Below are 134,744 nucleotides of genomic sequence, written 5' to 3'. Positions count from 1 at the left end.
TGGCGGCCTCTTTTCTTGGCCCCGGCTCAACTGACTGGCGTGGAGCCAGAGCCCGCCGAGTGACTTTGGGGGCGCCTGCCAGCGCGCGCGAGCCCATGCGGCGCAGTCGTAGCCCAGCCCCGTTCTCCCGTGCCAGAGTGGGTGGGGGCAGCGCGGATGGAGGGCAGCGCTGCTGTCGCCTCTGACCGGGAGCCCGCGAGAGAGAGCGCGCGCGGGGCGAGGGTGTTAATGCTTTCAGATCTGGTTAAGAGCAGGGTGACAGCTCTGTTACCTGCGAGGGGGGGAGGCACGCCGAAAAGGGCATCTGCTTCCCATCCAACACCTTCAACACACACCTCCGCAGTCTCGCAGCTACACACTGTTCAAAGTCACACGCTAACACAAACATACCATATGCTTCAATCTATTTACGACGAATAGCTAATGAGAAAAGAAACATGCTGTTTGTTAAAAGTGAAAATCCCTCTTCCAGGTAGGAATTTCAACTTCAGTGGGAGGTTCTTTGTCACTCTGACATCAGAACTTTGAATCCCGAATCAGAGAACAGATGGCAGGTGGCGGTAGGCTAACTCAGGCAATTTTTAGCTGAATCCAAAATGATACATGGTTTTCTTTTTTAAAAAAATATCGAATATCTGATAACTTTTTTAAGCACGTGATGAAACTACAATGTAAGTTCCTCTCTTTAGAATTGCGGCCAACATGAGGATGTACGCTGTCCATGAGGGGACACTGCTGCCCCAAACAGGTCAACACGCGTCACGTGTCAGTGTGGTGTGTCCCAATCCTCCTCACTGGCCGTTCACCACTTGAAATGATCCCTTCAAACCCAGGGAGCTCTGGAGCTGACTTGAAACCAGGTGGGAATATGAAGCGTGGAGAGATTTCCAATCTCAATGTTGGACAGGACAACAGGGACATGTTAGTAGCCAGGACCACTCTTCCCTGTGTTGACTTCCTCTGGTGTCACACGTCAGCGAGCCAAATGCTCATCAGTGTCCCACAACATGAACAATACAACATGGATGTTCAACAGTAGGTTTGGATTTCTTCTGAACAACCAACAGTGGGCTAGCATCCAGGCTAACATTAGCACCCTCGTACCTCTAACACATCTATCACCGCAACATAGGCTCCGCCCATTTCTTCTCCGCCGGTTCACCAAACCAAGTGAGATGACTTTTTTGGCTTCTTTCCATCTCGGTCCGTTTCATTTTCAATGGGCCCAAATTTTCCACAAATCCTGGAATTTCTTGGCAATACTGGCACCGGGGTCCGAGAAAAGTAATAGTACACCCTGCAAGAGGTTTCATTGGAGCTGTCATTTCCAAAACGTTGTCTCCAACACTGGATATGCAGGAAACAAAGCACAGCACGGCAGCCACTGACCCGCTGTCTTTACGCGTGACGTCATCAAGTGTTGTCCCAATACTTAGGGACGTCAGTCACTTCAACTGGTCGTCGGAGGGCGCTTCATAGTGGAGGGCGCTCAGGACCAAGTGCTAGTGTTGAGGGTGAGACATGGGACACAGCCCCAGTACTAGCTTTCCAGGTGACCAGAAGAGATTCTTGTAATCTTTGTTTGCGCTTCAGGGGGAACCAAATTGTGCGTCTAGAAGACAGGCCAGGTGGAACTCCATGGCTGTTCAGTGGACGTACAGGTATCAGGCTTCACAAAGACAACGGTCCTTCAGAGCTAGTGTTGGTGAGGCCAAACTGGCGGATGAATAAATGATGAAATGTGAAATGAATAAAAACATGACGGACTGTGGCGGTGACACCGCGTGACAGCTCCGGCGCGGGAATTAGAAGCCAAAGTGGTGCTGAGCTGGGTTATTGGGCTTGGCCTCCGTTTACGAGCCGTGAGATTGAGTTTGACACGTGGACGAACAGGTGCTTGTTTATTTTCCTTAATAACAGGAGAGCGCGGCCAACCTGCGAGCGCGCGCCTACGAGAGAGAGCGGCGGTGGGACGGGCTGGGAGGCAAGCGCCACCGCCACTCCGCCGCGTCGACGGCAGCCGTGCCTATCGCTCATCCAAGCCCACGACTCTCTCGGATAATGTCGGACACCTTCCGGCACTGTAGCGGCGCTTCAGCGGTCGCAGGTGTTGAAGAACCAGCAATAACAAGCGCTGAGTAATTACCAAAGCCATATCTATAACAGCCCTAAACCCCCAACGTGTGCTGAGAGTGTCCCTCCACCGCCGCCACCCGCCACTCGCGCAGCTAAATCACGGATCTGGGCTGCGGTCCAGGGCTCTGGCTGCTAGTGCCCGGTTTGCGGCGAGGAGGGAAATAAAGGCAGACGGGCCCCTGGGGAGGCGCTAATGTCTGCGTTAATTGTGAGTTATGGGGAAACATGGCGAAAGCTCAGGGGTCAGGCCTGTCAACAATCACACTTTTCAGGTGGAATGAAGCTGAATTCCTTCTGTTTATCTGCCATCACGGCGGACGACGGCGAGGAAATGAACGCTGATCCGTCTCCATCTCCCCGATGCTTCATTTCGCCTCGGCTCATCTCCATCCTCCTCAGCTGCCGATGTCACCCTCCTGGTTGGAGTGGACCGAATTTGACAATTACTTCTTTTATTTCGGCAGCGTTGGGAAATATACGCTTTTTCATCATACCTCGACTGGCGGCGTGATGGCGGGGTGTTATTAATTTAATGAGAAAAACCAAACTTCCCGGCACAAAGGTGGAGCGAGAGCAATAACGCATCTCATGATGGGCCATTCTTGAGTGAGTCAGAGCCACTGTCAACCTGCTGTCAGTGTTCCACCGCCTCATTTGCAGCTAGCTCAGACCGGATCACAGTGATGCCGTCGGACTCCAGTGTCGCTGTCGTTGGGAGGAAAGCAGAGTTCATTGGCCGTTCGTGCCTGGGAAAATAGACAATAGCAACTTTGTATATCCTCTTCCTTGAGGTGGTGCGACGGGGACTCGTCGTCTGTTCCTCCTCTCCTTTTTGAGTTTTGTTTCTTCTGTTCTTTCAGTGCCAACTTTTCCTCTTGTTGATGCTTCTCTGATGGCCAATTACGTTCATGTTGCAGAAGTATTTTTCTGACCATCAGTTTCCTCTGCCGACCCTGCACTTTGACACCGGTGCCACGATAGAGTCTTGCCATCAGAAACGGTTGTAGTGTGTGGCTCTGTTGAACCACATTGGTTCCTCTAGTTACAAACATTGGTTCAGACAAGGCTTGATACCTAAAATGTCTACTACAAGGTGTAGTTAATGACAAGTCTCCAGATCCTTTCACAAGATCACGTTCTTTCGTCTCCCTGTACACAAACAGCTACACCTCCAGTCATCACTGCAACAAGCTACTCAAGTTTGCGGGCGATACCACTCTGATCTGGATTGTCTTGCGAGGTAGAACAACCTGCAGCTCAGGGCTCAGAAGATAGTGGAGATGATCCTCCACCCACTGCCCCTCAGCAGAAGAACAGCTGCCAGTGTGCAGTTCATGCTTCAGCTGGGAGCCTGAAGATTGGTCTCATGGTGAAGAAGAAGGCCCAGAAACACTTCAGGAGATTCACCTCCCTCGACTGATGCAGGTTACTTTCGACACTGCCATTGTGAAGTCCACCGTCACCTCCGCCATCAGCGTACTGGACTCACCTCAACTGCAGCGGATCGTAACAGACTGCAGCGGACAGTAGAGCAGAGAAGGTGATGGGTTGCTCTCTTCCACCCGTCCAGGACCTGAAAGTCTCCAGGACACTGAGGTTTCTAATAGACCCCTCTCACTTGTCTGAACTGCTTCCTTCAGACAGGAGACTGAGTGAACCAGAGCGTCCCAGTCCAAAATCTTTTTGCCGTGTCATTTTTATACCGTCTCACTCTACTTAGGACCTTCACTTTATCTGACTGGTTTCACTTACTTTAGTCTAAAATGTTGTTAATGTTGGGGGTTGGATAAGAGACGATGGAGGACGTGCAACTGAGAGGAGGAGAGCATCTGAACTCCACACTGAAGTGGACTAATAACATGAATAATGGAATAATAGTGGGACAGAAGAAAGATGTTTATCAAACAGTCAAACCAGGAACATATGCTCTCAGTTGGAACCCAAAACACTTGCCGAGCCTGCTCAACCCAGATGCCGCTGCACGTAGAGATACAGTTCCTATCCTCAGATCCATCTTTGATGAACTCAGAGAAGTATGTTGGGAGCAGCTAGCGTCTCCACCAATGAGGGGTCAATGTCTCCAATCGTTTCTGTTGCCGCCTTGATGTCTCCGCGCGTGCGTGTGCGTGTGCGTGTGTGTGTGTGTGAGTCGGCGTAAAGGAGAGGCTGTTTGCTGTCTACATCTCCAGGTGTCCACTGACTCACCCGTTGATGTAAAGCCTTTTCAAATGCACCATTTGGTGTGGTTGCAGAGGAAACTGCAACTCTGTCATAACGTATACGGCGGCAGCAGACAATTAGCAGCAGAGAATCTATAACTTCCAGTCTAATGAAGCGGCGCAGACAGCACACAGCTGACCCCCCGACCTGCACATGAAACGCCACGCAGTCGGCGGAATGCCTACAAAGCAGCGTCCCTGCTTCTTTGAAGCGACGTGGAAAACCCACCATCTGGTGCGATGGTCGGCGTCTCACTCTGACAATCTCCAATTGTGGAGGGGCAGGAGGAGCCTCCTTCTGCTCCAGTCGAGACCAACGCTGAAACGTACGCTTCTGCAGTCCAGGTTTCTGCTTCAGGTTCTGTCTTCACGCCCTGCAGCACAGGTGAAGGTGGAGAAACGCCTGTGTGAGGCCTTTCACACTGACGCCCTGATGGACTCGGGGGCTCTCAAAACCCTTTCTATCAAACCAGTCTGATCATTTCAGTGCAACTACAGTGGACGTAAACTACAGAAGCTCACGGCCACCACGCCACTGCCATTATTACGTTCGTACAAGAAAAAAACACATTCGTATGAGATAATTCTCACGTTTGTATGAGAAAAAACATGTTCGTATGAGATAATTATTACGTTCATACAAGAAAAATACACATTAGTACAAAAAACTATCACGTTCGTACGAGAAAAAAACACGTTCGTATGAGGTAAGGTAACTTTATTGTCAAATATGCTACAGTACGAGACATATAGCATGGATGAAATATCTGTATGAGATAATTATTACGTTCGTACAAGAAAAAAACATGTTCGTATGAGATAATTATAATGTTCCTATGAGAAAAACACATGTTCGTATGAGATAATTATAATGTTCCTATGAGAAAAAAACATATTCGTATGAGATAATTATAATGTTCCTATGAGAAAAAAACATATTCGTATGAGATAATTATAATGTTCCTATGAGAAAAAAACATATTCGTATGAGATAATTGTCACGTTCGTACGAGAAAAAAACATGTTCGTATGAGATAATTATAATGTTTGTACGAGAAAAAAACATGTTCTTACAACATAATTATTACGTTCCGACGAGAAAAAAAATTTTGTATGAGATATTATGTTCGTACGAGAAAAAAACACGTTCGTACAAGAAAACTATCACGTTTATGCGAGAAAAAAACATGTTCGTATGAGATAATTATTACGTTCGTACAAGAAACAACACGTTTGTATGAGATAATTATTACATTCGTACAAGAAAAAAACACGTTCGTACAAGATAATTATTACATTCGTATGAGAAAAAAACATGTTCGTATGAGATAATTATTACATTTGTATGAGAAAAAAACATGTTCGTATGAGAAAATAGTGCGAGATAATTATTCCGTTCGTACGAGAAAAAAACACGCTGGGACGCGGGATGACCGGAGACCGCTGAGCTGATGCTGTCTGGGTAAAAACAGAATATATTTAGTTTAACTCTGATTTACGGAAACATAACAAACAAAGGTGAATATGGCTCAATTCAATTACAAAATAAAGACCGTTACTGAAGTGAATTGTGAATAGAAATCATGTGAATGGTTTATTCTTCCGGCTTCTTTTATTTTCACCGTGTTTTTAACCACCATCATTCACGGCTTCATTGACGGGTCAGTGCTGAGGTCGTGACCCCTGCCGTTCGTCGTGGCTCCACGTCTCGATGCCGTTCCGACGCGCCGTTTGATGGACTGTGTTCATATCCTTCTCATTTCGCCTGTTTCCGTCGCCCACAGAGTGCGATTGCGGCGAGAATGTCTGTGGCCCACCTCCAACTGACATCACCGGCAGGAATTAGCTGGGCAATAACCATCAACCCGACAAAGGAGCGGCTCCAACACAGCGCTTGGGCAGCCAACATGGCGGCGCGAGCCAGCGTGCCAGTCACGTGCGCCGGCGGTCACAGGTGAGTGTCATGTGTGATGATCATTATTGCCATACACCTGCTCCGCTCTCGCAATTAACTTTGCAGATGCAAATGAGCTTTATTGCATCACCGAGGCCGAGCCTCCTCCCCGGCAGACCAGAGCATGTTCGTCTGCTGGATCTCATTTAGGTAATGAGAGAGGGAGGGGGGGAGGAGGACTGTGGAGAAGAAGGCAGGTGAAGCACGCAGCAGAAGCCAGTGTGAGGGACTGGTATTTCACATCCATCGATCCATTCATGAGAGCAGCGATCAAGTCGAACCATCCGACTTCATTTTGTTAAAACCACGTGCTGTGTCAGCAACAAAAGCCTCAGACTCGGGTTTGAGTCACAGTGAAGGGTCTCAGACTGTTCCTGAAAACGTCTCTTATATAACCTTGAAAACAATGTCCTTTCACGTTTGTAACATTGTCTCATTTGTTTCAGTCCCAGAGTCTGAGAGACTCGGTGTTACGGGTGTCACTGTCGCAGTCCACACCAATGAACGGTCCAAAGAACCTCGCTCTGGAGTTTGAGCTAAACATCTTCCTAAAAAGGGCTGCATCAACACATTAAAAAAGTCGCTTTTTAAAAGTGTTAAAAACTAATTTTGCCATCGATTAGTCGTGTCGTACGATTGTTGCTCGGCAGTAAGTTCGGAATGGGGTTCAATGTGGAGCAGAGGCTGAGGAAAAACTGTCACAGAGACGTAGTCTGATTATTTAGATATTTTATTTTATTTTATTGACAGCAATTTTTTACCGGAGCACTTTCCTAGTTGGTGGGATCCCCACTGACCATGGCAGTAAAGTTGACTCTCATTCTGACTCTGCTTGTGAAACGTGGCAGCGTCGCTCCCTATAACAACAGAACAGTCTTCTTTGGGTGCATTGATCGTGTTCGGAACATCTACCTAGAGTCAGCAGCGACACTGAAAATCCTCCCCACCTTCAGAGCCAAACCCAAACAAACCCTGGATTCCCCCCTCAACTCTGTCAAGTCTCCATTTAACCCTTGCACTCTTAGTCCCTTGGTGGTCTCCAGCTCATGTTTGGTCCCAAACCTGCACTTACAATTGAGCATCTTTACTGCGCAACTTCAACTGTGATGTCAAACTTCGAATAGTCACATAAAAGCAATATTGATCAGGGGAGACGGAGGAACATACTATGGCAAAAAATGTGAGTAGATCAGGGATGAAAGTCAGAAAAACTAATGCAAGACAAATCTGATCTTCGGTTGATCCACAGATCGGTCCATCACACATCTCATTGCGTGACTTTGACTGACCGAACAGTGAAACCAGAGAGAGTTCTTGAACTACTGACGTCTGAGTACCGAGCCCAAAAACTAGTCCAGTCCGTATCCAGACCTGGACCTGGGTATGAGGTACGGTCCCCCACTCTTACACAGTCGATATCAAAAATACGAGCTCCAATAAAAGCTGTGTGTTCTGCAGCTGCTTCGTCACAGTGACGGAGACACAAAGGAAACAAGTCTGCTCCTGACGTGTCACATCGACAAGTTGTTTACTTCTCTGGCTGCTCTCAATCAGACAAACACCCTTTATAGACTCCAATCCAACTGCAGCTACGCCTTTTAAGCTTTCAGAAAGAATTGCTTAGGCTTTATTAAAGTGGTTTACTCACACCAGCTGATGACTCGGAGAGGAAGAGGAGAACATCACAGTCAAGTGTTCGGGCTAATATTACAGCGCTTTTACGCACGTCGAAAGCTGCCTCGCCCGCCAAGCCTACCAGAGGAATATCTAACATCCAACCGTTGTGGGGAAGTAAAGCTAAGAGACGGTTGCTGTCGCGCCCAAACGAAATGAGTTGGAATCTGACGCTCTGTTTGCATCCAGAGGTGCTCACCAATAGGCTGTATTTCAAAGTATACTATGGACATTAAGAAGTATATTTTCTTCATGTTGTCTTCAATCTATTACTATGACTTTAGTTTTTCTGAAAACTCTCATTCTCTGCATCGTAAATGAGGGGTAAGTGAAAGATTTTCCACTTTTCTATGATATAAAATTCCAATTTTTTTTGTAGGGAATAATCTTTTATTTTCATAAAATAATTTATGTCATTATACTTTATCAAATCTTATATCATTCCAATTTAGATCATTTCTTTTGAGACTCTTTTCCCCCTTTTGGGGCCTTATATGTTTTTCAATGACATTACTTTTGTTTTAAAAAAGGATTTTTTAAGATCGTAGATTCTTGTTTGACACATTTTAGTAGCAACTTGTTTGCGTTTTAAAACCTTTCATGTTCACTCTTGCCCACAGTAATTGCACCTAGGGGCCACTAGGGGCGCTCAACCACCCTCAGGGGAAGTGGTTGAGACGTGTTCAGACAGAATCATGAACACTGACAACAAAAGTCACAAAGTCACACACTAAAACACTTGTGGATTAGAGCTACGCCCAGAAACACTGGGGCGATTGGTGTGACTGACTAAACCAAAAAACCCAGCTCCGCTGCGAGCGCCTTTCATAAAAGTCATTGAGCCATTCGGGGGCGTCTCCTCCCACAAAACCCCTCACTTCTTGTGGCCGACCTCCGCTGGGTTTAATCTGAGGCGCTGCTGCGGTGACTGATTGACCAGCCAATGAGCTGTTTATTGGATGCAACGGAAACAAATTGCAGTTTGACGTGTTCCGCGAGTCGTCTAATGAGAGGCAGGATGGAGGCGCGAGCTTGCCTCTCCGCGCTCGGCATGGGCTCAACCCAAACACACTCTGGACCTCTGCCAGGCCAATCTTCCTGCACCACACACGCCAGTGTGTGTGTGTGTGTGTGTGTAATTACCGTCCTGCTCTTCAGCAGAGTTGATTTATACTTTGTCGCAGAATTTTCTCAGACCACATATCGGGATGTTCCTCCTGATGCGTGCCAGAGTGTGCACTGAGCTGTGTGTTCGGCAGTGTGTCAGTCTTTACGTGGTGTGTTTCAGTTGGGCGTGGCTTGGTTTCCTTACAGGAAATCGCCATGTTGTGATCGCAATTCCAACTGATCCCTGAGTTCTGCGATCTGCTACAGTTCTGACCTATCACCACGACTTTCCCGCAAATTCCACCAAACACTTTCAGTCCACCTCTCTAAAGTGTCATCACATTCACGCCCACCTTGTTGAGATGAAGTCATGAGTGACGCCAAAGGGTCGTGAGTCGGACATGATTTTTGAAATGTATAATAGACAGAACTAAAACGCAGAAGTCACTCGTGCAGTGCGCCGTCACCCGAACACTATCCAGGGCGGACGGAAACAAACATGGCTGACAGCGTGATCCATTTCTCGCCACTTCTGACACTCAACCGACCGCTGAACAACTCCTTTCCTGCTCAGACTCCGCCCTCATCCAAACCTCTGTCAGGCTCCGCCCTTGTGAGGAGCTCCGTAACAAAACAACTGACCGCACACAGCTCTCCAGTGAGAAGGCAACAGAATTCAGAGTAAAAATTAAAGTTACTTTCCCTAGTAACTAATCACATCGATAACTTACTTTTGAAAGAAGTAACTAGTTACTAAGTTACTGGTTGAATTTCCCCACTGTGGAACTAATAAATATGATCTAATCTAATTTTAAGTAACTTGCCCACCAGTGTTCACTGAACATGGTCATGAAAAACATGTACTTTTGTTAGCATCATTTTTTTAAATTTAGCATGTATTCAGAAAAAAATATCTTTTTTCAAATACAGTAAATGGAGCTTTGTGTGGACTAAAAACTTGTCTCACGAGCGAATTTGCAAAGGTCCTTATTTCCTGTCGTAAATGATTGCAACTTTCACCACAATTTCCACCTCTCTACGCAGCATGTGCGTCATCGCATTCGCGCCCACCTTGTTGAGATGAAGTCATGAGTGACGGCAAAGGGTCGTGAGTCGGACGTCAACTGCTCTGAATCATTTAATACATCTCCAAATGCTGATTTTTAAAATGTATAACTCCGGTCACACACACAAACATTCTCCACCTTTACCTCTCAGACTCCGCCCCCATCCAAACCTCACCTCATGAGGAGCTATGTAACAAAACAACTCACTAAACATGGCTCTCCTGTGAGTAAAAAAAAAGTTACTTTGCCTCGTAACTAATTACACCGACAGTCAAGACTAACTTACTTTTGAAAGAAGTAAGTAGTTACTAAGTTACCGTTGGACTAATATTATCTAGTCTAATTTAAAGTAACTTGACCAACAGTGTTCACTGAACGTGGTGATGGAAAATATGTACATTAGCTAGCATCATTTTAGCATCAATTTAGCATGAATATTTATTTATTTATTTTGTGTGAGTGTGTTCTGTGCACTTGAAAGAAATCATTGCTTTATTCAAATACAGTAAATGAAGCTTTTTGTTGGCTGAAAACTTACACTGTCTCACAAGCTAATTTGCAAAGGTCCTTATTTCCCGTCATAAATGACTGCAACTTTCACCACAATTTTTCCAAAAGTCTTCCACAAAACCAGGCAGGAGGGGCAGATACGTTGCTGGTGCTTGTTTCGGTCTTCAGTTTTTACACATGGTGTTGTGTGAGTATGTGCGTGTGTGCGTTTTGTGTTGCTGTAGGAATGACGTGGTTTTGGGAGAAGCTTTGCTTCTGCGTGTGTCTATGGATGTGCACTGACTTTGGGACGTGTGTGTGCTGGGCGTGAGCAGATGTGCAGTGCGTGCTCATGCTCCAGTGTGTGTGGGAGAGAGTTGGGCAGGAGCGACTCGGATGTGTGTCTATAGAGCCTGAGGTGCAGCGTTGTGGAGGTTTAACCTGAACTGGCTGAGCTTCCATCCTTCTCAGCTCACTGACAGTGTTCCGGCGCGCAGCCCTCCTCACCGCTGACCACGCGGAGGTGTTTAGCGGTGAGGATTTAGCATTCCGCCGGCGTGCATCCCCACCGCCGCACACTCATAAAAGCTCCGCCTGAGTCCATCAGCAAACAAGCCAGTGCTACGTGTTTCTCTGATTTATTAGCGCGGCCCTCCCTCCTTGTTTCTCTCTCTTAATCTGCCATTACTCTCCCCCTCACTCGCTCCCGCCGTCTCTGTCATTGTGCTCGTACGAGTGCAAACATGACGACTTGTCACATGATGCCCGCGATGACAAACTGCCTGTGATCTCACGTCTCGGCTCAGATCTTCCAGTTGATGAAGCTGGACGTGTTTCCCTTTGTCGCCACTAACAGGAGCTTAACTCGCAGATCAATATGGCTCCGTGAATTCTTTTCTCTCCGGCTGTTTTCTTCCTCGCACACTTTCTCATTAGCATGGCATCTTTATTAGCCGGGTCCGCGCCAGCGTGTGTGAAGGCTGCTGTCATTAATCTGCGGGCCCTCGGCTCGGATTACGCTCAGGTTCTTCCGCACTGCTGAACACTGCACCTCTGGTCCAACGCACCAGGCAACGGAGCGGCCGTCCAGATCTATGATTTACCTCCTGTAGCATGACAGCAGAGGCACGGCGGCCAGAGAGGGCGGGAGGATGGGACTCTTCAAGGTCACTCCTCGACCTTTGACAAGCCCTCAGCTCTTTCATTCTGCATTTGACATGCTGGTAACTTTGAAAAGCTGCGGCTGCATTCAGGATCTGTTCGTCAGAACGCTGTCACACATTCGAGGCGGAGGAGTGGAAACATGACTTCTGCAGTAACCAACTGGATCCAGGACCCACAGCAGCTCAGAGGAGGAGAGCAGAAACATCCAAACTGTCGCCACTCTGCTTCACTACCATCAGCACGCGACTAAAGCACATCATTTTGAGAACACTGAACTTTTACTCCACTGCATATTGTGGTATTTATCTGTACCTTTACTGCCATTCATTTATTGCTCCACGATGTTCTGTCACTTGAGGACCACATGAACCAGTAGATGTTATTACCAGATGAGAACTTCCCTGTCAGAAAACTATATATACTTGGGGTGTAAGAAATATAAAATAAAATCAAATATAAAGCAGAACAGAAATTGAAATTAAAGTTACTATATATATATATATATATATATATATATATATATATATAAATTTTTGTGAGTGTGTTTTTCATGTTTTTCTTCAGAGTTTCAAGCAGTCTCATGAGATACCTGCCATTGTCCATCGTCCATGCTGGAGCCCTCAGGCTTAGTGGATGAAATATCCAGAAGACCACAACATGAAATAAATCATGAAGATTTTTTAAAAATGTCCTTTCCATGTAATTTCCTCATTCATGCAAATGATTCTGCTGGACTCCAGAGATGACTCCCTTTTTCAGTGAGGTCAAATTTTATTGGCTTTTTAAACAAATGTATGAAACGTCTGATCAAAGTGACAGCATATTGCCATTATTAATGTTCATTTTGGTTCACTTTATTGTGTAGTTTCTGTGTCACTTCTCTTTCTGAACATTTTGCAAAGGTCTGCCAACGCTAACTTTTATCATAGATCAAGTTAATATCGCTCGGGTGACTGAGTTTGGGGACATTTTGCTGCATAGTTTTCATGTTGTTTGTTTGGCTTGTTGTTTTGTTTGATGTTGTTCACCATAAATGTTGGTAAAGTTAAGGTTTTATTGTAGTTTTTAACCTACTGCCTTGAGTGAACCTTGGCTGCTCCGGTCACATTTGGCTAGAACTGCCACTGCTGACCAGTCAAATGCAGAATGCAACTTTCTGGACTTTCCAGAAGTAGCAATTTTCAACATTAGTCCTGGATTATTACCGCAAGGTCACATGCACAGACTTTGCTGTCAAATTGTTGGTTCAAATTCAATGTCTCCATTTAGTGATTTAAAAAAAAAAATCTGTTCCATTTCCTGTTGTGTATTGTGTATCGTGGTCCTTGCATCTTTTTGGTTTGTGAGGCTACTGTTTTGTTACCCGTGTTCCACAGACATAGTTTGTTTAACCTCACCATAAATAAATAACTTATTATTTATGTCCAGGGAAAATCCAGGGAAACAGATAACGCAATGTTTTAGTGACGTCACATTTGAGCTTTAGCCTGGAAATATGGCAGACATGTCAGCTGACCATCATCATTGACCATCAGTGTGATCAATATCATGAAATAACCTGATACGTATCATGGAATAATGAGGCACATATCACAGAATAAAGTCATAAATATCATGAAATAACGTGATACGTACCATGAAATGACGTGGTACATATAAAAAAATTCATAAATATCATGAAATAATGTGATACGCACCATGAAATAACGTGGTACGTATCATGACATAACATGATACATAGCGTGAAATAACGTGGTACGTATCATGGAATAACATGATGAATGTGAAATAACGTGAAACATGAAATAATGAGGTACATATCACAGAATAACGTCATAAATATCATGAAATAACGTGATACGTACCATGAAATAACGCAGTACGTATCAAAAAAATTCATAAATATCATGAAATAATGTGATTTGTATCATGGAATAACATGATACGTATCATGAAATAACATGATGAATGTGAAATAACGTGAAACATGAAATAATGAGGTACATATCACGGAATAACGTGGTAAATATCACGAAATAACATGGTACGTATCGTGGAATAACGTGATAAATATCAGGAAATAGCATGGTACATATCATGAAATATCGTGGTACGTATCACGGAATAACATGATAAATGTGATATAACGTGATACGTATCATGAAATGCTGTGGTACATATCACAGAATAACGTGATACTGATCCACAAATATTTTCCCATTGCTGGCAGCTCTGAGCTTCCGTAGAAATGGACATACAGATAGGAAGAAGCACATTTTCTTACTCCAACACCAGGATCCAAACAATTCCTCAGAGACGAACCGGGGAGGTATGATGAAACAAAGCAGTCAACACACTTTGGTAACTCACCATCAGGCGCCAGCTACACATATGACTGACAGCCGACCGGCAGATCGGCGCTGCGTTCAAGGCCAAAAATACTAATACGTCTTATTAATGACAAACATAGAATTCATAATTCCATAATAACACGGTGAATTGCAGAGGCTTCGTTTCGTGTTCAGGGATTAGTGTCAGAATTATTTTCATGGATTCGATGAAAATGTGGCCGAAACACACACCAAATATACACACTCCCACACACTGAAGTACACAGCCGTCCACACGAACCCAAACACACCCTGAACATGGCCAGAACCTGCACAACACATAGTTCAATACCCTCACCAGCACACGCATGTTTGTGTCTCGGTCTCAGTGAGGACCTCGCATCCTGCTATAAACCTGAACTCACCTGAACCAGGACTCTGAACCTAACTCTGATGACCCAGTTATTTAGAAGTTTTGACGCTTAAAACCTTACGAGGACCAGCCAAAATGTCCTCACAAGATCACTGTCTCGTCCACACACGCGCACGCCCTCACACAAACGGCTGCAATAATACAGTATAATACTGATGTAACGCCGCCGTTTTGTGACTGTTGCCCTTTAGGTGATATGAGGAGTCAACAGAGCTTTCGGACGGATCTAATAAAAAGCTGCTTCATGTGACACACTCGCACACACTCCTGTGTAATCTGTAATAACTGTAATCATCTGGCAAACAGAGAAAAGGTCAAGAGTGTGAGGTGGGAAGAGAGAAGGAAGAGAGGAGCTGAACAAAGGTGAGGATGGCAGAGGTGCAGTACCGAGTGTCGCCGCTAGTCTCTGCTGTTGCACCAGAGATGACGCCTCTCGTCCTGTCAGCTCGGGACACACGGAGCGTTTCTCTCGTCTTTTGTTGTGAAAACATGCGTGGTCCCATCAAGCCGCCGCAACTTTGATGCGTGACGTGAACTCCAGTTTTAGAAACGTGTGCCGCTTCTTGACAGACTCGCGATCATGAGAGGAACCTTCATTCAGCTCCCTGTTAAGATGTTACATTTGACTTGATCTGAATAAGTCACTTATTTACATCAGATTTTCATGTGAAGATTAACCACATTTCCTCCACATTTACACCCCAGACCAATTAAAAATGTTTCATGCAGGACATGTAAAACAAAACCAAAACACAATAGTCAACTATAGATTATTTATTCACAGATTATTTACATTAATAAGATACTTTATAGAATAAATGACTGGTGCATTTTGACACTTCAGTTCTTATTTCATGGTTTTGCCATTGTTTTAGTGAGATGTCTATTTATTATAATTATTAATACTACTACCAATAATAATAATAATAATAAAATAAAAAATATGGATGAAACAGGCGAGAATACAGCAATTGAATGTATATTTCTTATTGGTGATGTTATTAGGACGTAAAAGATTGAAGTAATGGGAATGATTTTATGACTTCAGGATGAGGTTTAGCTTGTTGGAATTTGTATAAAAATCCCAAATGGCTTTACAATCTCAACAACGGTGATCATTATCATCGCCATCATATTAATCTCTCTGTGGGCGTCTGCAATAATCTATTTATGGTTTTATTGTAATTCCTCTTTTGATGGCTCCATACGTCTGTCAACGGTGGTTGAAATGGAAACGTCAGGTGGTCGTAATATTACGGCTAATTAAAGATGAATAAAATATTAGATGCAATTTCTTTTTATTGACAATGTATTTTTTTTTTTAATAAAACTTAAAATATTACCATTAAGTTATTAATGTCAGCGGGATAAGATGATGTAAGCTGAAACATCTTTTGTATGTCACATTAAGGATCTCGTGTTCTTGTAATATTTTAGCACAGAAACGTCACTGCTACACTGAAATATAATATTGGCAATTCATTATAGTGTTTTGGCTATTCACCCAAAGTGAGAATTGTCATGAACACATGTGTAATAAAGCGTGATCCCGACAGTGACACACCAAGGCTTGTCATGGGTCGCGAGGTCACGAAGGCCGCACTCACATCTTCCACACGTGCACGGTGGTTCGTCTCTCCAGTGAGCAGTCATCACCACTCAGGAACGGCTGGTTTCAATTCCACCCTCTGAGTCTGAGCCGAGTCTTTCTCCCTGTTTCAGGAGGAGCTGGATAATCTCCATGTTTACAGCTCTGCTCTTCTCCTGAGTCAATAGTCCTAAACGGAGAGGTGACACCGGCCGCCGCTCCCTCCCCCTCTCTCTTGTCTGTGTGCTCTTATTTCCCCGCGGAGCTGCAGATAAGTGGGTCACCGCAGATTAGCAGCACAGATCAACTCCTCCACTCTCCCAACACGTCGGATGACGCTCACGTCCCAACACCTGGGTGACGATGGTGGAGGACCGGATATTAGAGTCGCGCCGTCGGACCCGCGCATGCGTGAGGTGGACGCGAAGCTCCAAGTTAAAGTTCATGTTATGACTTGGTCATATACGTCAACTTGAGCTTTGACTTTGAGGTGTCGACTCATCCTCTCATCCATCCAACACGGCTGTTATTTGTCCATTAAACTGCTCTTTTCGTAAAACACATTAGCATTGGTCGCCATCTTTTACGTCACACGCTTAAACGCTGAAAATATCGCAACTACGGAGCCCTGGAAGTGACATGCATGACTTTATTTTTTTTTTGTCCCGAGCTAACAGTTATCTCGAGATAATTTGTATGTCGGGATAAAAAAAATAAAGTCATGCATGTCACTTCCAGGGCTCCGTACGCAACAGCAGAGGTGGGCAATTCTATTTCCCAAGGGGCCAGCCTCTATATTGTGACCGTTGAGAGGAGCCGCCAATCCCAAAGAAAGGAGGGCAAGAGAAAACTGAAAATACAAATCTAGAAAATTATGAAGTTAGCTTTAAAAATGCACATATCATGGAATAACGTGATAAATATCACGGAATAACGTGATACGTTTCATGAAATAATGAGGTGTATATCACAGAATAAGGTGATACATATCATGAAATAATGTGGTGCGTATCACGGAATAAAGTGATGAATATCATGAAATAATGTGGTACGTATCATGAAATAACATATGTTGAGAAGAAGAGAAAATTGAAAGTAAAAATCTAGAAAATTATGAAGTTACACTTTAAAAATGCACAGAAAGTGATAGTTTGTTGTGCTTTATTATAATTTAAGCCACATTCTATTTAAAGATTCTCAATGTGTCTCATACACTTCAAAATATACTTTCAATTATTTATAATTTTAGGGGACAAGAACTACTCCTAAAATAGTCAACGGAAAAGATGAACAATTAAAAAAAAAAACTAAACGAGAAAGTTATGTTTCAGTTGCATCACAATTAACAAAAAGCAATGCACAAGACAAAAATGTCAACAACAATGTCAGTTTTGTAGTTTGACTCCGACTCCCGGAGGGCCACTTAAATACAGTCAAAGGGCCACATTTGGCCCCCGAGCCGCACTTTGACCAGTTCTGCGCTACAGGGTGCACCATCCATCTGTCCACCAATATCTCTCCTCCTCTTGTGCTGCTTCCATTCAGCTTATGCTTCATCCCTCCGTCCATCCAACCACCTGTCTAACAATCGATGGATTTGTAGCGTCGCGTGGTCAAACCAAACATTCAAACAACCGGTCTCCTCATCCTCCATCTTCTTCCCTTCATACATCTGTCCCTCAAATGACAGTTCATCCACCCAACACTTCTTCCTTCCTTCCAGCCGTCTTTCTTCTCTCTCTCCGTCTCAGCCACCGATCCATCCACCCGTCCGACTGAACACCTCTGCGTCTAACTCATCTTCTCCCTTCCTTCATCTCCCTCCTCTTCTGTCCTGAGTCACTGCTTCAGCCCCACAGAGAACAGAACCTCACGTTAAAGGCAGAGTTCCGTCGCCTGACCTCCGGCGACTCTTGAGCCATGACACTTGGAAAGTAAACTTTGGTGACACCCTAAAGTATGGCGCAGCGCTGATTCACGGTGTGACCAAACAGCAGCCAGAGTTGAGACTAATGAAGTCTTTAATTTGGTTATAGTTTATTAATGTCAGAGACACTCTGCCATTAATCATATTCTAATGCCCCTGAGTGAGTGAGTGTGTGTGCGTGCGTGTGCGAGTGTAAAACAGCGCGCAGCTCTCCACCAGTGATAACATGGCATCCATTTGAAAGGGCCGTCATTATCGCGGTGGGTCGCCCCGCAGCCCCATCACACACCCCACCAACCGTTTTCATTCCAAACTCATTAATATGCAAACGTATTCAAATGAGATCGTAATTAAGCATCTACTGAGTGGGAACCCTTTTCATGATAATTTATGATAAACTCCGTGCCACCTTTGATTGAGATTGATTTCTGGCGCCGGCGAGTCGACCTGAATACAAAGCTCCACCTGAGAGACCTGGAGGGAGAAGCCGACTTTTCAAAGAGCAAAACTTATTTCATGGCTGATTGTGCCACAATCATCTTGGAGGAGCAACAAAGATTCATTTGAATAATGCCTTCCCACTGCGCTCGCCCGCAAAAACAACTTATCTGCTGTTGGCATCGCGCGTGTGTGTGAGAGGAGCGGAGCGGCGGCGCTCGCTCCCAAATCTGAGACTGATGCTTTATTTCGACATTAGCGGGTTCCATTCAGACTCACCTGTCAGACTCACCTGTCAGACGGAGGACCGGCCTCAACAAGAGCGGGAGAAGATCACATCCGGGCTGAGCCGCGCCAAGCAGGCGCACATGCAGGGGGCCTGACTCAAACACCTGGAGTCAGAGCCCAGGTCGCCACCTGAGTCCACAGTTGATCTGGAGTCATGTCTGGTTCAGAGTCCACAGTTGATCTGGAGTCATGTCTGGTTCAGAGTCCACGGTTGATCTGGAGTCACGTCTGATTCAGAGTCCACAGTTGATCTGGAGTCACGTCTGATTCAGAGTCCACAGCTGATCTGGAGTCACGTCTGATTCTGAGTCCACAGCTGATCTGGAGTCACGTCTGATTCAGAGTCCACAGCTGATCTGGAGTCACGTCTGATTCAGAGTCCACAGTTGATCTGGAGTCACGTCTGATTCAGAGTCCACAGTTGATCTGGAGTCACGTCTGATTCAGAGTCCACAGTTGATCTGGAGTCACGTCTGATTCAGAGTCCACAGCTGATCTGGAGTCACGTCTGATTCTGAGTCCACAGCTGATCTGGAGTCACGTCTGATTCTGAGTCCACAGCTGATCTGGAGTCACGTCTGATTCAGAGTCCACAGCTGATCTGGAGTCACGTCTGATTCTGAGTCCACAGTTGATCTGGAGTCACGTCTGATTCTGAGTCCACAGCTGATCTGGAGTCACGTCTGATTCTGAGTCCACAGCTGATCTGGAGTCACGTCTGATTCAGAGTCCACAGATGATCTGGAGTCACGTCTGATTCAGAGTCCACAGTTGATCTGGAGTCACGTCTGATTCAGAGTCCACAGTTGATCTGGAGTCACGTCTGATTCTGAGTCCACAGCTGATCTGGAGTCACGTCTGATTCAGAGTCCACAGCTGATCTGGAGTCACGTCTGATTCAGAGTCCACAGCTGATCTGGAGTCACGTCTGATTCAGAGTCCACAGCTGATCTGGAGTCACGTCTGATTCAGAGTCCACAGTTGATCTGGAGTCACGTCTGATTCAGAGTCCACAGTTGATCTGGAGTCACGTCTGATTCAGAGTCCACAGTTGATCTGGAGTCACGTCTGATTCAGAGTCCACAGCTGATCTGGAGTCACGTCTGATTCTGAGTCCACAGCTGATCTGGAGTCACGTCTGATTCTGAGTCCACAGCTGATCTGGAGTCACGTCTGATTCAGAGTCCACAGCTGATCTGGAGTCACGTCTGATTCTGAGTCCACAGTTGATCTGGAGTCACGTCTGATTCTGAGTCCACAGCTGATCTGGAGTCACGTCTGATTCTGAGTCCACAGCTGATCTGGAGTCACGTCTGATTCAGAGTCCACAGATGATCTGGAGTCACGTCTGATTCAGAGTCCACAGTTGATCTGGAGTCACGTCTGATTCAGAGTCCACAGTTGATCTGGAGTCACGTCTGATTCAGAGTCCACAGCTGATCTGGAGTCACGTCTGATTCTGAGTCCACAGCTGATCTGGAGTCACGTCTGATTCAGAGTCCACAGCTGATCTGGAGTCACGTCTGATTCAGAGTCCACAGCTGATCTGGAGTCACGTCTGATTCAGAGTCCACAGTTGATCTGGAGTCACGTCTGATTCAGAGTCCACAGCTGATCTGGAGTCACGTCTGATTCAGAGTCCACGGTTGATCTGGAGTCATGTCTGATTCAGAGTCCACAGTTGATCTGGAGTCATGTCTGATTCAGAGTCCATACTTGATCTGGAGTCACGTCTGATTCAGAGTCCACGGTTGATCTGGAGTCATGTCTGATTCAGAGTCTTTCTCACGCATGCGCTCCTCACACAGCATCCCTCCATCTGTTGTTTCGTGGTGTCACCTGTGGTGCACTGAAAAAAGCACATTTATTTGCACCTTTCTTCCTTTAACCAGTGGATCAGAACTGACCTGTCAAAAGTTCTTCTTCTGTGTGAACATTTTCCCAACAATTGCACGTCTTCAGCCGCTGGAGGCTCCGTTTGTGTGTTTCACCTCTCCATCCAGGTTCAGTCAGGTTCCTGCGGTGACCTCCAGCCAGTGAGTTCAGTAGCCGTCCAGGCCATTATCAGAGCCGTCTGCAGAAGAGCGAAGCAGCAACATCAAACGTTTCAACTCAAGCAAATGATGGTTGTGTAATTGCCGCGCAGATCCCAGCGCTGCTCAGGAGGAGCCCCAGGTGAGAGAGAGTCCAAACACACACACAAACACAAATTGGACAGAAAGCGTCTTTTGTATTTACAAGTGCATTGTTTATTGGGGTCAGCGATGATGGAGGGAGGGACTTGGGATGAAACAAAAGAAGCAGCAAAGCGATGCTTGTTTGGGAGTTTGAAGTGAATCAATAGAATCTTCTGTGCCAGGCGTCTGGCTTTGTTCTCGCCTGGTCTGTTTCCAAAGGCGAGTTGACGTCGGACGGCGGAGAAGGTGAAGAGTCGGTGAGTGCAGTGAGCAGGTTCCTGTGGTGTGTGAAGCAGCTTCAGGCGGTGCTGGACTCCGTGGAGCCTCCAGTTGAACCTGCCCAATTGGGTTGTTTGAAGGAAAACAAAGTGCAGCAAATGTAGTTGTTTGTTTCTCTTTGTGCTTTGCTTTGTCCTAATTTATCATCGGAGGTGGAGACGGAAGGAACCGGAGTTCTTTCCTCTCACACTTTAAATACGACTGGACATTCAGTGGAATGAGAACCTACACACGTCTTTGTCTTGGGAACAGTTGGTGTCAGTCTTCAGACAGATTGGGGAAAAACTGTCCTGGATTGGTTGCAACAAAAACCTGCGCCCTCTGTGGCCCTGAAGGGATACACCATCAGCGAAGCCTGTTAGGGAGCTCTGCATGTCCTCATAGAGCTGGAGTTACATACTGGTGACCATTTCCCTTTCATTAGACTTGACTTGACTCGACTCAACTCGGCTGGACTTGGCTAGATTTGTTTAGGCTAGACTAGACTAGACTAGACTAGACTAGACTAGACTTGACTCGACTAGACTCGACTCGACTCGATTGGACGAGATTCGACTAGACTAGATTAGACTGGATTAGATTCGACTAGACTAGATTACACTGGATTATATTAGACTAGATTATACTACATGAGAATAGACGAGATTCGACTAGATTAGACTCGACTCGACGAGATTCGATGGCCCTTATTCGTCCCACAGTGGGGAAATTCAACATGTCACAGCAGCCAATGACAACAAAGACACTGCACATATCAAAGACATTAAAGATACAGGACAAACATCAAAGACGTCCACAAAGCATTGTCAAAAAATAAAAAAGTGAAGTCACAAACTGTCAAACAGCACAAGACAAATGACCACCCATAATAAATCAACAAATATCAACAACAAAATACATGAAATATATAGTAAGATAGTAAGATAATGATAAATTATATTATCAATAACAACCTGTTTAAATAGTGAGATAATAAATAAAGAAATGATGGATGAATCGGACAATGTACAGTCAGTCCCTGCAGAGTTTACTGTAGTACAACCTGACAGCAGTGGGCAGGAAGGGGCGTCAAGGGTGGATCAGCCGGCCACTGAAGGAGGTCCTGCAGCGGGGTGAGACAGCTGGGCCACACTCCTCCTGTCTCCATGTCAGAATTCATGTCCGCAAAGAGAGTTTTTGTAAGATGAAAGAGATGGCCAAAGCGAACGCGACAGTGATCTCACAACGGTGGGACCCTGTGGCTGGACCTCACTAGTGCCGTCAGTCACCGCTCAGCACTTGTAGAAACAAAGGCAATTACAGTTCAACAGAGAAGTGTGTCTCCAATTTCCCACCACGACTGCTTCATCTTGTTACGTGAGGACTAAATAATGTTTGGGTTTTTTATTTCCATTTCCATTCCGCCCCAGGCAGGGAGGCCATTAAGGCGTAATCTGAATCCTGGTCAGCGCTGCTCCCTGATGCAGAAAACAGAGTTTTATTAGTGCGGAATCATATGCAGCGTTGAGACGCTGGAATCAACTGGTCCAGTAATGAGGAAACAGGGTCTCATTACTGCCCATTAGATTTGTTTCACTTTCATCTGCAACACGCAGAGGAAGTCCTGACGGGGAGCATTGACACCACCACTGAGAAGGTGGACCAGGGGAGACGGGAGGAAAGGGAAACATCAAGTCACCACCTTCACGCCAAGCAACGCAAGTGCAATGTTTAAGGTGAAACAGGTGAGAAGCTGTCAGGCGTCAGACATGACCTGAACTTGGGACATGTGAGACCAAGACAAGAGACGAGGCAGGAGAAGATCAGTACAAATATCATCAAGAGTCCACAAAATATCCGCGAGATGGCGGACTCTGGCTTTCACTGCAGCTACAGAGGTGAAAAAACAAAATGCGAGACAAGGCTGGCGGGAAATATCAAAACATGATAAGTGTTATACGAGTATTGATGCCTTTTTAAATCAATGAATCCTGTGTTTTTTTCTGCTCAAGATTTTCCTTCCCTGGTAATATTCCCCTCAGCAGAAATGATGCTGAGCTCAGCATCTTTCCGTGTCATGGAAGATTGTGTGATCTGACTGGGGTCGCCATGTGTTGGCTCGGATGGCACTTTCAGGAAGTTCAATGACTGTGTTCTCTGTGACAAGACTGGGGTCGCCAGCCAGATGTGGCTCGTTCCACGAGGGAGTCTGGCTCTTTGATCGGAGGTTGAAATATTAAGCATAGATTTCCTGACCTCAGTCCAATGTATTCATTCTATTCAGCTACAATACTAATATGTCAAGTGACACAGCATGTGAGGTGGAAGTAACAGTGACTTCCCATGATGCTCTGCAGGACCGTTCATCCTAGATAGATAGACAGATAGATAGATAGATAGATAGATAGATAGATAGATAGATAAACAGACAGACAGACGCATGAACGGATGGATGGACAGACAGATAGATAGATAGACAGACAGATAGATAGATAGATAGATAGATAGATAGATAGATAGATAAACAGACAGACAGACGCATGAACGGATGGATGGACAGACAGATAGATAGATAGACAGACAGATAGATAGATAGATAGATAGACAGACAGACAGATAGATAGATAGACAGACAGACAGACGGATGAACGGATGGACAGACAGACAGACAGACAGATGAATGGACGGACGGACAGACAGACAGACAGACAGACAGACAGACAGATGAATGGACGGACGGACAGACAGACAGACAGACGGATGAACGGATGGACAGACAGACAGACAGATGAATGGACGGACGGACAGACAGACAGACAGATAGATAGATAAACAGATAGATAGATAGACAGACAGACAGATAGATAGATAGAGGGATTAGAGACAGACAGACAGACAGATGAATGGACGGACGGACAGACAGACAGACAGATAGATAGATAGACAGACAGACGGATGAACGGATGGATGGACAGACAGACAGATAGATAGATAGATAGGTAGACAGACAGACAGACAGACGGATGAATGGATGGACAGACAGACAGACAGACAGATAGACAGACAGACAGATAGATAGACAGATAGATAGATAGATAGAGGGATTAGAGACAGACAGACAGACAGACAGATAGATAGACAGATAGAGGGATTAGAGACAGACAGACAGACAGACAGATAGATAGATAGATAGATAGACAGATAGATAGATAGATAGATTAGAGACAGACAGACAGACTTCATTCCGTGTCACATCATTGAAGAATGACTAGTAAAAGAGCTTATTATTGAGTCTGGGTGAAAGCGAGTGAAGAAAGTGACGGACAGCTGCACATTAGCCGAGTCATTATCAGCCTCCCACCATATGGACAGAGGCTGGAGGCGGGTCAGAACCCTGGCCCGACCCGCTTCACCCCCACTTCTCTAATTAGGACGATTAAGCCATCTCCATCACAAGGGCCAGTTACACAAAATGGTGTCACGCCCTCCTTGAGATTGGTGTCGCAGAGTCCAGTCGATGAGAGGAAAAATAGAGGCGACACAGAGCAATTACCCGGGTGAGAGGTGGAGGGCGACGACAGCGAGGGGACGAGAGACGAGGGAGGTGAGGTTGGAGCCCGAGTCACGGCGAGAGCAAGCTGAGGCAGGGAAGTTAACGCAGGTGACTTCTGGATGGATGGGCTGAGCAGCTGCGTCCTGCTGGACAAGGACACCAACCTGACTCTGGCGATTAACCTCCAGTGAGCAGTCTTTTTCAGCGCAGTGGAGAGTTCAGCGGATTCCCTTCTGCTGGAGCAGTGCAAGGATCCTCCATCATGGAGGAGAGGGCAGGGGAAAGGTGGCGGCGTGATGTGTTCGGAGGGAGTTGTCCGTTGCATGAGCTCGATTCGATCCCGCAGGGATTTCGCCATTGAGACGAATCTTCTCTCAAATGAGTAGAGCGTTTGCTGCTGCCAACAAGAATGTGAGACAACTTTATCAAATGATACACATGAAACTCCACTCACTGGAGTCGACACCACAATAGCATCTCAGATATTTTACACTTCTTTCACCTCTGACTTCCTTTCCTTCTCCATCGTCTGTCTCTGTTTTCTTCACATCACTTGCTCATGTGTTCACACTGCGCAACATCACTCAAACCTGCGACCAATCAGAGAGAAGCACAATACTTCCAACTGCTGCCGAGACAAGTGTTCATGTAATTCAGCATGATGTGAGCATCACAACAGGAGGATGTAAATATCACAGCAGTAACACGGACACACTGCTTCATTTCTCATTATCCTCTCAAGGGCCTGATAGACATGGTCAGGGGCCACGTGAGCGTTGTCAGACGATGCTGAGACTGCGCTGACCTACATCCATGACGCTTCCTCTGGCTTTCACACGTGACTTCTTAAGACTTAAATGAGACCCCAGAGATGTGTGATAGATCGGACAGGTGCAGGTGCACAACAGGAAATGCATGAATCTGCATTTTGTGTCTCTGTGTAGTTGTTTGAATGTGAAGGGAAGCGAACACACTCAACATCTAACTTTCCTTCTGCAGTTCAGTTGCCATCACCGGGTCTGGTTGGTCATTATTTTAATGATTGTAGAATCATGTTATATAATTTGGAATCTAGAATTGTGGTAATATCTCAGTTACACATAATGTGTTGCCTGTTGCCTCTGTGTTGGACTAAAGCTATATACTATCTGTGCATTCTGCCTTTACAGGACGATTTCAAGGAACAAAATGTGATGTGACTCTCTGAAACAAATGAATATGCATTAGCTGAACAGGTGAAGTATCTTTTATTAGCGTAAAAATATCTTCGTGAGAGGAAATAATGACAGGAATGATGACTCTTGGTGATCTAGATACCCACACAATATACACAACCTTTCTCTATCGATTTTCTTTATCAAGTTAAGTTTTTTTTAAATTATTATTTTAATCTGAAAACATAATGCCAAGGCAAAATTGGAAGTGATGTTGCGAAGCACGTCGCCTATGTCGTGTGATGTCACAGAAATAGAAGTTTGACACTTCATCACCGTAATTCTGATGAGAACGAAAGAAGTTAGCGTTCGTTTGTGACGACATACAAGACGCATCTCCATCCCGCGTTCCTATTGGCTATAACCGAGGACTAAACTTTAGCAGTATTTCTATTGGATGCCTTTGAGAGCGGGAGGGACGACTTCCCGGAAGTGTAAGAGTGTTGTTATCAGGGACCGGTCAGCTGAGAGGCGGTACTGACGTTTAGAAACAATTTTCAGGGAACTGAGAGAGATTTACCGCGTGGACAGACTTTCAGAATCTCTTATCAGGAGGACAGCCGTGGTAGCTTTCATTTTGAGGTCAGTATATCGTAGAATATGGGGGGAGTTACCCGCAAAATAGCTGCCGGTTGCTAACTGTTTCATTTTGCTGTTACCGTCGTGTCTTTGAAAGTCTGAACCCAACACGAATTTATTACGGATTAAGTGAGTTCCAGAAACGGCATCTTATCGGTGATCTCCAGCCCTACGCTTGTATTTCACCGAGTGAATCTGGCGGCGGTGTCTCCCGCTGAAACTGTCCAGAGGCGCGGGAGTGAATATAGCTTGGGGCAGGACACACGACAGTGGTGGTTTCACACGTGTGTGCGTGTGAGAAGCGAACAGCATCGCAAATCAATGATTCCAGTTTTGTTCTTTTTGAATAAATAACACTGGCCAAGCAAGATGATCCAGACTTGGAATGTTAGCAAAGTGCATATAATATTAGCCAACTCGGTGGGGACGCAGGGCCCAGTAACAGAAACTCACTTGGGTCCCCACCAGGCCAAATAGCCTCCGTTCCTCTACAGAATGATCCATGCGGCCCTTGCACTGTAAATGCACCGTTATTTCGCGAACCATCGACAAAGAGAACACTCTTCACCATGTGACCTTCCTGTGGCTCTGAGGCACCGCCCGGCCCTCTCGACCTTGTTGCTCAACATCATCTGATGTGAAAGTATTTGGCGTGGTAGATGTAAAAACGGAAACTGACTTTCATTTTTGAGGAGCTTTGTTAGCTAGCACCTGCTCGTTAAAACAGAGTCAAGAACATGTGCAGCAGTGTACAAGTACAGTGTCAAGCAAAATCAATGGGTCTGCAAAGGCAGTTATTCCCAACTCAGTCCTACTCTTTGTATCTCAGCAAAAACAAATCAGTAGTTAGCACGCTCTTCTCCTGCAGCTTGAATGAAGGGGCACAGCATGTTCAAACAGATTCCCAAAGTAATTATTATGTTGGTCAAATGTGCGTCTGTTGAATATCGGAGGCGGGGACTATGCCTACGCTCATGTTTCAACTTTGTTTCATTTCTGCCTCCTCAGCTCACATGGCGCCACCCAAGAAGACAGCGCTCCCCAAACCTCTCCCAGATGGCTTCATCCTAACTGACAATTGTAAGAAGAAGTGGAGACTGGGCAAGATCTTTGGTCAAGGTGGATTTGGACTGATCTATCTGGGTAAGAGAGTGATCACTGCTGCACTTTTCTGGAAGTTGACTGCCAGAATCGGCATATGTAGGTCACAGTGGTCCCTAGTAGACAGATGCTAGAGACTCACCTCCTTCTCTCTCGACTCAGCCTCGCAGGACGTCCAGACCCCTGTGCCAGAGGACACAGAGTTTGTGATAAAACTGGTGAGCTCACTTTTCTACCTCTACTGAACTGTTGAGATAAACGTCAACAACCACTCCTTGGTATAAGTTAAAACAAAAAGCAGTTCAATATTAATATGTTAGATTATCTCCTCAATGTAAACAGCTAACCTCAATCTTACTTCTCAAACATTGTGTTGCCTAAAAACATTACCAATTTAATGCTCAACAAGGTTCACTTTCACTTGCTGCTCCGCTTCACTTCCCCTCTCCTACACACAGACTGCCCAGCTGCTGCTCAGCTTCCAGATAACATCAGAGTTTTGTCTGTAGCGTAGATGTGGAGGCGGTGCTGTGTTTCCAATGATTCACTTATGCCACCACACCGCAAAAGCACTTCAGGAAACATGCTGATTTATGCCAATATGTAATCTCACCATGTACATTGTGATAAATAAGCCTTCGCAACAGAAGAACACACCTTCTTACAGACACAAGTTGCATACTGTGGTGGACAACTGCAATGGTTTACAGGAACTGCTGCAGGTTGCACTGTTTTTTTGTTTTAATAAGTCGGACTGCATCCTTCAGTTATCAAATTTAACCTGTAAACTTTCTTTGTTGATATTTCCAAATATCTATTATCTATTAAAAGTTGACAAACTGGTCACCTCGCTGAAAAAGTTGTTCAACAGAGCGACAAGGGCTCCAATATAGCCGATATGCCACGGACTGTGGTTTCAACTTCAACCAAAATAGAAATCACTGATGCATTTAAAGCAGCTTAAACAGGTCACTGTTTTTCAGTTGGATGTTCTTTTCCTCCCCCAGTTTATACGTTTATCCTCGTTCTTGTTGTGGACAGCATAAAGGTCACAGTTTTATTCTAGGTCCAAGAGGGGTTTATGTTTTAGTGCTTGGCAACATCATGAATCCACTGCAGTAGCACCATCTGAGAAGTCTGTCGGTAGAATGTGTTATCAATCCCATGATCCTTTACAGCTTCCACGAATGCACTTGTTCATGTGAACCTTATTGGAAGGCGAATGAATTGTGCAAAACGCGACGTTCTCTGTTGGTGCACAGACATCTCAAAACATGGAAAAGCCTGAAATGGCCTATTCAAGTCCCGCAATGCAGTGAAGCAAGGGTCTCAAACCGGCCCTTAAAGGACCACAGTGGGTGCACAGCGGCCCTTTGTGGGCCAGTCCGAGACCCCACCATTAAAGAATAGTCATTCATGTGCATTCAGTCATTGGAACTGGAACAGTTTGTAAGTTTGAGTGTAAACTCACCGTGTAAAATACTACCCGCAGGAGTACCTGACTAACGGCCCGCTGTTCTGTGAGCTGAAGTTCTACCAGAGAGCAGCCAAGCCAGACAGCGGTGAGTACCTCCACCTGTCCCACGCCACACCGGAGGGCAGGCGGGCTTGACGGATGATGTGGTCGCTTGTGCCGCAGAGTGAACTGTAATTAATAATAAGGCAGAATAAACACAGACCTCAGTGGCAGTTGCCCCTCGACTCGGCTTGGAGACGAGCTGGAGAGGGAAGCACTCATACGTGATGATTCCTGGGCCTCAGCTGAGCCCCTGACCACCTGCCAGCCTGGTGTTGCGCCAGTCAGGCCAGCAGCCATGGAGCTCAGCGCCAGGGTGTGTTGACTCAACTGCTGTAAGATGGCTTCACACACGTGTTTGCTTAAGAGGACGAATCAAGGAAAAGAGAATAATAAAAATAAAATAAATAAAAAGATCCTTTCTTTTACAATGTTGTCCAGCAGGTACAGTATACATTGGTAATCAGCCAGGAAAAGATTTATCGTCATCATCATCATCATCATCATCGTCATTTGACGGATAAACCCCTGAATTTGTTTCAGTGCAAACCTGGATGAAAACAAGGAAGATGGACTTCCTGGGTGTCCCGAGGTTTTGGGGGTCTGGACAGGCTGAACACAACGGTCTCAAGTAAGGATATGATACTTGCTGAGATGTGGCTCTGAAGCTGCGCTGTCCACTTCAGTTGCTCATCTGCTCTACAGCTACCGCTTCATGGCCATGGATCGCCTGGGCACTGACCTTCAGAAGCTCTACGAGCGCAGTGGACGCTTCAGGAAGGACACCGTACTCCAACTGGGGCAGACACTGGTGAGGTGCTGAAGGCGTTGATACTTGAGGTGGACAGAGAAGGAGCTCTTTTGTCCTCCGGTGCAGGTGGATGTGCTGGAGTTCATCCATGAGAATGAGTATGTCCACGCAGACATCAAAGCCTCCAACCTCATGCTGGGATACAGAAACCAACATCAGGTTAGGCAACTATGATCTTGACTTGCTTTACTTCTCGCCACTGCATCGCCTCCATATATGACTGTATCAACTGCACTGAACGCTGAAGTCTTTCAGCCTCAATTCAGGTTGAGTGTGTGTGTGTGTGCGTACACCTACTTGGGTCATTATAATTAGGTTTCAGTTTGGTTACGAGTCCTGGTTCAGATTAGCCATTTGTTTTGGTTAGTTTTAGGGTGAGAAGCTGGGGAAAGCATTGTGGCGATGAGAGTACAAACGTGTGTGTGTGTGTGTGTGTGTGTGTGTGTGTGTGTGTGTGTGTGTGTGTGTGTGTGTGTGTGTGTGTGTGTGTGTGTGTGTGTGTGTGTGTGTGTGTGTGTGTGTGTGTGTGTGTGTGTGTGTGTGTGTGTGTGTGTGTGTGTGTGTGTGTGTGTGTGTGTGTGTGTGTGTGTGTGTGTGTGTGTGTGTGTGTGTGTGTGTGTGTGTGTGTGTGTGTCCATGTCCAGGTCTACCTGGCAGACTATGGACTGTCCCATCGGTACTGTCCCCAGGGAGAACACATTCCCCACAAGGAGAGGCCGAAGGACTGCCACAATGGCACCATCGAGTACACCAGCCTGGACGCTCACGAAGGAGTTGGTGAGTGTTCATGTTGGATTCATTCATGAGCCAAGAGTCTTGAATGATTGCCTGAACCTTGTATCGCTCGTGAAGCTAAGTGCTAGCAATGCAAGGGATATCTGTTTTTAAATGTCTCTTCAGGCCACAAGTTAATGTTTCTTTCCTGTCGATCCGACTTTATCCGAGTTATCCATATGTTTCAACTGTTGAAGTCCTGCTCCATGATGCAGTAAGCCCCTCATCATGATGATGCTCTGTTAAAAAGTTATTGCTTTAGACAGTTCTCTCTTGTTTAAAGTTTGGTGAACCAGAAGTCACGAGAGCCCAATGACTCTGCCTCCAGTACAGCTCTGATCCCGTCCACCTCCTTATTAGATTGAGATGTCTCTCCATTAGAACAGATGACAGATGTTGATGTGTGATTCCAGTTAACATTGTTGCCACAGGCAGCATCGCAGCATTTCAACAAGCCTAGCTGATGTTAAGACACTGGCCGATGGAGGACTCCTGTAACTTCAAGCTAAGCTAAGCGTTTGTGGGTGTGTTTCTATATACATTTGGAGTAATGTCTCCAGTGAAGCAGATAAACATAAAAAAGCGGGTAACATCACAATATGCAAATGAGATGAGAAAACTTTGGGTCGCACCGAAGATTCTTCTCTTTTACAGATGCTTTCATCTCTTAACAGTTTTCAAGATACAATGTCTTCAAGTGGTATTTGACTGATTCACAAAGAGTGAAACACAAAAGTTGTCTTCATTGATTTTGGAGACAGATTTCAGTAACGCAGAGAACATCGCTTTTCCTCCCTCACTCAAGGTCACAAGTTTGGGTTGGGATTTTTTTCCCCTTGTCAAGGTTGAAATGAAATCTACATGTCGACACCATGTCCAACAACCAGTCTTAAAATGACTTGAGCAGCAGACTGGTTTCTTTTTCAACGTACATTTCTTGCTCAGCCACAGGTGCGCAGTTGAAGGCTACTCTAATTACCGTAACCGTGACTTGCTGTTTTTGAGAAGAAAGCAGGAGTCTCGTGGTGACTCAGCAAAACATCAAAGTCAGATGAATATGAACACAAAAACTTCAAAAATGCACTGGGCTGTGGCGAAGAAGTCTCACACAACATGGGCTCTGAAACAACTCAAAAGTTGGACTGCTCAAAGACTCAATGCCCTTAATTCACAGAAGCCTGGATTTGCTTTGGAGCGCGAGGCGCCTCCTCTGCTGTTGCCCCTGATGGTCAATAGACGTAAAGCAGCTGCCCTCCACCTCCCTCGCTGCTATTGGGAACACATTAGCGGGCAAATTGCCTACATGCTCCCTCTCTTCATCGGCCATCGATCCGGCTTCCCCGCCACACCCCCCCCTCCCCCCCTTTCGGATGCGAGCTCTGTTTAACAGCCGCCTAATTAGCCCAAGTCATAACCCGCATCGTGTATCGGTCTCTGGTTAATTAATGGCTCTGCTGTTTGGTTAGAGCGACCGCTGATAACCTTCATGCCGGCACAACTTCCACTGCCCACTGGTTCAATACTGCGACTCGGTGAGGTTCCGACTGCCTAATCGCCGCAATCAATAACTAAAGAGTCCAGTCAGCAAGAACACTAGAACAGAACAAGATCAGATGAGGGGCGTGTCAATTTTAATAGAATTCTGGGAACAAGGGGAGGAGGCGGAGGAGCATGAAGTATGTCTGGAGAAACTGACACGTGAAGTGGTCGACTGCTTCTTCACTGAATGGAGTGCAGACGGGAAATATTATCAAAGATATTCTCAAACATGATAGAAGTCCAGCGAAGTGTCTGAGCGGCTGATGTCACACTTGCTCAGGTGGAGGATTCATTTGGATACTGGTGTATCCTGAGTCACAGCTGGTTTGACCCAGCGACTCCCAACAGTCAGGATCCTCTTGCAAAGTCTAAGAGCTCCATACCAGGCTGGTCTGCAGAAGTACAGCACTCTGGTTGAGTTACTGGCGAGATGTCATGGAGATAATACAGCTTCACAGTGAGGGTGTGATCATGTTCCATCAAGTTCCTAAAACTGTCGGTCTGATCGTGGGTTCACTGGAATGTGATGAGATGATTCTTCAGCTCAAGATGAGTCTCCTCAGGCTTGTGTGTCGCTTGTGGCAGAGTGAGACGTACAGCAGGAGAGGAGGTCTCCACGCATCCTCTTCTGTGTTTGTCATCAAATCTTGGTCTTCTGTCATCTGACCTCCTGCTGGTCTGGTGTTCAGCTTCACCCTGTGACTCACTTCATTCTCAGCGTCTGTATGAAGACTGTCGTCTCCTCAGATCATCCTCTTGTAATCAGATTAGGCCTCAGTTTGTAATCTGCTCCTCCGCGGCGGTGACCGTGCTTCCCGCTCGGCCGCGGCTGCCGGAGAATCGATGGCAGGAGCAGATTTCTTCTCTCTGACGGAGCCAGTCGATAGGTAATTTCTCCACAGACCTCCGGCCACCGTTTCAGTATCGAGCTACTAAAACTCCCTGAGCTCGACCCCTCAGGCTGGACTATTGATGGACCCCACACGTGAACCCCGCAGAGACATGGAGGGAGGCACAAAAGTTTTGCTTGATTACACTGAAATGAGTTTGAACAGTGATGGTCAGGGTTTGGCTTCAATACAACAGTCCAAATGATCCGTCGTAAATCCACGTTCCAGCAGCCCACTGCTTCTCTCTGAGACGTTTTAGGTTCAGCTCTGGTTTGAATTCTCGTACGTTGTAGTGACTACAGACTTTTACTGGACCTTTCTGTGTCTCCTGCAGCTGCATCCAGACGCAGTGACCTCCAGATTTTGGGCTTCTGTCTCCTTCACTGGGTGTGTGGGTCGCTGCCATGGGAACATATGCTGAAGAACCCGGAGCAGGTCCAGCAGGCCAAAACCAGGTGAGCACATTGATGCCCAGAAAAGAAGCATGAAGGCCCGTGAGCTGACGGCTGGGTCTTCTTCAGACTGATGGCGGGGCTGCCGGGGTCGGTGCAGCAGCTGGCTGTGAGCAGAGGCGATGCAGGTGAGCATCTCTGTGTGTGAGTTTGTGTGTGTGAGACGAAGCAGCAGGGTCGGCTGCAGGGAACACAGAGACCAGAAGGCCTCTGACGTCACAAATGGTTCTGTACAACTGTGTCTCCAACCGTAGGACACAGGTCTCCTGCTTCATGTCTTGCAGATGAATGATATTTTTCCACCTTCTCTTTGTGAACATTAAGATTGAGCTTTAGACAAACTTTGTCCAGCTCAAGCGTCCAGTCGGCGTCCTCCAAAGTTGGGCCTGTCCCGCTGTAGGTCGTGTGTGATGTATGTTCATGCCAGCTCCCCTTCGCCTGCGCTCCGTCTGCTCCTCTCAGATAAGAGCAGAGGATGAATCAAATGAGTGTGTGATGGCGGCAGAAGTTTGTCACACATCATGTGACGTGAGCCGGCAGGTGAGGCAGATGGACATCTTCATAACTTTGAAGATGGATAGTTTAAAGTTGCTTAATCCATGCATGACTAGCCCAGGCGCGGAGCTCGGACTGGACTCAGCTTCAGAGTTGTGTGACCTTCCTAGTGAGACTGTGGCTGGGATTCGTAACCATGAGGTCGGGTCGCAGGGGCAGCAGCTGAAGTAAAGAGTCCCACACTTTCCTCCTCCCAGATGAGGTGGCAGACCTCCTGCTCTACGTCCGAACTCTGGACTACAAGGAGAAGCCAGACTACCAGAAGATCAAGCAGCTTCTGGCCACTGGGGGCAGTGGAGTGTTGGACTTCTCTGCTCCAGGAAGTTCTGACAGCACAACAAGCAAGGTACGTAAAGCTTGAGGAGAGACGTTAAGTTGACGTCTGACAGAAGTGACTGGCTGAGCTGGTGAGACTGAAGGGGACCACGAATGTTCACCCAGAGTTTACGGTGTTGAGAGAACCACGTTCATCCGTTTTTGAGTAATTTCGTCATAATATGTTACGTGATCTGTTGATGTCAAGGAATGCGTTCATGTGACCCGCAACGATCTCGACTCCTAAACAGTGGCAGTGCTGTGCTGTGTGAGTTTGGCGTCGCGTGGTTTCGCTGTTACATTATGATTATTATGATCCATTGAAAACGGAAGGGATTCGTGAACACAGAGTTGTAGCTCTTTGTAGTCCTCGTCAATCATTCAATGTAAACAGTGTCCTGAGAGAAGCAGCCATTTTACAAACTTGAACTTGTTTTAACTATGAAATTACAGACATTTAAAGTTTTACTTTGATATGAAGCAACTCTGTTCGTGTGTCTGATTTCTGATGAGGAATAACATGAGGAGTCAAGTTCTTCTTGACCAAGGCCCTGGCCGTCACAATGCCAAACCTCATGAATTTCTCTATTTTCAATGTGAAAACAGACAAAATGTAAAATACTAATGCTCATCTGCCCTTGTGAAATGTTTAAACTTCCACTTAGAGAACATTCACAGTGACACAAACATCCCTCCCAGTTATGGACCTCCAGACTCTTGACCCCCACCTGAGAAGGTGTGGGGTGGGCAGCGGGTGCCCCACACCTCTCCACAGGCCACTTTTCAGGCAGTGCGGTCTGTAATTACGCTCACCATTTCCTCTCTCGGTTCAATTCCATGTGAAGTGGTGGCCAGTTTGATCCCCGCTAGAGTGGAGTGGCAGTTGAGTCATGTGACATTTCTGTCAACAGAAGCGAGGACGAAGGACGACCAAACCCATCTCCGTTTCAGACCCTGAGTCTGACACTGATGACAGCTCTGCCACCGCTGCTAGTTCCAGGCGGAAAATGGCCGCCACAAAACCGGCGTCACGGGTGAGTCCATGACAAGATCTTCTGACCAGCCATCAGATGGCAAAGGTCACCAGTTAGAAAACTGATGACAGAGGCTCGTCGAAAGATGAGGTGGTTGTTGACTGAGCCATGCTCTGCTTGCTCACAGTCAAGAGTCAGGAAACCAGTGAGAGATGAACCTCCTGAGGACCAGCAGCAGGACAAACCCAAGCCCATCCCGGCCTGCTACCTCAGAGGACCGCCAATTGGACACATGACCACACAGAAGGTAGGACACGAGATGAAGTACCAGTCGTCTCGTGGAGGAGGAGTTGAAAAGTAGAAATGAACAGACGCAGAGAAGCTGAGCTGGTTTCTGTCTCCCAGGTGTCCAACGCTTCCCGTCAGAAGGACATGGCGAAGCAAAGACTAAGGTCACGACCTGATCCTGAACCTTCTGAAGAAGAGGAGGAGGTAGAGGACAGACCCAGGACCCGCTCAGCCCGTGCTCGCCGAGAGCTGGGGGGGGCAAGCCGACAGAAGGTGTGAATCCAAAGAATAAAAGTTTTATTTGTTCAAGTTGGTGGCAGTCAAACACTGGTGTGGGACATTCCGACATTTGTGACAGAACAATCATTGGGACTTCACTCAGCCACTGGGGGAGAGAGGATTCTGGAGCATCCAAGAACCGAGCGGAGGAGAAAAGAGGACTCACCACTACCAGATACACACAGACCGTGTCGAGCTGAGGCCCAACAGCCTGAGCAGCTCACACCCTGGTTGGTGGGTGTTTGTGGGGGCCTCACTGCTCCTGACGGCTGTGATGATGATGATCGGCTCTTTGGCTTGAGGAGCGGTGAAGGGAGCCGTCAGGACTTGGCAGCTGCCATTTTAACAGTGATGGGCTGAAATGAAAGGTTTCTGGTTATTTCTAAATAAAATAAAACTGGAGAATAAAAGCTCAAATGACATGCACGCTTCTTTACGACTGGACTCAAAGCCACATGAATCCATCCTGCGTGACTTCCACTCCATGGTGCGCCACATTCACAGTCGCACTTTACTTCCTCCACAAGTAGCTGCGACCATGAATGCGGCACATTTTTCGTCAACGCACTCGGCGGCTCCTCTGAAAGGAGAAGGCCGCGATGCATTCAGGCGCACTAATCACGTCTATTGACTCGCCAGTGAAGGCCTCTCTGAAGCAGCCGTCACTGAGGCGGCGCCGTACCTTGCCGCAGTAAGGACACTCTCCAAAAACAATGTTGAAGCTCTGCCTGCTGGCGGGCAGCACACGCAGCCACTGAAAGAAGAGCAGAGGAAGAAAGGACTTCAATGGGACTCACCTTGAAGCCTTTCTTTTTCTCTTCCTCCGTTTAAGTTTCACACAAAAGATGGAGGTGCTGTGGTGGCCAGTGACGTGTTAAACACAAACTTTCATGAGAGACGATTTCCCTCCCACTTCAGAATTCAGTTTGATTTTCGTTATTCTGTCCAGGTGTTTGATTTAAATTCAGTGAGACTCATGATCGAGATTCATCTGTGTAACGGTTTTAAGAAGCAGTGATCAGGGCTACCTTCCTCTTTTCACGTTTCTGCTACGATACCAAAAAACCTGACTGGTCCTTTTCTATGCAAATCTTTGGTTGTCTGTAAAGCTGCAGGTTCTGGGTCTCCTGCAAGCTATGGGCTGGAGTGGATCAGGACTTATCTAGACTCTCATTAGGAGACACAGTGAGAGAAACAGAGGAAGAAGAGAGTGGTGCTCAGGTGTGGTGTTTTTTGTTGCCTCAGGAGTGTGACAGAAATGTCACTCCATTTTTAAAACGGACGGTGGTCACACACAGGAGGTGAGGGAGAGCGAGTGTGTGGGTTGTTACCTCGTATAAGCAGTCCTGGTGGAAGGGTTGACCACAGCGAGGGTCGTTGCACACCTGGTCAGGAATCGCTGTTCCAAGTCGATAAGAGTAGCAGATCCCACACTCCACACTGAAGCTCTGCTCACACACACATTTGTCAAGTCAACTCATGACACCATCAACGCGGCGTTTTCTCCCTCTCTCTCTCTCTCACACACACACACACAGCACAACACACAAGCGCGTTTGCATTTTAGTGTAATGAGTAGCTCCTGTTGTGGCGGAGCCATCCATTAGGAGGGAGGATGGCAGGTAAAAAAAAAAAAAAAAAAAAGTCAACATCTGGTCAACTCAACTTTTCGGCTCTCGTCTGAATGTTAATGAAGCTGCAGCATTAATCACCGCGGCGACGGCGGATAAACACGACGGCCTTTCAACCCGCCAGCGGAGACGGAGGGAGACAGAAGCTGCGTTTAAAAAAGATAAATGGTTTTGTGTGATTAAAGCGGTTTGATAGAGCGAAGGAATCGGCCATCTTTGTTATTCTAATGATCGAATATGTAAACAAGCCAATTAAAGAGAATCTGGACGACGCAGCAGAGAAACAGGCGCCGGCGCTCGTCCGCCCCCTTACACTTGAAACGCACACACACACAGGTATGAGAGAGAAGGGGGGGCAGGTGTGTGACATACAGATTTTTCGTGGGTGGCGGGCGACGGAAACTCGATCTCCAAAACATCCCGGAGGTTGTGCAAGACGCTGCAGTCGGGGTTCCTGCCGGCAGACCACAGACAGTCCTTCACACACACTAATTAAGCAAATGCAAATGAGACGCAGACGAGGAAGAGATAAACAGCCAATGGCGGCGAGGACGGTGCCGGGAGAGCTTCCTGTCACGCTGGGAGACGAATGGTGCAACCTGAGGTGACACTTTTCAGCAGCATCAAGTTATTTGTTTGTGCCTGAGCTCATGTCCAACGTTCACTCCAGACCGAGCTGCTCAGTCACCAGCGGGAGTCCAACTCAAGATCAGCTCATGTGCTTTAACTGGCTAATGCTAGTTAGCATACACCTAAGCGCCAGCACATTTGGTTGTAAAAAAAGCTGTAAAAACATTGAATAAACATAACATTGTCAATTAATAATTCCTATTGTATATACGTGAACAGGCCATTCAGTGTGTTTTTTTTCCTTATTTTCATGACTGTGACTGTACTCAAAGCATGTTACTATAGATTCATCAAAATTTCCACCCTTATCTTAGATGACAGCTCAGCTAACTCTATTCCCACGATGAGCTTCTTATTTATTCCCATTGAGAAGGTTAAGGAGTTGCAGTATTGTTGACAAAGCAAGTGGGGGCTACTTGGATTTGTCTAAAATAACACTAATTCTCAACATATTTAGTTATTCAAGAGTTACTTTTTTTCAATGCTAGATAATTCCATATATCCCGCCTCATGGGAATTTCTCTTCAGAGATCAATAAAGTATCTATCTATCTATCTCTATCTATCTCATCTATTTTATGTCCTCTGTATGAACCTACAGAGTAGAAAGTCGTAAAAATAAAGGAGAAAACACTGAATCAGAACCAAACCTCTGGCCTGTATTGGACATACAGAACATGTACTTGTGAAAAGAGAATTGAAAGGGAATACAAATCAGATAAAAACAAAGTCGAAGCTCAGTTTTTGTGTAGGTGGTTGAGGTCCTTCATCTCATCAGTGACTAGATTGTCTCAGTGATCAGCGCTCCACTAAACCAACAAACGAGACTGGAGAGTGAGGATTGGGGGTCTCACCACAGGTGCATGTTGGCGTTGAGCTTGTTCCTCAGCGGCGTAACCACTGCAACACAGATGGAGAGTTTATTAAACAACTCAACTGGACCAGCGTGTGGAAGGACCAGAGTGATTCAGTGTCTGACAGACGCTGCTCCTCACAGCAGACACGGAGCGCCATTACTCCCTGTGTTCCACAGGGGACCAGAGTTTGTTATTCCTACATGCAAAAGCAATATTTCCCCACCACTTCTCGTGTTCGAGGGCTGCCGCTCGTCTCCCGAGTGAAGTGCGTGTGTGGTTAATATCCTTTGGGTTGCATTGCTAGGCAACCGGAGGAGTTTGGTGACCCTGGATTAACAGAAACAAGAGGCGACAGTTGACGGGGGTTCGAGTGCGGCTGGCTCAGGTGCGAGGAGGACGACAGGACTCTGGAAGACGTGAAGCCGCTGTGTTGTTTCCTTCACGCCTGACGGCTCCTCGCTGATCTGATCTCAGTAATGGGAAGTATTTGTTGTTCCTCTGGTCTTCAGCTGGCAACAGATGCAAGCTGAGCAGGTCCAGGACAGCTCAGTCTGGTGCTGATGATTAATTACTCCTTCATTAATAGAGGAGCCATAACATTATGACCACCCGCCAGCCTGTCAGGACTACTGCCTCAGAAGTGGACAAAAGAAATCGGGACCCACCATGTTCAGCCCCCAGAAGGCAGCACTCGGGAAGCATCTTGGGATGTCTGGGGTCGACGTCCACTCTGATGGAGACATTGTTGGCTGTAAACACAAGAGATAGAATCAGTTCTGCGACAGTCTTCCACCGGGTTTGTGTCTCAGACGCTACCGATGGCGATCCTCCTCACGGTGTCAGAGTAGGAGGGCTTCTCCGGCTCTAGGATCCAAGTCTGGGTGTCCATCTCAGCCAGGACGTCCCAGAACTCAGTCAGGGACTCTAAGACGAGCAGGAATCGGCTGTGGAGCTGGTCCAGTTTTGTCTACACAATCAAACCAAAGAGCCAGTTCAGTCCACTGTCAAGCCAAAGATGTTCTGTGTGTTTGTCCTCTTCCTATTTGCTGGGTTGTTATCATAACAGTAGGACTGACCAAACCATGGCCAAAAATGCTGGAGAAGGACATCGTGGGTCAGGAGTTTTCTACCATAGAAAACTGTCGCAGACTATATCGTAAACTTTCCGTGACATTTGTGTATCAGCAGCACGAGCACAGGTTAGAGCCTACCAAGTTTCTGACACATGGAAAAACCCACATTTGACTCAAGAGCAGGGGTGAAGGGGAGCTGGCTCCACTAGTGAAAATAAAATACACATTATTCTGAGCAACATTCTTCGGTACCAGTCTGCAGCCCAGTCTGGATTGTGTGTGTAGGCACGAATAGCATGAAACTAACAACTTAAAAAATAGATTCGCAGTCATTTGTATCAGCTCAACTTGGAGCAAACACACATACACACTGATGAGACCTCGTCGGTGTGTCTAAGCGCCACAGATGGAACGAGAGAGGAAAAAGAAATAAGAGGAAAAAGTGAACCAAAAATTACGGGTCATTGTGCCAGCACAGTGCACACAATTAAGCATCGTCCAGGTGCTGAGAGCTCAGCAATTACAGCCCAATTAATGCCAGTGGCATGATTACGGCTCAGGATAACCACGCGAGGCCCAGGTTCAGGGAGATTCTGGAAAAAAGGAAAGAAGCGCGGCTAATTGAATTCCTGAGAGGAGAGCAGGAGTGTGAGCGGAGGCTTTATGAAAGAGAAGCTCTCTGGCCGTCTTAATCACTTCCTTTCTACTTGGTCTTCCGCGTCGCATTTACTCTGAAACCCGCAACTTTTTCAGATTTATCTGCTGCGACTGTGACGGAGCCGCTGACACAAGTTGATTAGTTGACTGAGTCTGAGCGCCAGTCGCTCTCACTGAACGAAGATGAAAAACCTGAGGTCAACTATTCATAAACCTCTCTATGAGGCGGGCGCAGAAAGGAATAGATTAATAAAATCTGTGAACATTTCTCCTACTCAGAACCATCCGGATAGGAAGAGCCATTAGCCGTTAGATTAACAGCATCTTTGTCAATGCACCCTGCTCACACTGCCGGCTGTGAATGCACCGTGTGTTTAGCCTCAAAGTCTTTGAAGGTTTCTGACTGATAAGTGCAAGTGTGAATGCCTCTCATGGGCAAAGTATTGCTGTGACTGCACCTTGCTAATGTAGTCTGTGTGTATGTACGATGTCTCAGTAGTAGCTCTAGTGTCAATGCTCCATCAGTGAGTACAGTGTCTACATCGTATCAAACTCTTTCACACACTCTTTCAACGCACCATGACTATGATCCGACTAACAATTGCAAATTGCAAAAACAATATTCAGTGTTTCATCATCCACAAACTCACAAGTTTTTCTATCCTTGTGGGGACATGTGAGGTTCCTCATAAACCTTTCCCCTGCTTCTCACCCTGAGACTAACCATCCAAAACACATGGCTAACCTGAACCAGGACTCTGAACCGAACTTAGACCCAATTACAATGACGCAGGTCTTTTGAAGTCTTCATCTTCAAATTGAGGCTTAACCTCGCGGGGACCAGCCAAATGTCCGCACAATGTCACAAGGATAGTGATTTGTCACACACACACACACACACACAAGCACATGTAGCTCTATCCTTATGGGCATCTCCCATTGACATAATGCTTTCCCCAGCCTCTAACCCTGTGTCTAACCTTCCAAAAAAACAAGGCTAACTTTAACCAGGACTCTGAACCAAACTCCAATTCAGTAAAAATGATCCAGTTATTTTGGCATTTTCACCCTCAAAGGTCTATGTGGACAAGCCAAAATGTCCACACAAAGCAAAATGACCTTATAAGATCAGTGTCTTGTCAAAGACTGATCCACACAAGAATATTAATACACGTACACACACACAGGCTCTTGTTCCCCTTCTACTGCCTCACAAATGCAGGGAGCAGCACGTCTTGGCCCTGCAACAGAGCAGGCAATAATTACTCATTCAAATGAACATGTCAGGACTGCCGACAGACAGGCCCTCCTCCCCCCACGCCACATCCACACACACTTTCACTTATCTGACAAAAAACCAAATTGGCAACGATACAGGCGCGCGTGCGCACACACACACACGCACACACTTCACGTTGCAGTGTGGGAGAGATCCATCACAGACTCAGCAGGCAGACAGGCTCCATACGGCAGCGCTGTTATAAGCTGGTCCTCACTGTACGCCTGCCATGTATCAGCCCACACGCGCGCACACACACACACACCTTCATGTTCACACATTAGCAGCACTCTCCTTAAAGTCTCTTCCTCACTGTTAGCTCATCTATCTGATTTCACCTCCCGTCTCACACACACTCCGGTCAAAGCTCGGCGACGAAGCGTCATGTGTTTCACGGCTGGCAAAGAGAGAGTTGGAGTGACTATTAGAAAAATAAAGAGCTGGAGCGTGAGCGTGTGTGTGAGAGAGTAAATGACACTCTCACAGGCAGTCAGAGATAAGAAGAGGAGGCCGGGTAATAGAACGGAGACAGCAAACAACAATAACGAGGAGTCAAAGAGACACAAAGAGCCTGCAGCTGAATTCACATCAAAGCAGCTTTCTGCCAATTAAAGTGGCTAAATAGAAGAGCGGAGACGCTTCATCCAGCAGGTGGAGACGCACTTTGGTATTTATAAAGACGAAGCAGTCAAGTGCGAGTCTAAAAACATTTAATTTTTACAGAGCCGAACACAAACTGAACTGCGCTGTTAACTCTGACAGGGCTGGAGAAGCAGAACATCCAGAAAATTTAACTTTATATTGTGCATGACATCTATGTTTCCTTTTAGACTGGAGCAAGAAATACTCTCACTGCATAGTGTATTCAACTATTGCTCCATGGAAGTGAACACGACTTGACGTACATGTTTATCGTATACATGCATGGCAGATCAGTCACGTGCAGCAGGAGGTTGAAGGGAGCCCTCACAGCTACAGTGAGATCAGAGTTTCATCATACCATCATTCCTGTAAATCATCATTCTAAATTTCCCAAAGAAGATGTCCGCTCAGTTTGACCTCCAGTCCAAGTCCAATTCTCGACGGAGCTGCTGTGAAGCCGGTAGACACTGATTTAATCTTCTCTCGTCGAGCACAAGAGATTTAAAGACAAGATTTGCACCTGACAGATGCTCATGGAAGGAGATGAGGTCAGGACAATGGAGTGACCAGGGTGTTCAAGTGGGATCAGCAAGACACGAGCAGTTGTGAGCTACAGAGTGTGAGCACTTGGGTTTGGGGAAGCACACAGAAAAAACATGATGTTAAATCACAAGTGGTGGTGAAATAGTGGTGAGGACACAAGGTTACAAGGAAGTAAACCAAACAGACCTGTGGAGTCCAGGAAAGCAACAAGGGGATCGGGAGGTCAGCGGAGAACTCAGGAGCCTCTGCAGGGTGCTGTGGGTGAAGGACAAGATTCAACAACATCTCGACGACCCTTTGAGTCAATAAAGTTGTTGACAACCTGATTACAGATGTCGAGCCTAAATTCTTGTTGTGACTTCTGAGGCCTTCAGTGTAGCTCAAGCTCAAAATGTGAAATTCTGGAATACGACAGCAGCGCGGCTCTTAGAGCACAGAACAAAGTGCAGCGTCATCAACTCTTCACTTAACTCACTCGCATGCGGTTTGACTGAGAAACAAGTTGTGTGGATGACAGCATGAAGTAAAGCCCTCACTCTTTCACCTTCATCAGCTTAACACCTTCCAACTCTCCCTTCAGTCTGTCCCTGCCAGAGCTGCCTCCTCCCTGACTGTGTCTGGTGAGGAATGACCTGGCGGTGGATTTGGTGGAGGCAGCTGGAGACGCAGGGAGGACTTGGAATTATTTTCACCTATTTCCCGAGGGAAGGGGAGGGCCAGGTGGGCACAGAGCGGGGGCCTCCTCGGTCCCTGGTGGGTGTCAACCAGGCTTAGCTAAGCACTACCATCACTCTAGCCAGAGTAAGCAACTCCACCGTCGGCTTCTGACGAGCGTTGCCAGCTACTGGAGCACCTCGACTCTCTGAGTTTTGGAAACGCAGCTTTCAAGCTCTCACCGTGAAAATAAGTAACAAATGTGGGTTGAGACACTCACAGACATTAGACCTGAACTTTCAGTTCCAGCTGCACTCAGGTGGTCAGATATTGCTGGTTCAGCTGATGATGTCGTTATGAGGGCTCAAACTTTACAGAGCTCGGTTTGAGGTCAACAAATCAGAGATGTCAAGTACTTAGAAGGAAAAAAATCAGCAATGCAAAGACCAGAGCAGCAGCCATATTGTGCGCATCGTAGATGTGCCTTGGACCACCACAGTCATGCGACAGCTACGCCTCTTCAGCAGTGCACACCAAAACCAGTTGCACAACCCAGAGAAATACCAGCACATTGAAACTGGTTTTGGCTTCTCAGTCCCCGGCTCCTACTGCACTGACAGACTCTCATTCTGTTCCACACTCAGGCTCACACCCACCAGTTGTGAACATATTTGAGGCGAGAACTTGATTTATTGACATTCGCTATGGACTTAGGCTTTCAAGTGCTGATCCTCACCTCAGTGTGTCTGGTTTAACCAATCTGCATGTTCCCAACCTGACATCTAAATCACTCCATACAAGACACCGTGCTGCTGGCCTGATTCAGGAGGTAGAGACAGATCAGCGTGGTGGAGGTGGACAGCTTGGAGGTCAAATGACTTCGAAGATTAGAATGGAAATCAAACAATTTCTTCAGCTGACAGCCAAACAAACTGATTGTTTCATCAGTTGGTCGTTCAATAATCCTCCACATATAACTAGAGTTTTCCTTTGGACATGTCGTGCCAAAATTCACAAGTCACATCTGCAGCCCAATTTAGGGAGGACGGAAAGTGCAGAGCATGCTGAGGTCTGTGTGAGAGGTTGGATGTGTGCTACATTTCAGTCACAGTAGGACCTCATGTCTCTCCACAGCCCTTCAAGTTTGACCTACATCGAAAGGTACAGATGTAAATCACAGATTTGCTATCAGCAAATTGAACATCCCATATGCATTGAGGGGAGTGTGCCTGCATGGAGTGTGTGCTGCCAACACCTTACAGTCGAGTTCTGCATCCTCAAACTGTGTCACTTAGAGATCCTCACCAAACATTTCGAGATCCTCACCTGAGATTTGAGGCTGATGGTGAGAACGTGCTGTCGTCCTGACGAGTCTTGAGCATTCAGCTTCAACGTGCGGAACTGGTCGTCGATGAAAAGCAGCCTGGAGAAAGGACACATGCTATAAATGACAGCGGCTGTCCACTGCTATTAATCACAGCTGCAGAAAGTAATATCAAGACATCAAGTGGGCCATAGATTTATCGCCCCTGGTACAAACACAATGACATATGACCAGCGTCCACGCTCACATTCTAATGCAGCAGCAGTAGCAAAAGCTCGCTCTAGTGACAGAGCTTCTTTCACTGATGAAAGGATGAGTCGGAACACTGTATGGATTGTGGAATAAACTCTATGTTTGGCAACGTAACAGCAGAGCAGGACTGCCACATCAGGGATATGCTGTGTGAAACAAGCACCATGTCAATCTCAAAAGCCTTTTCTTATGACAGGATGAGACTTGAGCCAGAGTGTGACGGTTTAGACCTTCACACTTCTCGTCAGGAGAAGCCCTCCATGATAGCTCTTTGTGTTCAAGGTGTATCTGGATGGGGTTTGTGGGCGGTGTGGGTCAGCATAAAGCAAACTAAGCCATGCAACAGCTACCATTGATTTGAGCTAATGGGTACAACATGAAAAGATCCATAGATAACTGTTTCTTTAACCGATGACCAACAAATACGTGCATTTTACATCAACAGCCCATCTTCACGTGATGGTGTTGTAATGTTTCATCAGTAATGTGACAGGGAAGTATCCACCAATCTCTGCACACCAGTTCAAGCACAAGTTGAGAGTTGAAAAGAAATAAAAAGCAGAAGCAGTTGGAGACCAAAGTTTTCAGAAGATTGAGGTGTGATGAAGAAAAGCAGTGAGTGAAATTGGAGCCAGCAGGGGTGATAGTTTATCAGTTTTACATTAGCTGGAACATTAAAACTGATGAATAGCAGTCAGAATTAGCATCACGCAAATATATGACAGGGACATTTTGTTTGTCAGGCGGAACATTCCACCACTCCCTCCGGAGTTAATTAACCAAGCAAGACAGGGGACAAGACACTGATGTGGCCCCAGCGCACAGCGTCGCTATTGTCAGATTTACGACTCGCTCAGATGTTACTTTCCTCACCAGTCGACTGAGACCTCAAGCGGGAAGACTGATGGTAGACAAAGAGTTTTGGGCGCCCCGCCTCCAGATTTACAGTATTGGACGACAGGTGCCGTGCTCCGAGCCTGACGCCGCCATATATCTGCTGAGGATTTATGGAGTCTGTTAGTGGGGAGTGATGTGAGCCGTGTACTCGCGGGTGACACGCACACTTAGGGAAGTGAAGGAATGATGGCTGTGGACGTCCGCTGAGCCTCCATCATAAAACTGTCCATTCACTCGCAAACACCCACGAAGGACATCAACGCTGGAGTGGTGTGCCTCAGAAGCCAAATACAATCATTAGGTCACTCTGACTTCAGCTCTGCTCTCACTCCACATCATCACTAACACGGCTCTTTCATGACCACGGCACAAAGCCACAATATCACGGCCACCACTCAATATTCTACTTAGTAAAAGCGATCTAACTGTCACTCTGTTGGCAATATATGTGTCACTATCTGAAAGCAGTGAAGTGTCGTTCAAGCTACACACAGGGAAAAGGGGAAGTGGGTGGAGCAGGAACGCAGCAGTGGAAAGTGAAAGTAAAAGAATTTTAAAAAGAGGACACTGATAAAAATAAGAAATTAGGCATCAACAACGGAGTTTTGATGTCACGTGAAAAGGATCCAGTTGCTCACTCAAAGGACTCTTTATAAAAGAAAACTGGCTACAGTGATCGTAACAGTCATAACTCAACCCAAATGTCAGGTGCAGATGAAATCTAACATTTTTCTAATAGCAATCACTCCCTACACCCCAGATTAAGTATCTCAAACGTTTCCTCTTTGTGAGCAAGTACACCAGCTTCAGACCTGAATCTACCTGAGATTGTCCATAAACACAGACTGAATACAAAGAGACTGCATTAACAATAAAAGTCTAATCAGCGCTTCATTATCAAACACTCCCGCCTCTCCTTTGGGGTCTCACACTCACGACAGCAGGGACGAGCTTCCACTGGGTCTGGGCCATGATGGAAACAGCGTGACAGTAAGGAAGTCCTGCTGGGAAGACTGATGAGAGCTTCCCATTTGCAACACCAAAGCCAAATGAGCACCTTCCAAACACACAGCTTTGTCTTTGTAACAACTTTGTTTTTGAAGTTTGTGAGGGAGGAAAGAAGGGGCTCCATGTAAACATACAAATCAACTCCCTGTACAGATTCTCATCATTATAAAGACCCCTAGACGGTCGTGAATATGCAGTTACCAGAACATTCTCATCAACTTCCTGTATGTAGCTCTGAAGCCACGATTGATAGTGGACAACAAGATGAGCTGGGGTTTAATATCTATTGTGGAAAATGGGAAAAGACCCATAAACACGAGTTTAGCGTGGAAGAAAATCAAACAGTTACTACTGATCCTCTTTTCTTAAATCTACAGCTTTTGACTGCCAACTTTCTGAGACTTATGTGAAAGAGTCAGGTATTCTATTTTCTATCACTCTTTGTGGTGTCATGTTTGTTTATAATATCTGACTGAGACACCCTGGACAATTTGGACTCATCAATTAATGTTTTAGGATGGTGAGAGGAAACCAGAGCACTCGGTGAAAACCCAAGACAAGCACGCGGAGTTCACACCACCCAACTGACACAGGTTTGTTTTAAACAACTTGGACCTTCTTGCTGTGAGGCGACAGAACGAACCGACTTATTTTTCCATGCGTTAGGATTCAAAATAAACCTTTGGCGTTTCTCACAGCTGAATCATCCCTGTGAGCAGCACCACACTTATCACCTGGGCCCATGTGGCCCAGCTGTGACTGTAATGAGCCTGGGGCAACTTGGGTCAGCGAGTGACAGCAGCTGACCTACTTGACCTCATTTCCCAATAATGAACCATCTTCATTCAGTTACAATGACCACACTCCAGAAATGGAATCTGCCAGAGAAGGACTCGGCCCAATCAGTAGACAGAATTACTGCTGACAGCCCCTGGTGGCTATTAGCGCAGCCCGTACCAATTAAGACGCTAAGCGAATCTCGAGTGCTTTGGAGATTGAGGCCCGCTGTGTATAACGCCTCCCAACCGTAACATGACACTGGAAATGATGTTAGTCACATTTCACAGTGTAAGACATACCTTCACCCCCATCCTCCCTCCTCCCCCTCCAGCCAACTATTAAAACCTGAGTGTTCAATTAGGGCTATTTGCATTTTGCTAATATCATAATTGAAGCTCTGGTCATTAATAGCAAAGTGGGAAATGAGTAGTAGTGGAGGTTTAATTCAAGCTTTGGGAGAAGAGATAAACCCCCCACCTCCAACTCTTCAGTGGCAATTACAAGTCAGGCCCGTCAGCAAAGAGTTATCAGACTTCTCTAACACCTTCCCCACCAGTGGAGCAACAGTGTTTCAGGCGGCTGCCTCACACAGCTGAGACTGAAACTGAACTCGGAATGGAGTTCCAAACCTGTGCCGGGTTGTAGCAAAAACTCTCGGACAAATGATTTGCTGAATCACTGGTGATGCGTCAGTGCTGTTTGTGTCATTATAGACAGCTTTTTTTTATATCCTTCACAGATTCCTGTCTGTGTAACATTGTAATACAGCACCACTCAAGAGCAGCATGGCCTGATAGATTGTTGAATTATGTTCTTAAAAGCACTTACAAGTTGATTTGACTTCCAGTGAGTAAAACTGGACAAACAATGGGCGTTTGAGTGATCAGAGAAGGGAGTAGGTTTGTGCAGTAAATTGAACATTATGATGTTCTCCGTCACGACAATTAATAAATTGGTATCTTCTATTTAGCATCTCTGCTCCGCTCAGCAAGTGTTGAGGCCACACGGGGCACATTTGCATCTGGAGGATTCTCTCAGTTAGGATTATTCCTCTCCGGAGACTCATCCTGAAATTAAAAAGGGGTAAATAGAGTCCGATTCAGTTTGTTCTTGCAGCCAGATTTAGACCTCAAATGACAACTTTAAACTTTCAGACGCAGACTCACAAATTTATAAGCCAGTGCTAATAGGTGACATGAGAATATCGGTAAAACAGATGAAGCCATTAAAAACTGGCGAGCAAACATGGCATTGTGAGTCTATGGACACTGTCGAAATCTGGACCTCCAAGATAAAGAAGGCAGAAAGATTCTTCAGCGGGGCATGGAGCTCAACCATATAAAGATGGCTGCATGACTTATGTTAGTTCACCTAACATGGGTTAGGGATTTGAACACTGGATTGCTGGAGAAGAAAGTCCAGACACACTTCCACTCAGCAAAGGATTGTGCAGTCTGCCATCACCTCCTTTATGATTGTGAGGTATGGGACCGATATCTCCCACAAGTTTTGGAGAAAACTTCTGAGGTGAAGAGTGGATGGCAGAATAGAGAGATGTCTACCAACAGAAACAGAATAAAACTAAAAAGACCAAAGGTGAAGATGGTGTCCTGATCCCATCCATCCTGCTCACTCCCAGAGAGAACTTCAGCATCAGCAGCAACAAGATACTTTTTATTACCAGCAGCACAAAAATCAGTAGGTCGCACTATTACAAACTCCACTAAAATATGAATTCTTATTTTTCATAAAGTCAAAATAAAATTGCTAAGAGATGAAACATCAATATTATAACAGCAGTCAAAGTACCATGTCTGCTGCATCAGTATTTGTCAAATACTCAAATCCACCATAACAAATTCCTGAACTCTGAACGGCCAATAAGTGCTTACTTGTCCCATCCGAGGGCCTCCATCTCTGAGATGAGCTGGGCGTAGTACTGGGGAGGAGGGATGGCGCGGCACTCAGGACGACTCTTCAGACAAACTTCCTGCATATGGAGGACAGACTTGGTTTTTCCATGCATTAGCCGACAAAGAAGAACTTGTATGGACAGAGTAGAGCAGACCCAAATGAAGAGTTTGACTGCTGTCAAAAGTGAAAATATCATGGTACATCTGACGATTACATTCTTCAAACACAATTAACTATTATATTTAACGACAGAGATGCAGGTTGTCAGCCACAGACAATGACTGCCAGGGTTATTGGTCTTTATAGCAGACACACACTGTGCTTAAAAATGATAGCTATTGACATGGACTGAGGATTCACACCCATCCTGAGCCAACAGTGTCAGCGTGACCGGGCACACTGCTGTGTCATTGTCTTCCTCACCAGGACGGTCTTCAGCTCCAGGAGGAAAGTGGCCAGATCGGCTGACTGCTGCAGCCTCTGTGAGAAGTAGAGGAGAAGAGACATCCTTGAAAGGAAGGATAATGAAGTGACACCTTTTTTTCTTCCTCTAGCATTCAAATCAAACACCGTGTTTGTGATTAATGGGTGCTGCCACCTGCTTTAATAATTAATGATGGCTTAAAGGCTGTGAAAATAATGAACTTTGCAGCCGGGGGTGAAATATCAATCTCATCCAAATAACCCCGAGGCCCCACATAACAAATAGGGACATTTTCCATGCGATGTTAATTAAACAGTGAAAAATATTGTTTCTCTGTGCAGCAGTGAGGCGAGCCTCGTGGTCAGGCAGTGCGGAGTACAGTAGCAACACATGCCGCAAACACAAACTAGTGGGACCAAAACAAAATTTAAGTGATCTCAATCTGTCGAGAAGCGACGGGAAAAGTTACCTGCTTGACGACGTGCTGGTGCCCACGCAGCAGGTGCCTCAACTGAAAACAGCAAGTGAGCCTGCGACAACAGTCAGCAAAACACACATTTCAATGGCTGTCTTAAAGTGCGCCACTTCAGTACTGACCTCACTAAACTAAACAAAGCTGCATGTCAGTGCGCAGCTCAAGTGTCGCAGTGTGATACCGATTCAAAATCGATGAACTGTTTTTCAAGTTCAAAGCAAATTGTTTAAGACAGCAAATTAACATATGGAAGCAATTTTACTGGAAACACCATGGATAAGATACACAAAGAGAAATGATGTCTTCAAATCTTCAAATGCAGCAGTGCAGGAAATAGTTACCTAATTCACCATTGGGTAGTAAATGTGGGTTGAAGCACCGAGAAGCCTCTATGCTTTCCATGGAATAGGTGGAACAGGGAGGCAGGAGAGGGGTGTATTGATGTATTGTAATTGTGCTTGAGTTGGGATGAAACGTCACTCACACAAGATTTCATCTCAGTCATTTTAATTTTTCAACAGTTTCCTCTTTTGAGAGAGAGTTTTCCTGCCTTGGGGCACAGATGAGACAGGGGGGCACAAGTAGCATTTTGTGAAACAACAGCCAACAAATTTGTTCTTCCCCTTAATACAGCAGACAATAAGTACACTAGGATCCTTGTAGAACTTAATCACGTCTCCTGGGCGATGGCATCAAAACAATACCACAGATTGCTACCTAAGACAGAATAGGTAAGAGACAAAATGAGCAAGAACATTACGAATGGCAATCCTTTATGGAGTGTGACAGATGTAGGGGCTTCTAGTGTTGTGTGCAGACGACAATGGCATCAGTAACTGCGCACTTAAACAACAGAACCTGAATTTGCAAGTAGCCTAGAAACATCAGTGTGTTAGCTTGGATGTCAGATAGATGAGGCTACAGAGTATTTTTAACACTACGATTTAATTTACGCACTACATCATTTGTGTGGCGCAATAGAAACGCTCTGCTTTAAGACCCTGTATTTGGTGACCCATCTGTTACAAGTCAAGTAACTGTCCATGATGCCCCACTCAGACATGAGCCTTGATTTGGTCTGAGTCATATGCTGAGCAGTATGAGAGATGGGGAAATGCAGAACTCCCAGCACAATGCTTTTAAACATGTGCCAGACTCACCATCGTAGCTATCAAACCCTGAAAGAAATAGGAAACTACAAATATGGCTAAATTGGGATCATTGCTTCCTGTCCCTACGTATGCACCAGGCTGTTTATTTCAGTTTTCAATTTATTTATTTTAAAACATTTATCCTATCTTCATTTAAAATTCTGTTACTCAAAGACAGGGCATTTCTGGCCACGTGGTCTTTGTTGGCATGGTAAGAGATGAGCTGCTTGGCAAACGTCTGCACTCTCTGAGTGCCTTTCCAATTCAACAAAACACTTTCACTATTTAATGTCCACCAGACAGTAACACACAGGTTCTGTCAGCTCTCAGCTGCAGTGGGAGCTGCGATATTGAATACTGACACTTCTGTGTCACTTCAAAAACTTTGTCAATACTGAGATAAAGGGAAATATGCAATGACAGCTGTGGCTCTGTGTCAAAGTTGACTAGAAAACAAGCCATAACGTCCAGACTTACTTGGCAGACTTGAGCTGACGGTCTGGCGGCAGAAGTATTCTCACCCTGAAGTCTCTCTCCTGACCAGAGGCACAGAGGTAAAGGAGTGACAACCCAATACTTCAACACTTATCTACTACTTTCACAGCTCAGTGACTCTGTGGTTAACAATACCGGGCTTTGAACTACTGTTTGGAATACATCCCCACGTATTTTCTTACCAGACTGCGCCATCTTTTGGTCTCTCAAAATGTATAACCATGGCAAAACCATTCATCCCCGACATCCTGAACTAACCGGGCACCCGTTTGCTGTGTAGCAGGCCCCGAAGGTGACGGTCACACTGACCTGGACTGTAATAAAGCCGTCATACAGAGTTCGGTGTCGGTCGAGAGGCAGCAGCAGCGGGTTGTCTCTCAGTAGGTCTCCCTCCATGACTCTAACAGCTAAAGCTAACGCTTAGCAAACGAACCGGCGAGGTTTTAAAGCGTTTCGGACGCGTACGTGCACTTGCTGAGCCTCAAAACTGACTTCAGAGGAGCAAACTTTGGAAAGACGTGTCCACAGCGCCGAGTCACCTCCCGCCATGGAAGCAAAACCTCTGACGTCAAGATGGTGCGTTCAATGACTGCAAATAAATAGTACTTTTCAGCACTCAACCGTTCAATTTCGGAGAAACACAGACGAAAATTTATTATATTAGCACTACAAAGTAATCATTATAGGGAACTTTAAAAAGTACGAGTTAAAGGTATAGAGAACGAGAAGTAAGTTTCATCAAACAAAGAGACGTGAGTCCTCAACCGCGGGCCGTAACCGACTCTTTTGGACACATTTTCTTTGTAGATTTAGCATGATTTCGCATTTCAGTGCAGTTAGCGACCCTGGTTGATGTTTCTTCATTGGCTCGGTTTTTCCAACGGAACGAGCACGAGCATGATGTCAGAGTGACTCCCCAAGTCGAGGGTCCTTGTAGCAGCTCGACTATAAATCAAAACCTCCACTGAAGCTGAAACGTCAGCGAGAGAGATTGACTTCGAGACTGAATCGTCATACTCGGGTTTGTATCAAGGGCACTCAACAGGGGTTTTAGAACCTCACAAGAACTCACCTTTTGAGAACTGCAAGGCTAAACTCTCATTTTTAAAACAACAATATCTCAATGGTTAAATGAACAGTTACTATTAAATTGCAGCCAAAGCGCCCACACACACACTTCTACAGACAATGAAATCCACCTCAGTATGTTTTCAGACAGCGAGAGGAAACCAGAGTGTCTGAACGTTGGTATTGTGGAATCAAATTACTGGCTCTTCACTAACAAACTGGAATGATCTGTCACCAGAGACACCTGTTCACCAGCTGAGGAGGCTGAGGTCACGTGGCAAAGGCAGGGACGTCCTCATGACGCTGGTCGTCTGGAAGGAGACTCAGAAGGTAAAAGACCAGACTCCGCCCGAGGATGCCTGTTTACACTGGTTTGTTTGTCCTGCACTGAAGGTACTACTGAGGTTTTACATTGTGGGAGAAATTAGGTCTATCTTCTGTGGAAATTCAAGCACAGAGAGAACATACAAACATCTCACTGAAAGGTCAAAGGTTTGGTCCAATAGTTGCCTCAAACTGCAGCACATGAGGGATGGAATTGAACTGCCAGAGTGATGAAAAAAACCACACTAAATTATCATTCTGTGTACAGTTTAATTCCCCAAACTTTGTGTTGCCGTTTCGCTGGGTCATGTGACTGAGATGCACTTGCACGTCGGAGTGTCCACTCATGATCTGAGATGATCTGAGAACTTCTTCTAAGACGTGTATTGCAGATGAAGTTGAAGCAGTTGTAGTCTTGGTATTAAGTTGGAGTCCGTTGTCATAGGTTCAGTATTATGGTATCTTGCAATTAAATTAATTGAAATATAACTGTAGACGTTTTGTCTTTCATGTTAGATGACATCTGATAAGACCTGTTATCATCTGAGGATAATGGCTGTCACTGAAGTCCACTGGCTTTGGAACCCTTTTAGAATGACAGGTCTCAATCACTGTCTTTCACATTTCTTTGGCTCTCGCCATGATGCCATGGTGGCTCTTCTTGCTCAGGTGTTTTGAGAACAGCTGAAGGTTTGTTTTTCTTTCTTAATGAATTAAAACCTGCATCTATTTGATTGATGATCTGAAAGTTTTTGGTGTGATAAACAACATGTTTCAAACCTGAAATCAGAGGTTTGATCACACCAGACCCTCAGCTTCTTACCTAAATCTAATGTTTTTTAAAAAAGATTTTCATTCACTTTCTTTCAGCGCTGTGTCCTAATGAGAAATGAGCATTGACTGGTGTGTCTGTCATGTGTGAGGCTCTTCAGCTGGTGAAATAGATGAACGAGTCTGTAAACTTCACTCTCAGCTTTACTTTCTTTCCCTTCTTCAGCTGCTGTTTGTTTGCAGCGCGAGCTGCAGAGCTGTGAGGGGAGTGTGTCAGAAACAATGTGCAGCCGGAGATTGATGTTTTTGTCATCCACCTGCCGATGCAAATGGAGAAAGCCGGCGAGGCACAAACAAAAGAGGGGGAACCTCTGCCGCTGCTGGAGGAACATCTGGGGGGTCTCGGCCACGACTGTGCCGGTAAGGGCTCTTTTTTTGTTCTTTGTGGAGAATGGAAGAATTTAGGGATTCTGCTGGCGGCAGTGGAGCAGCACCTCCCTCTTTTTCTCTCCGTGCTTCAGTCTGGAGATGAAACAGGCGGCGGCCGGCTGTAACGCTGTTCCAGTTGCGTTTTAGAAAGAAGGGTGTCACATGGTGGCTTCAGAGGACGGCGTGGTCGAAGCGGTGAGCTCTCTCAGTCTGTGTGCTTGTCTCCCCTTGCTCTGTCTGGCGGAGGACTGCTCTGTGGCGCTCAGTTCATCGCTGGCCGTGGTCACTTCTCTGGAATGCAATTGGCTGGAAGTGGTGTGGGTCCTGCACCCTGCCTCCCTCTCCCTCCCCCTCGCTCTCTCTCTCTCCTCCTCTCTCGCTTGTGTCTTGTCCGAGGAGCCTTTCATGGCTTGTCTTTGCTCTGCTGTGGATCTCAGCGATTGTCTTGCTCTCGAGGTTGATGCAAATGAGCTGGAGATTCTGTTTCGGCACTGTTGTCAGCTCTTTATTTGGATTTCAATCTTTGTGTAATCGCCCTCAAAACCAAATTCAGGGTCCTAAAATGTTCTTCAAAAATGAAGTGATTTTGCACATCAGTTGTTTTCTGGTAAAAAAAAAGTGGATACTGCTTGGAGTCTGATGGTGGAAATCGAATGACATTTCTTAACTACGGTGCAAGATTTTATGACAATAACAAGGTCAAATTATGAAAATAGTCAATAGACAATCAGATTTATTCACTCGGCTGAGCAGCTGAAATAAGGACATGAAGAAATGTGCTGCGGAGGTGTGTGTGTGTATGTGTATGTGTGTGTGTGTGTGTATGTGTATGTGTGTGTGTGTGTGTGTGTGTATGTACACGTACCTGGTTTATCTTTACTTTACAGCAATTCAACATAACTCAATAGTATGTCATTTATTAATGATATTAATAAATTTAAAACAACCACATTTTAAGCATTTTGAGGGAAGCTGTGACAAAAATGCTCACGTGGATTTTAATATGACAATTTTATATGTTAGTATTTTATCACAGACGAGATGATTAAACAACTGGAACTCTTATTTTTATTGTTTTAATATTGAAATACTCTGACTTCTGACATTCTGGTATTCTAACCTGATTTCTGAACATTTCTGCCTTCGATTCATGCTATTTTGATTTTGTTCCTTTGTTGCCATGCAATAATCTTCATTTTAAGACCATCCTTTAATTGAATGAGATGAGTCTTTTTTTTTTTTTATTTAAAAATTTGTGACAACAAATTATTCAACATTTCTTCCAAACAACAGTAATTATTCCTTTCTTGCAACATTTTTCCACATCTATAATGAATGTGTTTTCAATAGAATGGTATATTTCTACATATGTAATTTTGATATTTTACTCTATTATTACTTACATTTCTTTTAATAATAATTAATGCTATCTGATCTATGTGTTGATTGATGGATCTATCTATCTGACGTTTATAGTTATGTTTTTTTTTTTTTTAGCATAGAATGTTTTTGATTGCGTCTTGTGTTTTGGTGTCTTTTATATGCATATTAATTATTAATAAATGTATTTTACATCATTACATTTCAGCGGCCTAATCCTGTATCAACAGGCTTTTAAACTGCCCTGTCTGATTTAAACACTGCCGTGACTCTCCATCCTCGTGTGTTTAGTGTGTGAGGACTGGTGCAAATCAATATCAACATTTATTACTTTCTCTCTCTGGCACACCGTCACTGGCCGATCGTCCCCGCAGCCAATGGCAGATCATCTCTCCTATCGATCCGCTCCTGATCAGTCTCCAGTCTCAAGCGTCTCCTCGTGGGCGAGGGAAGAAAGAGTGCGAGGCTGGTCCACTCCAGCTGATTAGTGTGTGTGAAGTGTGCTTGTTAGGCGTACTGTGAAGCGCGCTTGTTAGATTTCCAGCCCTCACGCTTTATTACTGCTGGCACAGGACTTCCCACAGCTGTGGAGCGACACGCTGCTGAGATCCGTGTGTGTGGTGACTAATGGAAATCCAGACTTCGCAGCGACTCCTGTTTTGACAACAGCGATTAAGAGTTTGACACAAAATGGAGGAAAATAATGACGGACGGGTAAATCTTGCATCCCCTCCTCACCGTCACGCTGCTGCTGACTCCCGCCGTGGGAGGTTCGGAGCTGTGGCATGTTTGAGGTTAGAAATAAAAACAGCGGCTGTTTAGCAACAGGAAAGACAAAACATGCAAACAGCCGTCCTCCTCCTAAGCCTGGAAATACTCCCTCCCGATTGGTCCGTCTCTACTGTCTCCATCCATCCCTCCATCCTCTTTCTCTTACCGGATGTCAGGTCATGAGGTCAGCTCTTGAAGTGAAGATGTCCAGACCAGATCAAGGTCTGACCCAGGGCCTCCTCCACACTGTAGGATGACATTCATGCAACATCCTGATGCTGCTGTGGATCTACTCTGAGTCTGACCTGGTTGACTGAGCGCCTCTGTCTAATAGAGAGTCCAGACACTGACAGAAATTGGCTAAATGGCAGTCAAACCTCCCTCCAGTCTGCTTCCTTCACATTCAGGTCTCTAAATCGTGGATCTGAGCTCCGTCTGGACATAAATGTTAATTCAAAAACTTGAATGCATTTAAAAGATCCTCCCGAGTCTTGGTGAACGCGCTGATGCAACAGAGCGTGCAATACTGATTATCAAAGCGCCGTAATAATAGTGTGTTTGTCTGGAAAGTCAACCCTCTTGCGACTGTCAAGTTATTTATTTATTTATTTTGAAACTTTTATCCAATTTCATTATCTTATTCATTAGGCCATTTCTGTTCAGTCATTTTTCCCCTTTGGACTTTTCCTACAATTTTTACTGTTGCACAGTCAGTTGTGTTCATGTATGTTCTTCACTTGAGTGTCTTACGTTGCATTTTATTTATTTATTTTTCATGAAAAAAGTCTGTTTTTTTAATCTGGCTATATGTTTAACTTAAGTAACATTGCAATGAGCTTTTACATGTTCTGACATTTTTTTTATTGAAGATTCTTTTGACATATATTTATATTACTGACTATTTGTTGGAGTATTTTTTATTAATGTCAATTTCTTCCCATGCCTTCTCTTTTTACCCCTCCAACCACCCTCCTTTTTAAAGTCAACTTTACTTTAACTTTTGTTACTCAACATTTTGTTTCCAGTATTTACTTTTTCACTCTCAATTTTTATTTAATCAGCTTTCGATTTTAGATATGAGAATGTACTCTAATGAAGTACAGTGAATCGATGCTTTGTTCTTCAGCCAACTTCAGCAGCCGGAGGTTCCAGCAGCAGTTAATAATAAATAAAACTGAATCACCTGCTGCGAGTCTCCGTCAGAACGGAGCGTCCTCCTTCGGCGTACCAGGCCCAGAACCGCTTTATAGGATCAATGCTTTTGTTATTGAAGTGGGTCTCTGCAGTGCAGCTAATACATTCTGCATTGATCCCCCCCTCACCCCGAAAACGCACTCTGCGTTGTTGTCCCTTCCAGCAAGGCTCATGTCGGAGGAGTCTGTTCGGCTGAGCTAAGACTTTACTGCAGGACAAGTGTGTCCATAAACCCGAGGTCTGTTTAGAAGCAAGTGTGACTCGCCAGAAGGCTTTTAGATGATCACCATCACCAGCTCTAGTGTGGAGACAATTGTGATCCAGAAAGAGTGGAATGGTTAAGTCACTATAGTAATGATTGTACATTTAAATCATCTTCACCACTTCATCTATTGATTTTGGATTTTGTTTAACCTTCGCTGGACTGTCACAGATGAAAACAATGTCAGCCACATGAAAGTCAAGAAGCCAGTCTGGAATAGACTCCAGCAGACACTGGAGCGACAGCTACGGCGCTCATGTAAATGACAGAATTAAACAGCAATAAAACAACATGACAAAATAATATCCATACTTGATGGCATCAGAAAGTTGACAGAAGAGAGGACTCATAAAGGAAGCCACAGGAGACAAGACAAAGGCTCACTGAAGACAAAGAGTTCATGTTGAAATAGATTTTCTACTGCGGTTTTAGATGAGACACAAATATGTTTGAATGGCAGATTGTGTTTGTGCGTGTCTTTTGATTTGTGCCCGTGTGTGTGTCTAGAATTGTATTCAGGTGTGTACACGCGCGCGCGTGTGTGTGTGTGCAGTCCCCCCTCCTGTGATTACACTGCGGCCCATTCGTCAGCCTGTTTTGTCAGATTGTAATATTCACAGAGAGAAGCGACACGTTGGTGCGTCTAACCTGAGCGCTCACGATCAAAGCCTGCAGCAGGCCAGCCGGAGCCTTATTGAACAAATTTGCGCCAGTGACGCCGGCAGTTGAGGACATTAATGATCTGGAGCCACTCGGGGTCCCCTGCTGGAGCCCACAGGCTGGCCGCTCGATCCCCAATCAATAGCTTTTTATTAAAATTGTTTGCCAGGCAACACAAATCCATATTGTTTTGCCTCGGACAGTGTGAGCACGTCGGACTTATTTCTTTATTTTCTGCAGATGAAAATGATCGGTGTGTATGCATGGAGGAGAGGTGGCGGGGGTGGGGGTGAGGGGGTCTTTATTGGAATATCCATTTCACCATTGATTTCCATAAGAGATGCATTTGTGATCTTCTTATTTTCTCTTCCCTCAACAGGGTAGAATTACACGGCGTATTATCTCCGGTATTAAGGCCGAATTAATAACACAAGTAATTATTATGCTTATGTCTAACGATACGCCGCCATCGATCGCAGCGCCGCCTGACCGCCGCCTGAAAACACTCAACTGTAGTTGAAAAAAGGATGTTACGCAAAGTCTGTCATCAGGAATAATTTGACAAAAAACACAGCTTGACGGACAGAAACTAATCCAACGATGACAAAGATCGTGACCTGAAACACGTCCATCACGAAACTCACCATCATGTTGAAAGTCTGGTCCAACACAAAGAACTTCTTGGTAAAGGTTTGACGGTTAGAAAACAAAAAACCGCAACAAATGACCGGAGATACAATGTATAATGCAACTTATACATGTATAACTTCAACGTTTTGATCAAATTGCTGCGCGGGTTTTGCGACTGTTGGTCGCTAACTTGTGATGGCGCTAAACATGGATGCCAAATTGAAATCTGGTTTGGACTTGTTGCACCTGATATGAATGTGTGTTTGTGCAGAGTTGGATTTTCAAAACTGGCCCGAAAGTTGGTGATGGATCGAAAAGTAGAATCCGTGTTAGCAAATATGCTAACTTTGGTTGCGGACACTTGGTGTAAGCCTGGTGAGCTGGTGGTTTTCAAAGTCTGTACACTAGACTGAAACTCACGGAGTGGTTCAAGCCGTTGGAATGAAAATAGATCCTGCTGTTGACAGTTGATGCTTGGATGTGTGGCTACAAAACTAGCTCCATGAACCCTGATTCTTGGACATTAGAGCATTGTGTTTCTCAGACGAGTTTGTGCTTGTGGAGGAAAAGACGAGAAGAATTAGTCTGAAAACACAACCACATTTTGATGTTGACATTTGTAACATAAGAAACGTGGAACATTCATGAGCTCCGTCTGTCACTTCAGTTCGTGCAGAGTTCTGCCCCGGAGCCAGTTGCAGCCCATGATGACACCTCAAACAATCTCAACACCTCCGTCAGCCATATGATGTAAAATAACCTACAACTGTCATTAATATTTTTAATCGTCCCTCAAATGAGAACCAGCTGGAGCTATTAGGGCACGCTGCTAATGGCTAAATCAGTTTATGATATTTACATTTATGTTTTGAGCTTCTGGATAATTCATGTTGAGATAGAAAAAAAATGTGACGTCTGAACGCAAATCTTTAGCAAAAAACTTGATTTATCACCCAATAAATTCTGAGGATATTTTGTTAAAATGACTGGCTGATAAAATCCCTCCCTTAAATGTCCTGCTGTACACTCTTAACGCCCCATCTTCATTTCCTCTGAAATTAATTCATGGAGAGGTTTACGACTCAGTTCCAAATATCCGGATGTTAATGGCAGATGCTCGACAGCACTTTACAGATCAAAAATATAATTGATCTCAGTGGGATGAGGAGTTCAGCAGCGGTACAGGTTGTAGAGGAATATTGAGACCAGGAAAATAATCGTATTAACAAATCAAGATAATATTCTACTTTTCACAGCAGGTCTGAAGCTCAGTGAGTTCATTAAATTAGCTGCGAAACATTCTCTGCTCCGACGTTAATATAGAAGTGTAGCTTGTATTTGGGTTAATGTGGTGAATTAACTTTAAAAGGAGATCTTGATGATTTCCTTCTGTCTCCTCCCTCCCTGTCACACTCACTTGTTCGTGGCTGATGCTGAGGTGAGCGAGAAGTTGCAGTTGCAGCAACCTTCCAAAAGAGGGCAACATAATGTCATGATTGTGCCCCCCCTCCTGTACCAACATGAGGAGGACGAGGAGGGGCTGTAGGTGCTGGGTTAAACGTGTAAGTAACAATAATTTACATTCAGGCTGGAGCGGCTTCCCCCGCGCTGTCAGTCGGAGCTTCAGAGCTGCCAAACAAAAGCCCTCCACCTCGTCACACGCCGAAGAGTGGATGAAGTTCTTCTCAGTCAAGGTGCCGTCATAGAAGGCCGTGGATTAAAACCAGCAGCCTGCCCTCGCTCGCAGCGTTGCTCCAGAGATGAGCAGGGTTTTGAGAGAGGATTCTGCCAATGAGCAGATTTAAAAACAACTCATAAAAAGCTGTCAATCATGAGGCCTGTGGTGACATCACTATGCTTAGAATAATCTCCTTGGTTCTACGCTGTCGCAAGTAGCGCGGCAAAGAAGAATTAAAAATGTTCCCGGACGCAGTAACAAAGACACACCTGTGTGTGAATTTTTAAAATGCAGCTTTACTTTTTGTAGCTGGTCTCTGCTGCTGGGGGACACCCTGAGGTTCCCTCAGGGCCTCATGAGGCCCCTAAGCCACCCCTTTGAATCTTCTTGATTATTATCACTCAAAATGAAAACCAACTTGACGCTGACACTTGTCCTGTCTGGCTCTTTTTTAACGGCTGTTTATGAGTACAGAAAGTAAGGAATTTGGGAAGGAGCTTGTCACTTGCTTTTCCTGGTCAGGTTTTATTTATTTTGGACGAGGCGGCAGGTTTGATTCTTCTGAAGTTACTGAAGTGTTTGCCATTAATTAATAGAAATATAGAAAACAACTGAACATTGTGTGTCTTCTGTTTATTGTGTTGAGTTTTCCATGTAGAGATCCACGGAAAGACCCAATCCACTTGTGTGTGTTAACTCCAGTCCGCAACTTTCATCCTCCTCCTGCTGACGCTCTGATGTCCCAAACATCTCAGGAACCATTTGAAGGGGTTCGTGATTGGCCCCTAGGTAGCTGCCGACAGCAGCCTTATACGTGTCACTAGAGATTGTCGCATTTCTTCTCAGGCCTAGTTGATTCAGTATGGTGAGATGTTTCAAGGAGTCACAAGGTGTCTGTGTCTATCTCCTGGATTCACGACAGAGGCCGGTGTTCTTGGTGTCAGCGGTCGCTATCCGAAGAATGATTTTAATTGTTACTGAACTAAATCTCAACGAAGTGACCAGGGAGACAACAAGTCCCTTTACGTCTGATCATTTACTGAATCTAGTCCTGGAATTCTTGGATAGCCAAGGCCACCATTTAATTGTGGAATTATTAAACACAACATTTTCATGGGAGCTTCTTGTTGTCTTTCTGGTTTCCGTGCTCGGAGGGTAACACCATCTGACTTTGGCTTGATAGACTCGGCTGACTTGACTGTGGTCCATTCACCGAGGCTCTGACTGTCTACTAGTTTCCGCCCTCGCTCCTCATTCTCCAGCCCTCTCTGGAAAGGCACTCGCAGGTCAGCTCTGGTCAGGCCGGGTCAGCAGTGTTACCAGCTGGCGACAGCAGAGGGCGACCTGTGCTGTGTGACTCCTCAACAGTTACTTAACCCCTCCCCCACAAAAAAAAATAAAATAAAATTATGATGTGTAATCTCTGAACTATTGATGCTGTATTAAACACAGCTGTGGCCAGTTGAGGAGTCAGTGATGTGATGATCGACTTTCTCTCCACTTGGTTTGAATCCGATGACAACGTGAGCAAAAGGGACAGCTTATGATAATGATAATGAACTCCTGACTCATCCAGGGGCTCGTGATGGAGTGAAGGAAATAAAAATTATGAACAGTCATAACCCTTGACTCGTAGAATAACCATTTTTTGTGTCTCTTTGATTTTGTCAAATACACAAGAAAACAAAAAGTGAAAAATATGAAATATATATCTATGTGTTGTTGCTTTTTTTCCACAAATTGCAGTGTTTTTTAAGTGTTTATTTTTTTCTTTTTTCCATTTTATTTTTAAGAAAACAAAAAAAAAAACAGTCACAATTTTTTCCCCCCGAATCTTGATTTTGTTAGGTTATATTCTTTTTCTCATCTGTTGCTGTTATTTTTCCTCGTTGGCAAGTCTTTTTCAAATGCTTATTTTACTGTAGATGTTATATTTGTGTTTATGTACGTATTTATTTTTCATAACTGTACATCTAGTTCCACTGTGCGATGGTCGTCATGCTAGCTGTTAACCGTTAGCTTTTGTCCACATGTAGTGTTATGTCTCTGTTGGAACAAGTTCATGCTTAAGCATAGATTTTCAACCTTCACAGGCTCTAGAGAACTTGGTTGTGACTGAACAGCATCGCTAGAATTAGTTCATCATCTGGTGATTTCATTGTATTTTGAAACTCTCACCTGGTTGTCGGCAAACCATCGCCCTCTCACCCGAAGTAGGAAGATAAGAAAATAAATTGAAACACGAAATCTCTTTATTTTATATCTGGTTTCTTTATTTCCAAATAACATTTCTTTATTTAAATGAAAAACAACAACATATATTTGACAATAAAATAACCATTATTTTATACCTACTATATCAGTGTTATATGAATTTTACTCTGCTGTGGACAGTAGTCGTGTGTGCGTCATCTTTCTTTTCTTTTTTCTTGTTCAAACTTCAACACAAAGTTGCTGGGCTCGCTCCTGGCTCCGGACTCTCTTCCCCGACTGACTTTCTGCCTGCACTCTTTCCTCCTTGTCGGATCTCGCCACATCTGCGGAGATATTTGCTGAGGTCGTCATTCCTCTCCTTATCTCCTCCTCTTCAGGATTTTGGTGGAACGTTTAGCTAATTGATGATCACATGCTGGGCCTTATCAGCTCTCGTTGTTCACTCCATGAATATTCAGGAGAGTCTTGCTGCCGCCTTATTTGTGGACAAAATTTGCACCACAGAGCGGCGGCTCGCTCTCTATGCCTCGGCGCTTAATTACATTTCGCGCCGGCGTATTTATGGTGGAGGAGAATGGATTCACGCACTCCCACCGACCGGCAGCTTCTGACAACAGAGGGAGCCGCCTCCCTCCGTCCTCCTGCTTTCTCCCAAAATCCAGTCGTGTGATCAATTTGTTTATGTTGATGTCGGCGTCGCCATCTTTGAGAGAGGAGAGCAAATGGAAGGCAGCGGAGGAAGAGCGTGCGGGGTGTAATCTCTGACTTTTTTCTTCATTTTTTGTAGACATTTAAAAAAAATGATAATTGTGTCTAATTGTGCTTTTATGTCTGCTGCGATTTTACTTTCATTTTAAATGACTATATTATTCTGAAATGTTACTTTATGTGTTGTGTTCTTTCCGTGTCTGAGTTGTTGGTGTGTGTGAGGAGGGTTTTCTTCAGTTGTGTGTGTATGTGTGCGAGGTTTCAGACTGTAATGAACACACATGCCGCCTGACACCCAAACACACGTCATAGTTTTACTCAGCAAAAACACACGCATGCACAAACATGACACTCATCTTTCTGACACACTCAGACAAACACCCAAGCTCACTCACAAAAGTTGAACATTTCATGCCCACACCTTCCATTACACAAACACACACACATACACTCACATGAATCGCACACGTTTGTATTTCTCATTGCCATAACCATCCCCAGCTTCTCACCCTAAACCTAAAACACATCTAAACACATGCCTAACCTGAACCAAGACTCTTAACCAAACACAGGTTATAATGACCCTGTTATTTTGAAGTATCAGTCCTCAAATTGAGGCTTAACCTCGTGGGGTTCGGCCAAATGTCCCCACAAAGTCATACGGTCTTCACAAGGATAGTGTTTTAGTTGGATAAACAAGCCCACAAATGGCACACCGAACATCAGATGCACACATGCGAGTTACACACTTGCTCACACTGTTGCAGGTGACTCCACAAATATGAACAAATCGCGCTTCAGTTCAAAAACATAAATACACTCAGTAAAACACACTCACACACACTCACACACACACACCTCTTAATTGGAGTGGCGATAAGAAGGAGTGATACCAGCAGACAGAGGAAGTAGAGAAGGAGCTGAGGAGGAGAGACAGCAGAGGAGGAGGACAGGAGAGAAAGCGGAGCTGTGAAGGTGATTAGTTGTTCTGGCGGATCTTGGCGTGGAGGAGGTTGGAACACTAATCCTCGCTTTGGTTGGAGACATTTTCGCGCAGTAGGTCCCTTCTTTCCGCCCCCTCTCAATTTTAAGCCCCGTGTCAAGCTCAAGCCCTCTTTTCCACTTGCTCTCATTTCCTCTGCCTCCTGGCAAGCCCGGCTATTTATAAGAAAATCATTTTTCTTTCTCTCTCTCCCGCTCCTTTAATTCTTTCCTGGTGCGTTTGATTCGCTGCCCTGCTTAGAGAAGGTGCCCAGATGAGTGGCAGCCCGCCAGCCGCCGCTCTTCCTCGCTCTAGCTCCTCATCCTCCTCACACGATTTACATTGGCGATGGCGGGGTATTGATGACTCGCACACGTCCGTCCCGCCGTTTTTGCATAGTGGGCCTCGTGATTGGCCGTCTGCCCGGGCGATAAGCCGTAGATTTTACAGGATGACATCATTTATGCGCAGCATTATTTGATTGTTTTGGCTGCTTTCTAATTTGATGGATCTGGCCGTTGTCTGTGGGAATCATCAGCATTACCTCGTCTCTAATCCCCTCAGCGGGAAAATGTATGTATTTAGCACACGGCTCCTGAAAGAGCTTCAAGAATTCAACGTTAATCAAAGTAGTGCCGCTGCGGCCGCGTCGCCGGGTGGAAGGAAAGCTGCACTTTTCACATTTACATTCTCGCCAAACACTGCGGGCCGCCACTGCTCCGGGCCAGATATCATCCAAACTGCCATTGATTTGTTTGTCCTTTGGCCGTTTGCACGCTTTGGGAAATGAATCACGGCTGCTTTTTTGTCTCCTTCTTCTTCTTGGCATCGTCTCTTTAATCCATACGCTCCTTGTTTTCCATAAATAACAGGGCAGAACTGGGCTTGGAGAAGGTTCTTGGTGGGTTGACAGCAGGGCTGGAGGTGCTACACACACACACACACACACTTAACTCACTCACGCGCACACACGTTTGCGGAGGTAGATTAAATTAAAGAGCTGTGAAATGATGGCTTCCCTGTCCGCCAGGCTACAACTTCTGATTTGAAACACGAGTAGCGCCCCGATGGCGTCGTCCTGGTTGGCTCGTTTCTTTCCATGTACTTCAGCTAAATCAGGTTGTTCTGTGTGTGAAAGAAAGGTGTGTCAGTTAGCTACATTGTGACCGAGATCCACTGCGGATTCATGTCGCGACTGAGTGCCATATCTCTCTTTGACAGTAGGTGGCGATAATGGGCTCGACAGCCACTATGCAGCAAGACAGCAGCTCAGCTTCTTTTCAAGATGATTTCAATAATGTTGGTGAATATTGCAATTCCTGTACTGTCCTTGTGGTGGACGACAACGAAAGAAAAGCACAAAAACAAAGGCACAACAACATCAACGTAAACTAGACGAGGTAGCTGCACCTTGTCTGAAAACATGCTAAAGAATACAGAGCCCCTAAGGGGGTTTAGAAAACAGAAAAATTCTTGAGATTCCCAAATCCTGATGACATAGTTCCTCTTGTGCGTAGTACATGTTTAGAAAGTGATTGAAGTCATGGAGAGCATTTTGGAATCTGCCGAAACAACTGATTTCAGGGCCACCAAATGTCTGCCTGAATGTTCCTTTCAGTAGGTGGACACTTCTATTTTACCATACCATCTGATCAAATCCAAATACACTTGCATCTTTTGTAAGGCTACTGTTGTTCTCTTCTGCAGTTTTGTGTGTTTTTCAAGATGTAAAATTCCCAGTGTGTGGCGGTGTGACCATCTTGTGGTCCGTCTGGTTTATATATTATATAACCCTAGCTGATGCTAATGCAAATAGCTTTATTGGACGCATGTATTAATATGCATGTCTACTTAGTGACTGCAGCAAATTTGATGATGTTGTTGACACCCAACATTGTGACGTGAGCAGGAGGTGGTTGAATGTGCTGTAACCTTGACTGCGATTTACAGTGGAAACTTGAACTCGCAACCCATCCTCACTCCCATGGTGTAATATATCGTTGTCGGGAAAACACTTTTGTGTCCTATACCGACAACAAAGGTAGCAGTGAGCGTTGCATGTTCACACATTATTCTTTCAACTGAAGCATGTTCTGGTATATTGTGACTCCGTGGGCAGTGCGTCGCATAAAAGAACAATGAGGGTTGGAGGTTAGGAAAGGCATGGGATGGCACTCAATTTATTCCACATGAGACAACGTATCAATTGCTAATGAAAGTCCCTCAAACGGCGGTGCATTTCTGTGACCGTCAGTATCCGTATAGTAGCCACATAAGGGTTTACCTCTAGCAACTGACATCCAATGTAATTCAACGAAGAGAGCATCCGAACGTCTCCTGCTCCAAGCACTTTTTTATCCCCCAAGTTTACCCCCTAAAAACTCTCTGATCACATCATCACAGTGCTGGGCATTTCTGTAAACTGACTCGCGGGCAGAGAAATGTCCAGGCCTCTAAAACAGCGGCTCTGCTTCTTCTTCTAGGCGATGTACCTTTTGTCATCAGAATGGTTGATAAACGTATACTCGTGTGTTTCTTGAGTGAGTTTTTTAATACATGAGCAAGTGAATCATTGGGGAGGAACGACCGTCTTCATCTTGTCAGCTTTCTGCGACTGACGGAACACTCACCGTCTGTTCGGATAACACGGTCTAAAGGACTCGCTCTACCGGATGTCTAACTCGTAACCTTTCGGCCGCCCTGCTCTCTCCGCCGCTCGCTCTCTCGCTGCTTCCTCTGCAACAGCGGATAAAATTAATTTCCCTGACCTTTGCACGGCCCAGCAGCTTCGGGTCAAATTCCAATGATCATTACACTACTGTTATGTTTCTTCATCCCTCCACATAAAATATGCACCAGTGGATAACGAGAGCTCAGGGAATCGAGCTGCGATTTCTATTTCCTGGAAAAAACAAGAAGGAAACAATTAAAGGAGAATAAACAGCCACCTGGTCAGATGGGGGTTCGACAGCAACCTCAGAAAAATGACTGAAGTGTTCCGCTTGATCTACTGTGGGGAGGGAGGAGGAGGGGAGACCAGCAACATATGGGGTTGTGTGATTGCAGAGGTTGTCTTTAAACGGTGGTATATACGTGCTCGCATATCAATGTAGCTGCGTGCGTGCGGGTGCGTCACCTGCAGGCGCTCAGGCTGTGCCGCCGCACTCTTGTAATCTCTTTTTAATTTGGACTTGGGCGCGGTGATCAGCCTCCAACTTAAATTGTTCCCCTCATTTTGCCAGCCAGGGGTTGAGGAAAGGTTGTTGTCTGGAGGTGGGTTCATGATGTAAAGCACGCAGAGGCAGTTGTGCCAGGTGTGCGGACGCAAACACTGTGTAAACTGGATAATTGTGACACTTAGCGACTCCAATCTGTGAGGACTTTGCTCCAGATGACCTTTGCCAGGCCTGGAACTTGTGTAAGGTGACACACATGTCAGCGTGTTTCATGCTAGTTGAAGTGCACTACGCTCACTGAAATGTGGAAAAGAAAAGCTGTTGGATGAGTTTTTCTTCAAGAGACTGGTGTTGGCTGAGTGAAGTTTTGTATGGGACTGAACGAGTTTTGTATGGGACTGAACGACAGCACAGCAAGTCGTCCTCCCACACACAGTGTCGGAGCGATCAAGTCATGTCAACAGCGCAACTTTGAATGAAGCTGATGTTCCTCTAACCACAAACCCTTCTCACCCTTGTGTGATCTAGTGAGTCTAATTGCTACAGTGGTTGGAGTTTATCTATGGTGATTGCTGAACGGTGTTGAGACGACCTGGATGGTGTCTGGTGCTGATCATCCTGCAGCGTCATGGGCTTGTTTGGTTTGACAACAGAGTGACTGATCCAGGACTGGTGAACGACACCTATTCAACAAGCATAATTTACTTTATTGTTGCAAAACAACACATCTTCAAAACCATAAAAAATATCTTCAAAGCCACGATGAAGAAAATCATAGTCTATTTTGGGGAAAAAAAGATGAATAAAAATTGAAATAACAATTGCGACTAGGTGACGGTACCCGCTAACGCCTGATTGATGTCATCAGTGGGAAAAGAATACGTGACTCATCCAGAATCACTATTGGTGTGGAACAGATCTAGTCTTTAGTTATGACATACAAATCACTGACCAGTCAAAATGTACTCATCGCTTTGATTGCCCTGAGTTCCAATGAGCCCCCTGGTGGACAGCAACATCATCTCATCCCTAAAATGTCACCAAAAGACTATCGTCAGATCTGAGTCTATTTATGAATCCGTACCTGTCCAGTCCGCTCTTCAAAGTTGAATTCTCTTTATCTTCCGCCTGCGGCTCCTTCATGGCCCCGACAGGTGGACAAGGAAAAACCGTGCTCTCCGATATCACCCGGGAGGCCGGACCCAGAACATTTCTTCAAATTAGCCAAAATGTCTTGCCAGTCAGTAATGGACTCCCGAGGTGTCAGGTCCTCCTTGATTGATGTCCCCCAGTTCACTTCCAAAAACCGTCCCCGTCCTCAAGTAACTTCTCACATCACCGGAATAAAAAGAGAGATAAAACTGAAGGAAATCTCTCTTAATCCTCTCACCTCTGTGCACTCGGTAATGGCACCCAGTGAATAATGTGCTCAGCCCGACGGAGAGAGAAGTCATCTGATCCAGGATCTTTTTTTTCCTTCAGAGTGACCAGCGGCTCTTAAAGTCGCCGTCTGGCAGCGTCCTCGCCAACCTCCAAACTCCATCATGCAGTCCGACAGCTCGGGCCGGAAGAGGATAAATGGAGGGAAACTTTTAGAGGTGTGTGTCAGAGGAGGTGAGGGGAGGGGGGAGGAGGGGGCAGCGTTTAGTTGTGATAGATATTGATAGAGATTGTAATGAATGTGGTGAGGCCATGGCACCCTAAAGCGCGGCGGTGGTAATGCGGGGTGACAGTGTATTTGTACTAATAACCCTTAAAAGTGGTGATAAAATACTCCACTCCCCGACCACAGGCCTGATGGATGTGCTGGGAGTAATTAAACTCCATTAGGCTGCGGGTCCACTTACCGTGCCAGAGAACGTCTTAAAACACCACTCCCCTCAGGGAGCCGGCTATTCCAGGTAGCCGGGGTAAGTGCGGGGCCATTGTCTGACTAGTTGCTCGGTACACGGCGAAGACGGCTCCTCTCCCGGAGGTTGGAAGTGCTCACTGTCATCATGTGTTCTGTTGACAAGAAAGTGTTTCTATTTTTTTGGACGGGATGTTGAGCCAGGGGAGAAGCCTGCGGCGAGACCACCGTGTGAAGCTCACAGGTAGAGTCTGGCTGGTCCTGCATCAGCTGTCAGGGCGATGACACGTCCCCCTTCGCAGACGCTCACATTGTTTTTCAGGAATGTTTGGGATCGGTGTCATGAAAATTCATTTGAATGGATTTGGCCTCCTAGTCTTGACCAGCAGAGGGCGCTGTGATCTGTGCGGCGTTGTAATGTTTGAGAGTTTAGCCTGTGGGGGTAAAGCTCATGACAAGATTCATGTGCTCACTCAACGGTTGGATGATTGGCTCAGACTCTCTGCAGGGGCGAGACTCACAGAAATACTGTTGTCGAGAAAAAGCATTTGTGTTATGACAAGGGAACTACTGTGTTATTTATTTCAATGTCAGAACGCGTTCACTGAGCTTCATCTTGAGGAAACTGCAAAACGGACTAAGGAAAATGGTGCACTTGTGAACTTGTAGTGACAAACACACATCAACATGTGGTCACTGCACGATAAGACCTTGGTTCTTAAGTCATATGCACTTAGGTATGTTGGCAGGAAATATGATAAACACTTACTGTGGATTCACGCTTCAACACGATGGTGAGCATTCACTTTGCTCCTTGACAAGTGGGTCAACGTATTGAGATCAAGCCAAGATACACATTTCAATGACTTGCCTCAAGAAACAGTACACATGTCGGATGACCTGCAAATTCAAGGGGGAATTCCAATTCATTCCTCAATCCTAAACCTCAAAAATGCTCAAGATTTAGGACTGTATTCCTCAATTTTGAGATTCACCGGCACCGACCTTAGACTTGAGGACTACCCAGACGACCCAGAATGCTTTGCGTATTTTCAGCCAATAAAAAATGGCTGGACTTTAATGAACTGTTTGAGTGACTCAAATGTGGCAGTGATGTCACGCGGATCTGGAATCATGAGGGTGTTGTATCTACACACAAACACTTGCACACACTTTCACACATCCACACTGTGTGAGGACCTCTAATTGCCATAACCCTTTCCCCAGCCTCTTCCCCTTATCTGAGCCAAAGCACATGGCTCACCTTAACCAGGACTCTGAACCACTTATTTTGCCATTTTCACCCTCAAACTCTGCGTGGTCCAGCCAAAATGTCCGCAGAAAGCAAAGTGTCCTCATAAGATCAGTGTCTAGTCAAAGATTGGTCCACACTTGAACATTACTAGACGTACACACACACTGACGCAGGAATCATGAAGGCATTAGATGCTCTGAGAGCTCTGCTGTGTTGCTGGAGGACTCTCGACGTGGCCTCTCGGGGAGATCGTGGAACTTTCTCTCACCTCCAGCCGGTAGTTACGCACCGTAAAGAGGAACCTGTGAACTAAAACAGGCTACACACACTCATTGATTGAAGCGGCTGGGGAGGTGGTGGGGGAGGGCAGGTCCGATCAGCGCATCTCTGCTTTTAATGACCCCCCGGGGACCCCTTTACCTGACGGGCCGGCTCGGGCCGCAGTGTCCAGGTGCTGCAACATAAACAAGTCTCATTAATAATTGACGCCAACGTTTTGTAGCGAGCGAGTGGAGGCAGAGCAACAAGAATGAAAAGAGAGGCGGATGGCACCCGTCCAAAGCGAGATGTATGTGCTTGGCTCCCTCCTCTTGTTGTCTGTCTCATTTCCTCCCCTCTCTCACCAGCCCCCTCTCCCTCCCCCGCCTCTCTCTAATCACACTCTGACTTTGTGTGACCTTTCTCTGGCTAATTAGTGGAAGAGGAGCATTGTGGGTAATGTGGCTCGGCTGACCATGATGGTGAATCAACTTTTGCTTTTTTTTTTCGAGCAAAATGCTGTGGAGATACTGTGCGTTGAAGTGGAGAGAGTGAGGGTGCGGGTCGCAGGGAAGCAGTTTCGGTCAAAAGAGGGAAGCTAGTTTTGAAACGCTGTGGTGAGGTGAGTCAGTCTGTGAAGGAGGTGTATTCCTGCAAGTCTGACATCATCCATGAGAGTTACTCGCCCTCTCTGTTTGTTTGAGGTTCACATTTTCCTCTAGTTTACTTCCTAAACGATCACTGAAGTGGACCAGGCAGCGGTCCACCCGGCGGCCTCCTCCTCCCGAGCTGTCTGTCACTCCTCCTCTGTTGTCGTGATCAAACTTCTCAGGAACTTCATCTCGAGTTTTGGTCTCAGCTCGTAGCGTGGTATGGGATGGTTAGATGCGTTGGACGATGGCGGCTGTGGCGGGACTTTGGCTTGTAATGGTTTATAAATACTCGGGGGAAATACGCTGTTCACATAACTGACACTGAGGAGGGGAACATTCATGAATATAGTATAAAAAGTACAAATAAATATGGGTCTAACAGAATAATCAGGTTGATGATGAGGTTAATTCATGTTGAATATGTTGAAAGTATGTATTGAAGATTTGGGTAATCTTTGCTTAAATATAGTTACGTGCAACTGGATATCAAAGAAGTTGAGGAAAATAGATCGCTGGTAGAACACTGTGGCCTGGAGACTTTTATTGAGATATTTCTGCTTCCTGCTTTGCTGATCACACTAAAACTAACCAGTATTGTTATCTTTTTCTCAAATTTTTCACTGTACCAGCACCAAGTCTCTGCACCTTTGGCGCTACAGTTCCATCACAAGCTGCTTTAACAGAAAAAAGAGCTAATAAATCGACTCCTATCTGTGAACATCTCCCGTAGTTAACCTCGTAATTGCGGTGTCACCATGTCACGACTGTCTTTCCCTGACTACAGTGTAATTAGAAGGCATGCTTTAATGTAAAATAATGTCAAAATTCTCTGCCCATTATTGGGCACCAAATCGATAACATCAGCTGGCAAGATAGCTCATGTCAAAAGCTGCTGCAATAAAAGGTTATATTGCTTTCTTATTGTGTGTGTGCTGGTTGGCGTGGCTCAGAGTCTGTCACTGGCTCAGGCGAGCGTGACAATCATTTAAGACTTGAGAGCCCTGGATTCTTTTCCAAATTTCTCACACTCTTTAGAACAAATGTTTCCATTTGTATTCTGTAGTTTGTAAAGCGGTTCAGTAGACGTTTCTTGATGTTCAATTTCTCACTGGCTTTCACTCACCAGCTGGTTTTACCTGGTATTATTTTCCGCCGCGTCTGGGAGCGGATTACGGCAGCCATGTTTCTTGGTGACAGAACTCCTCTAAGAAATGAGTTATTGTGTTTTACGTCTAGATTTGAACCCCCAAACATGAAGCAGAACAAGAGTTTGTCTTCCAGTTTCGGAAGAAAAGAGAAGTTGACTGGCAGCAGAACACACAGGAGCAGTTTGCTGGATTTTCTATTGGAAAGATGAAAATGCTTCGGCACGCATACGTTCCAACAGATAATCACTCTGATACATTCATCCTGAATAGAGCCCCACGAATAATTTAGGGAGTGTTTTCAGACACTGGCTCAGAACTGTTAGAAGAGTGAGGTGGGTGTTTTTTTATTTCATGTTTTATGTGTGAGTGTGTAACAGCTGGATATGGCTCAAGTCCTGAGCTGATGGCTGTTCTTGGCGTGTTGACGTGTGCCTTCAGGTGCATGGTGTTCTCCATTTCACGCATAAAAGAGTTAGCTCAGGCAAACACACATAATATGAGCACACACACACACACGCGCGCTCACACAAACACAAGGTAAATGCATGCATAACATCCGCCCACATATGCAGACACACTGGGGAAAGCAGCAGTAGAAAGCAGGTGTGTGTGTGTGTGTGTGTGTGTGCGACATCCTCAAAGTGACTCCTGTTTGATTGACGGTGTGTGTGATGTTTCAGTGTCTGCTGCCTCATTACGACAACTTATGCTGTTTTGGAGATTAATAATAGATCTGGCTTCAGCGGCGAGAGGAAACAGATGCTACATCACAATGTACGAACTTGACGGGACTAATGACGCTCTGTGTGTCACATATTTAATATTAATACACGATAATAAATCATATTTTATCATCAGTAACGCAACGTGATGAAGTGACACCACGCTCAGAGCATTTTACAACAAACTCTATTGTTGTTTTTATTATTTTTATTTCTACTTCTAATAATAACAACAATAATAATGTCGCAACAAAGACATATGATTCTGTCTTACATTAATAAACAAATGCATAACTGCAACATTTAATTACAGATAAACTAAATGAAATGAAACATTTCTATAAATTTTTAACCGCTAAATGAAATTTATTTATCATTTCAAATGTAATATATGGAAGCGAAATTGAGTAAATGCATTCAATATTATTTGTATTTCATTTAATTAGAACATTTGAATTCTCTCTGTCAAGAGGTGAATATTTATCTGCAAAAACAAGCATTTCCTCATCTTTATGAGTTTATTTTTAGATTTAATTGGGCACTAAATCAATTCAAAACAGATATACATATATGATATTTCTAAATGTGGCTCATATATGAGTGGTATGATTAGAGAACCGTTATAATAATCATTTATATATCCAAAAGTAATGTATGTTCTTTTGACTCTAAATGTGAATATTGTATTTTCAAAAGTAATCCTGTTATGATTTGTAAATGACTTTAATGGCTGATCAGTGTGTGTGTGCGCACGTGCGTGTGTGTGTGTGGGAGAGAGTGAGTAAACAAACATCATCTTTGTGGTGGAACATCTCTGACTCCACGTGAGATACCTGCGCCTCCGTCACGCACTCGTCAATTAAAGTGAGCAGAAATTAGAGTTCGGAGGATTTATTCAATTTGCATCCATAATCGTGTGCAATTTACAAACTCATTATTTTACAATTTACTGCGTTTAACGGCAGCTGCAGGGCAGATCGTGTCGAGCCTATAGGGGGGCTAACGCGGCCCCCAGATGGACCCCCCCCCCGCACTTAAAAATCTGATGATCAGTCTTCAGAAAGTCAGATTTTGGTGTTTGGACTGTTGGTGGCTGCAGATGTGAATAATTCATGACATGTATAAACACACTCTTGATTCTTTAGTGGAGATTTGATTCCAAATATTCCCCCAATGTTGTGGATGCCATGACAGACGGGCACTAAGGACTTCAGAACACACACCCGCGAGGATCACTCCGAGGTCAATGCGGGTTTAGAAACCAAGACAGTTTCTCATAGTTTCATCTATTTTGTGTTGCTTTTACTATTTTGATAACAAATGATTGTGTTTCACAGCAACAGTCTTTGTCCTGAGTCACATTGGTCATTGTGTCTTTCAATAAAGGTTGGCTGTGTTTTTATTTATTCGAAGGGCCAGTGTGTTTCACCATCACTGGAACCTCAGTCGACATGAATCCGACTCCATTTCTGCTTTTTAAAATGAAATATTTTGCTATTTCTGGAGCTGAGTTTAAAAAACAGTCTGTCTGAAAACAGCACACTATTCACAGCTGGAGAGGCTCAGACTAAATGGAACACGTAAGCCAGAGGTGTCAAACTCCAAGAAAATTTGAATCTATTTGGTGCCTTTTAACAGGAAATTAAATCTCAACAGAATCTGCTTGTTATTGAAAGCTTCTCTGAGGTTGGCAGCAATCCTATGACAAGACACTGGTCGTCTTCGTCTTCGCCATAGCCTTCTTGAATTTAGCCGTTGCTAACAAGCTAAGTGCATGAAGATGATGGAGGTGAATTCATAAATTAATTCATACTGGAAACACAAAATTGAATGGATTAGGAACATTTCAACAGTAAGAAATGTGATGAAATTGTCATAATTGACAATACACTATGCTGTTGAATATATGTTACATTGAGTGTTTTATCATCACTTCCTGGTCACAAGCCCAAACTGTCATTTTCACATGTTCTATGAGCTTCCACGAGGACCTATCATACTTCACAGTGCTCCTTCCATCCTTTCACAACTGAAGGTGTCTGAACATGTCGAGGTCATTCATACAATGTAGCCATTGATGCGGCTTGGCTAAACGTTAGCCTCAACTCTCGATAGGTCAGGGAACTTTTTGGTAGTGATGGGCTTCTCAGGCTTCATGAAACAGCATCCTCATTTTCAGAGTCCACTAGATGGCATTCTTTGCTCTAAAATCTTTGGATTTGAACAACCATCCCAATGAAACCTTGCCTGACTTTTAAGCTGAGGGCCCCTCCTACTGAGCTCTGAAAATGAAACGGAGAAATTAAAATATATAAAATATAGACGACATGGCAGAGAGCTAAAACATTACTTCTGTCTAACACTGAAGTTTCTTCACCCGTGAAGATTTCTGTGGGAAGAGCTGTGACCCCTGCTCTGCCCCCAATAGTGACCCTCAAACTTCTCAGATTGAACACTGTATTTTGGTGCTCCTGTGAGTGGGTGAGTCGCGCCCCTCATCCTCTCACAAATGATTGTGTACAGACTCTCTCCACCTTCTTTCCCGGAGCCTGTAAGTATAAAATTTTAATTAGGAAGCTGACAGGTCTGGCGCATGATCCACAGCCTCACATCCGTCACAGAGAAGAAAAAGAAGGTGTGTGTGAAAGAGAGAGACTTTCTTCCTGGTCTCACACACACACACACACACTCACGCGCTCGGACTTGAGCAGCAGGTGCCATATTACTGTGTACAGAAAAGCAATTAGGCAGCATATTGGATGAATGAGGAGTGCATTAATATTAGCAAGTGCATTTGTCAGCAGCGTTTGATGCGAGTCCTTTTCTTTTCTTTCTGCAACATTAAGATTGTGGCGCTCATAAATTCACTGCTTAAACCGCCATCTGCCGCGCTGTCAGCCCGCACCGAGCGGCGAGGAGACGAGAGGGGAGCCATTTATTCCCTTCTGTCTCCCTCGCTGGGGAAGGAGAGTGAAAGACAGATAGATAAGAAGCAAATGCATTCATTCCCTCCCTTTCTTCACCGTCTCCGCCGGGGAGGGAGTGTGTATTAGGATTTATGGAGATGCTCGGCGTGCACGAGGCAACGCTGCTCTTAAATCTGGTTCCTTTTGTCTGGAGTGCTACCTTCTGCTCACGTGCTCCAGCACATCGCTCTTCGTCAACATACCACCACGGTCTTCCACACAAAGCGCCATGTTCACAGCTGAAAATGTGATCGCGGGAAGACAGCAAATACAATCCTGCGTTGAGGTCAAAATGTGATGTCACAGAGGACACGAGCACAAAGTTTTTTTTTGTGGGTGACGTAAGGGAGGAGACCGTCGATGCTTGACATTGCTCTTCAAAGTGAGAAACACGGGCCACTGGTGTTCCAGAAGCTCATGATATCCGCAGTGAGGCGGGTCTAGCTTCCAGAGCAATGTTTTTCAGTCGGTCTGTAGACAACAGGTTTCTGCAGTCTGGACGTGAAAAAACATTATAGGTGTGTTTTCCACGACGTGAGACTAGCATTTATCTGCCATTTACCTAGTGCATGGAAGTGCTTGTGTCTGGTCAGATAATACGATATGGACTAACACACATCTCCTTTGATTCGGATTCTCTTTGTTCCACAAAGTTGTGTTGTGATGTCAAGATCTCGTAAGACAAGTCCAGATAAGGGTGGCATTCAGAGGCGTCGACGTGAACAGGTCTCTCACACAAGCGGCGACAAAGAGAAAGTTGTAGCAAAGGATCGCGGCGGAATATAACCTGCAGAGGCTGAAGTGGCTGGACTGTAGTACTGAATTCTTGGACATTTTCTTCTCAGTTTTTTGTTTAGTCTGCTGTTGTATTTCTGTCTTGTCTTGTTCTAGCACAGTTGTCCCCTCTCTGGATCACAGTTAGCATTAAATGCTAATTCCACAATGCGGTAGATGCGTCAGCGACAAAGACAGCAGGAGGGATAAGAAGGCAGCACTTGTCCACTATCAGCGAATGTAGCACGATGCTAGTCACTGAACATTGGCTAGCGCCGTTCCAAGGCTTCCTTCTCGCTCTGGCAGCGCTAGGTGATAGATAGATAGATACTTTATTGATCTCCAAGGTAGGTAGCTACTCTGTTAGAGGACTTGTCCACCCTCATTGCATGAGCGACCAATTGCGTTGTTCCTTCCTGCCCACTGCTGTCAGGATGCATTTTGGTGGACTTTTGAGTGGACTCACTGTTCGTTGTTAGCCATTTGTGGTAGTTTTATTGTATTTTTTTGATACATATTTTTTGTTATGATTTTATTTTTTCTCTTTCTACAGAGGTTTCTTTGGTTCCACATTATTGTGTTGCTTTGTCTATGTGATTTATGTATTAAATAGCTGTATGCTGCCGCAACAAGCCAAATTTCCTCCTTGTGGGCCATCTAATCTAATCTAATAATGGCAGGCTAATCTAATCTAATGTAATATAAAACAATTATTATTCAGTTTCTCACAATTATATTAGATTAGACTGAACATCAAACATTGAAGACAAACCATCAACACAATCAACACTATAAAAGCAAAGAAAACACTGTAGAAATGGAAAATATAAGATAAAATAGAATAAAAAAACCCCAAATGCTCAACTAACTGCCCTACTAACATGATGGTCGCATCGGCCACTAGCCTTGTTTCTGTGACTAGCATTTTGCTACACTCTCCCACCGATGTCGGAACGGCACTGGCAACACAAGACTGTTAGTGACGTTGGTTTTGTTTGTCAAAGAATGAGTGATATCATATCAATGAGTGTTGTGGGAAAGACCCTCGCTTATGTTACGCCGAGTTCAGTTGCAGTTAGCTTGGAGGTGGCGAGTCAGGAAGACCAGTGAGTCAAAGACGGTGAAGGAGTGACGTTGTATCCTGTGTGGGCCGATCTTGGGGGTTCACTTCAGACGAGGAGGTGTGGCTGCGTCGTTGCAATTGGTTGTATGGACAGCGCCATCTGTTGAGCTCTGAGAATTTGCTTGCGACAATGTAAATTCCATAATGTTGCGTCTTCCATTTAAATCTGTAGTGACATCAGTCTACACTAGACAACAAGCCCAGAGGAGTCAGACTCACAACTATTTGTGTGTAAATGTGTTTAAGGTGTAGAAGTGAAGATTTGGGATTAACAGCTGGTCTGAGTCGACGAGTGGAGACGTTCCAACGAGCCTCATAAACCTTTTATCGGAGCGTTTGTTTGGAATATTTTTAGAGTCGACATGAGTGCTCTGATGTGTTGTTGTTGTCACGGTACCTCCGGTGTTGGGGGTGTTTAGACAGGGAGGGGTGATGTGGCGGGGAGGGGAGGGGGGTCGAGGCGAGGGGGGGGGTAGGAAAGTGTCACTGGAAGATTACTGTCACACCGCTGTCACCGTGACGGTGCCCCGCGGGCATTACAGGGGCGGAGTTGGCGGGGTCGCATGGCTGGATGTGGAGTTGGGAGGGGGGGCAGTTAGCACCACTCCCATTCTCTCTCCCATCCTCACCCCCCGTCCTCTTTCTTTCCTCGGTGATTAGCTGGCCCCGCGGTGAGCGCTAATCTGCACAGTGAGGTGGTGGGTGGAGAGCAGCGCCGCAACAATACTCACTTTTGATGAAGACGCGCTAAATGTTCTTTTTAATGATAAGCACAGCGACATCCTTCACTTCTCCGCACTTTCCTCACAAACACTTCTAACGGGATTGGAGCAATCTCGGTGGCAGCAGATGAAACCAGCCTCAGTTTGTCTTCTTCATTAAATTACATCCGTCGACGGGAATTATTGTAAAGATTCTGCCTCCCAGGCGAAGAATATGAATTTAGAATTCCATTTCATCCACTTACTAATCAATCCCGCGGGATTAAATTCACTTGTGCTACACAGACAGGTCAACGCCAGGAGGGACCACGGCATCACAAACATTTAGGAGCCATCATTTCAACGTTTACATGGAAGCTAAAAATCCAATCTCACTGATAATCGGATCAGGGCTCATTAATCTCTCTGAACCATAATAGCCCAGTGGATGTGACTGCTGCACTCAGACAGACAGGAAGCTGGAGTGACTCCTTCTGCTGGGCAGGGTGAAGCAACAAAGAGCTGGTCAGCACCAGCAGAGACAACACAGACATTGACTGCACTGACCCGGGTTCTGTGCGAAATACAATCCTGTATTTGATGTGAAGTGGAGTTTGGGCTTCAGGATTATGACCCTCGAGTCACAGACCCGGCCGCATGCGTGCTATTATTATTAAGTTAGGAAACCGCCATCGTATCGAATCTCAGGTTGCTGACTCACAGAGAGGGGAGGAGCTGACAGAAACAATCGATGTGAGCAGAAGGTTTACAGAAACAAATTCCATTTTAGCTCCGATTGAATTTGTTCATAATCCAGGAGAGGCAGAACTTTTGTCAATTCAGCGTTTCGTAAGTTAATATCTACTGGAACCTTTATTGGCTGCACACAGATTGGCTGTTCTTCCATAAACCACAGCAGATGTGCTGAATGTACACTTACTCAGACACACACACACACCAAACACGCTCTTCCAACATCTGCCCTGCTCTTAACTTTCTGCATAACCTGACAGCAGACAGGTGGAAGGCCCTCACTGTATGAATGTGCAGTCGGATCTTCAGCTATTCAGTGGCTCTCACTCATTGTTTTAATGCACTGAATTCTTTTTGTGGCAACCAGAAGGTGGAGAACTCTTTCATCACCACTGACCTCTTGAGTGAGTCATAGATCCGTATATTCTTCTCCATCCTCCCCTCACTCATGAGCAAGGCCACACTGCACTCACACCAAATGCTGTGGTGAAGTGCGGCAGCAGAGCAGTGACTCGCACCGGAGCCTGGACGCCTCACAATTGCTTAGGAATTGCACTATTGCAAGGTCGCTGACGCGCTGAGGAGACAGCTGTGCCGGGGAAAGGTTATATGACCCGACTGACACATCTGTCTGTGATGAGCTTGCTCCGTGTCCGATGACTTCTCCTTGTGCTTTTTTGTGCAAGAACTAAGGGTTAAAATTAGAAGTGGGACTGGATTACAAATGATCTAATCTGCAAGAGGTTTTGTAATTTTGTCTTGATTAATTCTATTCTAATATTTGACACGTGAATATTCTAATTTCAGTTGACATCTGTAGAGGAAAGGAGTCAGTTTGTTTTGAGAAGTGATGCGGACTGTGATCATAATGGGTTAGCATCTGCGGCGACACAGTCTTATTACATGTTTTAAGTGAGGCTTACTTTTTGTCCACTTCAGGTCTCCGTACATCAAGCTACATACGCTACCTGCTTCGGCTGCTCAGATACAGGAGGCATATGCTTCTTTTACACATGACGGTCCACGGCCGCAACACGCATGTCATAGCTATGGTTTGCTCCCACTCTCTCTGAGGCTCTACGTATCTCGAATGCATGCTGATGGTGCGTTCGTGAGCATCAACATTTTCTATACTGCTGAAAATAAACAGGTTGGCTGTCAGGATTTCTGTGTGGTGGGGACAAAATGACCCTTTGCAAAAACTGACCCTGTCCACCCATGAGACGTGATCTGAAACACCAGGGTGGATGCACAGAATAGTGTTTTTCTGCTTCTATCCTGCTCTTCTATTTTTTTTAATTTTTCTGTCCGTCCTCGCTTTTATATTCTCTTCACAATGAATGTTTTGGTTATGACATCACATTCGATAAAGTGGTGCACATGTACTGTAAGAAGTGCGGTGAAAAACTTTCCCTGTGAAGGAAAGTTGAAACCTCATCAATCTGTGCTGTTTGCATCAATAAGTGTGTTATTTATTCATTTAAAAATCAACATGTTAAAGACACACATCTTATTAAAATACTTTTTTTAAACAATTTTTGTTGAAATGATTTTAATGTTGTTTAATTTGATTTCCACTGTTATATGTTAGGACATATACAGCGTTGTCAGATTATATAGTCGACATCACGTTCCTCGCCGTTTGTGGTGTCAGGTCTCAGGTGAGCTTGTCTTTCAGCTGCAGAAATGAAGGGTGAGGGTTGAAGTCTCATGGAGTTGACAGTCAAAAATCAGACTCATGAAACCAAAAATACTACAATATTTGGTGGTGTAAATTTGAAACCCAGCTTCAAGACTAAAACATAAAGAGCAGATTTTCCATCAGAGTTTCTTCTGTGTTGAATGTTTAACCTTGAACACAGATGTGAACTCAACTCTGGATTGAAATGACAAACTGCCTAAATGTCCCCTCCTCCATCCCACTTCCCTCTTAAATCCAAAAAGGCTCTAACTGGAAAGCACACGTCTTTTCTGGTGCGGTCAGTGTAATGGACGGTGAATCTGCTGCCTACTCATGCATACAGCTGACAAATTGTCCCTCTGATCACCAGAGCTGTGTGATTTGTGAAAGTCGGGGTGCGACAGGACGAGTCGGCAGATTGAAAAGGGGCGCTGAGGAAAGTGACAAACTAAAAAAAAAAGGTGCATCTGGAGAAAATTACATATCTGAAGGCATCCGGGGAGTGAATGAGAGGTTTTCATGTGTGACTGAGTGAATGTTGGTCCGATTGGAAGACACAGCAGCCATGACCTTGTTGTCCGCCTCAATTCTGGCGACACTGAGGAGGAGATTCTGGTTTTCTAAACTGCACAACAATGTGTGCAACTGAAACAGAAACTACACATTCAGAGCAGTATTGTGACGATAGATTTTGAATGAAGTTTTGAAGGATTTAAGGAGTCAGATTAAAATACAGTCTGAGATGTACATTTAAAAGTTTAACTCCTCTTGGTCTGAGACCCTGGTTCTCAGTGATAAAGGGTGGCGTGTGTTGTCCAACCTGGAGATCTTCCTCAGGTGGAGTCCAAGTGTCTTACGGTTTTGTTCACGGGTGAGGGAAGAAAAGTGCAAGAGATCTACAGATCTCTGTTGTTATGAAGAAAGAGCTGAGCCAAAAGACATGGGTGTCTGGTCTCCCTCTCACAGACAGAAGCTCAGTCTGCCAGGAGAGACTTAAGACATGAACCTGTGCTTCTCATAGATGGATCTCATAGGGACTTTTTGTCAGGTGTCTCCTGGACTGGTGATGTGTCCAGCTGGGTGGAGGCTCTGGGGTTCATGGCACGCTGCAGAGATCATGTCTCTCAGTTGACCTTTTGGAAGGAAAGGGTCGACCTCGTATTACAGTTTGAAGATGAACGTTCTGTCTAGTTTGGTGTCTTTTGTTGCGTTTCCACCTAGTGGTCTGGGTCAGTACGGTTCAGTACGCCATTGCTGAAAGGGGTCGGAATAACCAACCTGACCAGCACCATCTTTTGGTGACCCCGAGAACAGTGCTACTGCTAACACGCTCATGACGCCTCTGATTGGACAGGGGAATGTGAGCAAAGTCTGAGTCGAGTTGTGACTGAGTCAGAAAACACCTAAATTCACCCATGAGCGGAATGAAAAGCTGGAGGAAATACAGGCATTTCTTGTACTTAACAGGGAGGATGTTGACCCGACCTGTACTGACCCGGGCTGCAGCATTTGGTCGTACGCTTTTGTGCAAGTGAATATTGACCCCTTTCCTGTCAACAGTGGTGCGCCTCAGGGCTCTGTCTTTGTACCGTCCCACACTGACTGTCTTCCTGCATTTATGTTTGTGAAACTACAGACCTAGCACAGCGCCTCACTTCCTCCCTCCAAAGCTTCAACCTAAAATAGAGACGGCTCCACTGAAGCCTCATGGAAGTTTGTGCTTCCACCAGCCGAAGCAGAATCATAGAGAGCGGAGCTGACTCTCTTTTTAGGATCCGCTCTGCCTCCTTTAGGTGAGTCCAACTCTTCTTTCCCGCTCAAACAACTTCAGTCTGCTCCGAGGGCAGATCAGATCAGGGAATGGAAATGAGCCCATTCTGGATGAATTTTGCAAAAGGAAGGGCAACAAAGAGACGGAGAGGGAAGAGACAGAAGAGGTCACTCGTCTTTGTAGCTTTGACACTTTCCCCTGAATTTGAGGAAGAAACATGCCCACAAACAAATGCTATACAAAGCACATATGGCTTCTTTGTAGGCAGGCCATGTGTATGTATGAGGTTGTGCTTGGACTCTAAGTGTGTGTGTGTGTGTGTGGTAATATTTGGCCATATATCCTCCACTGTGTGAGAGATCATGCACAACTACTGTGTGAATCTCCATATGAAGGTGGTTTGAAGGCACCTCTGAGGCTTCGCAAAGAGCAACACTGGCAGTTCATACATCTGCTTATGTGAGGCGGTGGAGGAAAGTCAATATGTGAGCGTGTGTGTAGAGGGTGTCTGCAAGATGAGCAGCCAAGTTTTTGAGCTGCAGCGTCCAGGGGAACCAGCGTGGTCCCTCACCGGCAGCAGAGACGAACCCTCGTAGCTTCACATCTCAACCCCAGAGCTGACTTAAAGCCTCGACTGCAGCGCAAGTGGATGTTAGTGATGTTGGACGCGTTGATGCCGAGTCGAGGTCAAGCGTTGTTCCTTGCCGATATCAACAGCGAGGCGCTCCGTAGCGTGGTCAGCAGGAGAGAACGGAAGTGAAAATACTCCAGTCTCTTCTGCTGTCTCAAACTTCTTCAACTTTAATTCTTGGTCTCACTTCCTGATTGGGCCTGGCAGAAGAAAAACATGGAGCTTCATCATCAGATGATTGAGCTGCAGCTTCAGAGGAGAGAAGAGACAATTGCTTCAGCAGGTGGTCATAACGTGATGGAGGAAGCGTGAGTGTCAAGAGTGTTGTTTGTGAATGACAATACAAGTCGTGAGTGTGTGTGTGCGGCCGTGCATCGATGCACGCGCTCGAAAGCGCACACCACTGCTGTGGCATTTTTCCTGATATATAGATAATCCTACACCCTTGTACACAAACACACCCCCACACTGCACACACACACACCTCTCCTGGCCACAGGCGGAGTCTTAACAGTAGGCTAACCTTGATCAATAACCTGCTCTGGACCTCGCTGTTCTCCTGCTGCTGGATTTCAATATCACGCCTGTTTGAACACTCTCGCCACGGGCCAAATGTGTGCGAGCGCAAATGTGTGTGCATCCGCGGCATGCATTCATGTGTTTGTGGCTTTGTGTACGGTTGTATGCGCTTCAAGAAACCTCGGCGCATGAATGTGTGTGAGTTGCCCGAGGGTCCGCTGTGAACGGTGCTAACTGGCCCTGTGAACTCTCCCTGTGAAGAGAAAGAGGAAGCCACCGGGCATGAGCAGAGGACGGCGTGCCATTTACCTGGGCTAGCCATGCTTTTTCAAACTGGCAACAGGGACCTACACACACACACATACCCACACACACGGAGCTGAGACTCTCCAGCCTTTCGCCTCAAACGCTAAAGCACACCTTTGCTCCCTCGCCTCAAACACAAACACACTTCAAAAGTTTTTTATTTTCCGTATTTTTGGAAGCGATACAGGCACCCCTGCGTTTAAAGAGCCAACCGCTCTCTTCATCTGCCCTTTTCTCACTTCCTGCCGCTGTAAAAAGGCCCCACTGCGCCGGGAAGCACTCGTTTACATCCAGCACTACAACCTTTCGCCTCTCCGAGGTGTTTCTCCTCTATACGCTGACGCTTCCGCTGCTGCTGCTGAGACTTCACTTGAGCCAGAATCACCATAGTGGTGACTCACACTTACAACCCGTGTATGGACATGACAAACACCCGCAGGACTTTTACAAAGCATCTTACAAGTCCTGGAAAAGTCTAGAAGTGACTCCCTTCTTGATCTGACATTGACTCACCTGTCCCACAGTCCCTTACCTCTAAGGTAATGCTGAACGCAGTGACACACCATGAGAATGCTGCGAAGAAAATGATATAGGTTTAAGTCCTCATCCTTTCTCTTGGTTGTCCGCGTCCACTTGAGGAGCAGTCCTGTCCATAGCTCACAGGAGACCAGTACCCATTAAGTTTTGCTTAACTCAAGAATTTCAAAGAAATGTCTCCACACATGATTCTGATGCAGTGGAAGCCAGAAGGCCCAGCCTCCTCCAGCTCTTCTACTGAGATGTTCCATGTCAGGAGACATCATCTCTCCAGCGTGTCCTCCATCCGCACAAACACCCATCATCTGTCTTCTCTTGGAGGAGCAGTGGATCTAGTCTGACTCTCTCCTGGATGACAGAGCTTCAGCTTTTTTCAAGAACTGTGGTAGGAGAGGCAAGTTGAGACTCAGGATGAGGGGAAACAACTGGAGAGAGTCGGGAATCGTGACTCACAGTTTGAACCGCGTCATACTCAGACCCAGAAGAAAGTAGGGCTGAGTGTTTCCCAAAAGCTCACAATATGATAGGTATCATGATACACAGGATACGATTCGTATTGCGATACATGTGTATACCGATAAATTCCCCTCGAGGCGAAACGTATCCTGATATTTCGTTCATTTTACTTAACATACAACAAACAATAGTTTCATTGTGCTGGATGTACATGGAACATGAAATGTGCACTGTATTGCGAGCAGCAGTCTTCACAGATGCTCTGGGAAACTTCATGAATGAAAGTTCAATACACGCATTGTAATGAGCCCCACAACGATATAAAATGAACACACCCCTAGAGGAAGGTCCTCTGGAAGAAACTATCAAGTGCACCAAAGGGGAGTTGACTGTAAGCAAGCTCATGATGAAGAAAGGTTTGGAGATATTTTTTTGATTCCAAAATCAGATCAAGTTGAGACTAAAGAGCTGTTGATGTGGGATTGACATAAACTCCCACTGCTTCTATTACTATGACTTGCTGTCTCTCTAGAGAAGTCCAGACTCCCTCCAGAGAAACATTATATTTCTGCAAACCTGGTGACCACAAACACCACCAGTCAATGGAGAGCTTTGTCTTTTGGCTCAGCTCTTTTCATCACTCATCTCATGCTCCACCCTGCCCTCACTCGTGAACAAGACTCTACTGACAAAACGTTGCCTTGTGACTGGTGTATTGTGGGTTGTGCAGAAGCCCAGACAGAAAAGAAAGAAAAAAAAATCTAAACAGATCAATGTGAAGTGAGTCAGACGACCATCATTGTTGGGTCTACTGTCTAAGCAGTTTTTGGAGAATTCTCTCTCACACCTGAACCTGTGTGTGTGTGTGTGTGTGTGTGTGCATGTGCGGCTTATTAAAATATGTGTTGGTGTTGAGCACAGCTGACCCAGATGTGTGAAGTGGGTCATGGGAACAGGGCGCCCACACGAGGGTTCGGGGTATGCAGGAGCAGAAACGTCGCCGGCGCGAACACGCTGGGGCAGTGCCCTGATTACTCAGATTAGTTTGGGGAATTCAAGACTCCTCCTCCTGAGCTGTGTCCCCATCTGCTCCCCATCTTTGGCCCTCACCCCCTCGTCCCTGCTCCGTGTCTAACTGACTTAGTTTGAGCCCTAATAACTTTTTCTTCAGGAGTGTTGGCCAATAATGTGACACTCCTGAAGGGGTCAGCAGAGAGCATCTAGAGAGACACGTTTACATCCCGTCACAAAAATATATTTTTGGACGTTTGAATCAATTTTAGCTGTGAAAATTGTCACATGTTAGTTTCTAGATGTAACTGTGAAGAAGACCAGACTTTTGTGAGTTGTAAAAAAAGTGACATTTCAAAAAAGTTCATTGTTTGCTATAAATGTTTACATTTTTATTTCATTATTATTTTCATTATTTTAGACTCAGGTTCTTAATAATGATAATTATTAAATAAGGAACATCACCAAAGCGTCCCTCTTTGTCGCTTGTTTTTTTCGCAGGGTTCTCGACTGGTGGCTGTGTCCCCAGAAACAGGACAGAACGCTGGAGGGTGTGACGCCAGCCGGGACTGGACCTCAGCCAGGAGCCTCTCCTCCAGGTAGGAACCTGAGCCAACTCTGCTTCTGAAGCCTGAGATTGAGGGCGATGCTACCTCAGTCAAAACAGGGAGTTTGTTACGAACTTGCATTTGAAGGGAGGAGGGCCGCGGAGGTGACAAACCCAAACTTTACGTGATACAATCTGATTTGGAGAACATAAAAAACACATGGAGTAGACAACTGGATAAAACATTTTCAACATAACCTTTTTTACTTCATGAGAAATTGGTCTGTAAACAAATGAATGTAAAGAATTGATGATTTATAACTTGAAGACAATCAGTCTAAGTCTTTTGGATAAGGAAACGTTATGAAAGTATTATAAAAATACATCAAATTACAATACAATCTTCTATATAGTGAGTGGAATCATGGTTTAAAACACGTTTCCAGGCTTGGTTCGTTGAATTGCAGACGCTGCTAGCATTTGAGTCACAATCTTTCAATGAATGTTGAGGGAAACAAGCACTAGGTGGCGCTCTCAGGGGTCAGGTCAATGGAGAACTCCAAGCCCAGACCTCTGTGACGCAGCCCAGCTATAAAATCTTCAAGCGCTCTCCGTTTGAGGACTCAGAGGGTCTTTATGAAACCTGAGACTTGTGTATCAAGTGGCTGCAAATATCCTCGAAGAACTGTGGTTGATGGTGAACAACGTCTCCGGCGTCAGCATTAGGCTGTGTGCTGGTATGCAGCAGAAGAGAGCAGATTAGTTTGGTCCTAAATGAGGTCCATGACACTGTAATTACAGCCTCCTTTTTGCCGGATCACAGGCAGCTCCACTTCATATAACCGAGCACTTGAAACGTGCCCAGACTGGCAGCCAGACTGAGAACATCAGGTGTTTAGATTCCACTGATTTCAGCCTGTTAAACACGGCTGCTCCGGCCAAACTGGCCCCCGGCTAGCCGCTCTAATGTTTTAATGTGCGCGTCTGAGCCAAGCGCTTCCTCCAGCACACGTGGGTCAGAAGCCACGATCTGACAGAGATGCCCACACACAGGCCCGGCCTGCCAATCGCAACAAGCCTGTGGCCAGACGCCGAGCGAACACGCCGGTCAGTTGAGCCAAGTGGTGTCCGGTGAGAGACGGCCGGGCCAAACAACAGCCCGGGGGGGCCGCTGGGCCGGACTCGACATGATTACTCTGTGTACATTAGAGCTCTCCAGCGGTCCTGGTGGGCTGGATCTCATGTTTGTGGCCAGAGCGGGTTCGTGCGTCTGGTTCATCTGGGTTCTGTTTGTCATGCTGCTCCAAAATGAGCTTTTTATTGTCTGGTGGTGGGAGTCCCCCGATGCTAACAGACAGCAAGAGCAGCAAACACAACTCATGTCTTCTGGTTCAACTCAGAGGACTCATTAGAGTACCCATTAACCCATGAGTCACAAATGCACAGCATGACTCACCTTCTCAGCACTGGCTGTTTAGGCTCTGTAAAATAAAACTGTTTATGAAAAAACCAAAGTGAACGAGAAAGCATGTCAAGCTCCCTTAGATCTGGCAGATTCAAACGCCGGAGTAAAGACACGCATGACTCCGAAATGATTCACAGCTCAGAAAGACTGCTGACTCGGCAAAACAATATAATAACCCTGCACTGTGATGAGGCCTCCGAGGAACATTGTGGCTAGTCGTGTCAAATGAATACAGCTGCTGAATCAATGTGCAGCAAATATTTGTTGGCATGAAATATCAAGAGCTTGTACGTGGGTGTGCTAACAAACTTGGACGGTTAGCTGGATGCTAACCTGTTTTTAGCTCCCTTTAGTAGCAAACAAAATGTACTCAAGTATCCTGATGTAAATATTCTCTTCACAAACCATCAACCCATGAGTCACACTCACTTATCCAGTACTATCAGGTGGATGTATTGGCCATCAGACTGTGCATGCATTGCATCGGACCACTAGAGGGCTTCACTCAGAGGTGAGAATGCCGCTGCATGAGTGACAGTTGTCGAACTCCTTGTCTGAGTCTGTTTAGATTTATTTCGAAACTGAGCGCCTGATCTGACAATCATTCAAGGCAGCCAGTTGGACTCGATGAAGCCACGTGACCCAAGTACTCAAGACGTCAACACATCCACAAATGCTATTGTCGGCAACGCTGTGCACAATTCAACTCTTTTAACAAGATAAGATAAGACTTATAAATTTAAGAAACTGAGTCCTTCTCGTCCACGTCAAACTGCTTGGCTGTACTCATGAGGACATTTTACCCCCATCTATTCCAAAGATAGCACACAAACTCGTAGCTCAGTTCACAACAGCTGTCCACCTCACCTTTGCTGTCCACAATCAAGTTGGCTCTGCACTTGCTGGTTCTGTTCCAGAGACCTTCAGGAGCGATGACTTGGTCTTGGCACGCAGTTCCTGCAGCAGATAAGCTCGCGGACGCTCTGAATCCTCATTGCTCTGTTAGCTTGCAACACTCTCACCCACAGCTCTGAGCCCTGAGTCATGGATGTTGCAACACAGTTCAGGGTTTCTGTCAGTGTTTTTAGGTGAAAACCGAGCGGCGAAACCACCATAACCATGTCCACCTCCATGATGCGCTACATTTATTGCGATGTTTCTACTTTGTTTTAATACGTTTGATCATATAGAGATTTCAGATTTAAAAAGAAACCACTTTTTCGGAAGCTGTGACGGCTCTCATTGAACCTGTGGTGGCCATGTTTGTTTACGTGAAACGGAAACCCTGCACTGTTTATTGCAGTCTGTAATGGTAGCAGGCAGTAGTGAAACTGGGATCTTATGACGGAAGCCCGAAAAGCACTCACCAGAGTAGGATGCATGACCACCAGCAAAGCAAAATAGACATCAGTGGGGGATATTTTGAGATGGTCTCTACATCCAAATCACGTAAAGAACACTAACACAATCAAATCACTTCCAAGTTTCCCACCAATCCTGACAGTTTTATTGAAATCCATCCATCCGTTTTTGAGTTATTTTGTGTGCATGAATGACATATAATGTAAACAAGGTTGGAAACAAAATGTTTAAGTGAACAAGAATACATTTAAGAGTAAGATAAGCGCTAAAAATGTCCGTCGCACCAAGAGAAGAGAAGCTTTTTACCACAATAAAACGTAAAAAAAAGATTTTGAAGGGGTTAGTTTGGGCCCAAATGAAAGTTTTGATGTTATAATGATTGTTTGGAGCCACACAAAGAATCCAAAGAATACTTCTGCTCACACAGAAACAGTGCACACCACAGTAGTTCTGATCATTTTGAGTGCACAAACGCCATCTACTGGATGACTTGTTGTTTGGGTCTCGTGAATAAATGTGGAGCAACTGTTGCAGCTATGAGTGGACACCCAATAGCAGTGTTTAAATCAAGCATGACAATGATTCCAGTCACATTATTGGGACCATGTCATTTTCACTGGTTTATCAAAAGCGTGTTTGCTTTGTTCCAAGTCAATCTGTTGCAGAATAATAGCGTCTCCCCATGAACTCTGTGGAGATCTCCAGCGTTGCTCAGAAGCGGGGGGGTGGAGGAGGGAGATTTGGGGGGGAGCTGGACAATCAAATATTAGAGTTAAACACTTCATTTTCAATCCCCGTCCATCGGCCTCCCGGCTGCGTTAATTGCCGCGGCGCTACCTGCCACCAGCGGTCCTTCTCCAAATGACTTTTGAATGGAAGCATATGGACGAAGAGCCGCGGCGGGGAGCGACTTGAGGAAGGGTCCCATTAAATAAGAGATGGCTAATTACTTTGTCCTCCCTTTTGTCCTGCGCGATCCATTCTCTCGCCTCCATATATCTGGTGGTAATGAGTAAAGCCGCGGCCTGGCACCTGTGCTGGTAATTAAACATATAAATTCTCCCCTCACAGAAATATGTGTTGCGGCCCGGATTGATTTACGCCGCTTCTCAGATTGCTGCACTGTTGAGCTTGTTTTCGTTGGCTTTGCTTTTTTTCTTCAGAGGGAGAGTCGTTCATCAGCCCTCCGTCTTTGAGAAGAGTCGTGGCTTACGACTCCAGCTCCCTTCATTGTTACTGTGTTGTCTTTGGGGAAGGATCAGGGCGACCCGGGGCCAGGACTCCTGCTTAAGGACAGTAAAATGAGCCCTTGTAAACCCCCGGGGCTCAGATCCTGAATGAAAGATGTGGACATAAAAGCAAAGTGTGATCAAATAGAGATCCAAATGAAACAGGTCTGTGACTCATTTATGAATTTCTCCGGCTCATAATTTTACTCAGGATGGAAAGAAGGGATCGGCTGCAGCGGTCCGGTCTCCGCTCGGAGGGTTTCGGGAGTTTTATGTGAAGTTTGGGATGAAGGATTCTGACGTTTTATCTGCAGATTCATTATTTTTTCATTGCGTGAAATTGATAGTTATTACCTCTGCCATGGGAGAGCTCCAGATTTATGTGACTGTCAGTGTGGCCCAGCACCCCTCATATGTTCCAGAGACTTGGCTGAGGGGTGTAGCACAAGCCCAGAAGACTCTTTGAGATGTTGGTGAAAAGGTTCCACAGATATTGCAGTTGATGTTCTTGGTTGCCATATTGAAAACATGTCTTTCTACACCTGGACAGGTGGGAGGAGCTTCATCTCCTGGTGGCTCAGACGACCGTGCTGAACTCTGGTCCTCTTTACTTGCACCAGTCTCAATTATGGACCTCATTTCTTGTATTTCTGGTCTTCATCTCCAACTTTCTTGGTCCAACACGACACTGTCACTCCCAATGACAACCTCAGTATCTCCATCTCGGACTCTTCTAACTCCTCAGTCATCCGTCATGGCAGTGACCACTATTGTCCCATAAGGCCCTGCTTTGACTCTCGCTACTACTCTGACATCACGGTTGTCTCCACCCTGCCTGCACTCTCTTCTACACCTCCTTCAGCTCCATCCATCACTCAGGATGATTGAGCCCGAACACTGCTGTCAGAACATCTCTTCCCTTACCTTGACTCCCCCTCCCACCTGATAACTTATTTTATAAAACTTCCTATGCAAATAGACAAAACATGTCAGCAAGTAAGTTTGGAGTTGCCACCCACAAGTGGATCAGACCTCTCTGTGAATTACAACAGAGCACCGGGGTAACATTTTCATTTAAAAATACTCGTATTCCTGGATGTATCTGAAGCCTTAAGAACCGTGTCTTCCATGACAACACCCATGAGTGCTCTTTCAACTGGCACAGTGTCGTGGCGGAGATCACACGGCAAAGTACGCAGCACTTTTAAGAGCAGCGACTCCTCCACGTGTCGGCACAATAAAGTTTTCACTCCAACTTCTCCATCTGCAGACTGCGAATATAAAACCGCATGAGCCTCCATCTCTTCCGCGGCTGATGGAATTCCCTATTAGCCGAGCGGAGAACGTTTCCCAGCCGGGGGTCTCACGATGACTGTGCAGAGTGGAAAACCTAATGAATGTCATAATTAACTGGATATACTTCAGAGTGGAATCGGCTCTTCTGAAAGCCTCCACCTTGTTAACCCCTTCCTCACCCGGTCCTCCCCCGACTCACCCGCTCATTATTCATCCCCTAAGATGGCACTTCTTTATTTCCTCTGCATTGTTTTCCCCTCCGTTTGCTCACTCGACGGAGGCCTGCAGCCTTCTCAGCGCGCTCCTGACACTTTTGTTCATAAATCACGGGGAAGTTAATGAAAATGGCGTTCAGGCATATCCAGAATGATTGTGTTCTTTGTCATGCTAATAAAGTGAGAGATGTTCGTCCAGTGGGTGAATGCCTCCACATTACCAGCTACCTCTGATTATATACATGTGCCTGCTGCCTCGCCCGCCCCTCACACGCCCGCGCTCTCGCCCAAACTATACGTTTCTTTCCTGCATTTATCTCTATGAATATCACGGTTGCTCTCTACACGGCTTGTTATTCTCTTCAGGACTTCATTCACCTCACAATTTACCGCTTCACATCCGTCTCAGACAGACGTGTCTGAAATACAGCCGGGGCAGTGGCACCATTATATCCTAAGCTAGTCAGGTAACATCAGCCGGGAGACGAGGGACACCCTGGACAGGACTCCAATATACATATATAGACTCAGCTTGGCTCAGCTCTTTCTCCACCATGACAGACTGCTGCTCTACAAAGTCCTCCGGACTCTCCTCACTAATGGACTATGCCCCAAACTCCTCTAGTGGTGGAAGAATATCTTGTCCATCCGTAGAAAGAGATGACAGAAATGGCTTCCTACTCTGTTTTGGATTTAAATGATCACGTTTTTATGAAAGCAGCTTGAGCTCTCATCTGCACCAAAGGGTCCAGCTCACGTCCACGGCACGTCACCTTCACTCCCGAGGTGGAACTGATGGTATGTAGACGGACAAGACCGCCCCCCCCCTTCCTCTGCTTCACTCTCAAATGGAGCTTTGTATTAACAAGATCATGTGTTCACATCTATTTTGCTGGCCCTGCATGTAGTTGGCTCCTGGTGTTCCAATTCCCTCCCGACTCATCCTCATCTTCCACTGCTTATCCTTCAGCGGAATGCACAGGCAGCACTTTCATCAGTGTGAGTCCTCTGTCTCTGTGTGGACCTCAGGTTCTGCGAGTATCATAATGCATCAGTGTTTCACTTCAGCGCTGTCAAGCTAATTCATCTCCGGGATTCGGTGTGTTCTGAACCATGGGAGAGGTACAAAGTGAGACACGCAGAACTCTTTCTTTAATGGTTTGTTTCTTTTACTCCGACCCTGAAACCTGGAATTAGCATAAAGACTATCTGACCGCACTTGTGCGTCCATCAACCAGATCTGGTTCACACTTGCGGCCACTAGGTGGGGCCAAAGAGCCAAAGTCCAATAATTGTTTTGAATTTCTAGAATTTTGACAAAAAATCTAAGATAAATGTAAGATACTTAAATTTTATTTGGAGTTTAAATACAATATTTTGTCTTTATTTTATGATATTTAGACACAGTTTTATTATCTTTATTTTATTCTGAATTTTATTCAGTTTTTCCAATTTTCTCAACAGTTTGCGCCAAGTGTATTTTTTTCTTTAGTTAATTTGATGCATATGACTTGCACCTGGTTCTGCTGCTGGTTGGACTTTTCCATGACAAATATCTTTGCGATGATCACATGGTTTCATGTCATTTCACAAGGTTTTGGTTTGTTCACGCGTCAGTAGATTAAATATGGTTATTGACCACAAATGAAATCAAGAGAAATGAATCTATTCTAATCTAGTTCTATTCCTTGAATGGGCCCCGGGTCCATTTGTTTGGGGAAAGGTGGGCCCCGAGATCAAAACAGGTTAAGAACCCCTGCAGCAAAATGTATTTAACCCAGTCACACTTTTCAGCTGCACGTGATCTTGGTGTGTGTGCTCAACTGGATGCAGAACCACAGCGACTTTGATGCTGAAAACATTGAAATGTGCAGGCTGTGTTCGCAACAGTAGCTTTTAATATGTGAGTGAGAATGTTGCTGGGTCTATAAATGGCTTCCAAAGTGTGCGACATGTCAGTCGGATTGCTATGGAAACTGCTGACTGCCTCATAAGTCCGGCGTTCATTCTCCAACATATGTTCCCGCTATAGTTGCGGAGGCTGCAGCTTTTCCTCCAGCCAGAGTTTACTCATGTCAAACCACGGAGGCGTATGTGCGCCATATTGTGCAGACTCCGACCCCGAACTCTCTCTAATTAGGCCTAAGTGAAGTGGTGTTGTTGTCTCCAGGCCCCACCGCCCCGGCCTGCAGGTACCTGCTCTGGCGGTGACTCCAGAAAGAAGCTGTCAGCGCTGCCATTTGGGCTCGGGAGTGTTTGCCTCTCCCATGTGGCCCTCCAGCACAGCGGCTCGTGCCCCCTCCTCCAGGCAAACAGATGTCCCTCTTAGCTGGTTTGTCCACGCGAGCACAAACACGCCAGCGACGTGACGTTCAGACAGAGAAGCCACGCGCCGATGTCACAGGTGACAAAGATCCGTCTGTGTGACTCCTGAACGGCAGCAAATTAGTGTCGCTCATGTTCGTCACGTTTGATTCCATGCATCCCTTTACTCCGGAGAGTCTGCTCACGAGTCACTCTCAGGAGGGACATGGTGAACTCGTCGCTCTCGCCAGACACGATCATGCCAACACGTGGTTTCAGGCTCAGTCTGGAAACAATCCGCAGTAGGATTTGCGACACAAAGACTTGGGTGATTTCACTTAACTTTGCGGCGGAAGAGATTTATATTTTGAAACACGGTTCCACATCCTTCCAGTTTCTGAGTCATTCTCAGCACCAGAGTGCCCTCTGGTGGATGAGAGCCTCACCACATGAATAAAACTCCATAACAAACGTGATTCAGTATTCATCCTTGTCTCTGTCGAATGGCTCATGAGTCACTTCAGCATGACTCAGACTCGCCCCAGCTGGCTGAGTTAAAACATATAACAAACAGGGATAGTGAGTTAGTGGAAATGCTGACATATGACTCACGGGTTAAAGCGCTCAGTCAACAGAGGTGGCACGCCTCAGTTGTAAGACGAGTCAGTTATCTAACAAAACACCTGTTCAAAGTAGGAAGAGGTATGTGATTTCCCAGCATGCATTAGTGTGCATCTGTGAGTCCAAATGCACTTTCTATCTTTTGATAGTGAAAAAAGCTTCCCACTCGACACCCTTCATTTGTGGTTTTGCCATTACAGACGTGTGTGTGTGTGTGTGTGTGTGTGTGTGCATTTGTGAGAGCAGAGCAACCTGACAAATGTATTCCACCGCTGAGCCCCCATATTCATGTAAAACACCAGCGACTCCCAGTGCTGTTTTAAAAAGGGAGCGGCTGATTCTGGATAATGGCAGATTTCAGCTTGATGATGGAGCCCATCCCTGGCAACTCACGCGCTCTCCTGTCTCACCAGCCAGAGGAGGGACGTAGTAAAGACCAGGACTCGACAGAGACTGATGGATGTGACGCACATCAAGCGTCCACGGCGCTCGCCGTTAATCTGACTTTCTTAAAGCAGCGGGGAAGACAAAGCAGCTTCACGTCATTCTCACAATATCCTTGTTATTAATATGATCAAGCGCTTCTCAAAGAAATGACTAACCCAAGAACCGTCACATGATCCCCAAATCGATCATCAACTGGGGTGGTGTTAGACTTAAAAATCTACCCCCACTCTGAACTTAAACACAATAACAGACGTGCTGCCCCCTAGAGGCCACTTGGAGCTTGGTGGAAAGTCATTTGAAGGCTGGTACACGAGTCGGAAACCTGTGAGTCACCAAAAAACAAACAGTCAAAAGGCAAAATATTATTATTATGATTAGATATTAATGTATTTCCTGATGTCATTGTACTCCAGGCGGTGGCAGTGAATCGGTAAGGAATCGGCTTCATGAATCTGGGAGTCGCACTTGTCTGTGATAGGGACACGACTCCAGGCGCCAGATGTGAGTTGGACACCCTGCGATGTGCGACTGGCCGGCCTACAGAATATGAATTTGATCATCTGTTTTTGTTCAGTTTTCTCAGTTATTCGTTGATTTTGACGCCAACAATGTGAAGAACTGATATATTGGAGTGTTTTTCTTGTAAACAATAATATATTTCACCCACACCTTTTGAAACACAAAGATTTTTCATGATGACGTTTGAGATTGTGCCGATTTTTAAGGTTGTCTGAAAACTTTTTTTCCGCCAGTGTTACTTGCTCCTGCAGGGGAAGGGTTGTGGAGTCACAGTAAAAGTTGAAAATCTGTATGCTCCAGACGTGCTAGCCACCGAACTACGCAAACTGGATTGACCTGTTTTCGTCGTCGTTCGAATCCATTTCCTGGTTGTTGATGGGCTTGTTTGGGCCAATGTGCAACTTCACATTTCATAGACTCTGATGTTTGTGGAAATTATAGTCCTACTTAGTGCTGTCAACATGAAAACAAAAAGTACGTTTTATTACCAATGACTTTTAGATTAACTTAACTCTATACAGGTCAGCACTCATGATGTTTCACCGTTGTTGACGTCAGGTCTCAAGACTCACTGGCCCCGACGCCCGGTGAACGCAACCTTTCCAGAGGCATAATCGCTGTCCTTCATGTCACTGTTGCCAACATGGCTTTGTCTCCTCAGTCTCTGAATTTCGAGTTAAATACCACAGATGAGAGGGAAGTTTTAATCTTCACTTCTTCAGTTCTAAAAATATAAATCCACTTTAGACTCAAGGAGACGCGGCGCTCCTGGCCCGGGGCACGATACACTGAGAGCACCTCGGACTGCATTCTTAAAGTTTAGTGCCAAGTCTCCACCCACCAACAACCATCCTAGACGACCACTTGGACCAGCGGACCCCCCCCCTCCCCTGCAGGAGGTGAGGTTGGGGTGCTAAGATCGCGGCAGGGGCTTCCCTAGAGCGCTACGATCCAGGCCAAAATCCTGCAACTCTCCTGTCTTTGCATCGCAAGGTTGAAGGTGGGGGTATTCATAGCTGCGGGACGCTGAAGGCACCTCGGAAGGTATGTCTGAAGACCCTCTTCCTCTTTGAGTCATCTCCGTGGTGAGACTGAGGGGCAGGAAGCGCGCACTGACATGTAGCACTGTTACGCTGAGCATGAAGTAGCGAAAAAAGGTCCTTAAAAGTTGACGCGAGCACAGAGGCAGACATCGCCCCCAACCACTCCAGAGAGGTCATCTATTTATTCAGCCCGCTGAGGTTACAGCAGGAGGCTGCGCTGATCCCGGACCGCCCCGCGAGGGCATCTGCTTCCGGGAGCGTCGGTCCAAACCCGGCTGCAGGAGCTCCAGGGTGGCCAGGATGAAAGCGGAGCGAACCGTACTGGGCAGCGTGGTATTGATGTCGGAGAGAACCAACTGACTCCTCTTCATCGATCCACCGCGGGGAAATTTAGAAATAGAAGCGGTAAATCTGGCTCTCTTAATGGCGACCGGCTCTTCTTTTTTCCTCCTCTCCTCCCTGCTGCCGGTTTGGACTCTTTATGCAAACCAGCTCCTCCATCGACGGGTTCCAGCCGGCAGTAAACCATTTACGTCTCGATTGGCTTGTTTTGTTCTCTTCTTGATGAGGGAAGCTGCCATTTCATGATCAATAGAGCAGACGTGAGTTACTGTTAGAGCCGTCGTGGTTTGGAGCGGTGGACCACGCCGAGGCGGCACATGTGGCCGCCGTCAAATGTCCCGAAATAACGGATTTGGACGTGGTGGAGCAGTGAAACATATGGAGAAACCAACTCTTCCAAATGTTCCCCACTCTCCCATATGCTTAACAGTGTCTGTCAGAGCTTCGGCGGGGAATAAAAAGGCGGGAATTGTTTGGAGAAAACACTCTGTGCTGAGAAATGTTCCTTCTAATTTGAAATGCGACAATTTAATCCTCGACGGACCCTCCATGAACTGTGAAATTACCTATTTCTGTCAGAACTTGAGCGGAGTTTAAGTGCCGTCCACTGCTTTAGGACATTCTGCGTGGTGGCTAACGGCGAGCGTTGGACAGACTGAGTGAGTAATGGCCGCTCGGTTCTCGCCTTCCCCTCTTTTATATTCCGCCCCCTCCATCAATGGCCTCCCGGGCTTTTAGCCATAATGTCCGCACCAGTTCTGAGTCAGCATGTCTCCGTACGGGACTCTTCAGTGGGGGAGAGTCGCGTGTTGAGGAAAGAGGATCTCTGGATTCAAATGATGCTGCTTATTGGACGTTTGTCTGTACACTTTTAAAGTCAGGCTGTGGGTTTCAACTGATTTTTTGTCACAAATCTGACCCCTTGAGCAACAGCAGTGCAAGATTCGACTCCATGTCGTGAATCTCATAATGTTTCATGAAGGAGTAGGACCGACTCTTGATGGTAATGGATGGGTCAGGATTCATCCATCCAGTATTTCACAGAGAAAACGCAACTTGAGTTTGGACTTCAGTCAGTACGATGTTTCTTTCCATATTTTTCTGCGAATAACACAGCGAAAACCATGTTCATGTCCATGTTGTTTACTATCCGTTTGTTTTGATGTTTCCACTTTGTTTTAATACGTTTGATCAACCGGGATTTCATCTTAAAAAAGAGACCATTTCTCTGAAGGTGTGGCGGCTCATTTACGGTGTGACAGTGCGCCTCGCTAGTTTATATGTGGCAGAAACCCTGTGGTGACTTTGAGAATCTTTCCTGAGTATGTCACGGGTGAAACCCCCCCCATAACAGAGTTGACATCTTTAGCTCATGTCTCATGTGGTAAAAAAATAAAATAAAATAAAAGAAGCGCCTTCCAGCAGCATTAAAAAGATAGTTGTATAAAATTAGCCACTGGAAATCTGAAAAGTCATAATCACATATTAACATAAACAAATTGACTTACAATAAAATTTCATTAGCCCCCTGCCAAAAAGTGAAGTTTGAACATTGATTCTTGATGTAAAAAAAAGCCAATATTGTAAGTGATAAATTCAGCTTGAAAAAAGCATTCCCAAAAAAGTAAAATAAATAAATAAATAAAATGCATAATTAATTTAAATTACAATTTTATATATACAGTGGTGCCTTGGTTTTTGAACGTCTCGGAATTCGAACAAAAATTTCGAGATTTTTTTGCTTCGGATTTTGAACGAAAAACCAGAACTCTAACGCCCCTGAAAAAAAGCCGGGAAAAACATGACGTGCGCGGACCGATCACCTGACCCACGACGCGCTCTATTGTGTATAACGCAGCCTCTGTATGCAGACGTGTCCCGTTAGCTCCATTTACTGACTGTTTCTTCTTCATATTGAGGTGTAAAACCTTTCCTGTCTCCGCACTGGACCGTGGTAGAGTGTCACAGGGGAGGTGCTGGAGCGCTCACTCCAGGGTTTGATGTCCTGTTGTGGGCTGGAGCTGGGACAGGGATGAGGCCAGTCTGGGACAGAGCGTGACTTGGTTTATGACTTTGTCACAGCCAAACTGCACAGAAGCGCACATTCAGAGCTGGACACGCACCGGGCACCTCTTCACTTCTGGAGAGACCTCACTCACTCGGCAACCCCTCCCACATGCAGCGGCCACACACATAGAGGAACAGCCACCTGCACCACACACTCTACATTCACTCCTACAAAAGACTGTTTTAAGGCTTGGAACACATTGTTTCTTTTTCCATTCATTGTAATGGGAAAAATCGATTCAGATTTCGAACAAAACGCTTCTCCAACGGCCGAGGTACCACTGTATATATATATATATATATATATATATATATATATAAAGTTAAAGTAAAAAAAAAACTCCAAGTAAAAAAAAAATGTTCATGATGACAAGGAAAGAAAGAGAAAGTCCACCAGGAACATTTTTGGAACATCTTTTGCCAGATACTTGAAAAGTGTCGAAACTGAGCGTTGTCCAGAACAGACTTGAGCATCATCAATAACACTTTGCGCGTTTGATGGACCTTCTGGAACGTTTTGGTCCAGAGTGGAGCAGCAAACACAAAGTGAGTTGTTTAGTAATTAGAGAAAGACGGTGAGTCTCAGAGGAGCAGGAGTCTGAGCAGCTGTCCTGCTGGCTGCTGTACCTGGACGCACCGGGGAGTGCGAGCGGCTTCCCGCCCTCACTGGGAGACTCACCTGCCTGTCTCTTTGCTCCGGGCTGAAGTGGCTAGTTAGCATATGCGCGGCGTGTGCGCGTTAGCCGTGCGCGAGTCTCATCTCCAGGCTCACAGGAGACTTGTTGTCTAAGATTAATGAAGGTCACCGGAATTCTCCAAAGTATTGGGATAATTAAGGCTTTGTTTATCAAAAACAAGTTATATTAAGAGTAAAAAGATGGCTGGTAATTATTCATAATCTTAACAATTCAAGTGTAGCCACCTCATTTGTGCCTTTAATTCTTCTTGTTAATGCTCCGCATAAATCTGCATAATTACTGCAGTCGCCTGTTGTATTTCTGACAGCTCCTCACTTCGTGTGCACTAAAGGGTATCGGATGTGCGGCGCTGCATACTGAGGGAGCGCCGCGGCGGTGGAGCGGTGAGGCCGTGATAGCGGGCTGTTTTCGATCAAGCGGGATAAATGAATGCTACGGATGGTCGCGGTGGCGCCTTCATGTGCGGGTGGGCCCTAAAACCTCACTGAAAGATGAGGATGAAGATGTTCTCATCCTGGAGTGTGTATCTGAACTCCATCCATCTTCTTCCTCGGATCGGAGGTTAGGTTGAGGGGGCAGCAGGTGGAGCTCAGAGGTCCCGACTTCCCTCTTCAGAGGGGGTAGTGCTGAGGTCCAGTGAGAGGCAGAATGTCCTGGCTCTGCCCTGAGGCCTCCTCCTGGTGGGTCACTAGTTCAGAAGACATCCTGAGAAGAAGCCTGTGCCTTCTGGGAGGAGCCAAGGTTCCTCTCTGATGCTCTCCTGCGTGACTGACCTTCTCTCCCTAAGAGAGTCCGGAACCCTGCAGAGTGGAATCTGTTAGCTTCGTCTCCTGGCTCAGCTCTTTCTTCACAGCAGACTGACATAAGGCCCTTTTCCTTGACCTCCTGACTGAAGCTGCTGGTTCATCTCACCAATTCTTTCATGAATTTGGTCATGACTCCTACACAGCTGCTTCTTTTCGAAGAGCGTTGAGCATTTTTCTCCCGAGTCTGTGACGTCATCGCTGAGGGTTCTGGAAGAAATGCCTGCTGCGGTCGTTCTCCTGTGAACACGGAGGTGGGTGGGAGAATTTGGAGCTAAAGTTGTGTGTCATGAGGCGGCGCACGTCATGGTGGGCGTAATGACATGTAAATGACCGCCGCACACGCCTCCGCCACTTTACATAATCGCGTAATGACCCCTTGTTACACACCAATATTAACGCTAATAGATCGCTTTGACTCTTTTGGCCGACTCATTCCTTCGCAGCGCCGGCTCTCGGCGAGTCGAGGCCTATTAGCATGGTGACACAAGCAATTTCCTCCGCCCTCTCTCCGTGTCTTGCTTAACATGCGGGCCGGAGCCATGATTTGAATAAACGCACACGTGGAAGAGGCTCGCGGGTCAACAGTGTTTGGATTCGCTCGCCGCTCAGGTGCCAGTCGCACGAGTTTCAAAAGCTTTGCTGTGTTTTAATTATCTTTGAGCATCTGTCCACACTCGGCAGCCTCCGTCCACCTCGCCACACTCCTGTGCGCACCCAGCTCTCCATGCAGTCCTTGTGCTCCTGCGCAGCTACCGAGCAAACATGTGGCTGCGGAGTTAATTGAAATTTGTCTAATGAGGTACAGTTATGAGTGAAAGACGTGGCAGGAAGAGGAAAGGCTCAACTTTCTTTAATTGTGTTTACCCAACAGGCTCTGCTTCCGCGCCTAAACGGCATAAACATCTGGCCGCCGTGCGCCGCTAGCATGGCGGCAGTCGTGGAGCAAATCTTGTGGAAAATAATGAAATGAGATCCCGGCGCGGCGACGGTGGAAGGGCAGAAGACATTCACTCCATGTTAATAAAACTGCCATGAGTGAGTGGATACAATTAGGGAATCGGCGGCGGCGCTGAACTTTTGGAACTCGCCGACGTCGGCATCATTCGATTAGGACGGCAATTTGGACTTGTTTACTCGCGGCTGTTGTGGCTTTTATTAATTGTGACCCGTCAGTTATCGCAGTCGCGTGCGATGAGGGTGAGAGGTCGGCGGCCATGACGCTTCTGGCTGTTTGTCGTAGAGCAATGTCCTGCTCTCGTTTGGAACGACTTGCCTATATAGCTGCAGCCATCATTTATATCACTTGTTTTGAACGATGAATCCAACAAGACTGCAAAATCACTGCACCAGGAGCAGAAGATAACAGATTTATATGTGAGTAATTACTTCAGTTTGACGTCATGTGACCCTACTTTCCATTAAAAGTCAGTCTGAACTGACTCGATGTCGCAGGCAGGACGTGGAGCTGGAGGGTCGACAACATGGAGCTTCTCTTGAAGCTTGTAAATCCAGTCTCTTCTTTGTCATACTCAAGGTCGGGGGGGCAGCAGGTGAGTCCTATATCATGGAACACCACGCTGGTCCAGCAGACATCCTGAAAAGTGGGTTTCTTCTGGACCAGTGGTTCACTTCTGAGTCTCTCCTGGATGAGTCCAGACAGCCTGCAGAGAAAAGCCATTTCAGCTGCTGGTATCTGTGTGTTATATGGGACCTCACTGTCCAAAATAAATAAATATACGTCAAATGGAGCAAAAGTTAAGAATAAAAGAAACTTCTCCGCTTGAAAAATACAATGGAAAGAAAACTGTCCGTTGTATTGCTTGCTTTCAGAATGAATGTGAATCAGAAAAAAGCAAGAAGAAAAACCACAATGTTTATCAACTGGCAATAAAACAGACAAACAAAACATTACTGGATAAAATGAGATTACAACGTTGGTAGTAGTAGGTAATAACCCTGATCACAATAAAACAAAATGAATGGTCTCTTCAAATCAAAACATGAATGGTACCAAATCGCTCTTGCTGGTCGGGTTTGGAGCCAGAAATGGACTGGTACTGGATCATCTCCAAAGACTGTTGAAAGAAACCCCTAATGAAGAGGAGCAGAGAAGAAGAGGGAACTTCCACCAACCATATCTTCAGAATCACACCGAGGCTAATGCACACTGCAACAGTGGGAGTGAAAACGTGGAACCCACTGACAAAGGAACTGAAAAACCTGCAAAACATATGAGGATTTTGAAGAAAATGGATCAGCTGGAACTGAGTGACAGTCACACACAACACAACATTGAGGACCTCACTCACATTATAGCAAGACAGTTACACATAATCGAGGTTTGGGCAAAGAGCGAAAAGTTGGGACTAAGAGGCAGAAATAATGGAAACTTTTCAGTCTATGTGAAATGGAAGAAGAAACATTGACTGAGTTATGGAATAACATTGGAGCCATGTTACAGAAATGGTCATAGTAGATACTGTATGGTGTAAGGTATTCACAGTGTGTTAGAGGAGATCGAAATATACATTATGCACTCACAATAATGCTAAATATATTATGACAAAAAGGATGACAATTGAAGAGAAGAAATTCACGACAGTATTAAAACAAATAAACTAAACATTTAGAAAAACATTAAGAGTCAAAACATAAACAAGCAGAGGAAAGAACTAACACTGAATGAAAAATGTCAACAGTGAAAAAACACCAATTTGATGGTTAATAAAAATACATGAAATAAGTTAAAAAATAATAATAAATAATAATAATAATCTCACGTACTGTCAACCGCCTGATAAACCTTGACAGCATAAAAGGTTGCTACACATATACGTGCTATATATTTGTAGCAACCTTTTATAAATGTGGATAGAAAAGAAAACATGGACGGATAAAGACTCACTTGGCTCCCTCAACAGTAACGTCCTCGGTCTCTACAGGGGAGAGTGAAGAAGAGCGGATGAAAGGACTCGAGGGTAGAGATTTAAACGTCATTTGAGGTCCTTGGATGGGAATCTTTCGTTATGTGCACATAGACTCTCCTCATGAGTTTATCCGCCTCGGCATGTTTGCACAAACCGGCTTATGCGTGCGTGTGTTTCTCCATATATCTGTGCGGGTGTGTGCGGCACCAGACAGATGGGTAATGGCCCCCGCGCCGGAGCTGGCCCCGTGTAACGCGCCGTCCTGATTACCTGCCATATGCCAGCTGAAGGGTTGAGGGCCGGACCAAATGAGAACAGTATGCAAACGTTAAAGCTGCGTTTTTATAGCGCAGTCATTATACGCGGGCAAAATGAAAAGGAGCGTGGCAGAGAGAGGAAATAATGGTGTCGTAAAAAGGAAAAGAAAGAGTGGATGGGTCACACTGCGTGATCGCACCGTCCGTCGCCACCTCCTGGATGTGAGCGCGTCGTGAAGCCGAGAGTGTTGCGGGATCATCACCTCTGGTGTGCGTGCGCTGATGCTCCTATTAGCCTTTCAATTCCCCATTAGCATGCGGCGGATGCAGCTAAACTGACCTTGTAAGATGATCATTGACTCCCTGGGAAACACTTGTTATCCCGGATTAGCTCACACACCAATTAGCACCTGCTCGCCACGGGACCATCCGGAAATAAAACATTTCTTATCAGCGGCTCGTACAAAGTAGCACTCTTCATTCAATGTGCTAATAAAGCTGTTGACGCTAATGCGACGTGACCAGTCGGAGCGCCGGCACGCAGCAGGAGAGCTCTTCTCCTCTGTGGTGAATCTGGTGGTGAAAGTTGTTCTTATGACACAACTCTCCAACTCTCCATCGACTCATTCTCTTCCTCTCCATGTGTCCAAACCAAGTCACTCCTGATAGCAACCTTTGTAGCTTGAGCTCTGACTCTCCTGACTCTGCTGAGTCCTGCAGAATGGGCTGAGTTGGAACAAAAACCTGGTTTGGTCAGCCCTGCTGTAAACTGTACATCATGATGGTGACCTCTACTGAGCTATAACGCGTCACACTTGCTGCTACTCTCACGTCTCCACCCTGTCTGCAGTCGCTTCTTCGCCTGTCCTGAACAACTACTAAAAACGTTTACAGTTACCGTGCCAGACTGCATCAATGTTCTGGTCACTTTTAAAAAATCTCTGACAGTAGTATTAAAAAAAAAGAAACCCTAAATAAATAATGCTATTTTTCCAAAACTGACAAGATTAAGTTTAAAAAGCCACTAAAGTGACAACATAGATAAATTAAAACAATAAAAATATCCTTTTAAACTTACAAAATGAACAGTTTTGAAAAAAAAAAGTAGTTAAACAAAGTCTGTATTGTATTCTTGGCTTGTGTTGCGCAATGTGACCTGGGATTTTGAAAGTTTTATACGAAGAATTTCATTCACGTAGGTGTTAACGTCTTGATACTTACCACGCCTGTGGAGCTTTACTATTACGAGGGGTGGGTTTTCGTCTGGAGGTGCCACACATGATTCGCGTCATCACCAGGTATTACATTCATATGAATTGACTCGATGGAGAAGAGAGGTTCTCTCAGCATTGAGCACATCATTTGACTCAATAAATCCTGTTCAGCCACATGTGAGTTGTGTGGCTCATTCAGTAGGTGAAATACCAGAAGTGCTCATTGAGGGAGTCGCACCTGTAACACCGAACGCTGAAAACAAATAATAGTGTTTCAGGGAGACGCTGCTTGAGCTGCTGATGACTGCAGCACGAGCACTGAACCTCTGGCAGCGACTCACAATCGTTCTCCTCACGCAGAGACCTTGACACATGGCGACTGAATGAAATCCAAAATATTCTGATAAACATCATTGAACAAGTAGGGCTCTGTGTATTAGTGTTCATTTTAATTATCGTTTGGAAATTAACATTTTTATTTTCTCCGTATTTGGTTTAAAATGCACTGCCTGGAACAGAAAACCTTCATTTGCTGATCCTTTTTTTGCCTTTGGGTTTTCCAAGCAAAGTCACCTGCGCGGAAAATGACTTTTTAAATATAGGAAATCCCTAAATGAATAATAAGAAAAATTTAAAAAATCATACACAGACCTCAGTGGCACCGATACAATTGATCCTACTGCAAAACAAGATGGCCGCTGCAACTTTGACTTCAAAGGACAACTGTAGTTCACCAACACCAACTCAAAGATTCGAAGCTGCAACTTGTTTTTCATGAGGCTCTATTGATTTCTTGTGATCAACAGTAGCCATGACAACATCATGTGATGGTGATGTGACAGACACTTGAGTGTTGACTCGAGGGGATGGAGTTGATCACTTCAAAACGCTGTGAATCTGAAGTCAGGTCGTTCCGCGGGAATGTTAGAGTCCAAACCAAGCCTTCATTTTGGCGGCTCAACCATCTGATCCGGTCGCCACGATTGACTGAGCGAGGATGTTGATAGTCTCGTTCCCTCATGATGATAGCAACATTTCACCAAAAGTTAAAAATTAGATTCAAATCTTTTCCGTGTTCGACAGTGGCAAAGCCAATTACGTCGGGATTAGTCGATTCTGTTTGATGTGGTTACAGGAGGAGATTTCGGCTCCGGTGGCTCTTTGATTTCCGTCTTAAAGGAGCGCCGTAACAAGGCGGCGTTACGATTGTGTGCTGCGATCCCAACTGGGCTCCGACTGCTGCGGACCTGTTAGCGCGGCGTGTCAGGGACGACTTCGGATGCCGGGGGCTCGCCATCACTTTCCCTGTTTCCATCCATCAAAAAAAGGGGGAACTTGTGCATAATCCTGGAGCCTATTGTGGCCTACTTAGGGGATGTGAACATGCCTCTCCAACTGGTCCTGCCTTTGTATGTGGGTCAGCTTCATTCAAATTCTCTTTCATTCCGGCTCCTCTTCCGACACTGTGGCCCATCATTAGTCGTAATATAGGTCACCCCGGGCTTTGTGAGGCTCCAGCCCCATTTGCATTCTTGATTCCGACGAGGAAGTGGTGGAGCGACTGTAGGTAGCGGAGAGGTGGGACGCTCGGCGGGTGGGGGGGAGGTGGCTTCAGAAGCAAAGGGGAAGCTTTTATCAGGTGGATGAAAGGACGGGGTCAGTGTGGAAACCTGCTTAAAAGGATCCAGGCGTTTTCCCAGCGGTGCCGAGATGAAACTTCCAAAGATGGAGGTCTCTCTTTTCACCAGAAGAATGAACTTCATTTTCAACTTTCCACTGTGTTTGTTTCCGCTCGTCCCAGCCAGCGTCTAAAAGCTGATCTCCTGCAACACCGGCTGACTCGCGCTCTTGAGCTTTCATTCCCCTCGGACGGGAATTCGCCGTGAATCTAGGAGCCCGGTGACATTTGATTTAACCAGCAGGCGCAAATCATTTCAGGCTGGCTGCCTTCCAGCGCTCAGGAGGTTCCGGTTTCATTTGGTGAGAAATCGACAATGAATTTAGAAAATAGGAACAAAGGAATGAGGTCTGAAGAACACAAAGTCAAGTTTGAAACTTTGGTTTGTTGAGCGAGGAATTGCGCTGTGGTCGTCTGTTTTGGTTGCTGGTCTTCATCTGTTTTTCTTGTTCAGGGGTGTTGGCAGTGTCCATTTTTAGGGTGGAGAGCGCGATTTTTTTGGTGGGGGGAGGTTCTGTTTTCCAACCATATTCCACCGCGAATCCAAGGTCAGGTCCCTCGAGAAACCTCTACCTGGCTCATGCCTCTTTTGGAGGCATACGGCGAAGGTGTTCCAGGTCAACTCTCCAGAGGGTCTGCCATGAGGCCTCCTTCCACCTCACAGGTCCAGCAGACATTGGGACTAGATGCTTCAGCCTTGAAGTCTCTTGGTCCAACTCTGTCCTGGATGAATGAGCTTCGCTGAGTGAGTCCAGACACCCTGAGGAGAAAACTCTCATGACCTCAGGTGAGAGTAGAAATCCACCGGTTCAGGAGGAGTTTTGTCTTTTGTCTCTCCGTCCTCCCTTTACTTGCAAGTGAATGAAGATACTCCTCTACATGAGGAGTATTTCGAAGTTTGCCATGACATTATGACCACCTGACTGGACCCACTTGCTGCCCAAGCCCATGGTCTGTCAGGCATTAGGGAAACAATCGTCTTTTTTTGTCTAACGTGTGCTACTGCGGGAAAACAAACATCCCAACAATGTCTTTCTGCCTCTTGCTGGTGCTGTCCTCCATCATGGGTTCAGAACCAGGACAGCTCCTGCTCCTATAAACCAAGTGTCAGCCGGTACAGTGTGTTGCTGTAGCACCCAGCCTTGGCTCGGGTTCTTGGTGCGCTGATGATAAGAGTGTGTTGCCACGTGCCCCATGTCCCTGATGCCTGAACACCCCAACACTTGCACACACCCAGTGTTTAATAGAGAAACTATCCACCGATCCGGTCTCTCTGGAAACAGCAACAGAAAAACAAGCAACCTGCGTTTCTATCTGAGGCGAGGTCCGCGACACAAAGACAGAAATGAAGATGAAGCTTCAGACTTGATTCCTTGAAGAACCTTGAAGACGCTGCCGTTCCAGGCTCGAGGGCCGCTGCGTCTAAAGCCATTGAGTTGTATAAAAGCAGCAATGGTGTCGGACTGCAGCACGCTGGCTTCCTGTTCAACTAGATGACCTCTTATGAGATTTTTAATTGAGGAGTGTGTGCTCGGCCAGCACGCACTCGCACCGAGAGGATAAAGATGTTCTTTTAAGAGCAGATGGAGGGTTATGGCAATGATCTGAGAACAATGCGGCTTTTCTGTCGTCCTACAATGAAGCAAGAGCTCTTTATCAGAGAGCCGCGGCGCTGACGGAGGTCGCCGCAGGTGTTTCCTATGATTCCAACAGTCCGCGCTTTGTTGCGCTGCAGCGGACGAGAACCTGTTCTCGCAGTGTTGCGCCTTCTGCTTCTCTTACGCCGTGAAGATTCATCCATCAAGGTCCTGCTGTGTTTCCTACTTAGGTGTGATGGCTTGGTTTCCAGTTGTGATCGTCGCACAACACGACAGTGTTCCATTAAACGCAAGTCCATGTCAGCAGTGGAGCAACGCTGAGTACCGTCACATGACGGACCGGAAAACCAAAGTATTGCGCTTGTCCGGCTACGATCTGACTTTTGAAATGCATGTAAACAGCTTAGTCCGACTACTGGAGAGAAGTTGGAGTTGCTCTTAGTCGGAGTACACTCAGGTAAATGGCTCGACTGAGCCTGCATGTAGCTGTGTAGCTTGACTGTGGTCAGCCGAGGTGATGTGCGGCTGCGCCAGCTTCAGCTACACACCAAGATTAAACAAAGTACTCCTCAGACGTGAAGACAGTCTAACAACATGATATTCATTGGAGAAGTCAGAGGTCTGACTTGGTGCCAAGGTTATAAAAGTTTGGGATTTTTCATTAGTTTTCGTTTTTATTTTGTTTTGAATTTGTGTCTTTTAAATTCATTTAGTTTTCATTTTTTTTAGAGAGGGTTGGCTAGTTAAATTTTTTTGTGTTTGTTTTAGTTGTTAGGTTTTCTTTTTCTAAATGGGGTGTCGGAACAACATTGAAATAGGTCACAAAAATAGTCATAAAAGCTCAACAAAAGGCACCATGTAAAAGAAAAAAATGGGAAGATGAGGCTTTTGCCCAACAACCACCATCGCGGTAGTCAGCGTTGTCAGGTTGTCAACACAAGTGACGTCATGGACTTGACATGCCGCACCTGCCCGACAGCTGTCGTGAAACCAACCGAGGCAGAATAGATATTTTATGCTTCTTTATGAAATAGATGAAGAAGAAAATGAAGGACATTTCTAACAAACATGTGGCCCCCGGCTAAAAATGGGGAAGTGACCAAATGTTTTTGCTGTCTGTGCCGTGATTTTTGTTTCAAGAACCGTCGGATGTCATGTTTTTGTTCCGATTTTTCCCCATGAATATGCTTTCAACGCCTTGCTGTGCTTTCTGCTGTGTGTTGGCGACTTTCTTTTTGGAAAAAGTGCTTTACGTTCGCCTGTTGTGTCATTTCCTCTTTGGCTACCCCAGAGAGGGTCATCGTTCGTGGCTGCTTGGTATTTTGTTCACCGAGTTTCACATTAGTTGTTCTTTGTGTTCACATTTACTTGTGTTCTTGTGTGTTTGGGCCTTTTACCTGTTGGAAAGTTTGATCTTCTTGTATTTTTATAGATCTGTTATGGTGCTGTTTTAGGCTTGTCTCTTTTGTGTTTTCGTTTTCTGTATTGTGTTTTCCTTCTTGGACTTTCTTTTTTTTCACTGAGGTTTCGCTTTGTGGTGTTTTCTTGTCCGGTGTCTATTTCAGTCACCCATTCAAGTAATCAATGTATTGCATCATGAACATGGCAACATTGACTCACGTAGTAAAAAGACTGACCCCTTTTTGGAGGGTCTTTTTTCCGGCAATATTTAGTTTCTGTGAATTCGACCTGAGTGGTGGTTTGACCTCGACACAGGAACAGGTTAACTTCCCTATTGTTTTCGATTAGACCCGACTTATCAGACATGTTACATCACAGGGTCTCAGCTTTAGTATGCAGAGCCGGCTGAGTCGATCGACGCTCTCCGCTCTTCTACAGGCTGCATGTTTCCTCCTTAATTGTTATTGGAGATGGTATCGTGAGGCGGACCTGTTCCCTCCTGACGGCGGTGTGAAAGTTCACCGCAGGAGATTTATGCAAAGAATAAAAAACCTCTGTCCATGTATAATTTATCACCCGCGCTGTCCACCGCGTCTCCTCACACCAGTCTCTCCTTGCTGTCTGCGACGGACAGCTGGTGCCCTCCAGTCCCTCTGACCCCCGAGGGCCATCAGTCAAGCCGAGGTCGAGTCCACGAGAAGGAGAGACTCGCCGTGATCGCTCTTTTAAGGGCTAAGCTGTGAAGTGTTGGTGAAGTTGTGAAAACAACCCGGAGTGACTCAAACTGCAAAACATCAACAGAAGAAATTGATTTAAAGTTTGGAAATGAAAGCGCCGAACTTCGGAGATGTTTAAATTTGCCTGTAAAAACAGAACAAAGGGGGAGACAAAACCGAGCTCCTCCATATCGCTCCATCTCGTCCAGGCAGCGACGGCAGCGCATCAACTCCTCCTGACTTTTACGCAGCCTCTCCGGTGAACATCGCTATCTCGCCACAAATTGATCTCACCGCCTCGGATTATCTTGGCTTTATGCAAAAAAGCCGGAGTCACCGCTTCCCTTTCAAGATAGCGGAGGTGAGACGGACAGAACTTGGCGGAAACTCCACCCGCGTCTTAATTCCTGATGGGAGAGACATTAGCGCCCCCCCTCGCCCGCCCCGCCGCGCTCCTATCGGGCCCCCTTTTCATGTCCCGGCTCTAATCAACTCGTCCCGGCTGACGGATGTTCAGCCGACTCGGGACAATCGTCAGAATCTAAATCATTACATCTCACCTGACATTACCATGGCATTTTTGTCGTGGCAGAGGCGAGTGCGGCTCTGCTCGCCATAATTCATTCCAATGGTGATTGGGGAGGGGCGGGGGTGGCGTCAGCGAGGTGAGTGGCATATTCATATTAGTGTGGAATTAGGTCCTTTTTTTAGACGTGCAGGAAGTCCAGTGTTTGTGAGGAGAGAGTGTGGGAGTCCGCGTGCTTCCTTATCTGAGGCGCCGTGGGCCCTATTCACGGCGACCGCTATCAGCGTAATTCTTTTTGACATTTCAGATAAGCATCTTAACGGGAAGCTCCGTGCGTGGCAGACGGGAGTTGTCAAATAATGAAGGAAGTCTACATGTTTGCAACTAAAATACCAGCGTTTTAACCGGTGTCTGGATGCGACTGTTATCTGTGTGTGTGGGTCGGGGTTGTCGGGAGTGTGTGATTTGCATCAACACGCTCAGAAGCCATGATGCCGTGCGTTAATCCGCTCCGCTTCTAATCTGCTAATATTTCCTGGAGATTTATCAGGACACTGTTGCAAATGCAAATATGTTGCTAAATGAGGTAAACACGGGCGGCGGCAACTGACCGGCGACGGCGGCGACTGGTCGCACAGATTAGGCCGACGATACGCAAGCGTGTGTGTTGGAGTCGAGGCGGGGGGTAAACAAATGATCCTTCGCGTGCCATCGCTGGTCAGGCACGTGACACGTGATCCGTAGACTGACTTGGCGAGTCACAGTCCGTCCTTCCCTGACTCACCTAAAGCAAGTGAATCGAACATGTAAAGTCGCTGGAGCTGTATGCAGGTGAATGTGGTACAGAGCAGAGCCACAGTTTGTGAAGGACAAACCAAGTTTGTTATGCCTTTACGCTTGTATTAAACCGCCAGGGGGCTCCCTGTGTCGGGGCACAACCACACTGGGCAGAAGAAAATAAACTACGAAAGAAATATTTGGGCTGTTTAACTCTATGTACAGTATGAAGTTTCATTCATCAACACTTGTAAAATTGTTAGTTCAGTCGACATAAAATACATTTTTATTCAATGTAAGGTACCTAAGTAGAGTTGAGGTCATTTTCAATACTTGTAATTGTAATACGAATGACTCATCTGACATTGATACAATATCTAAGGAAGTGAGTCCCACACATGTGGAAGAGTCTCTGGATTTCAGACTTCTTCCTGTGAATGTTATGAAACATCGTCGTGCTACGCAACTGGATTTTCTTTTCTTTTGAGAATCCCCTCTTCTCATTTCGGGGCGACACAACTTAGGGCAGATGTGAAGCGTCTGTACTGTAACTGTCAATGAGGATCAGCTGTTACTCAAATCCGATGGATTCCCAAGGTGAAGCCAAAACACAGAGAGAGTCGGGCTGACAGGACGGTCGGACAGAGGCAGTCAACAGACGAACGCTGCCGCACGTGCTCGCTCACGTTCGAGGGCTGTGGCCAGTCAGCCACATAATAGAACAATCAATCTGTCACTCACGCCTGCCATCCCTCGCTTTTACTCTGTTTAAGAATTATAAAGGATAAAAAAAAAAAAACATCAGTTTTCTTGTGCTGTCATTTCCGTCTTCCCCGTCCGTCCCGCTCCTTTATTCCTCCCTCAGATCTGTCGTTTGGTCACCATGTCCCATTCTTCCTCCGTCACCAGCCCCTGACGCTGTCGAGCACTTTTGTTCGTCCCGCGAAGACGAGCGAGGAGTCAGCGCCGATACGTTCCATAAGTCGTGAAAACAGTCGTGGCCGGTGTCAGACGACTTTCATTGTTTTGTGTTCGCAGACGTGCCAACAAAGATGCCGACGCCTGATGAAGCGTTTGAATTAAATGAAGTCGCATAAATATTCAAAAGCTTTATTTTGGTAGGAAGCTCGGCGTCTTCAACCTTGCTGCAGGTTGGCGCTCTCTTGAGTGCACTTACGCAGCGCGTCACTAATTTGTTTTCTCTCACATGTTCGGCTTTTAGAGAGTGAATTTACTGGAAACACCTCGACTCAAATCAGAAGATCGGCACATGGAAATGAGCCTTTCAAGTTCAGGATTTCCTCCGCTTGCTTTTGTCGCTTATTAACTGTTATTTGTCACATTTATTTGCCCTTTATAAAAAAGTACATGGCGAGCTTTACGTGAAGTGTGTCAAAATTCTAAAACATTGTCTCGCAGTAGAAAGGCCAATATATGTGATGGGTCCAGGGCCACCTCAGAACTAGACCTCAGGGCCCCTGACAGAAGTGATCCAGGGAGAAAACAAAAATAATGCCACTCTCTGCTCTGGATATTGACTGTATTGTGACTGGAACAAAGCACTTTTTTAGCTCCAAACCCTCAAGACATTGGACCCTTCGATGTTGCCGTTACTGAGCACATGCTTCCATGCATCCTTTACGTTGATATTGCTGTTCACCAATGAACATATCCACCAGGGGGAGCAGCTCAGAGTCAAACGTTTATGACAACAACAAACTGGTAAACAAACATTGCGACTGTGGCAGAAGCATTGATCATGTAGCTCTTGCGCATTCGATGAAACAGAGGCAGCGTTGTAGGCGGTCGGTGAGGCCAGTAAATATATCGCGACTGGAGGACGGAGAATTTCCGCCATTGTTATGTCTTCTTCGTGTCTCATTAGAGCTGTGTATCAGGTAGTGACAGCAACACTGCCCCCCGTGGTTTCCAGTGGTACTGCTCCGTTTGGCCCTTCTCCGTAAGCTCTGTGGAAACGTGCAGAAATACAGACAAACACAGACAGAACACTCAGTTTGTAACGTTGAGCATAAATGGGCTCAATCCGTCAGATTCAACCATCATATCGGTTAGCTGACGCTGATGTTTTGGTTTTGGCTACAATACGCTTGAGATCTCATTGTTACAAGATGCTAAAGGGGGAAGTCGAATTACTCGCTGCCGCCAACCGGTGGTCAGAAGCTTCACTGAACGCACAAACATATCCAAACATTTATTTGATATCGATCAATATCGTGGACTTCAAGTATTGATGAAGTTCTATGCCACAAGTATCACAATATTGGAGCGTTACACCCCCAGTTGAGGACGATTACAATTTTACTGTTTACACCACACACTGAAATATTTTTTCTTCGTCTTCACAGGAAATACACATTTCTAGTGCCGTTCAGGTCTCTAGTCAGCGTAGTTGAAGTGTAATAAACCTGAAGACCGGGGACCTGAATTGGTCATTTCCTCAGGTTTTCCCTCAGAGAACATAAGAGTCTGTATTCGTCAGCTGTCAGTCTGAATGTTGCTCCTTGAAAAACAGCGTAGCAAGAAGCAGAATTCACGGTGTGATGGAAAATTTAATGGACATTTAATTCCACGCGGTGAAATAAAGTCTTTCAGCCACAACAGGGCGAGGTAGGTGCAACCAAAAAGCCGGTTTGGTATTTAGTTACGGAGAAAGTGAGACACCCAAAGACCCTCGGTGATGACAAACCCAGATTATGGATTTATTTTCCATGTGAGCATATGAGTTCATTTGCATTCCCGTCTGGCTCCCTCAAAACTGTGGTCCTTAAATGCTTTCGGTTTTATCCTTCGATAATAAAAAGAGGCTTTTTTTTCCCTGGACGGGGCTGTGAGCGCTGCCGCGCGGCCTCCCTCAGAAGTAAACTGCCTGGCTTTTAAAAGCACCTTGTTTTGTTTTATGCATTCCTCTTTCTTCATAAGTGCACCTCCTCACTGCCGTGGCATATTTTCAATCATTATTAGAAAAGCCGGCAGCCCAGGCTCGCGGGCTTTAACCTCGCCGATGTTTGCTGTGTGATAAAAGGCAGAAGAACTATCAATCTTTATTGTGCGGCTCACACACTGTAATTGCATTCAATAGTCCACTGATTCTCTTGTCTGGCTAATGTCGGGGCGCCGAGAGGAGCCAGATGCTCGCGCACACCAGAGCAAACACAGCGTTTATACTGGGATGGAAAAATGAATAAAAGCAGGGGAATGACACCGCGGGTGATAAATGGTTAACGGAGCTGTGATGCTGGGGGCCTTCAGTACACGTGTGCCACGCACAACTGTGGACCAGTCAGGTAACTGTCAGCGCCAAGTCTGGATGGAATTATGAGTCTCTAGCTCAGTGAGTGTTAGTTAAGAGCAGCAACTTTCATGTTGTGTCTTGGGTTCTGAAGGAACCAGAGCATACTGTAGGGCCCAGGCCTCACTGGTAGGTGAACATGTTCCTGAAGTGTTGTTTAAGTGTTACTCTCTTTGAGTGATATCTGCGTCCTATATTGACGCAGGAGTCAGCTGTCACTGGCGTAACCTGACAGCGGCTAGCGCTAAGGGTTGACAGAGGTTGGGGTCAGTGATCGGATGGTGCTCCTTTCACTCTCGTAACAACTATGTGTCACTTTGATAAAGTGCCTCAAACAGCCGAGCGTTTCAGACTGCACAGTCAGTTAGGACGGACATGAGGGGCTACACATACCAAGTGCCGTAGTTTGGTGAAGAGCGCTTGGAATGAAATATGGGGAAATTTCTTTTTTACTCAGTTGAAACACTGATATATTGGCGTCGAGCTCGGACAAAAAGTCACGATAGTCATGATAGTTGCTATTTCATGCCTTGGGAGTGAGAATGGGTTGCCACTCTGCGTCATGATAAAAATGGTGGGACTTTCTGTACGTTCAGGACATGTTGTGCTACTCGCATATGAATGGTCATTTGGTTTCTCACGACTTGGACGCCACCATCTCCACGTCTGTCAGATCCTTCAGCGGCACATTCAGCTCGTGAATCATTGCTACAGTCAGCTTCTCTTTCATCTCACTTTCTTTCTTGTCCATGAATTTTCCTGTCGTATTTTGACGTAAAATATGGACTCTGATTGGTTAGCATGCTGTTACTTGTGGGTGGAGTTCAGGTTTTTTAACTTGTCGTCTGAAACATGTTGGTTGAAATGGCCTCAAGCTGCGAACACCTCACCCCGTCCGTCGCTCCTATATTGTGTGAGACTTTGTCGTACAGAATCGCGACTGAAAATGAGTTGCTTTATAGCTTGGTTTGCGTTTGGTGGGAACGTACAGTTTGACTTTGTGCCGTTTTGATGCTCCTTCAAAACGACATCAGTAGAGGAAAAAAAAAATCCACAATATCTGAGTTAGAAAAATCATTATAGCATGAGATCATGTCTCTCCACTAGGTGGTGCTGTTCGGACACACTTCCTTTTTTGTATGTTGTCGTGACATAAAAGAAAGGAAAAAAGTCATGCTCAGGAAATGTTGTGAAACCGAATTATTGCTAAATAATCCACTAGATTTCTGCAAGTTAGTCTTATGTATTATGACCAACGAAACATTGTCTCATATGAGTGCGCACCAACTTCATTCAAGTTTAGCCCCGTCGGGTCTTTAAGTGTAGAAGCTAGTTCAAGGTTCCTGAGACATGACGTCGCCGGGCCTCTCTCACGTCTGTCCAGCTCAGTGAGACTCCAGCTTTCAAGGCTGCTCAATATTCTGGATTATAAGACGGACAGCACGCAATATTTCCAGCCGTCCAGACTGGTAATAAAATCTTCTGATTCCATCTTGAGCCTGCAGAGTGGACTGCAGCAGGATTGTTTGTGGCGTGAGTCCACACTCACATTGTGCCGCCTCATCCTGTGGGCAGTGAGTCTTGATAAGATGGCCTCGCCTCAGGTAATAGACACGGGTCTGCAGGCGAATCCACACGGAGGGAACAAAGCCGGCAAACAGCAGGGATCAGGAGGGAAGAAAAGCCGGCCTTTCATATCGGCCGGAGCGCCGCTATTATTCCTCAGAATCTCGGAAACCACATGTGTAGGTATTCTCTTCGATGATCTGTCAGGAAGTGTGGAGGAGGAACATCCCGTGGTTTTTCTCTATACTATCTTCGTGGGCAGTTTTAAATGAGTTGAATATTGAGGTTTTGGAAACAGCCGAGCTTTGTCTGGCGGGGCGATGCTAACATGCTAACTCATGGCCACCAGTGAGTGTAGTTATTAACTACGAGTTTGATGTGGGTCGACATAAACAATAGTCAAGAAAAAAATGACACACGTTTCACGCAAAAAGCATTGGCCTGATGTGGAGACTGCAGGGAAGTTAGCGCTATTAGCATGGTAACAGAGAATAAAAATCCGGTGGTTACAGATGACTACGTAGCAGGGGGAGACATAACTTGTCCATAATTAAAGGTTGCGATGAAATAAAACCGCTAATCTCAGACAAAGTCGACAGTTATAAGAGACGCCATAATCTTTACGACCCCGATACTCATGGTACGTCTGTCTCCCTGGTGAGCCGTGGCACCGACAGAAACATCGGCAGTGTTTTGTTGTGCAGTTACTGCTGGTTATATATGGCGCTAATTAACGTTTCGCTGGCTGTTTGTGTTGCTCTCTTAAGTGGGCCAAGGCTAACAGGCTAACTCCCATCCGGTCCCGCTGGAATTCCACCGGCTCCCGTCTGTCCTTCCACATCTGAGCTTGTTTTTTCATCCAGCGCAAATCTGCCGGTCGTTCGGCGAGAGCGCGCTCCGACGCCCCTCTCGCGTTTGTTTACAGGCGCAACATCTTCATTCAGCTGTTTGTGTGTGCGTGTCATTTGCATGTTGCGCACAGGCGCACTGCGAGCCGGCGGGCCGAGCTCCGTGTAGCGGTACATCGCTGAATATCAAAGGAAATTACCCTTCACCTCGGTGCATGGATCTTAGAGTTCCTTAACCAGAGGAATGGGCTTTGAACCAGGCGCATTCCCCCAGGGCCCTTATCCCGGCCCCTCCCCGGAACCCCACGCCGGATAAGGGCCGTAATTCCCACTTTTAGGTTTCCATTAATCTGATCCTGACACAGGGGAGACGGGCTGCTTTGCATATCGCCTTCCCAAGATGGAGGGCTATTTACATGATCGCCTCCAGATTGAATATGATCAGTAGCTCACCTCCTCCGCCAGCCGTCCTCGGCTGCTGAGATGGAAAAAAGGAAGAAATGCAGATCTTCGGCGGGTATTTGCCACATTATCCCGCTGAAATATGATTCACTCAGGTAGATTCTTTATAGCGTTTCAATACGTCTCAAGTCGGACTTGATGGATACGTGTTGCGGATATTACAAGTCGCCGCTTGATTCCCTTGACGAAGGCCAAATTCCTTTTATGAATGTGACAGCGGAGACGAATAGATCGACCCATTTATCATCGCTCACTGATAGCGACAATGTAAAGAGAACTCCCCCTCCTCCCGCGACAAATGTGAGGAACACCAGCGAACATTGCTCCATTTGAAACCGTGAAGGCGAAGCCCCATGTAAATGTATCCGTAATGAACGGCGCGTACAGGAGGTGCATTATTCTCTTTCTGCTACATTTATTTCTGAATATCAAATGAATATGATAAATGTGGAGCGAGGGGGCGGCGGCAGCGGCGGGGGCGGCGGAGTTAGCTGAGGATATGAGATGAGTGATATTGTTATTACACAGCCGACGACGAGCAGCTGAAGTTGAGACGGTGTGAGACCAGAGCTTTGGGAGCCTTCGCCCGCACTCACAAACACTCCATCGCTCTCTTGCTCTTTCTCAAGCAAACACCTCGCCCGCCGTCCGTATCCGTCCCCTCGTTGTTGCTTTTAGCTTCGGCACGTCAAGCGGAGACGCAATTCCACGCACGCGCGAATCCCAGTAGTGAGCCAAACAACAGCGGGGAAGGAGGAGCGGCGACACGGCCGCTGTTTGCTGTGATGAAAGGGCAGGTCTGCTGTCACGCGGCGGCGGGGAAAGATCGGCGACAAAGATGACCACATTTTCAAAGCACTTGTGCTCGGCCTCCTTCACGGGAAACTGTAGAGCTGATTTGCATCAACAGCAGCCTGGTTTTATTGAAGTTTGGGAAGGAACGAATAAGTTGCCGAGCCTTTGAATCTCATTCGGCTGAATCATTAAATCTCAGCGGAATATGATAGAAATGTTTGAGGCCATGTTCCCCAGGCTCAGCTGACTTCAGGTTCAGCTTCTGGTGTGGCTTCGACTGGAGGCCTGAACTGAAGCGGTCATTGCTGTTTCCTGTCACCGTGCCATTCTGACCATCAGCACCACGAGTCTGTGAGGACCTCAGCGTAGTTCCACTGATGAATCCCGGGATGAAAACAGGACTCCAGGCTCCTGAAGTCTCACCTGCTGCGGATGTTGCCGTTTGCTTTGTTTGATCAGAAGAGGCTGCAGGGAGATCGCAGAACTATGACACCACTGTGTTTTCAAGTTGAGCGACATGTCAAACTGTTGTGGCAAGTCTCCGTTACTGACACGCACACGCACACAAACCATACGTGACATGAAACACGGGAGCCTAAGCACATTTCATGCTTTTAATTGACATTGCCGCATGTTAATTCGGAGCGTGTCACGGATGTGTCACAGCAGTGAGCCGCCGCTGTCCGACCTCATGTAATGTCGAATTACATCCCTCGCCGCCGTGACCATGGCGACACCAAGCTGCTCAGGCATGATGTCAAGGTGTTGTCTCGCCGGACCGTAGAGGTGCTGAGCGCCATCTTATGAGTCGGGTTTCTCAATCAGCTGACTCCTGCTGCGGCGTCAGAGACGACCAACCTTCTTCTTCTCTTCATTCTCTCTCTGGACTTCAGCTTTTCTTTTGCTCTCTCTTTGACTGGGCTTTCTGGCCTCTCTTGTTTTCTCATCTCGTCCTTCTCTCACCACCCTGACTCTTCTCTCCCTGCTTCTATTCTCATTTTTCCCATGGTCATGTTCTCTCACCTTCTTCTTCTCAGCTTCATACTGTTGCTCTCACCTTCTTCCCCGTATTAAGTGCCTTCTATCATCCCTTTCACTTTGCTTTTTTCCTATTGCCTCCTCTTCTCTCTCGCCATGTTCTTGTCTGTTTTCTTTCTGGCCTCTTCCATCCCCCTCTTCTCAGCTTTTCTCATTCATTTAATTGCTCCTCTCTTTCTTTCTGTCTTTCTATTCTTTCCCTGGAGTCTCTTTTCTCACCTGTTTATCTCTTTCCTGTTTTTCTCCCTACTTTCTCTTTCGATTTTTTTTCACTGGTTTACTCATCTCCCTTCCCTCTGTCTTTTCTCTTCTCCACTTCAGGCTCTCCTCTCTCACACTGGGAGGTCGCATGGCACTTTTCCTGGACATCTGTAACTAATTTTGACGAACCTCTTTTGAATATGCAGATTGTAGATGAACTCTAGCGTGAGGTCAGTCCGACACATTCAGACGCCTCCTTCGCTGACGTCATCATGAAACAGGAGCCACTTTCTAACTTCACAATTAAAAAGTTGAAATGAAAACGTTGAAGAAACAGGAATCAGTGTCACTGGTCTGAGCTTTACAGGACAAGGTGCAGATCAGTCGGGGAGAGGTGAGATCGGCTGTCACACTCCGCTGCTCTTCTGAGCTTTAATTTGGTGTCAATTTGAATGTTTCCTGTCCGACAACAGCCACGGAGGCTGAACGCGGCGAAAAGCTCTTTGATTTGCCATTTGAAAAGGGCACTTTGGCACCCGAGACAAAAGAACGTCGGCCGGGTGCAAACGCTGGACGCTGCGAGTGCAGGAAGCGAGTCATTAGGTTTGAGTCCTGTCAGCGCTGACCAGCCACCTGACAGCATCAGAGAGCCACCTGTTCAGGTCGGTGCCCTCTGTAATGCCTCTGGTGACCTCAGGACTCGGTTCAGACCCGGCTGCTCAGTTTTATTCTCTTGAGAAGTTTCAGCAGCAAAACTGTGAAGTTCACACAGATCAACAGGCCACAAGATGGACTCAAGCAAAGTTGGTCTTCCTCAACTCAAACACGCGAAGCAAGTAACACAACCATGATCAGGGATAACAGACGTCTGAGCAAGAACGTGAAATACAAGCACATATTCCACAGCACTACACAACAACAACAAACTGCTAAAATCCACTCTTTGGTCAACAGAAACCACGGACAACAAATACAGTAAATGACTGAAATGTTACATCAACAACAACAGATGACTAAACATAAACATAAAGAATAATAAGATAAACATAAGGAGAGACTCAGAAAACACAAAGACAAAATGCACCTCCTAATTTCCACACTATAAATCAATACTTGTTGAACAACAATACAATACAATACGGCTATACAGCTAGCGTTGCTCCGCTGTTCCCGGAGCTCCGCCACCACAGCCAGTCTCAGCTGCTGGAGCAGCGGTGCAGTGATGTTACATGTCATCTGTGCATTGCTGACCTTTCTACGATGGTCGACTGCACTGCTGCCGACTGACCAGAGCATGCATAAGGCGTGCTGCTACCGCTGCACCTTATGTATGGACAAAATCTTTTTTTTTCCTTCTTAAATTTAGTGGCTTATATTCAGGTGCAGTCTGCAGCCCAAATGACTAGCATGAAAATAGAATGACAAACCAACAATAAACGCAAAAAAGAAGAAGAAATAAAGCTCAAATCTCAGTGCTCAGCACAAAAACTGAACATCAAAGATCTCCACCAAAGAGCACTCACAGTTGTCTACGCGACATGCGCATGTGTTTCTGTGTGTGTGGTCAGTGACGTCCTCCCGAGCCATCGCTTCTGTTGACAGCAACGTCGTGACAGAAGTTTTCAAACACGTCTCACTTTTCAATCCAGCCGTTTATCGAGGTCACACGAAGCCCCGCCATACGGTGTCGCGGCGCATGAATGTCGGTTGTAAATTGGAGGTGAGGAGAAGATGTGAGAGCAGATGATTGGTTTTGACGCCTTGTAGCTGGTGCGTCTGGCTGGATCTGTGGAAGAGTGATCACACGGGGCCCAGAATAGGTACAAATTATTCAGCGCGAGGTGAGAGGTGCCGTAAAAATATACTGTCGGCTCACAGGTTATCTTCTCAGAGGGAGTGTGGACAGCAGGTCTGCTCACTCACCTTCAGACGCGAACACAAGGGACTCGCCTTCAATCACATTCTTCATTTCTGGACTCCTCTTCTGTTTGCCGGGTTTGGGTCAGGGGCAAGTCGTGACCCAAGTTCAAGAAAAGCAATTGGACACTGGAGGGTGGAATGTTACAGGTGCTACTGACGATTTTGCAGGTTCACTTTTTGTTCAGTAACCTGTGAGTCATTGATCTATTTTTTTCCACTAGCTTTTATGACCCGTGAGTCACTGGTCTGCTTTTACACTTCCGCTAAGATTCATCGATATAAGCATCATAAGGTTCTGTGTGGGGACATTTGATTCATCCCACTTCTGAGTGAGTCTTTGACTCCCTGAGAATTACTTCCATTGAGGGGCATTGTTTTCCAGCAGGTGCTACTTACTTTTTCAGTACTTTTAAGTCCATTTCAACGTTAAAATTATTATTTTTGAATGAATGTGTCAGTCCCAAACTGTTGTCTTGGTATGTCATCTGCATAGCCAGTGAGGTAGCATGTAGACGGGACCTAAACTGGAACCTTGTGGCACACCATAGGACGGAGAGAAGTTCCCTTTGGCGACTGAAAAAGGGAGGCGGCCCTACACTGAGATCTAAAATATTTAAAGTGGAGGTGTCGCCTTATAAGAGGCGGTTGTTGGCTCCTGATGGGACCGGACCACCTCAGAGTGAGTCGCGACTAATAGAGTATGGAACTCAACGACATCTAGAATCTCTTTTAAGAAGTGCGTGTGCGAGTGTTGGAGGATGTTGTTTACTTGTTAGTGTGTTTGCTGCACACGAGCGACAGCATGAATTCTGTCTTTTGAACGTCAACTCAACTCTTAACCCCTCGACCTTCATTAATATGGAAATAAACAGGGCAAGTGAACTGTTTATGCCTCGACAAATCCAAACAGTCAAAGCTCATTTGTGTTTCCAGCACTTTAATAAACTCTCAGAATGTTGTGAAGGCAGGTGGAAGGTCAAGACGAAGCGCCGTCACAGACAGGTTCTAAAGAGGCGAAGGACGGCGGCGCTAAAGTCTCGCCGCGGACTCCTTATGAAAGCTGCGATTCATAAACATCTCAGCAAATCCATCTGTGAACCGTTTAATCAGGGCATTCATTAACTTGTTTACCCACAAGTGTGTGTCACGCCAAACTTTTTACACTCTGAAGGTAGCAGCACACACTCGCACACGCACGCGCGCGCACGCACGGAGCCTCGCCCTGCGGCTACGCAGTGGAGTTTCATTTACGTGATTAAATCCTATTTGCATATGGAAATTGTTTGAGAAAGATATTAATGTGTTTTGTTGAAGGGAGAATTACTTTCACTTATTAAAGTGAAATTAGACAAAAAGGCAGCGTGAGTGACAGGTGATGGTGTTGAACTGTAGCCCACACACACACACACACCCTAATGACAGAGATTGATAACACAGATTAATAAAGAGATTCATTCTACAAATGCATCCTTTCTTCGCTCCAGTTTCCAACTACTTTGTCACCGACTCAACCGTCCACATGTTTGTGTTCCACTCCACACTGCACTCTTCTCTAAAGTGCGTGATTAAAAGTGTGAATTGCTGCTGTGAGCCAGCGACTCACCATGTTGCTACAAGTGGTCGGTGTGAAGCACATGAGCATCGAGGAACCGTGTCTCTTTTGAGCAGATGAAGAAAGAGCTGAGCCAAAAGGCAACTCTCTCCTCCGGCCGGTGGATTTCTACTCATCTGTGGCCACCAGCTTTCTAGGGGCCGAAGAACAACATCACAGAAGCAGGAGTTTTCTCTGCAGCTCAGTCATTGTGACAGCTCCGATCTGCTGCCGTCTGGATGTGAGGTCTGAGGTGAAAGTCCTGACCCGCTTCTGAGGGTGACTCCAGTTCAAAGCTGCAGAGACCATCAACCTGTCTTCTGTTTTGATGGTTTTAGCGCTCTAGATCAGGGCTGGCCAACCAGTCCAAGGTCTTTGAACAATATTATTTTGACATTTTGCCGTACTAGCTCTTACCTTTTCATCTTATTTCCTGTATAAACGATCATCTCAATAGCAACTTCACCAAAACCACAGCCAGTTTGGCGGCTCATTTGGTGAAGAGCTGCATGAAACTGGGGAAAGAGCTGCATGCAAACAAATGCAGCGCATTGTGATGTTGATCCGGATCATGAATCCGGATTGAGAGTGACCAATTAGATATTGATAAAATCTAAGCCAAATAAACAGCTGCAGAAAATAGTTTTAGCATCATTAAAAATAAATAAATAAACTCTGACCAGTAAATAGTATACATTTTCCATGTCAAAATAAAACTCAGTTTTATTGGTCAATTTCTTCAGATGGTCTAGACAGACTGTCCAGGGTGATGGAGAGTGTGAGACAGAGGTGAAGAAGCAGGTGCAGGCAGGATGGAATCATTGGAGGAAAGTGTCAGGTGTGATGTGTGACAAAAGGGTGTCTGCAAGGATCAAAGGGAAAGTGTCCAAAAGGGTGGTGAGGCCAGCAACGTTGTATGGCACTGAGGAAAAGACAGGAGGCAGAGCTGGAGGTAGCAGGGATGAAGATGCTGAGCTTCTCTCTGGGAGTGAGAGCAGGATGGATAGGATCAGAGGGACAGCACATGTGCTCAGGTGTTTAGGAGACAAAGTCAGAGAGGCTAGATGGAGATGGTTTGGACATGTACAGAGGAGAGAGACAGTACATTGGTAGATGAAGATGTTGAGATGTTGGAACTGCCAGGCAGAAGGTGGAGAGGAAGGTCAAAGAGGAGATTGATGGAGGTGGTGAAGGAGGACATGAGGTTTGTAGGTTTGAGAGAAGAGGAAGCCGAGGACAGGTTGAGATGGAGGAAGATGATCTGCTGTGGCCACCACTGAAGGGAGAAGCTCAAAGAAGAAGGAGAAGAAGAAGAAGAAGGAGAAGAAGAAGAAGAAGAAGAAGGAGAAGAAGAAGAAGAAGAAGAAGAAGGTCTAGACAAAAAAAGGAACAAGGAACTGACAGGCTAGACACTCAAGTGCACTGGCAAAACAAATAACCCATATAATCCAACTCCACTACAACTGTGGTTTCTAGGGACCAAAAGAACAATATGACAGAAGCAGGAGTTTTCTCTGCAGCTCAGTCATCCGTGGGCGACTCGGAGTCGTGGATGGAAGTTTCTCCTTGTGTGTACGACGGATGGACTGAGAGGATCCGTGGGAACATTCCAGCATCGTCCGCCTCTCCCACTTCCTCCTCATCGCTTCTGAGCGACGAAGGTCAGAGGCTGCAGCGCGATTTGCCTGCGCCTGTGTCCAGGTGTGTGTGTGTGTGTGTCTCCTCCTGAGCCAACTTAACTTATCAGGAACGCCGACCAGACGAATCAGGCTAATTAATTAAGAGCAGTATTAGAAGTAATGGGATATTATAATATAAATTGCTACATTCTGGAACCAATTTAATCCAATTACTGGAAGCCCTCATGAATATAATACCTCCAAAATGGCTCGGTCAGAGTCCGAGGGGAGATGCGTTGCGCGGACGGCGGCGCGCGGCGCATCACGGCGCGCGGCGGAGGCGAGGCCTTCGCTTGAGTCACGGAGCTACGCGGCGGAGGCGAGGCCTTCGCTTGAGTCACGGAGCTAATGGTGATGATTTTCCTCGCTCATTCACATCCGGACCCTTGACAACCTGAGCAGACTCCACTGCCGCGCCTGAGAAACAGAGACGTCTGTGTGGGCTGAGTGATGTCTCCTCCGCTAATGGTCCCGGCCCAATTAAGGTCCAGAAAATCTGAAAAGAGACAAAGGAAGTCGATTGAAAGTGACGGGAATTGAGGAGGTTTCCCGGAAGCCGATTGGCTGGGCTGATGTAAGGCCTGAGAAATGTGGTGTTGAGAGATAAATCCTTGTTATTAAAGGATACCTGAGCGCCGGAGAAGCACTCGCCACACGTGTCTGATGAATGGCGCTGGCTTACAAAGCACTTTTTAAAATAGAACCTCTTAAGTGACGGACGCAAATGAAAAACACTCGCTGAATGCCAGAGTTTGGATTCGCTTTAAAGGGACCGGCGTCGATTTCCGAATTCAGCGGCCAACAAATTTAAAGGCTGACTATTGTGGGTTACATCAGCCTGTGTTTCCAAGAGAGGGACTTGTTTTCCCGAGTGCCTCTGCTGCTAAGGTGTGAAATCAGGTGACAAAGAACCGGCGCCGCATTTCTCTCTTCCGTATTCTGAAAAGTTGAAACGCTGCAGGCGACGTTGAATCATCGTCTTCAGCTTTCACCGTCGAAGCGGCACATGAGCGTTTGCGTCAGGTTCACACGGTCGTGGATGAAGTTTGGAAAGGCAACTTCCCGGGAAAGTGCAGTGAAGGTTCCGATCCGCTGCCGTCTGGATCTGAGGTCTGAGGTGAAAGTCCTGACCCCAGTTCGAAGCTGCACAGACCATCAACCTGTCTTCTGCTGACGCTTTCAGTGCTCTAGACCAGGGGTTCTGAACCTTTCTGATCTCGGCGCCCACCTTTCCCAGGACAAATGGACCAAGGGGCCCATTCAAGTAGTAGAACTGACTCATGACTCTTGATTTCATTTGTGTTCAATAACCATATTTAATCTACTGACACGTGAACAAAGCAAAACCTTGTGAAATGACATGAAACCATGTGATCATCGCAAAGATATTTATTTGTCATGGAAAAGTCCAAACAGCAGCAGAACCAGGTGCAAGTCATGTTCATCAAATTAACTAAAGAAAATAAGAAGGAAAAAAAATACACTTGATGCAAACTGTTGAGAAAATTGGAAAAATGGAATAAAATTCAAATGAAATAAATATAATAAAACCATGTCTAAATATCATAAAATAAAACTTATATACTTTATTTAAACTACAAAGAAGATATAAGTGAAGTGTAAATAAAAGTATCGCCATAAAATGTTCTAGTACATTTTTAAAACTGCTTCAGCAGGTTTTTTTCATGAACAGTTTGTACTGTTGGGGGCGACATCACTTTCTTTATCATTGTTTCTTTTCAAGAACTTCTCCATAGTTGGTAACTATCACAGATCTGCAGCTGTCAAGTCAGTTCACTGACTCACTGCTGACACCATACGTGGCTCATGGATTCAAACTGAGCAGCCATCTATTATTGTGGCAAGTTCGGCTCACGCATAGAATGGTCTATATGTGTCTGAAAGTCTCCTAAATTCTTACTGTATATCCATCCTTGTTGGGACATTGTGAGGACCTCACATTGCCATCACCCTTTCCCCAGCCTCTCCCTCTAAACCTAACCATCCATGGCTCACCTGAACCAGGACTCTGAACCAAACTGAGACCCAGTGAAAATGACCCAGTTATTTTGAGATTTTCACCCTCAAATTTAGCTTAAACTTAAAGAGTCCGAGCGAAGCCAAACGTCCTCACAGGGTGATGTTTTTTTTCCCCCAGAATTGGTCCCCACAAGGTTACCAGGTACACAGACACACACTCACAGGTCAGGTGGTAAATGGGTCGGCTTGGATAATCAGGATAAAGGCCGTCTCTGGAGGTCAGGGGACTCTTGGTTCATGAAATTCACCGTCAAATCTCCATCAGAGTTATTAATCTCAGTTGGGTTAAACCGCCGCTAATCTCCGACCCCTGCATCACCTTTCCTCCATCTCTCCCTTCAGACTGGCCGTCCCCTCTCAGCACACGCTAAAGGTCCAAACATCAGTGTTTCAGCCACGTCGCCGTCCTCAAAACAGTCGTCTGTCCACATCATGGTGACCTCAGAAGTCAAATGCAACCGGAGACACACTCACTGAGAAAGAGGTGAGGCCCGCTTGGTCTGGCTCCCGGGCCACAACAGGCCTACAGTACAATGTTTTGTGGCCCCCTACTGGCCTTCAAAGTTTGGCTTGGCTGCACAACCTAAACTGACACGCTCCTCCTCAAACTGGCCAAATCTGATGATGTCAGCTGTGAGGAGAGGTCAAAGGTCACGTGAGCTCACTTCATTTCTTTGTCTCTTTGAGGATCCTGGACTCCTTTTTTAGAAGCAGAACCCAGAGAAATTTCCGTATAACTTACATCTATACTCGGATTCCTGGTGTTAGCGGCGCCTTCCGTCTGAGTTTGAGCGATAGAAGTCAGTCGCCTCCTCGAACTGGCCAAATCTGATGATGTCAGCTGTGAGGAGAGGTCAAAGGTCACGTGACTCAGTTATGAGCTCACTTCAGTTCTTCAGCTCTTCAAGGGTTCTGGACTCCTTTTTGGAAGTAGAACCCAAAGAAATTTCCGTATAACTTACATCTATACTCGGATTCCTGGTGTTAGCGGCGGCTTCCGTCTGAGTTTGAGCGATAGAAGTCAGTCGCCTCCTCAAATACCACTGCAGCCTTTGATGTCATTTCGAGGTGAACCTCCGCGTTTAATCCCGTGTCGCGTCCGCCGGCGTGGAGGACTCTGACGATTACAAGGTCCCTTAAACGCACCTGCGAGAGAAGTCGGGCTCCACGGTGATGTTGTAAATGAGCGTGCGCTCATTGATCTGAATAGAAACTCGTCGTGTCTGAGCGATAGTTTTACATCTTAAGAGCCATTTAAAAGAACAAAACAACCCTCAGAGGATTTTCTGCTTCCTCTCGTCCTGAAATAAAACTCTGGCGTTTGATGTCATTTTTAGCGCGGCGGCTTTAGCCGGAGCCGAAGAGGTGACTCTCTCTGTGTTTAATCACATCACAGCGAGTCTTTTGTTCGTGTGTACCTGCGTGAAAAGGTGCACGTCGCCGTTTGTGCGGCGAATGATTACTCATGCTCACACATAAGCTGACTCTATATGTGGCTGCGGCGACAATGGCGGCGCTGCCGCTGCGTAAGTCCGTGTTTAATGATGTGTGTGCGTGTGTGTGGGAGTGGATTTGGCCCTCTCTCCTTTGTGACTTTATTAAAAGGGGTTTGTTGTGATGGCACCAGCACAGAGGAGGCTAAAATGAAAGCACATAATCTCCACATTAAACACATCATGTGTCAAAATATCCAGTGATTTACGTTCCCTCCATTTTTCTGCTGCGTGGTATCGGAACGTGATAAACATCGTTTATTATGAGCGGCATAAAATTACCATCAGGTCGCGGCCAAATGGAGCCGATGCTGGATTTGTCATTCATCCCAAAACACTGCGAAATCACATCAGGGCGATGTTTAAATTCTCCATTCTCCAGCACGTGAAGACAGAAGTGCTCCACCTGTGCTGCAGCGTTAATTCCGCACCACTCCTGCGATCCTCTGTCAAACATCAGATCACACTGCGAGCGCAAGGCAGACGCCATGTTTAGGTCCATCACTCTTTTGTGGGCGTCACCTCACCAGCAGTGGCGCCTTGCGGCCTTTGTGTTCCGTGTTGTGGGCCGAGTCTTTCTCCTTGTCTCTTCCAACTGTTTTGTGAAAGTTCAACTGAAACTCTTGTCTTCAGGTGAATGAAAACCCAAAGTATCTCTTACATCTGAAGGTCATAGAGCACGCAGAAGGAGCTTCAGTCTAAATAGCTGAAGAGGTCATACGAGAGTCGTACACTGATCACTTCTCTAGACTGCTGCCGTTTTTTGTTTTTCAATAGGAGAACTCGGGCACACAGTTGAACTCTGCTCTTAACCTTGGTACTTGCCCTTGTTGAGTTGTAAAATAAATTCCGCCGGGATGGTCATCATCAAATATAGGCCCATGACGTGCTGGAGCACCAGCCCTTCTCCCCTCTTCCTCCCTGCATGAGAAAAGTGCCCCGTCCTGGACACATTTCCTTTCCTTCCTTCTTTGATTCCTGAGAAAATAACACACTCACTCTTCCATCAGTTCCACACATTAAATGCAGAAGTCAAGTACCGGTTGCGAACCGACAACCTTCCGCCTCACCACGACGCAAGCCAACCTTTAGTCCGCTGGCAAAACGCTTGTGAATGAGCTCGGAATATTCCACATGTAGAACATTGTTGAGCAAGACAAAGTCGATTATTTCAGTGTCAACAACAATAACATTAGTTATTGCGATGTCTGCCATGTCTTCTGCCTGGGCACCAGGGTCATGCAGTTGTCATCGCGGGTCGGGATGTGTTTTAGCAGGGTGTGTGTGCCGCTTTATTGAGCCTCGTGTGTTGCGTGTGGAGTTGTGTGACGTTGCTACATTTTTGCCTTGAGGTGTAAGGTGTGTAGCCGCCAAATATGACAACGACAAAGACAATGTTGACTCTTTTTTTAGCTCAAAAATTGCAACATTGCCTTTCCAACATTCACAGTAGGACAGATAGAGCTATAAAGGGGTATGACAGTTTTAACAGGGGGTTGATATTCACCACTGAATTAAATAAAATATACTGTAAAAATATTTTAGGAGCAAAATGCCGTCACTTTTGTCCTTGTCTTATAATGTTTTTAAAATCAAATCAAGGATTTTTTTTGTCTGTCCTGTCCTTTTTAAAACCCTCCAGTCTAAACACAGTTCCACAAAGTTCAGACCCGACAGAGAACTTGAGCGGACTCTGGTGTTGAGTTTGGACAAGACCATAGAACCAGGTGTAATTACCAGTGGAGGGGAGCAACAACAGGGAATATTGGAAATGAGAATATCAGAGGAGCAAACTCAGCTTGGGAAGCCAGATGGTTTGGACACATGGAGAGGAGAGACAGTGTTGGACCAAGAGTGTCGGGGATGGAGAAGAGGAGGAGAACCAGTGAGGGTCATGATGAATGAGGACTTGATGGAGAGGTGGGGCTTGAGGATTCGCTGTAGCAACCTCCACTGGGAGATGAAGAGAAAGGGAACCTATATACTGTATGTGTAGCAGTAGAGGTCACTGCCCTACTGAGTTGGACGAGTCAGAGATGTAGATACTGAGGTTGACATTGGGAGTGAGCAGGAAGGACGTGCTGAGGGACATGTGAAGGAGTTTCCTATGGCTGCAACTGAGGCGCTCGATTCTGCGCGAGGAGTTTCACTTCAGCACTCATCCGAGTCTTGGTCAGGGGCGCCCGATGCCGCGCGTATCGGACGAGCAGAAGTGATGGCGCGTAATTGAGCCGCGGTAATTTGTGGTGATTGACCCACAGGGTTGGCTATTAACAATTGTCAGCAGCGATGATAGATCCCTTTAGCAGCGGCGTGCCAGGGCCGTCCCCAGTGTCCGCGCGCCTCTCATTTGTTATTTATAGATGGTGTCAGGCCTGTAATAAACATAAAGCATAAAACTGCAGCTAATGTGCCGCTAATGAAATCTGGACACCAGCAACTTTATGAATAGAAATGATTCACCACACCGCCTCTCTGTGCGTGCGCGTGTGTGCGTGTGGAGTTTCGGCAGCACAGTGTGCTTCCTGTTTGTCTGGGTAAAATCGTTACTCTTTTTGAGTGGCTACAGAATGAAAACAGAAAATGTTCCAACACACTTCACTTCTACCACGTCGGGTCCTTGGAATCTTCTTTTCACATGCTCTTCCTCTTCTATTCATGCTGTGACGCTGTGACGGGTGGAGGTGTGGCCGCACACCTGGGAGGAACGAATGCGATCCGGGTTAAGAATGAAAACAGATCGATTGACTTTAGACGGCAGAAGAAGCCATTTCCAGAGTAAATGCAAACTGTACTTCACTTTTCAGCGCAGATATAGATTGGGCAATGTTTTAGGACGGTGGAGGAGTTGTTGGCCCACACTTCATGTTTTGGAGGGTCGTGGACTTGAAGAAACTTCTCATTAAAAGATGACTTTGCGGACAATATTGTTAAAATGATTGATACAAAAGATGTTTGACTGACTTTCAGCGCAGGAATCAGCAGATGTTTTTCCTTCTGAGAAACTCACACGCTCCGTCTTCAGTCTCACATGTAGAGCGTCGACCTGAAGGCTGGAGACCAGAACCGAACTAGTCATTTCCTGCAACTTCAGAGTTGTAATTATCATCAACAGATGCGATTTGGCTCGGGCATCTCATCAGGACGCCTCCCTCTGGATGCCTCCCTCTGGAGGTGTTCCAGACACGTCCAGCTGGGAGGAGACCGACGGGTTGACCCAGGACCAGGTGGAGAGACTATATATCGACGCTGGCCTGGGAGCGTCTCGGGATCCCCCAGTCGGAGCTGGTGGATGTGGCTTGGGAGAAGGGCGTTTGGCGTGACCTCCTGAAGCTGCTGCCCCCGCGACCCGGCAACGGATAAGCGGACGACAATGGATGGATGGATGCGATTTGGCGTGTAAATTGGAAGCAAGATAACAACGTCCTGTGTATACCGAGCTAAAATACGTGTACGTCTGTACGTGGTCATAATGTTTATCCATGAATATGTTTCAAGACAGGCAGCGACTGCTGTTCAAACTTGATCAAGAGCCACAAATGGCTTCCGGAACAGACATCGGACACGCTTGTCTCCATTGTTTACAGCTCCATCTTCTGGAGAACCAGCCA

General features: G+C 45.9%; 3 protein-coding genes and 1 long non-coding RNA gene across 7 annotated transcripts; 2 read left to right on the top strand and 2 right to left on the bottom strand.

Annotated features, from left to right (window-relative positions):
* Positions 1-21,124: 21,124 nt before the first annotated feature.
* On the bottom strand, positions 21,125-30,667 carry LOC128764845 (uncharacterized). Its single transcript, XR_008415804.1, has 6 exons — positions 29,859-30,667; positions 29,544-29,573; positions 27,839-29,341; positions 25,305-25,392; positions 24,967-25,196; positions 21,125-22,727 (listed from the first exon to the last, which is right to left on the bottom strand). It is a non-coding gene; the product is annotated as an uncharacterized LOC128764845 (long non-coding RNA).
* Positions 26,439-36,527, top strand: vrk2 (VRK serine/threonine kinase 2). Of its 2 annotated transcripts, none has more exons than XM_053875052.1 (15): positions 26,439-26,598; positions 27,604-27,738; positions 27,859-27,914; positions 29,189-29,258; positions 29,756-29,843; positions 29,918-30,023; positions 30,090-30,182; positions 30,713-30,800; positions 33,561-33,681; positions 33,748-33,806; positions 34,431-34,579; positions 35,460-35,582; positions 35,710-35,829; positions 35,928-36,083; positions 36,169-36,527. In XM_053875052.1, the coding sequence occupies exons 2-15, from the start codon at positions 27,609-27,611 to the stop codon at positions 36,388-36,390; spliced, it is 1,581 nt and encodes a 526-aa protein (XP_053731027.1). In that variant the 5' UTR covers positions 26,439-26,598; positions 27,604-27,608; the 3' UTR covers positions 36,391-36,527. The 2 variants fall into 2 exon arrangements, with proteins under 2 accessions (XP_053731027.1, XP_053731026.1); XM_053875051.1 differs by having other exon boundaries at positions 30,668-30,800.
* On the bottom strand, positions 35,767-53,721 carry fancl (FA complementation group L). 3 transcript variants are annotated; one of them, XM_053875053.1, is made up of 14 exons: positions 53,084-53,721; positions 52,757-52,815; positions 51,123-51,183; positions 50,653-50,709; positions 50,208-50,305; positions 45,381-45,477; positions 43,587-43,655; positions 40,023-40,173; positions 39,872-39,955; positions 39,204-39,249; positions 38,093-38,174; positions 37,421-37,537; positions 36,772-36,843; positions 35,767-36,445 (listed from the first exon to the last, which is right to left on the bottom strand). In XM_053875053.1, exons 1-14 carry the CDS (start codon positions 53,168-53,170, stop codon positions 36,410-36,412), a joined length of 1,116 nt encoding a protein of 371 aa, XP_053731028.1. In that variant the 5' UTR covers positions 53,171-53,721; the 3' UTR covers positions 35,767-36,409. The 3 variants fall into 3 exon arrangements, with proteins under 3 accessions (XP_053731028.1, XP_053731030.1, XP_053731029.1); XM_053875055.1 differs by lacking the exon at positions 36,772-36,843; XM_053875054.1 differs by lacking the exon at positions 50,653-50,709.
* On the top strand, positions 53,156-96,618 carry LOC128764629 (uncharacterized). Its single transcript, XM_053874535.1, has 6 exons — positions 53,156-53,350; positions 54,083-54,172; positions 54,683-54,767; positions 55,164-55,357; positions 88,637-88,734; positions 96,420-96,618. Exons 1-6 carry the CDS (start codon positions 53,348-53,350, stop codon positions 96,616-96,618), a joined length of 669 nt encoding a protein of 222 aa, XP_053730510.1. The 5' UTR covers positions 53,156-53,347.
* Positions 96,619-134,744: the final 38,126 nt, after the last annotated feature.

The sequence above is a fragment of the Synchiropus splendidus genome, chromosome 9 (genome assembly GCF_027744825.2).
Source record: "Synchiropus splendidus isolate RoL2022-P1 chromosome 9, RoL_Sspl_1.0, whole genome shotgun sequence".
Lineage (NCBI taxonomy): Eukaryota > Metazoa > Chordata > Actinopteri > Syngnathiformes > Callionymidae > Synchiropus > Synchiropus splendidus.
The sequence above is the reverse complement of the archived record's forward strand: the minus strand, read 5'-3'. Positions and strand labels throughout refer to the sequence as shown.

What these genes read in the sequence shown, in the direction of transcription:
- vrk2 (XM_053875051.1), top strand. Translation starts at nt 27,609, where the DNA reads ATGGCGCCACCCAAGAAGACAGCGCTCCCCAAACCTCTCCCAGATGGC. An exon ending in GGACGCTCACGAAGGAGTTG is followed by an intron (nt 30,801 to 33,560) that starts GTGAGTGTTCAT and finishes TGTCTCCTGCAG; the next exon opens with CTGCATCCAGACGCAGTGAC. An exon ending in GTCCAGCAGGCCAAAACCAG is followed by an intron (nt 33,682 to 33,747) that starts GTGAGCACATTG and finishes GGTCTTCTTCAG; the next exon opens with ACTGATGGCGGGGCTGCCGG.
- fancl (XM_053875053.1), bottom strand. Translation starts at nt 53,170, where the DNA reads ATGGAGGGAGACCTACTGAGAGACAACCCGCTGCTGCTGCCTCTCGAC. An exon ending in ACGGCTTTATTACAGTCCAG is followed by an intron (nt 52,816 to 53,083) that starts GTCAGTGTGACC and finishes GCCTCTGGTCAG; the next exon opens with GAGAGAGACTTCAGGGTGAG. An exon ending in ACCAGCACGTCGTCAAGCAG is followed by an intron (nt 50,710 to 51,122) that starts GTAACTTTTCCC and finishes TACTTCTCACAG; the next exon opens with AGGCTGCAGCAGTCAGCCGA.
- LOC128764629 (XM_053874535.1), top strand. An exon ending in GAACCCTTTTAGAATGACAG is followed by an intron (nt 54,768 to 55,163) that starts GTCTCAATCACT and finishes TCCCTTCTTCAG; the next exon opens with CTGCTGTTTGTTTGCAGCGC. An exon ending in GCCAGGAGCCTCTCCTCCAG is followed by an intron (nt 88,735 to 96,419) that starts GTAGGAACCTGA and finishes TGTTGTCTCCAG; the next exon opens with GCCCCACCGCCCCGGCCTGC.